We start from the raw sequence: 144,179 nt of genomic DNA, 5'->3' as shown, positions 1-144,179 counted from the left end.
TAGCTAAGAAGTTTCAATTACTTGAAAAGTGGGTGGGATAAGGGTTGGAATGGATTAGGAAGAGCTTGAGGTGCTAAGATCAGCTGAAAAGGAAAGGTGAGATCCTGCAAGCTTGGCTAGTAGACCCAGAAGTCCCATGGATTGAGCCCTCTGCCACTGGGAGAACTTCCCTGAGAGATAGCCAGGCTTTGGCTCACATGACACTGTTTGGCAGATCAATCAACATTTATTTATTAAAGTTTACAATGCACAGCAGCTAGGCACTGTGGATCCCAATCAAATGGGAGATGGTCTTCATCTTCAAGGGATTTACATTGTATCAGGGGACCATACAAGGTGATCTGGAGGAGGGGGATCAATAAAGACTTAATCTAGAAGGTGCCACTTGAGCAAAGTCTAAAACAAAGCTAGAGATGAGGGAAGGAAGGGGATCCAGGCCTGAGCAGTCAAATACAAAGATTAGTACACAGGAAATGGAATGTCATCCATACCTGAGAAACAGTAAAAGCCCAGAGCACACAGGAAGGGGAATAACATACCCAAGTTCAGGGATGAGATATGAGACTCACTTATCAAAAATAAAAAGCTTATCCATACTAAGGTTGACCAGATGTGAAGATGATATGGGCAGTTCATATTTAGAACAGATTCTCGGGGTGGCTAGGTGGTGCAGTGGATAGAGCACCAGCCCTGGAGTCAGGAGTACTTGGGTTCAAATCCGGTCTTAGACACTTAATAAGTACCTAGCTGTGTGGCCTTGGGCAAGCCACTTAACCCCATTTGCCTTACAAAAACCTAAAAAAAAAAAACCAGATTCTCACATCTCCTTTTCCCTTACCATCTGGGAATTTTATTTATCTTTTGAAATTGCTAACATTTATCACAATACTTGTATTTATTTTTGTGGGGTTAAATGACTTGCCCAAGATCACATAGCTAGTGTGAATATCAAGTGTCTGAGGTCACATTTGAATTCAGGTCCTCCTGACTACGAGGCTGGTGCTCTATCCACTGCGCCACCTAGCTGCCCCCTCACTTAATTCTGGTTGACTGATTAACTGTTGTGGAACTAGTCCCAGATCACATTAAGAAAGAGAACTCAGAAGATGCAACCAGCTTCTTATGTGTAGTTTTTGACTTGGCAGACAAGTCTAATTCATGGAAATGGAAAACTAAGAACCAACTCTCTCTCTCTCTCTCTCTCTCTCTCTCTCTCTCTCTCTCTCACTTTATTTTTTCTTCCAATTACATGCAAAGGGAATCTTCAGCATTCATCCATTTGTAAATTTATGAGTTCCACATTTTTCTACTGCTCTCCCTTCCCTCCCCGTGGCAGCAAAAAATCTGGTAAAAATTGTACATGTACAATTGGGTTTAACATATTTATTAGTCATGTTGTGAAAGAAGAACTAGAACTAAGGGGGGAAAAACATGAGGAAAAAAAGAAAAGAAATTATAAAAAATGAACATGCATTGCTTTGAATTCAGATTCCATAGATTTGATTTTTTAAAATTTAAGGCAATTAAATTTAATTTATTGGGCAATTTAATTGACCAAGGTCATACAGCTAGATAATTATTAAATGTCTTAGGCCACATTTGAACTCAGGTGCTTCTGACTCCAGGGCTAGTACTCTAACCACTGTGTCACCTAGCTGCCCCAGACTCCATAGATTTTTGTTTTTCTGGATGTGGATAACACAGAACAGGCCTCTCAGAATTATCTTTGATCACCGAACTGCTGAGAGGAACTGTGTCCATCACAGTTGCTCTATCTCACGATGTTGCTGTTAGCGTGTACAATGTTCTGGTTCTGCTCACTTCACTCAGCATCAATTCCTGCAAGTCTTTCCCCATGATCTCTTGATGAGTAGTTTTATCTCATGGGGCAGTCTGTCATTAGCAATTTTATAAGTATTTAAGTATAACATTTCAGTTCTGCACTTCACATAATGAGGGCTAGCACATAATAGATGTTTAATAACTGCTTGTTGAATGACTAGCTGAATATTAGAAACATAGGCAGATTAAAGAGGAAAAAGTCTTTCTCACCCCAACTAATTGGTCAAAGGGAGACCCAGCCCACCACTTGAGGCTTCTTTGATTATCTGTGAATCTTGGAGAGGGTAAAAAGGGTCATATGAACCTATTTCATTTTGATTGGTACTGCTGATACTGACTCATCAGTCCACATGCTTGGAGAATAATAGGGCAGCAGGGTTGGACAGAAGGAAGGAAGGAAGATCTAAGTCACCCAGGAGAGCAATAAGCTGTGTGAATAATGACTTTCTAAAATAATAACTATAAAGATTGCAAACATTCTACATGCATTTTCTCATTGAACCTTACAACAACCTAGAGATAGATGCTACAGAAATCCATTTTAAAGATGACACTGTCACAGAGCAAATGTGCTGAAGGTGTGGTTCAGTTGAAGGTCTTTCTGATGTCAAGTTTAGTATTCTATCCACTAGTCCATGTTGCCTTTCTAATGTTACTGGGAGCTATGTGTCAGGAAATGACAATGGATCTGTGGCAATTAAGCATCATAACAACTCAATTGAGGCACTAATTTTGAGACATCTTATCCTGTACTTGACTAATTATATTATGGTTTGGGTTTTCTCTCCGAGGAATGAAGGATGGTGAATGAGTCCATATAACCTGAATTACCAGCCAATTAATTTTTATTCTATTAACCATCCACTATGTGATAGGCATTGTGCTAGAAATTTTGCATACAGTATCATAAAATACCTTAAATTTTGATTTTTTAATTGGATTAGTCCTAGAGTTGCTAATGGCCTTTGAAGCACCAGAATCTCTTTGACACCTGAGTCTCAGGACAAACTCAATCAACAAGCATTTTCATATAAAAAAATAAACTACTTGTTTGGGCATGTCTACTTTAGTGTTATACCATCAGATTCACAATATGATTTAAAAACCCTGGACAACTCCACACATCTTCTATGTTGATGACATTCTAAACTGGGGCCATAGCAGACAAATGGATAAGTTGATAACATCCTGACTCATTCTAGAATAAAGTTGGATAAGAATAAGAACCAATAGAGTCTAGATTCTATCTCCTTTTTTAAGAGACGTAACATTTGGAGAGAATTGTATAAAATTCATTACCCTTATGTTTTTTAGTCAAAGCATTATAATTCTAGCTATGTGACCTTGGGCAAGTCACGTAACCCCACTGCCTTACCAAAAAAAAAAAAGCATTATAATCACTGTTGGGGTATATTACTTCAATCTGAAGACTTAAGATTTCTTCTATTGCTAAGCTACCCATCTGGATCTGAGTGAGGAGAAATACTGTTTTTCAATGAATAGAAAAGATAACAGAGTGGATAGTGTTGGGTCTGAAGTCAGGAAGACCTGAATTAAAATCTGGCCTTAGACATTGTAGCTATGTAAACCTGGGAATGCTTCTGTTTTCTCATCTGTAAAATAGGGACAATAGTACCTACCTCATAAGGTTGTTGGAAGGATTAAATGAGATAATAACTGTGAAGAGCTATTTTGGAAGGTCAAGTTGCCTAGAGTAAGTGAAGGTATTCAATACTGGCTTTAGTCAAGGAGAGATTGCCAGTCATTATATCACCTGTTGAAGTCCATTTCTGACATCTGGCTCCAGATTGCTTTTAGAGACCAAAAGGAGATATTTCTGATCTTCATAGTCAGCAAAACTTAGCACAGAAATTTGACATAATCATTATATTTGAGATCTACCAACCTGTAATATAAAGATGACTACAAGAATTTAAAAACATTCAAAATCAATCATTGGTTATAAAAACACTGTTGACCATTAGCTGATTCATGAGAAGGTAACTCCAACTCCAGAATAAAACCAATAGATTGTAGTGCATTCACATAATGATATACTGGCCAAGTACAATACATAGCTAAGTGACTCAGTTCACAATTACTAAATCTCTGTTATATAGTCAGCAAGAAAATGGGGCATCCCAAAGAGAAGAAGTTTCTGCCATCATATGATTGCTAACATATAGCTATAAAAAGGACCTTTTATTGTATCCAGGAGTAAAACCATACTGAACAGCAAGATTCTTAATCTATTTTCTGATTGACCTTAGACTGCACAGTTGAAGGGTTAAAAGTGGTAGTTAAGCCTCTTAGGAAAGATACAAAGAAGAGACTGCATATATATATATATATATACACACATATATACCTTCATATATATGTATATATATCTAAGTATATACATATAAATGCATATATATTTAATGTATGTCTGATGGCATAGACTGAGCCAATTGTACTTTATAAAGATATTTTAGAAACTAGTGATATTAAACAGTGGAAATCCTTTCTGATGGGGAGCTGATTCAGGTCATTCAGGAGTCATATGTACCTAACACTCTATTTATTTAAAAATTGTTTATTGATAAATTTTGCTTTGACATGTCATACAAACCCCTAATATGTTCCCCATTAATTTTTTGTGCAATACTCAAAAATAATCCAGTAAAGCAAACACAAAAAATAATTGAACAAGCAACCTTTGACTTCAATACTTTTCTGTTTGTTAAAAAGAAAGAGTAGTTAAAAATTTTATAAGTTACTCCTTGAGGGAAGATAGGCACACTAGTGTATTGTTAGTTGTTTTAATACAACCATTTTAGAAAACAATTGGGAATTATCTAAATAAAATGACTAAAGTATTCATGAGCAAGTCCATCAAGGTTGAGCATCACCTCCATGTTTTCATGTTTTTTTGGATGTACCAATCAGTTTTGCTGATTCTTCTTTTTCTTACTTTTTTCCCCCTTCTTTAAAACATATTCTTTGTTATCTGGGATGACTCTTGGGGAGTGGGGAGGAGATAGGCAATGTAATAAAAGATAATATGCTTTAAAATAAACTATTTAAAAATATATCAGTGCCAATGTTGTCTAATTTTGGGGGGGTTTGCTGGTATTTAACACTTTTTATTTACATTGTTATAACCACATATACTGTCCTTTTAGTTCTTCAAAAGTTATTCTTTATATATTTAAATGGTCCTACAATTTAAACAAGTTTTCAAGAGAAATTTCAACCTATAAATCTCTACCCTGCACTGGCCCTGATTCATTTCAGTTCCCTGGTAGTTTTGATTTTATTTAGAACAAAATGAGACATTTAGTAGGTCATTCAACAGTTAAAAGATTTCCGTAGCCATAGCAAGACATAAATATTTAAGAAGGATAGCACTGAAGATATCTGGAGTTGATTCAGGTGAGTTGAAGGCCCCTTGCCCAAGGTTCCCATTGTGATTACCAGGCAAGTATCAAGGAACTCTGTGATCGTTTTGTTCTCAGTCAATCTTGAAGTGATGTCAACAGCCTGGCCCTTTAGTCCTCTGAGTCAACCAAGTCTTGAAGTTGGTCTAGATACCTTTTAATAATAAAAAAAAGCACCCTAATTTTATGAGAGAAAATAGGATAATTGTTTCTATCACATTCCACCTCTAGGGGGTAATATCATCCAGTTCAGTTGGTCAAACTCAAATGGAAACATGACCATTAAACTATACATAAAGATCCTGTAGGCAGCATATTGACTTAGGAAAACACAATAATGTCCATGTTGTATTAAATTTTTATTGTTCAATATTTTTCAATTACATTTTTGATATGGTTCAGGCTGCATTTACAGTTCACATGTTGCATGTTTGACACCTCTATTTCAAGTACTTTAAAGTCATTATTATTGTTATTATTAATTAGACTTTGGAACTTTCTCAGTAATCTTATTCAAAGGTATCCAAGAAACTCAATACAGCATTAAAGGAGGAAGAAAAAACTGAAACAAAGCAAAAAAACCCCAAAACCCCCAAATAAAAAAAAACAAACAAATCATCAACCTGAAAGTGACTGTATTTTTTAAAAGTCTTATTGATTTGACATTGCAAACATTTATGTATTACTTCTACTCTTTGAGAAATTTCTTATCACAAAATTAATTAAATCTAACAATGCATTTACCTCATTTGAAAGTATACATAATATTGGGGCAGGTAGGTGGTGCAGTGGACAGAGCACTGGCCCTGGAGTTAGGAGGACCTGATTTCAAATTCAGTCTCAGATGATTAATAATTACCTAGCTATGTGACCTTGTGCAAGTCACTTAACCCCATTGCTTTTAAAAAACCCACCAAAATATAGACAATATTCAACATATCTGCAGCACCTCCCCATCTCAATATAATTTAAAAAAATAATAATTAACAGAAGTTTGTTTTTTCTCCCTCTACCCCTACCTAGGAAAGTTAGGTGGTACAATTGATAGAGTACTAGACACTAGCTGTGTGACAAGTCACTTAACTCTATGAAGAAGGAAATAGCATACTCCTCCAATATCTTTGTCAAGAAAATCTGATATGGGATCATGAAGAACCAGAAACAGTTGAAACAACTGAAAGAAAAAGGCACCCCAGTCTGATTGAAGATAAATAAAACGAAAAACAGATTCTTTTTAACAAATATTTAGAGAGAACAAAACAAATCTCCCTCATTAGCTCTATTCAAAACTATGTGTCTCTTATATCGCTAAATTCACCATCTCTTGTTGTAAGGGCTATACTATATTTCATTATCATTCTCTGAAATCATGAACCTTTGTACTCATCAGTGTCTTTCAAGATTGTTTTCAATAGTTTATCTTTCAATATTGTTTCAAATAACTTTCAACATCATTTATCTTTACAGTGTTGTCATTGTAAATGTTTTTATCTGGTTCTGCTCATTTCATTCTTGATTAGTTTATATGTTTCTTCAAAATTGTTCAATTTTATAAATAGAAATATAAATCTGTTTCTGCTCACTTCACTCTGTAACAGTTCCTATAAGTTTTTATTTTTATATTTGAAAACATCTATTTCCTTATTTCTTACAAAACAATAGAATCCATCATATTTGTGGACTGTAGATTATTCAGTTTTCTCCAAGAAATGGGCAGGCCTTTAATTTCCAGACTTGGTTTTTTAGTTTGTTTTGCTTTCCACAAAAATTGCTGCTATAAATATTTTTGTAAAATCCACACTTTTCCTTCTTTCTTTTTTTCTTTTATGAGTATAGGCCTAGCAGTAGTATAACTGTGCAAAAGGAATGTTCTTTTTAGTAACTTGCTTTTCTATAATGGTTATACTTATTTACTGGTCCAATATATGCATCACTTTACCCATTTTCTCACAACCCCTCCAAATGTTTGTTTTCCATTTTTGATATCTTTGCCACTCTTATAGATAGGAGGTGGATTCTCAGAACTGCTTTAATTTGATTTTCTCTAATAATGACTTGGAGCAATTTATCATAGGGTTTAGACAGCCTGGATTTTTTAATGTTATCTCTAAATTCTTAGGTCATTATCAATTGAGGGAATAGTTCTTACAAATAAATTTGAAGGGGTGGCTAGGTGGCACAATGGATAGAGCACCAGCCCTGGAGTCAGGAGTACCTGAGTTCAAATCCAGCCTCAGAAAATTAATAATTACCTAGCTTTGTGACCTTGGGCAAGCCATTTAACCCCATTTGCCTTGCAAAAACCTAAAAACAAACAAATAAATAAATAAATTTGAAGCAATTCTTTATCTTGGAAATAAGTAAGGCCTTTATCAGAGAAACTTGCTGCAAAGATTTTCCTCCCAGTTAATTGTTTCCATTTTAATCTTGACTTTATTGAATTTGGGCAAAAACTTTTAATTTTATGTGTTCAAAATTATCCATTTGATCTTCTGTGATCCTCTCTATCCTTTGTTTTGTCATGACCCTTTTGTCCTTTCCACAAATATGATAGGTAATTTTTCTCATGTTTCTCTAATTTGCTTATGATGTGACCTTTATATCTAGTTTGTGTATCAATATGAAGTTCATTTTTGTATAAGGTGTGAAATTTTGCTCTAAATCTAATGTCTTCAATTCTTTTGTCCTATTTTCCCAGCAGTTTTTTCCAAATAGTGACAAATAATAGTTAGAGTCTTTAATCAATCTCCCTAATTTTTTAAGCATTTCTAATTTTTTGTTATTATTGTGAATTGATTATTTGTAGTTTAATCTGAGATCTGAGATTTGGCTATGCTAGATTCCCTTCCTACCCACCCCCTTCTTTTTACTATTTCTCCTGAAATTCTTAATCTTTTTGTCTACATATGAATTTCAGTTTTATTTTTCTAGTTCTGCAATGTAATCTCTAGGTAGTTTGATTGGTATGGTATTGAATAAAGAAATTGGTTAATATTACAATTTTAAAACTGATTCTTTTTTGCTTAATCAATTAATATTTTTCCAGTTATTCATGGCTATTTTTGTAAACAGTGGTTCATAATTATATTATATAGTTCTCATATGTTTCATGGTAGGTAGATTTCCAAATATTTTATACATTTTGTAGTTCTTTTATTTTTAAAATTGTAACAAATTTATTCTTTTTTTATAGCTAAAAAAAAATATATGGGGCAGCTAGGTGGTGCAGTGGATAGAGCATCAGCCCTGGAGTCAGGAGGATCTGAGTTCAAATGTGACCTCAGATACTTAATAATTACTTAGCTGTGTGACCTTGGGCAAGTCACTTAACCCCATTGCCTTGCAAAAACTATAAATAAAAAGATATATGTTATGAATTCTCAATTCCCCCCCTCCTCTGCATTGAGAAGGTAAACAATATGATATTAATTATGCATATGAAATCATGCAAAACATGTTTCTATATTATCCTTTTTGCAAGAAAAATAAAATGAAAAATTATACTTCTATTTGTACTCAAGAATTCATTAGTTTTCTTTGTGGAGATAGATAGTATTTTTTTTATCATGAGTTCTTCAGTTTTGTCTTCATTATATCGATCAGAGCTGCTAAGTTTTTCAGTATATTATTGTTATAATATTGCTGTTACTATTTACAGTGTTCTCCAGGTTCTGCTCTCTTCACTTTACATAATTTTGTGTTAGTCTTCCCAGCTTTTTCTAAAATCATCCTATTCATCATTACATATTTCATCATAATCATACATCACAACTTGTTCAGCCATTCCTACATTTTATAGCTATTTTAAATGGTATTACTCTATCTCTTCTTGCTGGATTTTATTGGTGTATAATGATAACTTACCTAGGTTGAAGTATGGTGGTGTAATAAGTGTAATCTCTGTTCTAAAGTTCATTGGTAGAAGACTTTTTATTGGTAAATATGAAAGCCTTGTCCTACCTGAGTAGTGGGGCAGAGTTGGCAAGAGGTCTCTCCTTTGATGTCTGGCCAAGTTTCAAGTTTTCTTTGAGCATTGAGTCAGCTTCCACTTCAAGAGAAAAGATGGAAGACCAATTCCACTTCAGTTTGCTGAAGGGAAAGATTCTTGGAAGACGTGAGAAGACCTAGCAGTGTCTATCATATCCCTATTTTCAGATTGCTACACTAGAAACTTTGTGGAATTTTCCTTTGGATGATTGATTGATCTTGATTGCGTTGAGTTGTTTTGCTCCAAGTGGGAGAGTTCCTTCACTCTGTGTTGTCTGGTATATATATATATATTTCCTATCTATACCTTTTCTGATTTCTGTTTTGCTATGTTTTTTCCCTATTTGTTATGTGTTTTCTCACTTTAGTTATTATTTTCTTTTTTTATGATCATCCCATAATTGGTCATTTTTGAAACTGTATACTACTAAAAGAACCAATGATGGGTCACATTCAGGTTTTATACTAGCCAGTGTTAAGGAAAAATTCAGACCCAGGTCATACCACTACTTACAAAGGAAAGCAAGCATGAGAAAATAAATGGCTTAGTTCAAACCTGTACTTGATAAAAGCAAATCACAGCTTATTTCCTGCATAAAATGAACCAGTAGAAACATTTTGGAACAAGAGAGAAATGTGCTATTTTTTTTTTTGATAGTTTCACTGATGCTTACGTATTTTGACCACTAGAGGAGGCTGAATGCTTTTTATTGAAAAAAAAAAACCCAAACAGCTTATTTTGCCTTATCTTAGAAGAAAGAGTACAAAAGATAATAAGAATAAAATGTAAAATGGAGATGTGCAAGCTTAAAAGAGCAAATCATTAAGCATGTTTGATAGAAATTGTTATTTTTTTCTATCAAGTTAATGTTCATCTTTGGATAAAGAATGATTCTTGTATCTAGTGATTGCTGTATACAATTAAGAAATAATGCTCTGAACAAACATCAAAGCTTTTTTTAGTTTTAATATTATATATTTATTTCATAGTATTAGTAATAATTTTATATGTTTTACTTAATATTATATATTATGGTTTAATTTCCCAGAAAATTAGCAAACCATATATCAGAACTCTCAGAATATTATTTTTAGTGAGATTTCCATTCCCATCTTTTCACATAAAAGGACATTTTTTGTAAGTTTACATAAATACATTTATATGTATCTAGCTGTATTGAATAGTTACATATGCAAATACATACAGTACTCTAATGGTTCTGTAATTTCACTGATGTAAGTATTCCTTCCAAGGCCACAGATTGCAATTCATATATTCCTGCTCATCCTGGAGTCAGGAGTACCTGGGTTCAAATCCGGTCTCACACACTTAATAATTACTTAGCTGTGTGGCCTTGGGCAAGCCACTTAATCCCGTTTGCCTTGCAAAAACCTAAAAAAAAAATTTTAATTTAATGTTTTGAGTTCCAGTTTCTATTTCTTCCCTCCTTCCTCCTCTCCCCGCTCCTTGAGACAATAAGCAATCAGTTATAGGTATACATGTGCAATTATGTAAAACATTTCTATATTGTATAAGAAGACTCGAATAAAAGAAAAAAAGAGTGAAAAATAGTATCTATCAGTTCTTTCTCTGGTGGCAGATAGTAAGCTTCGTCATAGATCCTTTGGGATTGTCTTGGATCATTGCATTGCTGAGAATAGCTAAGTCATTCATGGTTCTTGATTGAATAATATTGTTGTTACTATATAGAATGATCCAGTTCTCTTCACTTCACTATGTATCAGTACATGAAAATTTGTCCAGATTTTTCTGAAACCATCCTGCTTGTTATTTCTGTAGCACAATAATATTACATTACAATCATATACCATAGTTTGTTTAGTCAATCCCCAATTGATGACCATCCTGTTGATTTCTAATTCTTAGCCAGCACAAGAGTTGCTGTAAATATTCTTGTATAAATAAATCCTTTCTCCCCTTTTTGGTATGTCTTTGGGAGATAGACCTAGAAGTCATATTGCTGATTAAAAGGTATGCTGTGGGAATAGTTCCAAATTGCTCTCCACAATGGTTGGATCAGTTCACAACTCCACCAATAGTGCATTAGTGTTCTGGTTTTCCCATATCCACTCCAAAATCCAAGTTTCCCTTTTTATCGTATTTGCCTCTCTGATAGGTGAGAAACTTCAGAGTTGTTTTAATGAACATTTCTCTGATCAATAGTGTTTTAGAATATTTTTTCATATTGCTAAAGATACTTTTGATTTCTTTGTCTGAGAACTGCCTGTTAATATCCTTTGACCATTTTATCAATTGGGGAGTGACTTGTATTTTTTTATAAATTTGGTTCAATTCTCTATGTAGTTGGGAAATTATGCCTTCATTAGAGTTATTTGTTTGCAAAAATTTTCCTCTCAGTTTTCTGTTTTCCTTTTCCTTTTGGTTGCTTTGATTTTGTTTGTACACATACTTTTAAATTTAACATAATAAAAATTATCTGTTTTACATTTTCTAATTCTCTTTATACCTTCTTTGGTCTTAGATTCTTCCCTTATTGATAAATCTGAAAAATTGATAAATCTGTGCTCTCTCTTTTTTTTGGTTTATTTTATATTATTACAATAATCTTGTTGTGAGAGTAAACATAAACCTCCCTCCCCCCCCCCCAAAAGATGAGAAACCTTAAGAATAGCAAGAGAGAAAAAAAATAAATACTTCAGTTTGTTCAGATTCCAATAGCTCTGTCTCTGGGATGAGTAGCTTTCTTTATCATGATCCACCAGAGAAGTTGCTTCAATATTTTTCTCACAGTTGCCATCACTAGCTATATTTCCCTCCAGTCTATTCCTTTCCACTCTCATTTATGCTATTCTCTCTCTCCTTTCATCTTGTCCCTGTTCAAAAGTATGTTGTATCCGAGTACCCTCTCTCACAATCTTCCCTATCTTCTATCACCTACTCCTCCCTTCTCTCCCCCGTTTCTCCTTATCCCATCCCTTTCTTCTCATTTTTCCTCTAGGGTAAGATAGATTTCTATACTCTATTAAGTGTGTTTCCTCCCTGAGCCATTTCTGGTGAGAATGAAGGCTCACTCATTCCCCCTCACCTTCCCCTGTTTCACTCCATTGTAAAAGTTTTTCCTTGACTCTTATGTGAAATATCTTACTTAGCTTCTTCTTCCTCTCCTTTCTCTTCCTCCCAGTACTTCCCTTTATCACCCATTGACTCCATCTTTTTACTATATTATACCATTATATTCCACTCCTTCCTATGCCTTGTCTGTATATGCTCTTTCTAACTACTCTGATAAATGAGAACATTTATGTGAGTTATCAGAATCTTCTTCCCATGCAGAAATCCAAACAGTTCAACGTCATTAAGTTCCTCATAGTTAGTCCTTCTCATCCACCCCCACCCTATGTTTCGCCAGAGTCCTGTACTTGGAGATCAAACTTTCTGTTCAGCTCTGGTTGTTTCAGTAGGAAAGTTTGGAAGTCCCCTGTTTCATGGAAAGTCCATCTCTTCCCCTGAAAGAGGATGTTCAGTTTTGCTAGGTAGTTGATACTCAGTTGTAAACCAAGATCTTTTCCTTCTGGAACATCATATTCTAAGCCCTATGAGCCCTTAATGTAGATGCTGCCAGTTCCTTAATCCTGACTATAGAGTCAGGGTAGTTGAACTGTTTGTTTCTGGCAGCTTTTAGTATTTTTTTTTTTTAGGTTTTTTCAAGGCAATGGGGTTAAGTGGCTTGCCCAAGGCCACACAGATAGGTAATTATTAATTGTCTGAGGCCAGATTTGAACTCAGGTAACTCCTGACTCCAGGGCCAGTGCTCTATCCACTGTGCCACCTAGCCACCCCTGCTTTCAGTATTTTTTTCTTTGACTTGAGAGCTTTGGAATTTGGCTATAATATTCCTAGAAGTTTTTCTTTTGGAATCTCTTTCAGGAGGTGATCAGTGAATTCCCTCAATTTCTAGTTTACCCTCTGCTTCTAGGATCTCAGGGCAATTTTGCCATATTATTTCTTTTCTTTTTTTTTACATAATAAGAAAATTTTTTTAAATTAAATTAAAGGTACATAGAAAGTCTTTGGTCTTTGTTCAAATTCCACAATTTTTTTTCTCAGGATACAGATGGCATTCTCCATCACAGATATCCCAAAATTGTGCCTGATTATTGCCCTGTTGGTATGAGCAAGTCCATTAAAGTTGATCATCACTCCCATGTTGTTATTAGGGCATACAATGTTCTTCTGGTTCTTCTCAACTCACTGAGCATCAGTTCATGAAAATCCTTCCACACTTCCCTGAATTACCACCCCTCCCGGTTTCTAATAGAACAATAGTGTTCCATCACATACATATACCACAGTTTATTAACCATTCTCCAATTGATGGGCATTCCCTCAGTTTCCATTTCTTGGCCATCACAAAGAGCTGCTATGAACATTTTTGTACAGGTGAGGTTTTCAAATGACTATGGATTTGCTTTGATTTTCTCATCTGTAAATTGCCTTTTCATATCCTTTGACCATTTGTCAATTGGGGAATGGATTGTCTTTATTTTTTTTTAATTTGACTTAGTTCTCTGTATATTTTAGAGATGAGTCCTTTGTCAGAAACACTACTTGTAAAAATTGTTTCCCAATTTACTACATTTCTTTTGATCTTGGTTACAGTGGTTTTGTCTGTGTAAAAGCTTTTTATTTTAATGTAATCAAAATTATCTAGTTTGTTTTTAATGATGTTCTCTGTTTCTTCCTTGGTCATAAATTGCTTCACTTTCCATAGATCTGACAGGTAAACTATTCCTTGATCTTCTAGTTTGCTTATAATATTGTTTTTTATGTCTAGATCCTGTATCCATTTTGATCTTATCTTGGTACAGGGTGTGAGGTATTGATCTAATCTAAGTTTCTTCCATCCTAACTTCCAATTTTCCCAGCAGTTTTTATCAGAGAGAGAGTTTTTATCCTAATAGCCAGACTCTTAGGGTTTATTAAACAGCAGATTACTATAATCATTTCCTGCTATTGCACCTAGTCTATTCCACTCATCCACCACTTTATTTCTTAGCTAATACCAGATAGTTTTGATGACTGATGCTTTATAATTTTAGATCTGGTAGGGCTAAGCCAACTTCTTTTGTACTTTTTAAATTAAACCTCTGGAGATTCTTCACTTCTTATTTCTCCATATGAATTTATTTACAATTTTTTCTAACTCATTAAAGTAATTTTTTGGAATTTTGATTGATAGGGCACTAAACAGGGAGTTTAATTTTGGTAGAATTGTCATTTTTATTATATTAGCTTGGCATATCCATGAGCAGTTGATATTTGCCCAGTTATTTAAGTCTGGTTTTATTTGAGAAGTGTTTTGTAACTGTTTTCAAAAAGTTTCTGAGTCTGCCTTGGCAGGTAGATTCCCAGGTATTTTATATTGACTGAAGTTACTTTGAATGGGATTTGTCTTTCTGGCTCTTTCTGCTGCATCTTGCTAGTCATATATAGAAATGTTGAGGATTTATGAGAGTTTATTTTGTATCCTGTGACTTTGCTAAAGTTGCTAATTATTTCTGGTAGTTTTTTAAATGATTTTTTGGGATTCTCTAGGTATACCATCATATCATCTGAAAAGAGTGAGAGTTTTGTCTCTCTTCCTTCCCTCTTCTAATTCCTTCAATTTCTTTTTCTTATCTTATTGTGGAAGCTAACATTTCTAACACAATATTGAATAGCAGTGGTGATAGTGAGCATCCTTGTTTCACTTCTGATCTTATTGGGAATGCCTCTAGCCTATACCCATTGCATATAAGGTTTGTTGACTGTTTATTATTTTAAGGAACAATCCATTTGTTCCTACTCGCTCTAGTTTTTTTTTTTAGTAGGAATGGGTTCTATATTTTGTCAAAAGCTTTTTTCAGCATCTATTGATCTAATCATATGATTTCTGATATAAAATCATAATTATATCAGTTTTCCTAATATTGAACCAACCCTGCATTCCTGCAATAAATCCTACTTGGTCATAGTGTATCATCCTAGTGATAACTTGTTGTAATCATTTTGCTAAGATTTTATTTAAGTTTTTTTTGCATTTATATTCATTAGGGAGTAAGGTCTATAATTTTCTTTCTCTGTTTTAACTTTTCCTGGTTTAGGTATCAGCACCACATTGGTGTTATAGAAAAGAGTTAGGCAGAGTTCCATCTTCACCTATTTTTCCAAATAGTTTATACAGAATTGGAACCAGTTGTTCTTAAATGTTTGATAGAATTCACTTGTGAATCCATCTGGGCCTGGAGATTTTTTCTTAGGGAATTCAATAATGGTTTGTTAAATTTCTTTTTTCTGAGATAGGGTTTTTTAGGTATTTAATTTCCTCTTCATTTAACCTGGGCAATTTATATTTTTGTAAATATTCGTCCATTTCATTTAGATTATTGAACTTATTGGCATAGAGTTGGGCAAAATAATTCTGAATTTTTACTTTAATTTCCTCCTTTTTGGTGGTGAGTTCATCTTTTTCATTTGATACTAGCAATTTTGTTTTCTTCTTTTGTTAATCAAATTGACCAGAGGTTTATCAATTTTATTGATTTTTTCCATAAAATCAGCTCTTGGCTTTATTTATTAGTTCAATAGTTTTCTTACTTTCAATTTTATTAATTTCTCATTTAATTTTTAGAATTTCTAATTTGGTATTTATAACTGGGGGTTTTTAATTTGTTCTTTCTCCAATTTTTTAAATTGCATATTTAGTTCATTGATTTCCTCTTTCTCTAATTTATTCATATAAGCATTTAAAGATGTAATATAGCCCCTGATAGCCACCTTGGTCTATATCCCATAGGTTTTGGTATGTTGTTTCATTATTGTCATTATCTAGGATAAAATAATTAATCCTTTCTATAATTTGTTGTTTGATCCACTCATTCTTTAAAATGAGGTTATTCAGTTTCCAGTTAGTTTTGGGTCTATATCTCCCTGGCCCAATATTGCATATGATTTTTATTGCATTATGATCTGAGAAAGATGCATTCACTATTTCTACCTTTCTGCAATTGATTATTAGGTTTTTATGTCTTAGTATGTGGTCAATTTTTGTGTAAGTGCCATGTACTGCAGGAAAAAAAAGTATATTCCTTTCTATCCCCATTCACTTTTTCCCATACATCTATCATGTCTATGTTTTCTAACAATCTATTTACCTCCTTAACTTCCTTCTGGTTTATCTAAATCTGAGATAGGGAGGTTGAGGTCTCCCACTAGTAGAGTTTTACTGTCTATGTCTTCCTGTAGCTCCTTCAACTTCTCCTCTAAGAATTTGGCTGCTATATCATTGGGTGCATACATTTTTAGTAATGAAATTACTTTAATGTCTATGGTACCTTTTAGGGAGAATGTAGTTTCCTTCCTTATCTCTCTTAATAATATCTATTTTTTCAGCTGCTTTGTCTGAGATAAGGATTGCTACCCTTGCTTTTTTCACTTCAGTTGAAGCAAAATATATTTTGCTCTAACCTTTTACCTTTACTCTATATGTATCTCTCTGCTTCAGATGAATTTCTTGTAAGCAGCATATTGTAGGATTCTGGTTTCTAATCCATTCTGCTATTTGCTTATGTTTTAAGGGAGAGTTCATCCCATTCACAATCAAAGTTATAATTACTAACTCTTTATTTCCTTCCATGTTATCTTCCCTGTTTGCATTTCCCCCTTTTTTCCTTTTATCCATATTCCCCAGTGTTTTGTTTCTGAATACCACCACCTTCAGTGTGTTTGCCCTCCTGTATCCAACCCCCTCCCCCCCTTTCCTTTTACCCCTTCTTTTTTCCCTTCCTCTGTTGATTCCCCCTTCCCCCTCCCCTTTTCCCCTTTTAACACTTTAAAGGTAAAATAAGTTTCTTAAGTTAACTGAGGATGTGTACGGTGACTTTAAGCCAATCTGATGAGAGTAAGATTCGGGGGGTTCTCACCTGCTCCCTTCTTCCCCTCTATTGCAAGAAGTCTTTTGCACCTCTTAATGTAATAAGATTTACCCCATTCAGTCCCCTCCATCCTCCCATTTCTTTACTGTCTTCCTTTTTTCAAGGAGGTATCATTTTTAAATCATTCTATCTGAGTTATAGAAAGGTCATGAGTGTCCATCACTTCTGGCTGTTCTCTCTACTAGAATTACAATTACTGAGAGTTATTACAGTTTTTCTACCAGTTTCATCTTATTGGATAATAATTTCTCAAAAAAGTCATGTGTATCAATGCCTAATTAAATTCTCTCTAATAGAGTTACAATTCCCAAGAGTTATTAAAGTCTTTCTTTCAGGTAGGGATATTGCCAGTTTCATCTTATTTGATAACAGTTTTTTCCCTTTCCCCCTCCCTTTTTAAAAATTTTTTTACCTTTTCATGTGTCTCTTGAGTTCCCTATATAAACTCCAAATTTTCTATTTAGTTCTGGTCAGGAAAAGTTGGAAGTCTCCTATTTCATTAAAAGTCCATCTTTTTACCTCAAAAAGAAGGCTCAGTTTTGCCAGATATTAGATTCTTAACTGCATTCCAAGCTCCCTTGCTTTTCAGAATATTGCATTCCAGGCCCTTTGATCCCTTAAAGTTGATGCTGCCAGGTCCTGTGTAATACTTACTGTGGCTCCTTGGTATCTAAATTGCTTCTTCCTTGTTGCTTGCAGGATTTTCTCTTTTACTTGATGGTTATGGAATCTGGCTCAATATTACTTGGTGTTTTCATTTCGTGATCCCTTTTGGGAGGGGTTTGATGTATTTTTTTTTAGATTTTTCAAGGCAGTGGGGTTAAATGGCTTGCCCAAGGCCACATGGCTAGGTAATTATTAAGTGTCTGAGGTCAGATTTGAACCCAGGTACTCCTGACTCCAAGGCCGGTGCTCTATCCACTGCACCACCTAGCCTCCCCAATGTATTTTTTTTCAATAATTATTTTGCCCTCTGTTTCCATGATATCAGGGCAGTTTTCCATCACTAAATCCTACAATATTAAGTCCAGGCTTTTTTTTCCCCTCTTCAATGTTTTCAGGAAGACCAATAATTTTTAGGTTATCTTTTCCTCAATCTTTTCTACAGGTTAGTAGTTTTGTTGATGAGGTATTTAATGTTTTCTTATATTTTTGCAATTTTTGGTTTTTTTTTTAACCAATTATTTTTTTAAAGATGGGGTTAAGTGGCTCGCCCAAGGCTACAAAGCTAGGTAATTATTAAGCATCTTAGGCTGGATTTGAACACAGGTACTCCTGACTACAAGGATGGTGTTCTATCCACTGAGCCACCTAGCCTCCCCTGTTTAACCAATTCTTGTTGTCTCATGAAGTCATTGGTTTCCATGGAATCTTTTTTTTTTAGGGAAGAATTTTCTTCATTTGCCTTTTACAACATTTTTTCCAATTGATCAATTCTATTTTGTAAGTTTTCCCTTTGTTCATTTGAGTTTTTGAGAGAATTATTTTCTTTTTTTGCATTTGTCCAATTGTATTTTCCAAGTATTTCTTGTTGCAAGGTATTAATCTTCTTTTGGGTTTCTTTTCCCAAATTTTCCAATTGATTTTTAAACTCCTTCCTGATTTCTTCAAGGAAATCTTTCTATGCTGGAGACCAAATCATATTCTCCTTTGGGGTTCTATATATCTCTGAATTAGGGTCTTTTCCTTCTAGGAATTTTTCTATAGTCCCCCCTTTTCGCTGGCCTTTCTTCATTTTCCTAAGATCTTGGGTTGGGGGGGGACTGGTTCACAGAGGTTTGGTATTGAGATCCCTAGAGGCTTTACTCACTGAGTGTAATATCTCCATCTGGCCAGTAGGGCGTGCTGGAGGCTTTTCTCAATGAGTGGTTAGTAGGGGGTGTTGGAGGCTTTTCTCACTGGATGTAATAGTTCCTTCCAGTTAGTAGGGGGGTGATATTGGCTAGAACCTACTCTCCAGCCCTTCCTGTAAGTCCTAGACTGTCAGTCCCATGGCCACGCCTCCACTCTCTGGTTGTTTCTTAGATAGGCCAATAATTTTTAAATTATTTCTTCTGGATCTGTTTTTGAGGTCAGTTGTTTTTCCAATGAGTTATTTCACATTTTCTTCTAATTTTTTGCTTTTTTGGAAGACTTTTATTTCTTCCTGAGTTCTCGCAGTCATCAGCTTCCTTTAGTTACATTCTGCATTTGAAGGAGTTATTTTCTTCAGAGAGCTTTTTTATCTCCTTTTCCAACTGGCCAATTCTGCTTTTTAAGGCATTCTTCTCATTTGCCTTCTGTATTGCTTTTCCCATTAGGCCTAAACTGGTTTTTAACATATTATTTTCTTCAGCATTTTTTTTTTTTGTATTTCTTTCATCAGTTTGCTGATTTGGTTTTCATGATTTATCTGCATTGCTCTCATTTTTCCTCCCAATTTTTCCTCCACCTCCCTTAATTGCTTTCCAAAGTCTTTTTTTTTAGGTTTTTGCAAGGCAAATGGGGTTAAGTGGCTTGCCCAAGGCCACACAGCTAGGTACTTATTAAGTGTCTGAGACTGGATTTGAACCCAGGTACTCCTGACTCCGGCACTGGTGCTTTATCCACTACACCACCTAGCCGCCCCTCAAAGTCTTTTTTGAGCTCATCCATAGACTGAGCCCATTTTCTATTTCTTTTGGATGTTTTAGGTACAGGAACTTCTGAATCTTCCATGGGACCAAAGTAATTTTCTATGGTCAGATTCTTCTTTTTCTTTTGTTTGCTTATTTCTTCAGCCTTTGACTAATTTACTGCACTTCCAAGGCTTTGGGAGAAGGGGGGGTTTGGGACAACCCACAGGGACCTTAATTCCTCCAAGATCTAATTAGAGGCTCTGATTGCCCTGGTGCCTGTGCTCTGGTATGTGGATGATCATAGGCCTTCCACTCTGCCTTGAAGCTGTGAGGTCCCTGTTTGGCTATGGCGATGTGAGAACCCAGACTATAACCTGGATCTGAGTGTGGGCAAAGTGCTAAGACCTGACCCTGGGAGCAGAGGGATCTCTTCGGTCTCCCCTGACTCCCTTACCATTTGTGGGATGCACTCTCGAAGTGTTGGGTGACTCTGCCCATTCCCCTTGCGGGTTCTCACCACAGGGCTGCTCTGAGGCCAGCATTTGCTCCGCACTCACTCTGGTGAGGCAGAGTTCTCTCACCACCCCTTCAAGCCGTTCCCAGTGAACCCTGGGCCAAGAGGTTTAGAACCCCCCCTACCCCGCCAAGGACCCAAGTGCCCCCAGGGATCTAGGCACTCAGCCTGGCTGTGCTGTGGCTTCTGCTTTGCTCACAGTGGCTTTTTCCAACCCCCAGTCCTGGTGAAACAGCCCTTTCCTGGAGAACTCTTGAACTGGGAAATTGTATCACTCAGTCTTTCTGTGGTTTCTGCCCCCCTCTAAATTTTGGCTAGAGTCATAATTTGACAGTTTTTGGAGTTTTTTTGTGGAATGAGTTTCCAGGAATTCCTGCCTTCTCGCCACCATCTTGGCTCTGCCCCTTCATGCTCTCTTAATTTGTTTATGGTATTATCCTTTTTATGTGTAAATCATGTAACTAGCTTAACTTTATCTTGTAATATGGTGTGAGGTATTAGTCTATACCTAGTTTCTGCCATGCTATTTTCCAGTTTTCCCAGCAGTTTTTGTCAAATAAGTTTTTGTTCCAAAAGTTTAGATCTTAGGGTTTAATATATATTAGATTATCATAATAGATTATACCTAATCTATTTCACTGATCCATTACTCTCTAGTACCAGATGGTTTTGATAATTACCACTTTATTATACAGTTTGAGATCTAGGACAGCCAGACCATCTTTTTTCACAGAATTTTTCATTGATTCCTGGGTAACCTTGATTTTTATTCTTTCAGACAAATTTTGTTATATTTTTCTAACTCTAGAAAATAATTTTTTAATTGTTTGGGATGGGGCAGAGCCAAGATGGTGGTGTGAAGGCAGCATTTCCCGGGAACTCCTTCCCCAGGGAACTCTGAAAGCCATCAAATTATGACTCTAGCCAAAATTTAGAGAGGCAGAACCCAAAGAAAGACTGAGTGATACATTTCCAAGATAACTTAGAAATTCCATGGGAAAGATGTCTTTCACCAGGACCGAGAGCCGGAAAAAGCCCCAGTTGAAATGTGGCCCAGGAACAACTTGAAGGGGCAGGGAGAGAGACTTCAGCTAGACCAGAATGAGTGTGGAGTGAAGAGCACTGGCTGCAGAACCTGCAGTGATAATTGGGAGAAACCAGCCTGCACCTCCAGAGCACAGCCCACAGACAGTAAGGGGTCTAGGGGAGAAGGCATAAATATATCTGCTCTCCCTGGGGGCAAGACTCTGCTATTTGCTCACACAGATACAGGTTGCAATTTGGGTTTCCATACTAAGATAGCCCAACAGGGCTCTTCCTTACAGCTCCAGGGCAGAGGGTAGTGCTGTGGTCATCTACATATCAAAGCACAGGCAAGAGAGCATAAGACCTTGGAGGAATAAAGGTCCCAGTGAGGTGTCCCCCCAAAAAAATTCCCCAAAGTGTTGGAAGTGCTGTAAATTAGTTTTGGGCAGAGGAAATGAGTAAACAACAGAAAAATAAGAACCCAACCATAGAGAATTACTTTAGTCCCATGGAAGATCAAAACACATACTCATATGATGACAAAAATCAAAGCTTCCATATCCAAAACCTCCAAGAGAAATAGAAAATGGGCTCAGACTATGGATGAGCTCAAAAAAAGACTTTGAAAAGTAATTAAGGGAGATGAAGGAAAATTGGGAGGAGAAATGAGAGTGATGCAGAAAAATCATGAAAACCAAATCAACAGCTTGGTGAAAAATACAAAAAATACTGAAGAAAATAATGTTAAAAACCAGTTTAGATCAAATGGAAAAAGCAAAAGAGAAGGCAAATGAGGAGAAGAATGCCTTAAAAATCAGAATTGGCCAGCTGATAAAAGATAAAAAAGCTCTCTGAAGAAAATAATTCCTTCAAATGCAGAATGGAAGTAAAGGAAACTGATGACTTCGTAAGGTATCAATAAGATGGGGCGGCTAGTTGGTGCAGTAGATAGAGCACCAGCCCTGGAGTCAGGAATACCTGAGTTCAAATCTGGCCTCAGATACTTAATAGTTACCTAGCTCTGTGGCCTTGGGCTAGCCACTTTAACCCCATTTGCCTTGTAAAAACCTAAAAAAATCAGGAAGAAATAAAACTCTTCAAAAAAAAACTAAAAAATTAGAAGAAAATGTGAAATATCTCATTGGAAAAACAACTGGCCTCAAAAACAGATCCAGAAGAAATAATTTTAAAATTATTGGACTACCTGAAAGTCACAATCAGAAGAGCCTAGACTTCATTTTCCAAGAAATAATACAGCAAAATTGTCTTGAGATCCTAGAAGCAGAGGGTAAAATAGAAATTGAGGGAATTCACCGGTCACCTCCTGAAAGAGATCCCCCCCAAAAAAACTTCCTGGAATATTATAGCCAAATTCTAAAACTCCCAAATCAAAGAGAAAATTCTAAAAGCTGCCAGAAACAAAAAATTCAATTACTAAGGCTCCATAGTCAGGATTACACAGGATCTGGCAGCATCTACATTAAGGGCTCATAGGGATTGGAATATGATATTCCAGAAGGCAAAAGATCTTGGTTTACAACTAAGAATCAACTACCCAGCAAAACTAAACATCCTCTTTCAGGGGAAAAGATGGACTTTTAATGAAACAGGGGACTTTCAAACTTTCATATTGAGATGACCAGAGCTGAACAGAAAGTTTGATCTCCAAGTACAGGACTCTGATGAACCATAGAGGGACTAACTATGAGGAACTTGATGATGTTGAACTGTTTGGATTCCTTCACAGGAAGAAGATATTGATAATTCATATGAACTTTCTCATTTATAAGAGCTGTTAGAAGGAGCATTATATAGACATGACATAGGAAGGAGTGGAATATAATGATATAATATAGTAAAAAGATGGAGTCAATGGGTGATAAAGGAATACTGGGAGGGAGGCAAAGGAGATGAGGACAAAGCTAAGAAATTTCACATAAGAGTCAAGAAAAACTTTTTCAATGGAGTGGAATGGGGAAAGAAAGGGGGAATGAGTGAGTCTTCATTCTCATCAGAAATGGCTCAGAGAAGAAATAACATACACACTTAATAGGGTATAGAAATCTATCTTAGCCTAGAAAAAAATGAGAAGAAAGGGATGTGATAAGGGGGAATGGCGGGGAGAGAATGAGGGAAAAGGAGAAGAGAGGGAAGATTATGGGAGAGGCTAATCAGATACAACACACTTTTGGACAGGGCCAGAATGAAAGGATAGAGAGAATAGAATAAATGAGAGTGGGGAGGAATAGAGTGGAGGGAAATACAGCTAGTAATAGCAACTGTGGGAAAAATATTGAAGCAACTTCTCTGATGGACTTATGATAAAGAAAGCAACTCACCCCAGAGATAGTTATTGGAATCTGAACACACAATGAAGTACATTTTTTTCTCTCTCACTAAATCATGAACAAGAAAAAATAGTTTGATTGGTATGGCAATAAATAGATTTATGTAGAATTGTTATTTTTATTACACTGACTCAGTCTACCCATGAGCAATTAATATTTTTTCTAATTTTTCAGATTTGACTTTGTTTTGTGGAAAGTATTTACAGTTGTATTCATATAGTTCCTGGGTTTATCGTGGCAGGTAGACTCCCAAGTATTTTATATTGTCTACTGTTTTTTGTTGTTTTTTTTTTGTTGTTTTTTCAAGGCAGTGGGGTTAAGTGGCTTGGCCAAGGTCATACAGCTAGGTAATTATTAAGTGTCTGAGGCTGGATTTGAACTCAGGTACTCCAGACTCCAGGGCTGGTGCTCTATCCACTGCGCTATCTAGCCACCTCCTACTGTTTTTTTTAAATGAAATTTCTTTTTTACTCTCTTGCTACAGGACTTTGTTGATAATATAGAAAAATGCTGATGATTTATGTGGGTTTATTTTGTATTATTAAACTTTACTAAAGTGTTAATAATGTCAAGTAGGTTTTTTAGGATTTTCTAAGAATAACCAAGAGCCATGAATGTTAATTTTGTTTGCTCATTGCCTTTTCTATAAGCTTTAATTTCTTTTTCTTTAATTTTTTAAGTACAATATTAAATAATAGAGTTCATAATAGGCATCCTTGCTTCACCCTTCATTGTATAGGGGAGGTTATCCCCATTACAGATAATGCTTGCTGATGATTTTAGATAAATATTGCTTATCATTTTAAGGATGCTTCATTTATTCCTATGATTTCTATGTAGTGTTTTTACTGAGAGTGGGTGGGAGCTGTATTTTTCTCAAAGACTTTTTCTGCATCTATTGAGATAATGATATGATTTCTATTGGTGTTGTTATTGATATGATCAATTTTGCTAATAGTTTTCCTAATATTGAACAAGCCTTGTACTCCTGGTATAAATCCTACCTAGCCACTGTGTATGATCCTTGTGATATATTGCTATAATCTCTTTGCTGCTATTTTATTTAAAATTTTTGCATAAACATTCCTTAAAGAAGTTGGTCTATAATTTTCTTTCTTTGTGTTGTAAGAGGAATTTGGTAGGACTCCTTCTTCACTTACTTTTCCAAATAGTTTATATAAAATTTGGATTAATTTTTTTTAAATGTTTGGTAGAATTTTCCAGTGAATCCATCTGGTCCTGGGAATTTTTTCTTAGGACTTTCACTGATGGCTTATTCAATTTCTTTTTCTAAGATTGCATTATTTAAGTATTTCGTTTCTGCTCTGTCAATCTAGGTAATTTATATTTTTTGTAGATATGCATCCATTTAATTTAGATTGTCAAACTTATTGGTATAAAATTGGACAAAATAGCTGATAACAACTATCTAAATTTCCTCTTCATGGGTACTGAATCCACCCTTTCATTTTTTTCATACTAGTAATTTGGTTTTCATACTAGTAATTTGGTTTTCTTTCTTTTTTTTCAAATCAAATTAAGTAATGGTTTATTTTTATTGATTTTCTCTCCATTAATTTTATTAATTCAAAGGCTTTCTTATTTTCAATTTTGTTAATCTTCCCCTTTTGATTTTCAGGATTTTCAACTTGTTGTTTAATTGGAGATTTTAAACTTGATCTTTATCTAAACTTCTTTTAGTTGCATGCCTACCCAGTTCAATGATTTGCTTTTTCTTCTATTTTATTGATCTAAGCAATTAAAGATATAAAATTTCCCCTAAGTCCTACTTTGGGTGCATCTCATAAATTTTGGTGTATTTTCTCATTGTCATGTTATTTAATGAAATTATTGATAATTTCTATGATTTGTCCTTTGACCCACTTGTTTTTTAGGATTTTTAAATTTTGAATAATTTAGATCTCTCTTACCCTGTCCAATATTGAATATAATTTTTATTGTGTTGTGATCTGAAAAGGATGTTTACTACTTCTGCTTTTCAGCTTTTGGTTGTGAGTATTTATGACCTAATGCATAGTCAGTTTTTTCATAGATGCTATATACTACTGAGAAAAAAAAAGGTATAGTCCCATTCAGTTTTCTCCAGGGATTTATTATAACTCACTTCCCCAGAATTTTATTCATCTCCTTAAAACTTCTTTATCTTTTGGTTAAATTCATCTAGTTCCGAGAGGAGAAAGTTGAGGTTTCCCACAATATAGTTTTATTATCTATTTCCTCCTGTAAATTATTCAACTTCTTCATAAATTTGGATGCTATACAATGTGGTGTAAAGATGTTTAGCATTGATAGGACTTCATCGACTATGATACCCTCCAGCAAACTATAATTTCCTTTTGTATCTCTTTTAATTAGATCTATTTTTGTGTTTGCTTTGCCTGAGATTATGATTGCTACCTTGCTTTCTTTGTTTCAACTGATGCATAATCGATTCTGCTCAAGACCATTACTTTTACCCTGTGCCTATCTCTGCTTCAAATGTGTTTCTTGTAAATAGCATATTGTAGGATTCCGGTTTTTGTTCCATTTTTCTATCAACTTCTGTTTTACATGTGATTTCATCCCATTCACATTTATAGTTATAATATCTGTGTAATTCCCTTCATGTTTTTTTGCTAGTTTATCCCTTCCTCTTATAACACTCTCTTAACAAGTTTACTTCTGATTACTACCTTCCCCAATAAACCCTCCCTTTTATCAATCTCCCCTGCCCCTACCTTATAGGATAAGATGAATTTCTATATCTGAATTAATTCCATTTGAGTGAATGTTTATGAAAGATCTAATCTTTGCCCCTCCCCCATTATAATAGTTCTTTTGTGTCTCTTTTATATGGAATAATTTACCCCATTTACTCTCCCTCTCCTTCTTCCAGTGCAATTTTTCTCTTCCCTTTGTTTCTTTGGATATCATCCCATCATAGTCACACCTTCTGTCTACAAAGACTCCTAATTGCTCTAATGGTAATAAAGTTATTAAGAGTTACACATATTATCTTGCCATATAGAAATATAAACAGTTCAACCTTATTGAATTTCTTGTTTTCCCTTGTTTTTTTACTTTTATGTTTCCCTTGAATTTTGTATTTGGAGGTCAAATTTTGTCTTCAAATCTGGTCTTTTAATTAGAAATGCTTGAAAGTCCTCTTCTATTTCATCAGATATAAGTTATTTCCCCTGAAAGATTATATTCAATTTTGCTGGATCAGTGGTTTTTAATCTTAATTTTTTTGCCTTCTAGTATATTGTTTTGCAAAATTTTTGGTTCTTTAATTGGAAGCCTCCAAATGCAAGATATTTCAATTGACCTTTTTGGTTTCTTGAAGTACTTTTTCCTTGATCTGGAATTTGACTATGATGTTCCTGGAAGTTTTCATTTTGGGATCTCTTTCAGGTAGTGATTGGTGAATTCTTTTGATTTCTATTTTGCCCTCTAGTTCTAATATATCAAGAAAGTTTTCTTTGATAATTTCTTGAAAGATGTTGAATAGGTCTTTTTCTTTAAATCATTGCTTTCAGATAGTATAATAATTCTTATATTATCTCTTCCAGTTATTTTTCCATTGAGAAATTTCACATTTTCTTCCTTTTTTTTTTACTTTTCAATTTTGTTTTGTCATATCTTGATATCTCACAGAGTTATTTTCCACTTGTTTAGATCTAATTTTTAAGGTATTATTTCTTCAGTGAACTTTTGTACTTTTTTCCATTTGGACAGTTCTGTTCTTCATTCATTCATTCATTCATTCATTTATGGCAATGGGGTTAAATGACTTGCCCAAGGTCATACCAATTCTGTTTTTAGTGAGTGATTTTCTTTGGCAAATTATTGTATATCTTTTCCCATGCTACTGACTCTTTTTCCATGATTTTTTTTTGCATTACTCTCATTTCTTTCCTCAATTTTTCTTCTACTTCTCTAATTTGCTTTTAAAAATCCTTTGTAAGCTCTTCTAGGAATTTGTTTTTTGGGCCAAAAACCAAATTACATTTTTTGTTGAGGCTTCCCGTATAGTCATTTTAACACCATTGTCCCCTGCTAAGTTTATGCCTTGATCTTCTCTATCACCATAGTAATTTTCTATAAGCTTTTTTTTTTTTTTTGCTCATTTTTCTACTTTTTTTTGGGGGGGTAATTTGGTGTTTTTATGTGAGAGTTGTGCTCTGATTTTGCAATGTCCCAGGCTTTTTCTTCTAGGACTCTGTCTTATTCCTGGTTTTCTTTCTTTTTTTTTTGCAAGGCAAATGGGGTTAAGTGGCTTGCCCAAGGCCACACAGCTAGGTAATTATTAAGTGTCTGAGGCTGGATTTGAACTCAGGTACTCCTGACTCCAAAGCTGGTGCTCTATCCACTGCACCACCTAGCTGCCCCCTTATTCAATGCTTTCACTGGGCTTTAATGCTCAGCTGCTTGCTTTTTTTGGGAGGGTAGGCTTCCTTTTTTACTTCTGATGAGGAATGGAGATTTTCCCATTGGCCTCCCTGGTTTTGGGGTTTAGCTGCTGACTTGCTCCACAGGTGAGTCCTTGCTATGGAAACAGAGTCTTTCTGATGACTGGCCCTGAAAGAGGATTCTTGTTGCCAGGCTACTTCAGGGGTGGGGCCTTACTGGTAGGTTGCTATAGAAACAGGGCCTCTCTGCTGGTAGGCCTCAGGGTAGGGTCCAGCTGTTGGCTAACCATGGGGCTAACCATGGCTAACCCTGGTCAGCACTAGGGTCAAGGCCAAGCTTATGCTGGGGCAGGGGGATCAGACCTTGCTGTGTAGCACAGACTGCTCAATTGTCTGGGGGAGTTGCTGGTTTGCAGTAGGGTAGGACCTTGCTGGTGGATTGCCTCAAGTCTTGGAGCCTTTGAGCCTAGCTGCTCCTGCTATTACACCTCCCTGCTCCCCATGAGAAGGATCTTACTGGCCATACTGGTAAGCTGCTTCCCTGCTCCTAGATCAAATCTGAAGCCACTTGCTTGGAGTGGAATTTGGGAGGGCTTCAGAGGGTTCCTCCTTACTCCACCATCATGGCACCAGAAGTTCAGACTGCCAGGTGAATATCTACTTAGAATGTGTATACCTTTGGACCTAAAATATTCATTCAAGCTAGGTCCTTTTAATTAATAGTGGCACCACACTCACATGCCAACAGCCAAGGAGGATGGTAAGATTGGTCCAGTCCACATGCAATTCCTTTCAAATAAGGGAAGATACGATTTAGAGTTGGGATAAGTCATCTAGTCCAACTTCATTTTATAGATAATAAAACTCAGCTGCATAGATCACATGCAAGAAGAAAGAAACAGATGAAATTCAAACCCAGGTTTTCTGATGTCAAATGAACTAATGACGATGATAATGATTTTATTTACATAATGTTTACATAATAAGGCATAATAATTTATATAGGGCATCCAGGTAGCAGAGTGTATAGACTGCTGGACCTGAAGTCTAGAAGACTCATTTTCCTGAGTTCAAATCTAGCCTCAGACGCTTACTAGTTGGGTGATCACTTAACCCTGTTTGCCTCAGTTTCCTCATCTGTAAAATAAACTGAAGAAGGAAATAAACCACTCCAGTGTCTTTGCCAAGAAAACCCCCCAAATGGAGTCACAGTCAGACATGATTAGAAACAAGTCCAAGCAACCATCACAACCACAACATTTATATAGCACTTACTACTCTGTACCAACTGCTGTGCTAAGTGCTTTACAAATATTATTTCATTTGATCCTCACAACTACCCTAGGAAGGTTCTTTCCCCTTCATTCTCACTGCTTTCCTTTGCATAATTATAATACTTGAAGCACTTAATTGCATGCTCTCTTTCAGCTGTGTCATCTCAACTAATCACATATTATTGAGTCCTTGCTCTGTACAGGCATGAAGTACAGTATGCTTCAGAAATCAAAGAAGGCTAAAATGATTCCCTGCCATCCAGGAGTCTCAAAGGCCACTGAAAAGCAAAGTGGGTTCCTGTCTTACCTGCTGGCACAACCCATTCCTCTTCAGCATACTGATTCAGCATCATGGATAACTAAAACTGCAGATTCCATTAAACAACTGGGTTGTTTGAGAGAAAGGACAGTCCAATGGAGAGGAAGGGTGAATAACCAGTTGGCTTGTCGGATGGTTCTGTTGTGCCAGGAGGGGATGATGTGTCCAGAGGGTGGAAGTTGCTCTTATACCTCTAGAGAAGGAGTTCTTTACCTGGAATCTGTGAACTGGTTTTTATAAATATTTTTGTGATTGTATTTCAATAGAAGTGATTTCCATTGTAAATCTTTATATTATACATTAAAAAATAATATTTTTGGGGCAGCTAGGCAGTGCAGTGGATAGAGCACTGGCCCTGGAGTCAGAAAGACCTGAGTTCTAATCTGAAATCTGACATTCAATAATTGCCTAGCTGTATGATCTTGGGCAAGTCACTCTTAACCCCATTGCCTTAAATAAATAAGATTTTTAAAAATATTATCTGGAAAAGAGGTCTATAGGCTTAACCAGATTGCCAAAGGAATACATGGCATACAAAAGCCCCTGATCTAGAGGACTTCAAGGGAAAGAGCTGGCAGTCACCGTGAGGAAGAAACGTGAGATTGTGCTGACCTGGAAAGGAAAGCAATGGTTGTCTCCAAGTCAGTACCTTTAGGCAAAGATCCCTTTGTCTTGTGTAAGTTCTGTCTCTTGTAATTTCTTTTTTTCTGCTCTCTGTAACCCTAAAAACACATATGTTTTCAGTTGTGTTTGGTCCTTTATGATACTATTTAGGATTTTCTTGGCAATGATACTGGAGTGGTTTGCCATTTCTATTTCCAGCTCATTTTACAGATGAGGAAACTGAGGCAAATATGATTAAGTGACTGGCTCAGGGCTACACAGCTTGCAACTGTCCTCCTGACTCTAAGACTGGCACCTTTATCCACTGTACCACCTAATTGCCTACCCAAATTCTTAGTCCTATTCCTGAAGTTTTTCCCTAAATATTTTCTCAGATTTCAAAATAATTCTTCCATCTCTTTTTAAATAAACCTTGAAATATGGTGCAGGGGAGATAGCTGACTGTAGAATCAGTGGACTTGGGTTCAAAACCCATCTTCAGTGGATAACTATTTATGTGACCAAGGTTATCTATCACTCAACCTTCTTAAGTCTCATTTTCCTCCATCTAATTTATAAAATGAGGAAGTTGGATCAAACAGCTTATGAGTTCCCTTCTAACTCCAGCTTTATGATGCTATGAACCTCTTGAGTTCCCTTTTGCCTTAACCAGCCCTCCCTGGGGGCCCTTGATCCAGTCAATCACCCTCTTACTTTCATCTTTAGTCTTTTCCTTCTTTGTTGGTTCTTTCCATTCTGCCTCTGAAATGTGCTCAGGTTGCTACAAATGCCTTCCTTCCCTGCTAACCCTTTAAGTTATCACCCCATCTTTCTCCTCTATATACAAACTTCTAATTCTATTCTAATAATCGATGCTATCATCATCATCCACTCACTCCCCAAACCCTACTATCAGTGGCTTTGAACCTCTGTTAAAACTGTTTTCTTCAAGAGACCATCTCCCTTGACCTTTCTGTAGTTCTCTACCAACCAGACCTTTCTGAAACACTCTCCTCCCCTGGCTTCCATGGCCGTGCTCTCCTATGTTCCTCCTCCCAATCTGAGTACTCCTTTACTGGCTTCATTAACTTCTTCCAGTATCCTAAGTATGTGTCCCACAGGGTTTTGTTTTTGACCCTTTTCTCTATTTTCAATTTCCTGGTGGTATAATTCTGTATCTCTGCTTCCATGACTTCAGTGCTTCTATGAAGTTAAATCCTAAATCTCCCAGGATTACAATTCATATTATGAACTCTTTATTTTACCATTAATTTTTAATATAATGAATAAACTCTTATTCTCATTAGTACATTGATTTCCCAGAATAAGACTGCATTTCTCTCTTAGGGTTCTGACTACCTTGAGTAGTTGGGGATTGTTTCAGCCCTCTATTCTGGTGTGTTCTCCCCAATAGTAATCACCATTTATCTCTTCAATATCATTTAATTGGTGCCCATTGATATTTCTTCAATATCATCAATAATATTGATTAGTTCTCACATTTAGCCAAGTGACACTGATTAGTTTTTATGAAGAGATATTTACTGTGAATACAAGAACATGAATATAGACATGTTACCCTGAACTCAGAGGACACATTGTCTCTATCACCTCAGCTTCTGGGAACAATAAGTTTAAGCTTAAAGTGGTTACCACAAAACATTCATTCCACCAAATTTATTTCTGAATGCTGCATAACTGATGGGCAAATCACTCCCTTGCTTGAAGAAACCAGCATTCCACATCCAATTCTTTGCTGGACTTAGAACCACTGATTATTTTTCCCTGGGCATAGCTGTTAGCAAACTCTATTATGATTTCAATCTTTAAGCCTCATGAAACTGATTGCTGGCCAATCTAGTCTGGACTTTACTTTTTTAAAAACCCACCAAAAACAAATAAAAGTTCACAAGATTTTGGCAGTCACCAATATTCTTTCACCTCAGAACAAAAAGAATAGATACACCAGAGAATGAAGCAGTGGTTTTTCAAGTGTTATCTGGAGCTAAGATGGGCTGAAAAAAGGTGCCCCTCTCTCTATCCAGATAAACATACCTTCCTTCAATCATCACTAAGAAAAAAATTCAAATTCCTTTCTCTACTCCCCCATCCCCTAGAAGAGTCTTTTGTATTTATGCTCAATTCTAATAAAATAACCAATTGAGGTATTTTCTCCTCAAGCAATAAACATGCAGGGAACAGTCATAGAATACCTGCACATGCTATGAAGCAGACTGCCTATTCCCTTCATTCTATATTGATATGCAGTTTCCAAAACAGGCACACCAAACTCCTATGTACATGTTTCTACTTTTATAGGCCAGTCCTCCCTCCATAACATCAAAGTAAAATAAATAACTCAGAAAAGATAATATCCTACTTCCTAGGTGAAGGAAGGGGGGACAGAGAACCGTACTCTACACCCTTAAGGGCAAGATACTAGACAGTGACAAAAGGATTTAGATCAGGAATATGCACTATTGCTGCTATGAGAGACAATACAAGGAGAGGGCTGTTAGGTTAAGATTGGAGGGTTATGCTGGGAGGCCTAATCCTTCTCTATGCTGGATGCAGCCTCATCTCCTTTTTGGGGAAATCTAATCAGGAACTGGCTGCTCAGTTGTCACCTTATTCTTCTAGAAGTATTTGCAAACATGCTTTGGGTGGGTCTAGAGATTCACAAGGGACAAACTAGAGGACACAGGAGGCTGCCTCAGAGAGCAGCAACATCAAATCATCAAGAGTCTTGTCATTCCTGATATCACCAGCCTTTTAAAAGACTCTTCAAAGGGATGGTCAGGATTGATCTCCAGGTGCTTCTTAGTCAACATGTAACAAATTAGAGAGCTGTCCCTTGATGGCTGTATCTTCCTAATATATAATGTCATATTAGCCACAGGGGAAGTGACTAGCTGGTTGGATGCTGTCATTTTCTCTATATTTTTAATCAAAACTGGATTACTGGATTATCTTTATTAGTTGTACAGGAATTAACATTTTACCTTACTCTCTTCATCTTCTAGAATTATGGTCCCTTTGCTGACAGAGACGAAGTCTAATCATCCAGTTCTGTGAGATGCTACACAGTGTCCTCTTCATTTAGCCATTTTTATAGATGAGGAAACTGGGGCACAGAAAGGGAAAAAATTTTATAGGAAATAGTGGCAATAAGGAATTTGAATCTAGGTCCTGTGATTCTAAATCTTTGGCCTTCGAATCTGTACCATGTTGAATCAAGAGAGTTGATCCTAGTGAGTAGATCTTAGGTGGTACCTAGAGTTCTTCTCTGAGCTGGTTGGAGACAAAGAGCACTACTAAAGTGCTATATGTCCTGTTCAAAAAATCCTCAATTGGTGGTGCCTGTCTGATGTATGTTATTACGCATCATGAGATGACTCCTAGTCATAAGCTATGTCCCAAATGAAGGACGTCCAGAACATTTACTGTATGAAGGGGTTGGATTAGAGAGCCTCAATGTTCACTGCCACTTATAAATAGATGTACCTTTGGTTAAAGTAAAGCTTCAGTCCGTCATATCACAGATAAATTTGAGGTGTTCAGAAAGAAGCTCAATGCAATAGCCCACAATAGGCATACAGACAGCTTGAGTTTTTTCTCATTTTGAAAGTTAGCAAATCATAATCAGCAAGAATTATTGAATTCTCATTGTGGACCAGGAATTGCCTGTATCAAGGGATACAGATGGAAAAAAAATAAAAGTAGTCTCTGCCATCAAGCTGTTCATATTCTAATGGGAGGGACACCATATGAAAAAATTGTGCATCCAAGATACAATGTAAATGGGAAGAATCTCAGAGAGAAGGCAGTGACAGTGGTGGTGAGAGTTGGGAGGGTTACAGTGGGAGAAGCCTCCTGTATTTCTCCAACAAGTGGGATTTGGGCTTCTAGAGGTAGAGAAATTTCACTAAGAGATGAGCAGCAGGGGGCAGTTAGGTGGAGCAGTGGATAGAGCACCGACCCTGCTGTCAGGAGGACCTGAGTTCAAATTCGGCCTCAGACACTTAATTATTACCTAGCTGTGTGGCCTTGGGCAAGCCACTTAACCCCATTTGCCTTGAAAAAACCTAAAAAATAAAATAAAAGAGATGAGCAGCAGTCTTGGACCCCAACCAGCCCCTTCAGTACTTTGCCACTAAAGTGGTCTTCCCAATCATTGGTGAAGCTCTTATTTAACTCACTTCCTGCCTGATGCTATCATGGTCACAGTTTTAGATAGGTTTGATCCTATACAGTTTTTCCAGATGGATGGATTTAACTTGAACTTCTAGGTATTCTTCTATTCATTGCTTTCACTTTCTTCAACTTAGTGGACATCTTCTTTAACTGGTTGGTTCTTCTCCACTACTCATCATCTTTTGTTCTTTCTCCAGTTAGATCAGGGGTGGGGAACCTTTTTTTCTTGTTGAGGGCCATTTGGATATTTATAACATCATTCATGGGTTGGTTTAAACATTTAATTAAATCACTCCTTAACCCTTAGATTTATTGAATTTTGAATCCCATCTACAGTTGCCTTGAAAACACCAAACCAATATAGTCCTCAGGAGGTTTCCCTGCCCTTGAGTTAGAGTGTGAGGGGACAGCTGATAAGCTGAGTGCTTCTTCACAGCTTCTTTGGTACAACTCTTGATCTTCTTTTAGGTACTAACCACCTTGACTCATGGGCTCACCAGGTCCAGCATAAACTATGAAGGACTCACCTGCAGTGAACTCTTGGATAGATTGCTCATCATCATTATTGTCCTCAAACTATATACAGAATAAATAGGAAATAATTGAAAGAGAAGGGACTAATATCAACAGGGATTTTGAAAGGCTTTCTGCAGAAGATAGCATTTTAGCTGGGACTTAAAGGAAATGAAGGAAGCCGTAAGTGAAGATAAAGAGGGAGAACATTCCAGGCATGAGGGAAAAACCACAGAAAATGCCTAAAGCCTTGACATGGAGTATCTTGCTTGTGGAATTGTAAGGAGGTCACTATCACTGGATCAAAGAGTATATGGTAGGGAATAGTAAGGAATAAGAAGACTGGAAAAGTAAGACTAGGTTATGAAGGACTAAGTTATGAAGGGCTTTGAATTCCAAACAGAAGATTTTGTATTTGATCTTGGAGGCAATATGAAGTCACTGGAATTTAGGAGTGACAAGATCAGATCTATGTTTTAGGAAAATCATTTTTGGGGCTGAATGGATGACAGATTGGAGTGTGTGTGTGTGTGTGTGTGTGTGTGGGGACCTTGAGGCAGGCAAATCCATCAACAAGCTATTGCATAGTATGGGTGAAAGGCAATGTGAACCTATATACCTAGCTGTAGCAGTATCAAAGGAGAAAAGGGGGCCTATTTGACAGAAATTGCAGAGGTGAAATCCACAAGTCCTGACAATGGGAATTTTGGGAGTTGGAGAATGAGAGATTGAAGAGGCAAGGATGACGCCCAGGTTGTGAGCCTGAATAACTGGGAAGATGGTATTACCCTCTAAAGTGATAGGGAAGTTAGGAGATGAGAATGGATCAGAGGAAAAGAGTTTTGGATATGTTCAGTTTAAAAAGCTATTGAACATCCAATTTGAGATTGGAGGTTAGCAGAGACTGAGGCAGGAAAGACAGATTGAGAATCATCAATATATTATTGTAGTGTGTCCTTCAAGGCTGTTGGCATAAATTGTTTTCATTTGTCCACTGGGAGAAGTCTTCACATGCTTGGGGTAGATATCCCCTTAACTCAATGATGGATATTGCCAAGACAGTTTACCAGGATGCAATCATTGTACATGCCGTAACTTCTTGGATTGATAGGTGAGAGTCGATTGCCAATCAAACACTGAAGTTGGATAAGCAACTTTCACACGAGAAGTAATAGTCCTCTTTGAATACCCCATACACTCTAAGCATGGAAATAGGGATTAAATCCATGGGAGATGATGATCTTATAAAGGATGATAGCAAAGTTGCAAGGATCTAGTTTTTTGGAAGGTTTTTTGAAGATGGGAATAATGGGATATTTGCTGCTATATCTTCATCAAGTGAAGTAATAGATAGGGTGAAGAGAAGACGACCCAGAACAGAACTCAGAGGGACACCTTTGGTTAGATGGTATGATTTGGAAGAGGATCCAGCAATAGAGACAGAGAAGGAGCCATCAACTAGGAAAGAGATAAATCAGGAGAGAATGGTATACTGAAAACCTAGAGCGAAGAAAGGAAGAATATCAAGGAAGAGAGAATTGGAGAAAATGACACCAGTGACAAAGGCCAATGAGGAGAGGTCAGTTTTGATGGAATGATAAATTGGGAAGCTGGATTGTAATGTATTAAGAAAAACAAGAGGAAAAGAAGTAAGGATACCCATTGTATATTGTCTTTTCAAGGACTTTATTTACAAAAGGCAAAAGAGAAAGGTTGATAGCAAGGTTGGAAGGATCAAGTGAGAGTTTTTTGAAGATGAGGGAGTCATGGTATCTTTGCAGGCAGAGGGAAAGGAGCCAGTAGACAGGGAGAGTTTGAATAGAAGAGCTAGATTGAGGATAGTAGGAGTGGGGGCAATCTGTTAGAGGAGACAGGGCTGAATGGGATCATTTGATCAGGTGGAGGTGTTAGCTTTGGTAAGAACTAAGTTTCATCCTATGTGAAAGAAGTGATGGAGGAGACAGTGGCAGAAGGCATGTGAGTAACATGAAGAAGAAGGGAAGAAATCTGTGTGAATGGTTGCAACTTTTTCTGTAAAATATTAGGCAAGGATCTCTGCTAAGACAGGGAAATAGGGAGCTATGGTAGCTTTCAGAAGGGATTGAAAAGTTTGGAAGAGCCACTGTGGAGAGTGGGATAATAGGTTGATGAGGGAGATGTAGAAGGAAAAGAGCTTAGGTAAGGCTTAACATTAATTTGTAGTGGACCCAGTCGGACCCAGTCGCATGATTTTCTCCATCATTGTTCAGCAATACATGTATAAAGCAAAGGAGGCAGATTGTAGGAATGATCCCTTGGCAGGGAGCAATTACTGACATGATAAGGGGACTAGAAACTCAAGAGAAGAGGGACAGCAGAGTTGAATTGGTTCACCAAGGATCCAAATGGGGAAAAATGCATTCTTCCCTTACATGATCATGATTGCATTATGGTTTCAGTTTTGCTTTTTTGGAGTTGCCACCTTTATTAATTTTCTTTTTTTTAAGCTTTTGCAAGGCAAAGGGGGTTAAGTGGCTTGCCCAAGGCCACACAGCTAGGTAATTAAGTGTCTGAGACCGGATTTGAACCCAGGTACTCCTGACTCTAAGGCCAGTGCTTTATCCATTACGCCACCCCTTTATTAATTTTCTAGGCAGTGATTATCTCACTCATGGAAATAAACTGCAGGAAGAACTCAGAAGACTGTAATGAGTGGGAAGAAAAAAAATAGCAGGCAAAATCTCCCTCATCATCTGATTAAACCACTCTTTACAACACTTCCAAACCTTTTCATCCTTTCTCAAAACTACCATGGCTTTCCCTTTCCCCACCCTCTCATTGCTGGATATTTTACAGGAAAAACTAAGGCCATATAAGTTTTTCAAAATATCCTACATCTTTTTTTCATTCTCACAACAATCTATGAGGATATTTTATATTTTACAGATGAACAAACTGAGGTACCTAGAGATTTAAGTGACTTAACTCAGAATAACATAATTGGAATATATCTGAGGTAGAATTCTAACCACTGAGTCACCTAGCCGCTAAAGACTATTGTGGTGTGGGCTGGTTTTTACAGATACATTATATAAGAGCAGAATGCATTATTATCATTGTAATTTGATTTATACCTTTGCCTGTATGGATACCACTTCCTGAACATAGCTACAACTCCTCCACACTCTGACAAATGAATGAACTTCTGTGGGTAAAAGCACTGATCACTCAATGACTTTTATAAATTTACTATTTTGTCTGTCTAAATCTCATTTTCACAATTAACTAAGCTTTTGAAGGCAAGGACCAAATCACATTTTTGTATTCTTCATAAGTTCATAACATAGTGTTTTTTATATATAATAGGTACCCACTAAATAAATATGTTGAATGAATAATGCTGCACTAGAGTTATCATTTGTTTACATGATGAGAGTGGAGTAGAGATAGAGCAAATCTAGGAAAGATAGAATTAACCATCCATTTTAGATGGATTTAATGGATTGCTATAACCTCTTTATTCTAATGCCATACTTTCCTGGACTGAGACATTTTTTGTTTATGCTTTTTACTTATTTATTCATTCATTCTAGTACTCATTTGTATTTTAATTAAGCACCTATTTGTAAGCATCTACTGTGACTGGCTTTGAAGAATCCTAATACCTGGCATTTTCTTAATTAAATAAAAAATGCTTAGTGCTTCATTGACAACAGTGGTCCCTGCTCCAAGGAGTTTTCTGTCTGTCAATAGTTTCCTCAATTCTCTGTGTGGTGCTCATATTCTAATTGATTCCAAGATCTTCAAATGGATAGTCCTAGAATGGGATGGTCTTTTAGCCATTGTCCTTTATCTTTTTGTAGGTTTCCAGCTCAGCATTTGGGAAGCTCTGAAGACTATGAGAGAGATTATTATACTATCAAACTAAAAGTCTATAGGGTGTTAAGCTGACTTCATTGTATGCCTGTGAAACCTGAAGTCTACCAGCTGCCTGAAAATGAAACCACTTCCATTTGAATTATCTTAGGAAGATTCTGAAGATTCCTTGGCAAGATAGGATACAGGACAGAGATATCTTCTCCTGAGCTGAACTGAACTCGAGCATTCAAATACTACAGTACTAGGTGTAACTCCAGTGGGCTGAACGTGTAATCCAAATGCCAAACACATTTGCCCAAAAGACTACTTTAGAGAACATTTGCACATGATAGGTGTTCACACAGAGGCAGAGGCAGAAGTCGAATTCTCAAGGTTTCTCTTAAGAACACCAGTATTGATTGTGCACAGTATTGCTCAGTATGGCGACCATCAAAGAAGGCTCTGTGCTCCATGAGTAAAGTAGAATTGCCGTAGAACTAAGGCAAGGTGAGATGTGCATACTGGGATTATGTTTTGTGTAGAACCTTCTAGAAGGTCAAAGGCAAGGTCTATCACTAAGATGACTGTATTTTTGGTCTGTTCTACCTGTATTCCATCAAGTACTATAACACCTTCCCCCCTTCCCAGTTTTTTTTGTTCCTCTTCCATTCCTTGTCATCTCTGTTGCCCAAAATGGAAAGATTACCACAAGCACTTAAACCATCTTTGGCCTACCTTTCTGCCAGTCCATCAGCCCATATGGATAATTTAACATTTGTTTATCAGCTCAGACCATGACTTGAATAGGACCTCTGGAAAGGTCAAGAAAGATTTGTTAAGCCAATTTTATCAACCATTGGGATTATGTATTTTGTGTAGAACCTCCTATAAGGTCAAGGTGATTATATTTTTTGGACTGTCCTACCTGTACTGTATCAAGCACGATAAAACTAAGATGCTGGAGGAAGTGGGAATCAGGAGATTCATTAGAGGGGGCCAAGAACCTTATTAAAAGTGCCATTGGCTCAGACCTCTGCCTCAGTGGTTCTTCCTTCAACTGGACAATTCTGAAACCCCCTAGAGTGCCCTTTATTCTGCTCCTCTGCTGCAATTGAGATTTTGGAAAATGACATGCTTCAAGCAATTTCATATGACTCTGCCCAGTTGGGTCTGGCTCCTTTCCTACACTCAAAAGCAGGAGTCTCAGGAGAGTGTGTCTTTCACCATTTTTCCCCTTAAATCAAGGGAGGCAACCCTAATTTTTGCCATGTATATGCTAACAGTGACTTCCCTAAATCTTTGCCAATGGTTTTAGTCTCAAGATATTTTGTTTTTTAAAATGCATGTTCCTTGCCTGATCTCCTTCTATGTACAAATTAATTTAGATGGATTCTTCAACTGGGAAGCATGGGAATAGGGCACATCATTATTATTCCAATACCTAAATTGAATTCAGGAATTTATGTGAATCAGAATGGAGTTATAGACAGCTAGAAAGGGCACTTAGGCAGTAGGAATTAAAGTACCAAAGGAGACAGGAAGGCACAAAGTGTGTTTAGAGAATGGATGGCAAAGTCCTTAAATGTCTTTTAAAAGAATTTATTTAAGGGAATGGAGTTAAAAGTGACCTATCCAAAGTCGCACAGCTAGGTAATTATTAAATGTCCAAGACCGGATGTGAACTCGGGTCCTCCTGACTCTAGGGCCAGTGCTCTATCCATTGTACCACCTAGCTGCTCCTAGATTGAGCATTTTCTACTTCTCTCCCAGGTTGCAGGACAATACTCCAGCTGTCTCCTGGAATATATCTTCTATGTATCTTCACTGGCACTTACCATGCTCCAAACTAAACTCATTTTCCCCATAAAACTTGTTTCTTTCTGATTTTTTTTTTGTCAATGGCAACATTAATCTCCATTTTTTTTGAAACTTCAGTTCTTTGATTTTCCATCAATCTCTTCCTTTCCAGTCACTAAATTCTGTTCTTTCAACCTCCACACTCACTCACTTTTCCTTCTCACCTTTCCAAGTGCTATCACTTGCAATGCTGCAATGGTTCAAGCTTCTCTATGTCTTTAATTCATTTTATGCAAAAACACCTGATTTATTGTCCTAAAATAGTTACCTCATTTTCTTGCTAAAATTCTTTTTAAAAGATTTACCACTACTTCCTCAGCACAGTTCACTCTTTGACCAGCATTCCAACTCCTCCATGACTTGGCCTTGATTCATCTTCCCATCATCGATCCTTTGCTAAGCAGTCAATACTCCTTGCTATTCCTTGTACTGTATCTGCTTTGGAATCTCCCATCTTCATGGTTCTCAGTCATTTTTTTTGCTTCCCTGAACAACTTTTCCTGTTTAATCCCTACTTCATAAAACCATACCTGCCTCTCCCAGCAAGAAATGATCCCTCCTGCCTTTTGAATGAATGGAATATTTCGAACCTTTCTTTGCATCTCCATGCATGGCCTATTATAGCTTGTGTGTGCATTCTTTCCCATCACTCTCAGCAACTAGAGGGCAGGTTTCATTTCTTATTCTTTTATTCTCTAGAGCAGTGCTAATATTTTTAGTGCAATGATCTATCAAGATCTTTGTAGCTTTGACTTTAAGCACTTTGTGGCATGAATAATGCATCATGTGTGCTGCTCTCCCATGTTATTTATCCCTAGTTTGTAGTTATTTCAGATCAAGTCTTCCAAAGGGGTGTATTCTCTCACCACTATCCCCTTTCCAGTGATAAGCTCCCCTCTATGGCCCTATCTTTGCCTATTAGAATGTATTCAGAATGTATCTTATTATTGCAGTTTTTTTTTTTTTTGCTTAGCACAATGCCTAACATTAGATAACTGCCCATTTATTCATTTATCTAATTATCATCTCTGGTAAGTTATAGGCAGGGCAGAAAAAAGCCAGAAAAAAAAACTTAAGTTCATATGGACCCAAGAACTCTTCCATCTCCTCCTTGTGTCCTTAACAGGTTGTGAAGACTATACAATATGCAGTTTTTTTTTTGCCCCATTGATACTTTGTTTTGATCTTTCCTGTCACCAGAATATTTCTATTTCACATTCTATTTGTTGTTGGTGTTACTCATTTTTACACCCTATTTCTTGACTTCTGCTTATCTGGGGTGTCAAGTTCAGGCCTTTTCATGGGGCTGCTTTCAACTAGCTCTGCGGGTCCACAAGTTTTCAGTGCTTCTAAGGTGGTATGTTGAGAGAGCATTGTAGCATCTGTTCTCTGGACCTGTACTGTAAACGCAAGTACTGCTTTTTGTCCTGAAACTGTGACTGAGTTTCTGCTCCCCTTTAGCCAAGATCTTGAGTGTATTAGTGTTCCTCCTCATCCAAGACTGTGACCTAGATCCAAATAAGGGCAGTGCAACAGAGCCCTGCACCCCCCAGTTACCAGCAAAGGCACTTTATTCTCCTATCAGTTGTCTGACCTCCATACTGCGGTGAGCTGAAAGCTCTAGAAGTAGCTGCTATAGATTCAGTTGACCCTAAGGCTAGTTGCTGGTTTGCATTGGCATGATGGGCCTCATTGCTGGCTTGCTGAGAATTGTTTGGAGGTAATATTTTAAAATTGCTTGGAGGGGAATCTGGGAGAGGTTAGGTGAGTCCTGCCTTTACTTTGCCTCCTCTTAATATATATTGTCTTTGTTGCAGCATTAACAAATTCATGGTCATTTCCTACACCTGAGCTATATTCTTCCAGGGAACAGAGAAGAGATTAAACACACTGGAGAAAAAGGTGTTCAGACATAAGAGAGGAATACAGGCAGATGAGAATTCTTGGAAAGAAAACTGCATAATCAATTATGGTATACGAATGCTATGTATTTCTATAAGAAAACATAAATGGTCAGACTCTAGAGAAGCATGGAATGAATTACAGGATCTGATGTTTAACAAAGGGAGCAGAACCAAGAGAACAATGAACACATTAAAAACATTATGAGATGATTAACTTTGATGGATTCACCTCCTCTCATTAGTTCAGACAGTTAAGACAACCAGCCATGGACAATGCTAACCCCCATCCAGAGGAAGAAAAACCAAAACCAAAACCAAAAAATTCTTCAGGATCTGATGAACATTACATTCATTTTTAAAAAAATTTCTTATGTATTTTTCTCTTAATTCTAATTCTTCATATAAAAATGACTAATCTGTAAAATATTTCACACAATATTTACAATATTCATCTGATTTTCCTCCGCTGAGGGGAGTGGGAAGGGAGGGTGGAAGGAATTTATGTAACTTAAAAACATACATATTTATATTGAAAAACTTTCATATGTATTTGGAAAAATAAAATAGCAATTAAAAAGAAAAAACTGCACAATCATATTGCAGTTTCACTCCTCTCTACAATATGGAACTTTTTAGTCCCAAGGATGCAATGGGACAGAGATGAAGGCAGTGATGAGCTCCTGGATCAAGTTGGGCACTACTTATGAGCTACCAGAGCTGGAGTTCTTGTACCAGTCTAATACTATAAGCAATTATTAGATACTTAGAAGATACAAGACACTGTTTGTTGGTGACATACAAAAAAAAAAAAACAAACCAAAAACAGAAAACAATTCATGAACCTGGTTCAAACTAGGGAACTGCAGGAGATGGATAAGATCTGTGAGGTAGTCACCAGAAGGAGCAAAGACCCCACCCTTCACTAGTATTGTCAGTGAAGCAAACTTGGATACAGGGAGGAGGGTGGGGAAATACTCATCCTTTGCTTTTTCCAAGTGAGAGGCTGCTCCAACCAAGGGTAGGGCCATGACTCTATGGATTGTTAAGGAAGGTTGAGTTCCATATTTCTCTCATTTTTCTGGGTTTCTTTTTTTTTTTTTTCCAAGGCAAATGGGGTTAAGTGGCTTGCCCAAGGCCACACAGCTAGGTAATTATTAAGTGTCTGAGACTGGATTTGAACCCAGGTACTCCTGACTCCAGGGCTGGTGCTTTATCCACTACACCACCTAGCGGCCCTTTTCTGGGTTTCTTTACTGTGTTTTAACATGATTTTTCTTCTGTTGTCCATAACTACAAGGTTGTGGTCAATGATCATGGTGTTCTGTTTTCATTCACCTTGCCCTCTACTCAACCTTTTGCACACCTATTATTCTACAGAAATAGTTCCCTCCCAGATCCCTGTGGACTCTTTCTCCTTGTAGCTTCTGATACTCCCTTCTTAAAACTTTCCAACTCTTATGACAGTGTACAATCCTGGTTATCCTTCTACATCTTTGAAAAGTTCTTCCTTCTTTATTGTATACCTAAATGTATGTTAATGTTCCCTAAGGCTCTCTCTTCTCTCTCTCTCTGGCCTCATCCATTTCTATGTGGTTATTACCTTTCATTTACATTGTGTATGACTTTTATACATTTTTTTTGCATGTCACTGCTCCCATTGAAACATGACCTTGTTTGCACCCCCAACACTTAGAACAATGTCTAGCACAAAATAAAACTTAATACTTAATATTGCTTGACTGAATCTTTATCTTCAGGCCTGACCTTTCTTCAATATTCCAACTCATATTTCCAGCTGCCTGTTAGACAGTGGCACTTCAAGGTCATTAGGTAACAGTGCTAATAAAGTGTTTTCTTTTTTTTAAACAAAGGAGCAATGAGGTCAGGTTGGTGCATTAAAATTATTTAGGCAGTTGTGTGACAGATGGATTAGAGACACATGAGACTGGAGACAAGAACAATTGGTGGGTCTATTACAATGATTGATGTAAAAGGTGGTGAAGTTCTGGCTGACCTGGGTTGGTGGCAGTATGAGAGAGAATGATGGCAGACATGCTGTGGAGATAAAATAGAAGTGACGTGGCAATTTATTGCCTTCACCTCCACCTATTCAATTTCTAGTAATACTTAAGAGCTGAGTTCAAATATCACTTTTCCTCAGTTAGGAAATACACATTTATTAAGTGCCAACAATGAACTAGGCACTGTGCTAAGCAGTAGGGGGGAGATACAGACAAAGCTTTCAAAAAACTGAAGAGTCCAAAGGGAAGACAATGTGGGCAATTTTGTGCAGATAAGATACATGCAGTTAGATAAACTAGAGATAACCATTGACTGATTAAAAAATTGTTACTAAAAAAAGGACATTAACACTATGTGTGCTACTTAGTCTTTTTGCATAAGGAAGAGATTGATCAAATGATATTTGCCTGGGAATTGAGGAAAGTGATTAGCTTTAATGTGGTAAGTAGATCTGGAAGACAGTGCTTGTGGGGAAAAAAAATTGCTTTTAGTTTGTGAGAAAGAACTAGTCAGTAGAGTCACATCTTTCAGAACCATTTGGCCCCTTGAATAATTGCTCCATGTACGTTTCCTAAAGCGAGGAGATAGTGGGAAAAGAAATGCATCTGAAATTGGGTTTGCTACTTACCTCTTAGGTGACCATGGGTAAGGCCCTTCCTTTCTCTGGGCCTCAGGGTGCTTTTCTGTAAAATGAAAGGTTATACCAGATGACCCTCAAAGTCTCTCCTAGCTCTGAATCTAAGATTTGAGGATAAGTGTTTGAAAAATTGCTGATTTATATAATCCTAAAACTTTCTAGAAGGACTGTCTCTGGTAAAGAGGTATTAAAAGAAAATATTCAGAGAAAAATGCTGAAATGCAACATATAATCATGTTTCCTTATATATTTCATATGCTGGTTCAAGTTCACAGAGGAACTCAGCCTGTTTTGCTGACCTTACAATTATAGTTCTTGCTGTCTTCTAGATTCCCTGCCTCTTATCTTTGCAACTGAAAGGTTGAGGTGGGGGCTTAAATGATTTTAGGAATACAGGTTAGAATTGAATAAAAGTGTTCCAGCAAATAGAAGACTAGTAGATGATTACCATGGTTTTTACTCCAAATCCTTCCCCTTGGGGTGACTGGCTCCTTTGGATCTGGAAAATTTCAAATTTCCACATGATTGTATATTTTCTAAAGATCTTACTTTCTAGATGCTGGGAAATCAATATTCATTATCAGTCTAGATTCAAAGGATCCCTGGGATCAAGGAAGATGGTTTCTAAGCTTCCTTTCATTTAGGTGTGCTTCTGCTCAGACTTGAGGAGTCAATTTGATTGAGCCATCTCAGGCCTGCTATAGATGAATCTGATATTCTAAACTAGAGAGGAATATATAACTTCACAATCTGAACCTCTCTAAATGGGTTGGAATCAAACTAGTCTCCAGGGAAGTTAGGGTGAGCAATACTTGATGTTCTGTCTTGTGATATCTGAACTGCTGGAAGAACAAGTTGTGAAAAGGCATGTATCAGCATGGAAGAAGCAAACAATTTACAAATGAAATGATTAGCCCCAAAAAAGATTGTGTGTACAACACTAAAATCTAAAACCAAACCAAACCATGAGGTTTTTTCTTTGGTCTGCACACCAGTTTAACATCTTTTTATCATTGTTCTTTTACTGGGTTGCTAGAGTGCATCTGAAGGATTACAAGTTGCAGGTCAGGTAGATGGCATGAGCAAGATACATGTTGGGAATAAAATAAGCTGAGAGAGAGAGAGAGAGAGAGAGAGAGTGTGTGTGTGTGTGTGTGTGTGTGTATTTATTAGCAAAGGATTACACAACAGAAATGGCATTAAAGATATTTTATGACTTAAAAAAAGAAATGAGGTGGTTTTGTAGTGACTATGAGAGAAAATGAATGGATAGTTTCTATCCCCTATTGGTTCCTGTGGAAGATAAAGGGGAGGACATGAAGAAGAGTCTACTGGATGCAAATGGCTTGGCTGGACTGCAACTTGCACCTCACGGAGGGAGTTTTTATCAGTCACAGAACTATAGGAGTGCTGAGAAAGCCCAGTAATATTCCACTTTTGATCTAGAATTAATTTACTGGGGGGGGGGGGAAGAGGGAAATCAAGTTATTTGAACCATATTGCAGGAATTTGACACTGAAAGATAAGAAAAATATGATTTTTGAGGTAGTTTCCAAAATGCATGGCCTATGTTTTATAAAAATGGCTATCCTCATTAAAATGCACAGTACTTTTATATTTGTAAACATTTATTCTTCTGAACTGAAAAAGGCTTGCATCAGCACACATTGTACAGCCTTGCAAATTACACAGAAATTGAAAAAAAGGTTTCTCGTTCTGCAGTGCAATGAATCTTTGATGTCCAGTGATCCGCTGCAAACAATGAAAACAAATTTAAACCATTTAGGAATTTTCTAGCACTTGACAAATGCATTTCCTTTCGGTGACCAGAGATAAGATCCATATGGAGGGGAAGGTAAATAAGTAGCACAGTTATCTGGGGGACATATGTTTAAGGTTCATCATTTTTTACCCTTTTGACTTAAAAAAAATAGAAATGTCTTTAGTTTACTTTCTTCCTATTTAAGAAGGATTCCTATTCCCCCTTAGAGAACCTCTCTGCTAAATGGTTTGATTAAATTGAGTTAAGAACATAATTTATTTACAATTAACATTCACATTGCCTGAATATATTGAATAAGGAAGGGACTCTGTGAACAAATTCTATCATTACTGACAAATATGTGGTGGAAATTCAGAGGAACAGGGATCTTCTGGTTAAGGATTTTTGTCTTTCACCTACCAAGGAAAAGAGAATGAATAGTTTTGGCTCAGATAGTCTACCTCTTGCATCCTTCCCACATCCAAGATGGATCACAGTGTCCTAGCTACAAAAAGGACAGGAAATACAGCTTCCAATACGGCTATTTGTTGTGAAGCAAAAATTGCTGTACAATAGAGCTTTGGATCTGATACAAGAATTCAGAAATATAAAACAAAACAACTATAAAAGTTAGCGGCATTTTAACAGCATCTCTCAGAGAAAGCTGCTACTCTGTATCAGGTTGGTATGAATTCTGGTCATCTGGGGTCAACTGTGTATCTCTCTTTTTGTCCCCTTTACTGGATCACTGGCCTTTCTTCAAATGCTATCAAGCCATGATCAATTGTCCCAGGAGTCTCTATAATATTAATAGAAGCTCCAAACATCAAGCTAATCAAGGATGGCAGAAGACAGAGGTGTCATAAAGGCTGATAGTTCAGTAGTGGATCTGCTACTGAGAACTAGCCCTTTCTAGGATATGAAAGTCATAGTGCTTCTTGCTTGTCCTCAGCTTAAACTTGTTAACTGAGTTAATCTGTTTCTTCAATGCATTTTGGGCAGCTGAAATGGAGGGGAATGTTGCTAGAACTGTGTATGTGGAGGCCAAGTCACTAGGCTTAGATTGTTCTGTCTTCACTGCACCATCCCCACTGCCACAGTAAAGAGAATGGTGGCGCAGTGGTGTCTGAGACTGGGGATCCCGGAGCCAGCGGATCTTGGCACCAATTTTAAAGAGTTCTCCAAAAAGCTTCTCAGCTTCTATGCGGGTTATCCCGTCAGGTAGTTCTGTAATTTCTAAGACCTTTCCAACAGCTGCAATGAGAAAATTAAATAATTGAAGTATTTTTGTTACCAAATACCAAATAGGTCATCAAATATAGAATACACAGATTCTGATCAAACGGTCTGATTGTCTAGATTAATCACATTTATACATACATACAAACAAAATGCTAAATCATCCAATGAAAAAGCCATCATTTTATATCAATCCTGTTCAATGCTTTCTTATGTCCTGCTAAGGATACTGAATCAGCTGCAAGTGTCATTTCTATTACAGACAATGCTATAGAACAAGGAATTTTTCACCTTTTTGGGTTATGAATCCCCTTGTCAATATGGTGAAACCTGGGAGTACCTCAGAAGATTTACAGAAAGCAAGCCAATTATGTTAGGCAAGTTATTAAAATATTAAAAAATAAAAAAAGACAAAGTTCCTGAATCTCAGGTTATAAACTAAAGGCTAAAGTAGGAGAATAAGAAAAAAAAATGGAATTGAGTCAGGAAATGTAGTTTTTTCCGTTCACTATATTAAATAATATAGGATTGTGACTCTGGTTAAGTCATTTATCCTTTCTATGTTTTCTCATCTGTAATACCCTTATATCATATTGGTTTAAATATAGTCCATTCCCAAACAAAATCCATAGGTATAAAATGAAATTTCTTTGCAAGGATGAATGTAGACAAATGCTGAAAAATAACACCAATGTTAGATTCTATTTGGGTTTTTATAAGTCAGATTTTGGGAAAAGAATTGCCTATTTTTACACTAATTTGGTGATACCTGTTCTAATTACCCAGCAAAGTTATTATGGGACAGTCTATTTTAATGACTGCTTCACTAGTCAGCCAATAGTAGAATTAGGTCCAATTGTCCAAAAATGATCTACCTGCTTCTCCTGCGCCAAGGTCAGTGGAAGCAGCCTTTTTAGCTTGTTTCCTTCCTCGGTTTCCATGCCTGCTTCCAGGCTGACACTGAAGAGTCAAAAATAGATCATTACAAATAACACCAATTTTTCAGTAAAAGTATATGTTCTTAATATTTAAAAATAATACAAACATCTAGATCCAAATGCAATTTGGTCTGTAAATCATTTGGGAAAATAAGAAACAGCACTTATGTTCCTTTCAGTCAAATCTAGGTTGTTCTTCCCAACTTTTGTCTTTATGGAAGGGCAACTTCTTTCTCTCCCTATTATTGGCATCCCCTATGATATTTTTCATAGATCAGTTGCTTTGCTTCCTACCACATGGTAAGCCTTTAAAGCTATTACCTAGAAGCAGTGTTTGCACTTGAGCTGTCTTCCCCCCTACCCTGACCTCCCAGCTACTCTCTGTGACTAATGATAACACTAATGAGCCAGCTGGCTAGAGTACAAAGCTGAGTTCACAGTCATAAATCCCAAACTTTAATCAATGGAGCAATCTGGGCCAAACAACTGTTTTCCCCACCTGTTGGCTTGTAATGTGTCCATGCAGAATAGGAGGGTTATATTGCAGTGGTTGACCCAGTAATGGATATCTGGGATCACCTGGAAAGCAATAACAATATTTTTCTGTTTAAAATTTTAATATCATTTAACAGCTTTCTAACTAGAACAAGAAAAAAATGTATAATGTATATATTTTTTGGTTTTTGCTAGGCAGTAGGGTCAAGTGACTTGCTCAAGATCACACAGCTAGGGAATTAAGTGTTTGAGGCTGGATTTGACCTTAGGTCCTCTTGACTCCAGGGCTGGTGCTCTATCCACTTCACTACTTAGTTGCCCCAGGAAAAATATTTTAATTGAAAAAGAATCATAATATTGGAGGAAGAAATAAATTAGTCTAAATAAAGAGGGGAAAAAATTACCAGAAAAAGCATGGTATAAATTCTTCCCTGTGTCAGGTGCCTGTTCCCCCCCTTGCTATTACAGAAAGAGCAGCTATGTAGTTCATTGAGAACACTCAATAGTTATGATCCATAAGCCACTAACTGTACATTTATGGTTAAAAGACACAGGTAAGCTTAGGTTGGAGGGTCATAGTTGCTGGTCAGGTTAACACCTTTGGGACAGGAATAGTGTGGTCTGTAGTTCTTGTACACATTGAAGATACTTAAAATTAGAAAAGATTTATTATCTAAAGGCCAAAATTCTGTGTGAATTCCCTTCCTCTCAAACAATGAATATGGTTTAAGGAAGAAATAGGCAAAACTTCAGGAAAATTTACAAAACTATTGGACAAAGTATCTGAAGGTGAATTCTTTTTTGGAATTAACCTGTGTGCTTTCTACCCATGCAGGAGGGCATCTGCTCTGCATCCCTTAAGAGAGTGCATGGTAATAATGAAAAGTTGGTCAATAAATATTAAGCTCTGACCATGTGCCAGGCACTGTGCCAAGCATTGGCGATATAAAAAAGGCAAAAGACAGTCCCTGCACTTGAGGAGTTCACAGGCTAATAGGGAAGCCCACTCGCAAATGATGACGAACAAGAAGATGCTGTTACGGGGCTGCTAGGTCTCGGTCGGTCTCTCTCTCTCTCTCTCTCTCTCTCTCTCTCTCTCTCTCTCTGTTCTGTGTGTGAGTTGCTTATCAAAGACCTTCTACACTTGGGGTCTGTCCTAATTAAGAGCCCCTAAATCTGCCTCTTTACACGCCTTCTACCTGTTGCTCCTGAATCTGTCATATTGGGGACAAAAAACCAAAACAAAACATAATTCCTCTGCTTTGTGATGGTACTTTTAATACTTGTCTAGTCTCAGACATTTAAATACTTACTTAGCAAAAAACCCAAAGAAAAATTAACCCTCCCCCAAAAAGATTATTATCATGTTTCTGATATTAGGCTCCCTTCCCCCCTTCCTTTTTTTTAGGTCAAACATTTCCAGCTCCATCATTTACTTAGATAACATAGACTCTAACACAGACTCAATCACTCTCTGTCCTTCTCTCGATACTCTAGCTTATTAACAGCATTCCTAAATATGACGCCCAGAACTCCAAGATATGGTCTGATGAGGATACAGTAATAGAGGAATTCTTGCCCCTTATTTTTATGTTAGTCCCTTCACGTATCTTTGCCCATTAAAGTAGGTTAAGGGACTAGACCAGGGTTGCTGTTATCCTGGAAAATGAGACCCTGATGAAACAGAAGCAGAAATGAAATAAACCACAAATTATTTGGTTATGATAAACTTTTAAGTTATCCAAGACAGTACTCCCTGTTCATGCTCAATGACTTACCTTGCCCAGGGACAAAAGGTCTAGAAAACTGGGGTACGATGGAAAGAGGTGTTAATGTGGGACAGATATTTTTCATATTGGAGAGCTGAGCTGGTGCTGGTGATTGGGCTGGTGAGGTTACCGGGCTACTAAGTTGAGGGCTGTGCTGTAACTAAAATGTGATGAAAAAAGACATGCAAAGATCTGAAGTTTATGTAGTGAAAGAGTATCTAAAATATGAGAAAAATTGTCTATAGATAATTAATTTTAGAAATATTTCATTTTACAATTTAATTTAGAAATTGGTACAGCCAATGAAATGATCAAGAATGCTTTGAAGTAGGCTGTGATTACTACTATTATTGTGCAATAAACATTTTATTTACGAGTAAGCATCATAAGGAACAATGAAGAGTAAACTTACCTGGACAACATTTTCTAAATTACTAAATTCTACTGACTTCTGTCCTCTTTGATGATCACAGTAGTATTTGTTTTGTTTCCACTGAGGGGGAGAATGGGCCCGAGGTTGAGAACTGTTTGGTAGATTTAACTGCATCATGACTACTCCTCCACCAGGTGGTGGTACAGCTACAAAGCAGAAGAATAACTCTTAGTGTAATGTTAATTTTTATGTTTTGCTTACTTTAAAAAAACTGGGACTAATATAAAAATTTAAATTTCAGAATGAAGTATATCGTGCCATTTCATTAGATGAGAATTATGAATAATGTCTTCATTAAGAAAAATTAAAATTGATCAAGCAGATAAAAATGTTTATCTTAAAAAATAGAATATTTATGTTAAGTAAGGAAACATTAAAGCACGACCCATTATTTTACTATAATACTTAACAGGGCAATATTGAAAAAAAATTATTCAATTCAGTTGAACAAATGCCATGTTTTGTCCAAGTACTGCCTTAGGTGCTGTGGATACAAATGCAAAAAATGAAACTTACTTTACTCTAAATTAAACAAATGTTTATTCATTCACTTAACACTTATTTACTAAAAGTCAGGCAGGCACTGGGCTAGATACTGAAGACAGGAAGCCAAACAAAAGGAAACAGTTCCTGCTCTCAAGGAAATTACATTCGTCTGGGGGAAAACAACTGGACAAAAGATAAATTCACATAAAAAAGTAATAACTTTTTTGGGGGAGAGGATCTGAGAGAATTAACATCAGTGGAAAGGGGAGGTCAGACAGACCTCCTGAAGGAAAGGACATCTGAACTCTGCTTTCAAGGAAGCTGGAAATATGGGAATTGAAGTGGAAGAAAGGTAGTATTTCAGGCATGGTTAGAATGATGGTATCCTTGACAGAAAAAGAAAGCTAAGAGAAGGTTATCTATAAGGGTAAGATAATGAAGTGGGTTTAGGGTTCTGGACACATTTGGCTTAAACTACTTTTGGGACATATAGGTGGGAGTGTTCAGCAGGGAATGGGTGATCTGGAAAGTTAACTAATCTTTTTGGGTCATGTTTTCCTCACCTGTAAATTGAGGGGACTCAACTAGAGCTTGAAAGTCCCTTTCAGCTATAAATCTATGCTCCTGGGATCCTCTGAGGGATGAGTATTCCGTGCTTGTCTTGCTGCTGACATTTAATAAATTTGTTCAGTCATTTATCCTAAAAGTCTATTTTTCATCTCCCCATGATGTAAGCATCACCTTATATTTATAAATTGCTTTACAATTTACAAAATACTGAAAACCATTTCCATCTCAATATCTCCCCTCTATTTCTGATAACAGTACTGGTCTCCTCTGACAGAAACTTCAGAACCCTTCTTTCTTGTTCCCTGCATGGAAACAATGGCTGAAGCCAGGCTTTTCTCCCACTCCCACGTCTCCTGAATCTTGCTCTGTTTTCCTAATACACTACCACTAGCTGAGGGAAGCCCTACACTACCATGGTCATTTCTGAACTAGTTTCTCCAGATTAAGTTCTCTTCTTTAATCTACCCTGCAGCCAGAGTAATATACTTAAGGTATAACTTTGATCACAGCATTCCCTTGGTTCAAACATCTTCACTAACTTTCTATTGCCTTCACACATAGAAAATCCTCAGTCTGGCAATCAAAGCCCCAGATTACCCCAGGACAATGTCACATTATTCTTTTTCATGTGCTCTACCCTCTACCCTACTAGTTTGTCCTTGGTCCCTGAGCTTCTCCCCCATTTTCTGTGATTTTGCTATGCTGCCTTTTGGAATTTCCTTTCCTACCATTATACCTACTGAAATCTTATTCAGTCTTTAAGGCCCAGTTTAAATTCATTTTATTACACGAATCTCTCTTTTATTCCTGAAGTACAATATTATTCCATATGACATAATAGTAATATCAGATTTCCTAAAAAACCATTAAAATATAGACATATAGAAAAAACCAAATATTACATATGGTATAAAAATATTTATTGTGAAAATTAAATTTTTTTAAAAATTCAAATAATCATTTTATTCATTTTTAATATCACTTTCTTGCTTGGCTTTATTAAAAGACACTTATATAGGCTGCATTCCTACTTTACATGACAGAATATTAAAAATTAAAAATATCAATAGAACAGTATCTGGATCTTTTACAGGATTTTGTATCTCAAATGTATGTAAATACTCTCTCTTAACCTCCCCCCTCAAAAAAAACAAAGAACACAAATCCTACAAATATTCTAATGGTCCCCCCCCTTTCAGGCTTAATTTTCTCATCATTATGGATAAATATATGTATCTATATATGTAGAGGAAGAGGTGAGAGAGGTTTATGCCTTCATTTCTGGTCTAAATTCTTCTTCCAAGTACTCATCTTTCTAAGTTATAGAAGCAACATTAGCAAATGGTGCCCTTGGAGAAGTGCTATCTTAAGTGACTATTTTCAAGATTAAGTTTATCAAAATAGATTTTAGATAAATGTTTATGTCAGTTATCAGATATTCTGTATAAGGAATTTAGAATGGGTATAGTGACAGGCACATTATTTGAACAAATATGGCATGTAACAAAATACAGGAGTTGATTTAAGTTGCTAAGATTTATTTAGATAGTATCACTAATTGTTTAAATTTAAACAATTTTCATTATATATTCAAATTAATTCAAGCAATATTTGTTAAACACTCTATCTAAAGTACTAAGCTAGGTGGTAGGGTTAGAAAGATGAAAATTAGTCACTGTTATCAAGAAGATCACATATCCTGGAATTTGGAGATATAAATATAGTACAAAGTAACATATGGTAACAGTAAAGGAGAGATGCAAAGTACTGAAGGAAAATTTGAAGAGAGGGAAATTTCATGGAGATGGTGATAGTATTCAAGGTGACTTTTAGAGGAAGAGAAAGATTTTGGCAGATGGAGATTAAAATGTTTCAGTCCCTCAAGACAGATCTAAGCATGAACAACGGGTTTTCTAGAATTTTAATACATTCCATTTAGTTTTTCTTTTTTTCAAATGGGAATAAATCCCTAATTGTAATTATTCAGTTATCTTTTCATACCTGCACACTGGTGGCTTTGAATTTGTTGGGAATTGCATGGTGAAGAGGTCTGAGGAAACTGTATCTGATCTGATCCTAAAGGCTGCAAATAACCTACAGATGAGCTAGAAAAAAAGACAAAAGTACAGATGTGGGTGCTTTTACAAACAAGTAAAGATGTTTTAGCTTAAAGTAGAAAATCAGATAAAGACTTCTTGAAAATTAGTTGCCTATAAATGACAAAAATAAACAAATTTGCTATTCCCCCTCAAACTACAAAGATAAAATACTATAAAGCATGGTGTAAATTTAAGTTATTGTTTCAATAATTCTTTCAAAAAGCAAAATAATTATAAAAACTAAATAATAAAAAGCACAGAATATTTCTCCCTTAAACTAAGACTATCCTATGGTATATGAAAAAAATTACTTTAACAAAATGATGAGTTAATAGAGTTTGAAAGAGTTTCTTAAGAATGTAAGGTGCCCAGGAATAAAAATGACAAATGTATTTCTCAACAAATGGTATGGATTATCACTGATATTACTTAATATTGCTTTAAAAAATTCTATAACAAAAATTTGATTTTCATCAATTAACACTGAATTAGTGAGTTTTTAACTAAATTTGGCCAGTTGCAATCTACTCCAATTCAACAGAAAAATCCCAAGGGAACAGTAAAAGTATAAGTAAAAAGTCAAGCAGATAATTGATTCTATGAGCAAGGGTTCATCTTGACAGAGGACCAAAATATTACCTAATTTGTTATCAACTAAGACCTTCAGCAGATTTAGAAAAGGTTAGATAAAAAGGAAAGCAAAGCAATCAAACTTTAAATGACATTCTTGGTGTAAAGTTTTAAGTATTTTGATTATATAAAATAGAAAAAGTGGACATTACTGCATGAAGGTATGATATCTAACTTTTTTCTCTTGAAGATGGGAGACAGCGAATAGAAAGGGAGAATTTTTAAAATAAAAAGGTCCAGGTCTATCAGGACTTCATATTAAATAAAAAATTAATTCAGCCTTTATGGTTTTATAAAGGTGTTAATCTCCTTTGAACCCTGCCAAATTCATTTGAGGTGAATACCACAAAAACCACATGAGTGGTTATCAATTTGAATATTTCCTCCCAAGACACAACTCATTCATGTCTGATTACTCTGTATAGCTCCTGTCCAAATTCTCCATAAATTAGCCACAGGATAAATTTCATAAAAATTTTGTACGATGCTTTCTTTTGACATCTGGAGAATACCAATGAAGCTCTCAAGCTGTCTAACATCTCCTGCCACATGACCCTGACTATATCCTGGTAAAAATGTTCCTATGAAATTTTATTCTTATCTTCTTTGAAAAATTTTTTTATTATAGAGTATGATTGTGATTTTGTGATTTTTAAGCTTTAAAAGCTTATAGACATAAGCTTCTAGCATATGCTTGCTTCTCTATAGCCTTCTTGTAATATTCATTTTCAGTTATCCAGAAACTGTTCATGTCTTGCTGCTAAAAATCACCAGAATAATGGTATTATAAAAGTGGATATTCGTTTCTAGGAAAAGTCTGGGTTCGTTAAAGGAAATATGCAATTTCCTGAAAGCTAGACTCTAGCTTGTTCTGCTCCTCCTCCTCCTCCTTAAATCTGGAACCAGATCACAATCTGCCTTCTGAGAACCATCTGTAGCCTCAAGGCTACAGAGGGATAAAAGAACCTTTTCAAAAATCAAAGTCTGATCATAAATTTCATCCCACCAAGTGTTGGTGATATTTAGTGAAGTCAGTATTTTCTGTGACTTTGGGGGATGCCAAAAAAAAAAGTCAAGAATTGTCAGAGATTAGATAAATAAAGCTTTTATACAATGGTATTAAGATGGATATCAAAGGAAAACTTTATATTATAATTTGGTGCTTTCTAAGATATGGTGATGAATTTCTGACATAAAAGAGCAATTCCTAGGTGGTATGGAAGGGGATGGGGAAGGGATGCATAAACAGTACAGGAGAGCTAGTAAGGAGAAAAATGTCATTAATTTCCATAAATCCACTAAAGATAAAATTGATAACTGCTGAAAAATTTGACAAGATGCCTAGCAGAAGTGGCAGGAAGAGTCAGTAGGGTTTTACAATTCTTCAGTTAACTTTTCAGAAGAGGTAATAGATTCTATTCACTTATGGTTTTTAAAAACATTTAACTATTTACTCTATTTTTATAGTATCTAATGGGAAGATTAGTTGATGAGATTCTCCAGAAGCCCCTGTTTGCAGAGATATTGTGCTGACTGCATCAAACTCCAGAATTACTAAATTGCTTAATCAGTCACCTGAGCTCAGCCTAATTATCCACAAGGGCAAAACCAAGAGGGATTGTCTTGAAAAGCAACTGGCCTATCAATACATATATCCTTAATAGCCACTGTATATGGACAATGAATTGTGTCCAGAAAAGCTTAGACAATTTGTGGAACTATGCAGTACTTTTATAATGATATTCTTCACAAACCCCAAATTTTAAAACAATTTCTCTTCATGGTGATACACAAATTTTTTTATGGTAATGCTCTATTGCTTTGAAATATTGAATACCATAATCTTCAAATAATCAAAACTACAGATAATACAAAGGACAGTGAAAAGATGCATTGTGATCATGAGAAATGGCAGGTTTATTACTAACAAGGAAGATAGACAAAGCACAAAAAAATGATGGAGACTAAGATTGAAAGGAGGTAGCTGACTATGTTATTGGTGGTGGTGTTTGCTGTTTGTTCTTGGTTCTCAGAGAAGACCAATAACATCATGAGGTCAATGTCTTGACTTACAAGTGAACTGAATTTAAATAAGGCAGAGACATCAGGTCATTCTCTCCTCGGGAGTCATTAGGAACCCAGTGGTAAGATCCAAGTCAAGACTTACAATGGTTGGTCAGCCATGCATAGAGTGAGGGATGACAAATGGAAAGCCTATAATGATGGAACTGCTACCCATATAAAACTAAGACTGCAGTGTAGGCCTCTAGTACTTTGGTGGGGACCTTTCTGGAGTTTTTTGGAAGGGAATGGACAAGAAGTACACAGGGTTAGAAAGAAGTACTCATAACAATGTGGCTAGAAAAAGTATAGAGAAATATTATTATATTATATTATTATATTTATAAGTAAATATAGAGAAGCATAATGTAAGTAAAGTTCAGGTTCATTCTTCTCTATACTATTAACAATTTTTCACCTTAATATTTATTAAATGAACCCTCCTCATTTTCTCACTGTTACTATTGCCTGTGTCTAGGTCTTGTCACTATTCCCTTGAACTATTGTAATAGTTCTTAAGTTATCTTCCTGCTTCCAGCATCTGTCCAATCCAATCTATCTTAAGGCCTAGGTTTGACCAATGTAATGTCTGTAAAATAAATATCAGAAGCTTCCAATTAGCTCTAGGATCAAATTAAGTATCCTTTACAGCAGGGGCAGGGAATGTCCAAACCATAAAATCATTTGGTCTGGGGCTAATAAGTCAATCGCAGGTGGGACTCAATAAATCTAGAAACCTTTTAGGGGTGAATAAATGTTTAACCAAATATAGCAGATTAATTTTAAGTTTTGGCCCTTGGCAGAAAAAAGGAACCCTATCCCTGCTTTATAGCATGACTTGGGTATTACCTCCTATTTGCTCTTGTTCTCAACTTTTTGTTTTAGCTGTAGATATACTTTAATGTCCCTCAGTAAAACAGAAATTCCTTAAAGGAGCCTATTTTTGTCTTTGCACCTCCAGTGTCCAGCACAATATGCCTTAGACTTGCTAGATGCTTAACAAATGCTTTTGGACTGTCACCATATTTCCTTGGTGTGTGTTATTTCTAATTTATCAAATAGTAAATAACTGCTGGATTCTGTTTCTATTTAGGGAAATCTATTTTATTGATTTCTGGTTTTAATATTAATCAGTTTTGGCAACTGTCCCTTTATAATATTTTTGAAATCTGGTAAAACTTAACCCAAATACTCTGTGGTGCATCTGTACCATGATGTCCAGATAATCTCATAAGAATATACTGCCCTTATAAATGGTGCTACTTTCCAACTCCCCACAGCCTTTTACTTTCCTCTTTCTTTTAAATAAGGAATACTCATCCAAAGTTAAGAGTGTGGTCATTCACTAAACCCCATTGCCTTAAATAAATAAAATTAAAAAAAAAAGTGTGGTCACAAGTTTTAGTCCACTGTCAGTGATTCTTAATTTACCCCTTAGGATTTATACATTTTCTTGTTATCTAAACTTTGGGTATTTTTAAATAAATACTTAAAGACTTGAGCTTCTATTTAGCTCTTTCCTTGGTTTTTATATCCTATGATTTTGTGAATATCTGAGCTGTTATTTTTCTTCCTTTTTATGGCTACTTTCTATAGTTTCTAATTTTTTTGGGGGGGATATCAAAAGCAGTATTTTTCCACTCTCTCCCCCACCATTGTTTTAATTTAAAATCCCTTTAAGCATTTGATAGTCCCTCTGTACTCTGCCTTGATCAGATGCCACTTGGAGTCCTAGATTCAGTGTCCAAAGGAGAGTAAATGGGATGGTGAAGGGCCTATGTCAATGTCAAATGATTATCAGCTGCAAGAGTTAGGCATGGTAAACTTGGGACAAGTATGTGAAACATTGACATGGGTAAGAGGGATTGAACTTGCTCTGTTTAACCTCAGAGTACAGAATCAGAAGAAATGGAAAGTTGTAAAGGAACAAATGTAGAACTATTGTTGGGAAAATTATCCCAATAATGAAGAGCTATATAAAGGTAGAATGGTCTTTCTGAGAGGTGGTCCCTTCCTTGAACATCTTCAAGCAGAGTCTGGATGAACATCGGTCAGGTATTTGTTATAGTGTGATTTTCTTTTGGGATGGGATTGACTGGACAGTCATTTATGTTCTTTCTAACTCTCAAATCCTGTGATTTTGGGTTGCAATCTACAAAGCTCTAATTGTAGAGCACTAGAGAATATCAGTAAGCTACTTTATAATAATCTCAATTTTCTGTATAGTAAGGGAAGATGATGTTGATATCTTACAGGCAAATTTTATACATTAGGTCAACCCAGAACGGTTCTGAATGTCATGATGACTCAAATAAAGTATAATTCTCATGAACTCTGGTAGTTGACAATATCTAGAGTCTACTCTATGGTAGCTTAAAATTATACTGTATTTTAAAGTCAGAATAATACCCAATATCTCTGGGCATGCATAAAATTCAGTAAATATTTCTTCTTATTGATCTTATTTATTCTTTCACTTATCTAGTCCCAGACAGCACAAAAATTAGAACCTATTAGAAATAATTCAAGACTATAAATTAAATGCATGATGATAGAGCTTGAGAAAAAATATTAAAATTTACCTCATAGATTGTTTTGAATTGTTCCTTTTAATGATGTAAAAAGTTTCTAGAAAGAAAAAGGGGGGGTGGCTAGGTGGTACAGTGGATAGAGCACTGGCCCTGGAGTCAGGAGTACCTGAGTTTAAATCTGGCCTCAGACACTTAATAATTATCGGCTGTGTGGCCTTGGGCAAACCACTTAACCCCACTGCCTTGCAAAAAAACCCCCCAAAACCAAACAAAAAAACTTAGAAAGAAAAAAGGATAAAATTGAGTAGTAAAAGCAGAAAACCAGTTATAAATAATTTACACTTAATTATCTCCCCTAGATGAAGCTATTACACAATAATATTTCATTTGATAATAGGCTTAACAAATTTCATGTTGTACTTGAGACCAATCAGGCAAAATATATTAACATCAACATGTTTTCCTTAGACACAGGAATTATTTACAAAACGATCAATATATTAGCTGCCCACAGGAAATGACGAATCCTGTGAATGTTCAAATTCTTTGCAGGGCCATCTTCATTAAATTTTTTCCCCTTGCTAAATCTAGGATAGCCAATCTCAGGGGGTGGACTTCCTAATTGTCCAGGTTATTTATGACTTGAAGAAATCATTAAAAGAAGGGGAGGGGGAAGTTGCTACAAAGCATATTTCCTTGCTCTGGTGAAGCATAAATTTTATTTTAAACCAATACTAACACAATAGCTTGAGATTTTAGAAGAGGAAAAAAAATCATCTTTACACTTAATTTGAAATCATTTTCAAAGAATAAGGTCTTTAAGGGAAAAGATAGAAATAGGAGCAAATAAGAAAGGCATTTTAAGTAGGGGTAACAACACATGAGAGCAAACAGGCTGAACTACATATAATAATATGCACAACTATGCAACAGACCTATTTGATAGAGCAAACTACTCATGAGCTAGTAGTGGGGTGCAGATATTTAAGTGGAACTGATTAGGGCAGACTGATCAAGTTGAGCAGATTCTCTAATCAATTTGATAAAGTTGTCCTGACAATAACTGCAAGCTCAATTCCTCTCTGGGGAGTGCAAATGGGTTGAATAGTTTACATTTTTGTTTTTCATGAATTTCTGTGAGTACTTAGCAACCTAGGTATATTCTATGGTGTGAAATGAAAGTTGTCTTCTATGAAATAATCATTTATGTAGCATATGAGAATGCTGTCAAATATTTGTTAACCCTTAGACATAACTGTATACCAGTTTGTTTTTTTTTAGTCTTTCTTAGATAAATAAAGGTTGGGGCAATGAATCAAAGGATCAATTTGTCCCTGAGAAATTAAGCCCTCAGGATAGGACTTGGTTCCTGTGAACCCAGAGTATCTGGCTACAGGTTCAGATGATCAAATTCCTCAAAAAAAATGTTTATTGCAACTTTAATGGAGATTGTGTGTGTGAAGAGACTAACATAAAAATAAGGGGAAACAATTCCTGTTACTCTAACCTAGCCAGAGAAGGGCTGTGAGAATGACTGAGTCTATGTTATCTCAGTAAATGTTGATGGAGCTGGAAATGTTTGGTTTAAAAAAAAAAAAGGAAGTTGCCCCAGGGGTGAGGAAGGGATGGGAGTGTGGAGGGAAACTGGTATCGGCAACAATGGAAATAAAACTGACATATCACATAAAAAGGATTCAACTCAGTTTGCTTTATCATTATTTCAAAGGGTAAATTAGAAAAGACAAAAGCAAGAACAAGAGGAGAAATAACAAATATCTAAGAGAAAAGTTTAAATAAATGGGGATACAAAATAATCAGAACATCAGGTTAAGAAAGAAGCAAAGAAACTAAAAACTTTGGTTTAATTTTTTTTAATAATGTCTTCTAAGTATTTTATAAAGCTTCTTCTGTCTTTAAAAATAAATGGTTACATTCTAAAAGTACTCTACTATTTACTTTGGACATATCTGTATCAAATGTACCACGTTATTCTTTGTACTTAAAAAGAAACTAAGAAAAATCATGGACCACAATATATAAATAATTAGATACTCTGAAAGCTCAAAAGTGCATGGAGTGATACAGGGTTCTCAATATCTATGCCAGTAGCTCTGATCGCTACTTTTATTTGTTGTCTGAGGACCAAGTAAGGCAGGTTTCTTCTCCTTTTTCTTTATCATCTCCATTGATCACATGTATATATTTTCTGCTATGTTCAGACACAGTATTTACATTTTACAACCTTGGGATATAAATGATATTATTATATCCAACTTACTGATGAGGAATATGAGACAACAAAGATTAACTTGCCCAAGTACATACAGCTACAAAGTATCTGAGGCTGGATTTGAATGAAGGTTTTCTTGATTCCAAGCCCTACACTCTATCTAGTTGGCTAGGGGAGAAGTGAGAGGGATTCACAGCAACCCATGAAATAGATTAAAAATAAAAAGTGGCTCTTAACTATTATCTATGAGGCCTCTTACTAGCATAATTCAATCCAATTCAACACACATATACATATATGCCTCCAGTTTGTGCATTGCATCATGTTTGGGATTGGGATTACTGTGACAAAAATTAAACAATTCTTGCTCTTCAGAAACTTAGATTATATTGAGAGCACATAGTAAAAAATACTAAGAATTTATTCTTATAGCTATGAATATTAATTTTTTATAATTTACTTTGTGGTTTTTAAGCAAAGACTAATTAGAGGTGACACATTATTAACTCCTTTGTCATTGTTGAATGGCTCAATGCCAGAAACAGATGCAGTATCATTAATCAAAAGGATACTTTAGATGGGTGTGTATGCCATTTATACTAGAACAGCCTTGATTACCTGTTAGTCAGCAGACCATCTATCTGCCTGGCCATCAGACCAAAGGGCTATCAAAGCAGAGCTTTCCTGGCTGCTGAAGTACACATATGATTTCTCCTTAGTGTGAGCTCCTTTAGAGCAGGGACTTAGTCCTTGAAAAGCATGTATTTATTAATGTAAGATATATTATGACACATATATATACATAACACAACTATGTCATTTGCAAGACATTAAAACATTGCAATTGTTCAGTTATTTCAGTGAGGTCTTTCTGACTCCAAGTCCCAGCACTCTATCCACTGAGCCAGCCAGCTACCTAAATTTGTAAAGTACTTAGCACATAATAGATGCTCACACAATTGTGTGTGTCTCTCTCTCATTCCTTTTTCCCTCCTCCTCTCTGGCACTGGGTGAATCAAGTATGACAGTCCTATTCTACTGCTTTAATTCATTGTTGTTCAGCCATTTCAGTTGTGATTTGAAGTTTTCTTGGCAAAGAAAATGGAGTGGTTTGCTATTTCCTTCTCTAGCCCATTTTTACAAATAGTGAACTGAGGCTAACAGTTTAAGTGATGTGCCCAGGGTCCCACAGCTAGGACGAGGTCAGTTCTGAACTCAGAAAGAGATGTCTTCTTGACTCTAGGCCAGACACTCTATCCACTGTGTAATAACACCATACAAAACTGAAATAGTGTCCTTGAGATTAAGGGAAGAAATGATCAAGGTCACAGTAAGAATCAGCTCAAGTCTAAAGAGACAAAGTCTCAGAGAAGGGTTAGTAGTAAGGAGAGCAATGTTTTTCATTAACTCCCTAATTTAACACTGACAGAGAATATGGAAACATTCTAAGGCTCACAACTGTTAAGTGGAAGCTAATAGACATCACAACATTCCCCTTCCTCTGTTGCTAAGGTCTATCGATTCTATCATCCCTACGTCTCTCTCCTCTCTCCTTACAGTCATCAATCTGAGGTAGGCCCTAATCCCCTCATGTTTGGACTATTGCAGTAGCCTTCTGGCTGATATGCTAGTCTCCATCCTCTAACCACTGTAGTCCATTCTCTGTTTAGATGCCACCTTTGAAACCATGGTCTTTCCTTAGTGGAAGCCCATTATTATACTTAATGACTCCTCATTATATGTAGGTCCAATAGAAAACTCTCCAATTAGCTTTTGCAGCCCTTCAACAATTTGAAACTTACTGTCTTTCCAGACTTCTTATACTTGATTACCCTCCTGGTTTCAGACTTTTATAAACATCATGCTGTTCTGACATTTGCATTTTTGGAATCTGCCCCTTTTCACTGTCTTCCATGTTTCCACTATATCCCTGCCTGTCCTGTTTCCTTCAAGTGTCTGTTCAGATCCTACTTTCTTCAACAAGATTTTTCTAGCTCCCCCCTACCTTTCCTCCCTAAGAATGTAAGCATCTGGAGGGCAGGCATAGCTTCTGCCTCTGTCTCCTTAGCACATTGCCTTGAACATAAATATTTAAATGCTTGTTTACTGAATCTGATGTGCTGATCATGTCTGACTAGAAGAAAGAGGAGGATAAGATAATAGTGTGTAATTATCTCTAATTACCACTTAGTGATAAATGGGAGTTAATCAAAATGGTGGTGGAAATATAGACTGCATAAGCGGTCTGTGTGACCCCTGGGAGCTGTATTAGGATTTGGGAACCAAAGGATTCTTCATACCTATAATTAAACTGAGTTGTATTATACAATTAAATTTCTTGGATATATTTTTCAAAGTCTTCAATAAATCAGTAAGTAATAGAAACAAATCCAAAGAACAAAAAGTCCTATTTGTAAGCAGCCTACATTCCAGAGGGGAAACAACCATGATATGTGTGTGTGTGTGTGTACACGTGCTGAATAAATGGAAAATAAATATAAAGTGAGTTTAGTACAAGGTTGATGAGAAGAAGGGTACTACCAGTTGCGGCAGTCAGGAAGGTTTCATGTAGAAAATGGTGGTGGAGTTGCATCTTGAAAAAAGAAAGGCTAGATAGGAAATGGAAACCTAGATCTGTATATTATGCTGGATCCAATCTTTCTTGCTGCTGGAGGGGAAGGATGGAAACCAAATCAAGAGCAAGGGTTTAAGGAATAACCAAAATACTGAAAAAATTCCAGAGGAGAAAATGAGCCTGTTGACATGAGAACCTTCTCTGAGGAACTTGCAGATGAAACTGCAAGAAGACAAGAAACAGATGAAAAAGGGAAAAAAAAGACAATTGTTGATGTTTTTTGTAGTAATCTATTGCCATTACAATCCATGGTGGAAGCATGTTACTGGATGCTATCACATAAGAATGCAAGATACTTTGTGATTAAGTGGAAGTAACACTTAAGAAGAAGCAAAGAAAAGCTGCCCTCCCAAATACACAAAAAAGAAATCTCTGCTGGAATTCACAGTTTTAAGGACACTAAGATATTGGAGATGGTAGACTAAAAAAAACACAGAAGCAGTGACTGGGAAGTAGTTACAGAATTGTGGCACACGAATGTAACAGAGTATTCCTGTGTGATAAGAAGTTATGAAAATAAATATTTCAGAGAGACATGAGAAGAAATAATATTTGCAATAGCTACAATAACATGAATGGAAAGAACTCAAACTAAACATTTCATAACTATAATGGCCAAAACTGTCACTGAAGAAGTTGAGAAAATGCATTTCCTTTTCACTTTAGGTGTGAAAAATGCTCAAAACTATTTGGTAGCTATATTTGTAAGTTTTGGCTAAATTAATTAATTTTTTTCCTCTCTCCCATAATATTTGCCTTTTAAAAGTTAGGTAGCTCAATGAATAGATTGTTGTGCCTGGGGTCAGGAAGACCTAATTTAAAATTCAGCATTGAACATATATTAGCTATGTGACCCTGTGTATGTCACTTAATCTCTGCCTTAATTTCCTCAATAATAAAATGGGCATAATAATAATAACAGCACCTACCTTCTATATTAATTGTAAGAAGCAAATGAGTTAATATTTATAAAACATGTAGCAGAGTTCTTGGCTCTTAATAAATGCTCTTCTATTTAAAAAAATTATTCTCGGTTGTAAGGAATGACTCTTGTGCTATGGATGAAATTGGAAATAAGGCGATACAAAAGCAAAAGAGATCTAAAAATTCTTTTAAATGAAAGATGAATATAGGAATTTAAAATTGGATTTACTACTATATTTTCTTTGGACAATAGAGCTTGAAAATTTAGGCTTTGCCATAGCAAAAAGTTCAAAAATTATTATAGTTAGAACTAGAACCTATCTTTAATTTTAGTCTGGTCTTCTGTATTGATGTGCCAAACTTGAGTCGGCTATAAAACTAGAAATAAACATTAAAAGTATCACTAGGGAGTTCTGACAACAGTTGAAATGATGTCGAAACAACAATTTCTAACACAGACTGTAAATGGAGTAGGTAAGTCCATCCTGGTTCTACCACCACACTGAAGACAAATGAGCCATTTGTAATCATTATGACTTGACACTAACTCTTATCACCTTATCACTATCTTAATTCCCCCCTCTGTAAAAGAAATGAACAAAATGTCAGCTGCTTCTCTGGTAAACTCATAGGAAATGTCATGGATATAAATGAAACAACATGTAATGTGCTTTCAATTCCTTGGAAGAACAGTTCCTGATTTAATGCATAATTAGTATTTTAATGTACCGGCTTGTCAAAAAAAACTTCCACTTTTTCTATAAAACAAAAGTTGATAAGGTACTAGAAAACTCCTTTCAGAGCAATTTTGGGCATATATTGTTTTTCTAATTCTCTGGAAAAAGAATGAGTAAAAGGGAGAAAGTATGCTAATAGTAAACTGACCTTGAAATTAGCAGACATTGATAAGATGAGAGATCCTAGCTGATACAGATAAGGTAATGAAGTGGAAGCTAAAAGAACTTAGTTCAGTTATTCACCTTAAATTGTTTTGTTGACCAGATGGGATGACACTATAGTAAACTGGCATTCCTGTGGTGGGTATAGGTCCTTGATTAGATTGATTAGGCATTATAACAGGCTGCTGATAAGTCTGCTGAGGCATTCCTTGGGAACCTTGAGGCAGTGAAACCTAAAGTTGGTGGGGAAAAAGAAGAAGTCCTTACTTTAGAGAAAAATAAATAAAGAAAACAATTTCTCTTATAAACCCTACTCTGCTACTTCTGTTTCCAAATATTTGTGAAGATATGCAGTAGGTCTATGGGTCACCCACATTCTTTTGTTATACCACTAACAAGGAATTTATCTTTCAACTCATTTGGTTCTTCTTTCCCTTAAAAATTTAAATTACAGTAATAAAAAGACTCATCTAAGCTCCTTATTCATCTAACCAAACACAAAATCTCATAAAAATACTCAAGAACAACATAAACATACAAGTTAACATGGCACAATCTGGTGAGGATGACAATGAAGGCACCATACCTTTTGTTTTCTCATTATTAATTCAAGTTAAGCATTAAGAAAATCTTTAAAAAACTTTGAATGCAACAAATTCCTTACTAATAGGATTCAAGCTATACTTACCTTCCAATAATAAATAAATTCATAGAGGCAAGTTTAGACATCAGGACAATACATAGTTTTCCACACACACACACACACACACACACACACACACACACACACACACAAACATCAAGTAAAATTTCATTATTCTTTTTTACGAACTTGTCCATTTTCTTGACTGGTACGTTAAAATGTACACCTCTTAAAAAATTATACATACAACTTAAGCTTTTAAATTCCTAAAGTGGAAATTGTGTTTTACTTTTCTTTGAGTTCCTTGTGGTGCTAAGTACAGTGACTAGCATGTAGTAATTATTCAAAAAGGATTTACTAAGTAGACCAAGGTGGATTCGGTAATATGCAATAAAAGAGTTTTATTCTTAGTTATTTTGCAGTCAGAAACTGGTGTTATTAAGATCTACCTAAGCTTTATCCTATGCTAAAAGTCTAAGTTTAATAATACAAACTTGTCATCTAGTATTTTTTCATTTGACAAATTTCTGAAATAGAATTAATCCTTCCCAATTGCAATGGAATTTCTTAATTACCTCACAACTAGATAAATTATCCAAAACAAAACTATTGGGCTGATTTTCTACTCTATATAATGTAACATAATCTAATCTTTCAAGTATGAAAGTAATTTAATATATTTAGGTGGCACTTTTGATTGCTTCAGATTTAATGTTTAGCAAAGATGATCTAAGCAAAATAAAAGACAGTTAAATGATTCACAATATTAGAATAAAATTGGAGCTTAAAGCAAAGGAAAAATAAACTACTAAGAAAGGCATTTCACTGTGCTTGAGAATGGAATATAGTCTATTGAGGAAGGCAATTAAAAAAAATAACTTCTCAGCTCAGAGTTCTCTTTTCTAAATTTGATGTCAAATTTAGTAGCCAAAAGTGTAAAGTGGCAAAGTTGAATGGTATATGTGAGGTATCGTTTGATCATCTAAAGTCCTGTCCCTCCCATTAAGTAGTAAGTCAAGGAGACTGAGGAGCACTATGAAGAAAGCTAGAAGTAGGACAAAGGGAAAAGGCACTCACTAGCTAAAACCTAGACTGGAACATAATTTCTGTAGAGCAATGGGGATTGCAATTTTGTGAGGTAAAAGAAGAAAGAAAAAATGGAAGGAAGGAAAGAAAAAAGTCAGAAAGGAGAAAGGATGGGAAGGAAAAAGGAGAGAGATACTTGGTTTTTACACCTCAAAGTTACCTTTGTTGGCTCTGTTCCTTCAAGTTTCAATGCCTAATGAAGACCATTGATCTCATTTGTTTTTAATTCTTTTATTTCAATTTTTCAATGTTCCTGTGATTATACAGTATATATTTTTTATAAATGAAAAAAATATGTTGCAATATTTAAGAAGTTCCTGGATCACATGAGACAAAACTTCCCCCCTGTACATTGCTCATTATCGTAACTGCTTATACCATTATTTTGGGGTTTTTTTTTTCTCAAAAAAGGTGGGAAGGAGAAAAAATGAATTTATGACAATTGAATAAATTATTTGCTTATACCATTATTTTTGGCTGGGAATGCTCTTCCACATTCATTCTTCAGAACCAAATCCATCATTTCCTTTTTTTTTTTAGGTAATTATTAAGTGTCTGAGGCCGGATTTGAACTCAGGTACTCCTGACTCCAGGGCCGGTGCTCTATCCACTGTGCCACCTAGCTGCCCCATCATTTCCTTTAAGACAGTTAAGAATTACAATTTCTTAAAAGACTTCTTTGTTCAATATCTAGCTTTTTATATTATTTTTATAATTATAATAGATATAATAGATAAAATTTAAAATATTTATCATCTCAGACAAATTCCTTTACATTCATATACTGTGGCTTGTTCAAGACATTTCCCAATCCATCTAGTTCCTAGTTACTATGAAAACTATCAGTAAAGACATTTTGGAATATAATTTGCCTTTTCAAAAAAAATTACTGTTGCTTTGGGGCAAATGCCTAGCAGTAAGAAGCTCTAGGTTGAAGAGTCTGAACCTTCCCTTTCTTGGGATAATTTTAAACTCTTTCCTAAAATGACTGTATACAGTTCAACCAACAGTCAATTAGTACATTTGTCTTTCCACAAATCTTCCAAAACAAATTAATCCCATAACTTCATATTCCAATTTGCTTAGAAAGAGGTGACACTTCATGAGTTGTCTTGACTTCTATTTCTCTTCTAATTAGTGGCTTGGTTCATTCTTTTATAGCCATTAATAACCTGCAGTTCCTTTTTTTGAGAACTGTTTATTCATATCTTTTGACTGGAGAATAGCTCTCAAAGTGTCATATGCTTCTGACAGTTGTATATATATATACACACATATTTTTATATGTATACACACACACACACACATTGGATATCAGAACCTTATCAGAGATATTATACATAATTGATTTATTTGCTTTATAAGCTTCCCTTTTTATATTCAAAGAACTGATTTTAATTATGCACAAAATTTTCGATTACATATAATCAAATTGTCTAGGGAATCTAATATAAATTGTTTTTTTATCTCTTACTCAGTTAAGAATTCATCCTAAAATTGCAACTGTGAAAGTTACCTGAACTGGTTCTAATTTTTTAATGACATTTAATATTTTTAAAAATTAATTTATTCAATTGTCATAAATTCATTTTTTCTCCTTCCCACCTTTTTTGAGAAAAAACCCCAAAACATTATCACATATTCAAGTAAAACCAAATAGTATTTATAAATAGACTAGCATAATTTGTGAAGTCAAAGCTAAGAATCAGTCTTTTTAAAGTACTAATGAAAATAGTTTACTGTAACCATCATTTATTTCACTGTCCTTCCATTTCTATTATTAAAATTGCGAAAATACTATCATAAGACTTTCGGAGTTATAATCAAATAAAACAAATTCTTACATGTCCAAATCCCCAAAATATGTCTTATTCTGAACCCTGACTTTTTCACCTCTCTGTCAGAAAATAAATAACAAGCTTCTCAGGTCAAATTCATTTTGATTTTATTGTCATGTATAAAATAAAATGTGGGTCTAAATCCAATTTCTGTCAGATTTCTTTTTAGCTATCCTAATAATTATTATCAAATAGAAAGTTCTTTCTAGGTAACATTTTTGTGCTTATTATATCCTGGGTTTTAAAATTCTATTACTTTTGACGTTTCCTTATCAAGTCTGTTCAGCTGCCTACTTAACTATTTTTTAAAACTAGTATCAAATAGATTGAAGTGCTAGCTCTCCTTTATTCTTATTTTTTCCATTATTTTCATTGTGTTCCTCCAAGTGAATTTTATTATTCCAATCCCAATAATTTATAGATGAGAAAACTGAGACCCAGAGAGGTTCAGTAACTTTCTTGAGGTAACATAGTTAATATGAAAAGCTAGGGGGTGGCTAGGTGGTGTAGTTGATAGAGCACCAGAGTTATTAGTACTTGAGTTCAAATCTGGCCTCAGACACTTTATAATAAATAAAAAAGATGAAAAGCTAGGAACTGAATCCAGACTTTTCGACATGTGATTCAGAAGTACCATACTGTAATGATACTTTTTATTGTTTTTGACTTTTTAAATTTTTCCTCCAATTTCGCTCCCCTCCCCTTACAGAAGACAGTCTAATAGTCTTTACATTGTTTCCATGCTATACATTAATCAAAATTGAATGTATCAGGGGTGGCTAGGTGGCATAGTAGTTAAAGCACTGGCCCTGTAGTCAGGAGTACCTGGGTTCAAATCCGGTCTCAGACAATTAATAATTACCTAGTTGTGTGGCCTTGGGCAAGCCACTTAACCCCGTTTGCCTTGCAAAAACCTAAAAAAAAACCTGAATGTATCAAAACTGAGAGAAATCATATCATTAAAGAAAAAATAAACCGTAAGAGATAGCAAATAATAAGATACCTTTTTTTTGTAAAAAAAAAAAAGAATAAAATCTTTAATTAAAAAAAAATTGAGGTCTTTGATTTAGATTCCACAATTCTTTCTTTGGATAAGATGGTATTCTCTATCAAAGGTATCCTAAAATTGTTCCTGATTGTTGCACTGAGGGAATGAGCAAGTCCATCAAGGTTGATCATCACCCTCATGTTGCTGTTAGGGTGTACAATGGGTATACAAAGGATCTCACTCAGCATCAGTTCATGCAAATCCTGAATTCCCATCCCTCCTGGTTTCTAATAGTGTTCCATAACATACATATATCACAATGTGTTAAGTAATTCCCCAATTGATGGACATTCACTCAATTTCCAATTCTTTGCCACCACAAACAGGGCTGCTATGAATATTTTTGCACAAGTGATGTTTTTATATGGTGATACTTTTGCTAAAACAAATAAACAAAAAAACCCCAAATAACTTCAAGACTACTATAAAACATTGAGGAGTGGTCAGATACTTCATCTGAAAAGCAGCTAAGATTTTTAGTGGATTATAAGATCAATATAAATCCACAAAAAACCTAAATGTGAAGTCAGGTTATGTTTAGAGATGCACAGGCTAGGTATGTACACACACACATATGCATACATACATACATATATATATATATATATATACTCTAGAAATAAAGCATATCTATATCTATAAGGCATATAGATCTTGTGTGACCTATATATATTAAATTACTAGTATATCATATATCAGTGAAGAGTCTTGTATACCCTGCTTGATTTGACCACAAATGGAACACTAAATTTAATTCTGAATGACACTGTTAAGTTGAAGATTGTCTAGAAAAGAGCCTTGAGAACATATCATACGAATATCATTTGGTGGAAGTTGAAGGCAACTTGGAGGAGGAGGTAAATGTAGGGGAGACATAATTTCTGTCTTCCAGAATCTATCATGTGTGGTCAGAAGAATTAGAAGAATTACTTATGCCAAGTATAGTCATAAAAGCAAGAGGCTCTTAAAAAAAATTCTTAGATGTGGAGCTACCCACAATTGGAATAGGTTGTCATAGCCCATAACAAAGTTATGCTTGGTGCTTACTTTTTTTTTAGGTTTTTTTTTTTTTGCAAGGCAAACAGGGTTAGGCTTGCCCAAGGCCACACAGCTAGGTAATTATTAAGTGTCTGAGACCAGATTTGAACCCAGGTACTCCTGACTCTAGGGCTGGTGCTTTATCCACTACGCCACCTAGCCGCCCCGGTGCTTACTTTTTAAGTGGGCTGAAGAGTAAATCTTTGTTTAGGTGCAGCTTGTCTTTTGCTTTTGGGCTCCCCTTACATGATTAAATTCTAGTACTCTTTGGTCCTGTCATTTCTAAATCCTACTTGCCTTTCCCTTTCAGACATGTAGAGAACTTTGATAAAAGTTTGAAAAGAATATGATGTCTGCTTGTACATGTAATACACTAAATTGATCAAATGAAAGAGAAAAAAAACCTGCCAATAGAAGTATGATGGTACTGTTTTTAAAATTTTAATAAGAGAAATGGAAGGACATAGTGAAATGAAGGCTAAAATAGATTATTTTTAGTAGCTCTTATTAAAAAAAAGACCAAAAGATTCCTACAGCTAAGAAAACTTTTTGCTTTGTCCAAAGATGACTCTCAGCTTTGACTTTACAAGTGTTACAACTGTATTTTTAAATATAATTTGGTATTATTGTTGTATTTAAAATCATTGCTCATAACAAAATAAAAGCATAAATTTAACACAGGTAACATACCTGATAAGATGGCACTGAAGGGTAGGGGACAATCACACCTTGAATTTGATTTCCAATATTGTTTTGTTGGCCACTGACTAGATTTTGATTTTGGGATGGTTGAATGGCAACTATCCCTTGGTAGTTTTGCTGTTGCTGGCTGGGCATAACCTGGTAACCTGAAACGATATAAGGGATTAAATACTGCTTTAAATTTTAAAATAATTTTGCAAAAGATTACATATCTGCGTCAAATGTTTTTGTCATAAAATAATAGCATTAATTAAGAATTCATTAGATGGTGGCTGTTTCTTAAACTCTTCTAAATGCCAGTAATTAAAAAAAATATGTAATTCAGTATCTTTTAAAAAGTTAAATGTTTTATGTAAAATTCTTTGTAATGTTCACCACCATAAGTTACTGACTAAATCTATATATATTACCCTCAAAAATTAGGTTCAGTTCAGTTTTACAAGGAAAAACAACTTAGATTTCACACAAGATCATTGGTACAAGCTATGGACTGTCTAATGATATTTAGTGCAAATCTTTGATTAAAGGTTAGCTTAAGTAGCACAGAAAAGAAACATTCTTGATTGTGGAAGGGTTCTTTCTGGAAGGAAAGGTTGAACCAAGTTTTGAGAAGATGCAAACATTCTGAAACAGTAGAATAGAAAGTAAATAAAAGTCCTGTTTTTACCTAAGTTGTCCATTGCCACACTTTTTCTCATTTATCAGAAACAAAGAGAAACATTTGCATTTTATCAATGCTATTTTTTTCAGGGCATTTTCTCCACTGTTACTGTGAAATATAAGGCTAAAATATAAATCCTAGTTGAGAATGGTAAAAATAAAGGTGGCAGAGAGACATTAGGTAAATTGTCCCAAATTAAAAAGAAAGCACACATTTGAAATCTTCTGTATAGATAAATTCACAATAGTAGTACCTAAAATGGCTAAACTATAAAGGAAAAACAAAAATCCTTTATCATTGCCTTATCAAGTACCCATTTACCTATAATGGTAATCCAAGTGTTCCTGCCTTGCTACTAGCCCACAAGGGAAGAGGAGTCATAAAGATTCTGTATCTCAGATGTTGGTACTTAGAGATAACAGCCATTCAATTATATTGCTCAATAATTAATTAATTAAATCTAGCACTCATCTACTCTGTAGCTATTGGAGTGGGGAAGAGGGTAGGGAGAAGCAATCCTAGGAGCCAAAAGTTAGAAAAAGATAAGCCAAAATACACTGAATTGAGTTGTAACAAGATTCTAGAGAATGAAGTTATTTTCACAACTGACTTTTGTTGAAATAATTTCTGTAATGAATAATCTATAAAGAATAAATTGCCTTTTTTGTCCTTTTGTATATCAATCTATGTGAAGAGCTAAATTCTATGATCCTATTAAACTGGTTATATTGTCCAGTGAATGTTCTTCCAGTTCTGCATTCACTGTACAAAATAAAACCTGGAGGCAAGGAAAAGGGAAAGGAAGGTTTCCTTAATTTTTTTGGTTCCACAATTATCTTTCAAACTCCCTTCTTACTACTTTATACCACAAAAGTACACATCAACACACTGTCAACACAAAGATCTGGGAGAACAAAGAAAAAAATGGTGATGAAAAGGGATGGACATAAAGGTGTGTAAGACATTTCCTCATTTCCTTTAATCTTTTTTTTAAAGGTTTTTGCAAGGCAAATGGGGTTAAGTGGCTTGCCCAAGGTCACACAGCTAGATAATTATTAAGTGTCTGAGCCTGGATTTGAACCCAGGTACTCCTGACTCCAGGGCTGGTGCTTTATCCACTGTGCCACCTAGCAGCCCCTCCTTTAATCTTTTTCTAGACTTTTTCTCTACCAACCTTAGAGAAAGAAAGCTTTCTGAGGATCAATAATATTATTTCAAAGAAATGCACACATCACAGTCACATTTCATCAAAATAAAAATGAAACAATTAAACACCAGGATGCCCTGTGGAATTCCCTGTAAAAAATTTCTTCTATAACAAATTTAAATCACTACTTTCCCCCCTCAGTTGTTTAAAAATAGATTATTTTTGCCAAGTACTTTATTTACAGTTGTATTCGAGATTTAAGGTTAGTTCAAATAATAATTTGCAACCATAAAAACTATCTTAAATTCTCCTCTTCTATTATTGTTTTGATTTTTGAAGGCAGTGGGGGTTAAGTGACTTCTCCAAGGTCATACTGCTAAGTATTAGGTATCTGAGTTCACATTAATGTTTTTTTAACAGTTATTAATTCCTGTTTTTATTTAACCTTTCACATTTTTATTTTTAATTTCAAAAATTAGGTCAAAACTTCCCAAGGGCAGAAATGATATTATCTTTGTATCCTTCGTGGCAATTCATATTTATTGCTTTGCACATTTTATACACATCTAAGTACAGTGCTATATATAGAATTATCTGACAATATCATGAAGGAAAACAGCCAATGTAATCATGGCATTTCATAGCCTAAGTTAAACTACCTTAAACTACCTGAAAGTAATAAGCTTTTGTTATTAAACTGCATTATCTAAGAATACAAAAAATATATTGAAATTATATTTGAAAAAAATTTGAGTTTTTCAAGACTTTGGTCTGTTAAGGCTGTGTTATTTCCCTCAGGTCCTAAACTCCTGTTTTCATTTGTATCTCCAATGGTCAATACAGTTGACCTGGTACATGGAATGCATGCTGAATGATTTGATAAATGATAAAAGATTGTAGAAGGAACTGTATATCAAGTATAAAGGTCTCAAGTGTTAAAAAATGGTTTTAAGTATTCATATTATTCAGTGTAAAAGGACAGTTGTTGGCCTGGTAATGTAGCAAATTTATGAGACAGACAACTCAAGACCTGTTAATGATGCCCATGACATGTTTATATCATGTCCTATAGGAGAAAGGCTTCCAGCTCACTGGTTTGATTTTTTTTTTATGGCAGAATACATGAAAGATAAAACATCAGATTGAAATGTGAGAATAAGTCTACTCCATGAAAGCAGTGATTTTTAATTTTTTATGTATCCTGAACTCCTCTAAATTCCGGTAAAGCCCCTGAAGACTAGTTCATTGCCTAAATTCCTAACTGAAGGGCATGTGAGCTGTTTTCTAGTCTAAGTTCACAGTAAACCTGAAATCAGTGCATGAATCCAGATCCTTCAATAAAAATCCTTGTATTAGAGGGAGTAGTCAATTTGAAGAAATCACTGACCAACCAAAGATATGAATACAATTTAGTAGAGACCTTTATAATTTTAAACAGAAAATGACCAAAGTGAGCACTCTAGTAAAACTGAGAAAGCATGAGCAAATGAATAGAAAATTTTGGAATAATGGAAACGTAGCTACTTGTGACGATGTCACTGGGGGTACTTCAATCATTAAATATTTACTAGGCCCCTTCTCTGTTCTTAGTACTTATTATGCTATTATGGGGAGGATGGGGGCAGAAGATATCTAAATACCCAATAAATGTACTTCCAGAGACTAAAATGTAAAATAATGGTCAAGCATTCATGAAGTTAAAAAAATGTTTTTTGATATTACTCAATATTGATTAGGGAGGACTTGCTGGAGGAGCTAGTATATGAGGTGGTCTTTAAAGGATGGACAAGAGGATAAGACTAAGCAGCAAATACTTTCTTTAAGAAGCTTTCCTCAAGTAACCCGTTACAATGCATAGTACTTTTGTGGGAAGTTATCCCTTAACCCTCCCTTAGTCATTATTGTGCTTAGTCCTCAGTAATGTATGTACTTGTCTATTACATTTATCTCTCTCATGTAGGGTCAAAACCCGAGGACCAAAACTGTTCATTCTTTTGCCTTTTTATCCCCAATGCCACTGCTCACTAGTACAATCTCTTGGATATGGAAGGTACTTACTAAATGTTTGTAGGATTGGAATGGATGGACCTTACAAATCCTCTTAGGCCTTAGTTCATGCTACAGCATATACTTCTTTCTTTTACTTTAAATATTTTGTTTCATGTATGCTTCATAAAGAGAAGAAATTTAAAAAAAAATCCTCTCATATTGGGGAAGCTAGGTGGCACATAGATAAATCACCAGCCCAAGAGTCAGGAGGACCTGAGTTCAAATCCGACCTCAGACACTTAATACTTAACTTAGCTGTGACCTTTGGCAAGTCACTTAACACTTTATTGCTTTGCAAGAACAAAACCAACAAAAAATATCTTCCATATTGACTGATGTAAATGATTCCTTCATACTATTTATTTTTTGGGATCAGACCTGTGATTTCTTTGTAGCTCTGTAGATTGTTCACATCAAAGGGGTACTGTTCTTATCCTACAACCATCCCAAAGAACATCTGATTAGGCTGTGTTATTTCCCCCAGGTCCTAAACTCTTGTTTTGGTTTACTAAAATGGCTAACACATTGACATGGCAATCTATAAAATATAATTTATAGCTCTGAAGGACTATCCTTGTGCATCAAGGGTGTATTGCTACTCTTGATAGTGACACGTGATCAGTCTACATGCAGGTATCATATTTTCTTTTTAAAATAGCTATTATGATTAAATTACACTTCTCATGGTTGACCCCATTTCACAACAGAAATTTATTTCACATAATTCTGTAATTGCTTCTATGTGCTGGGTCCATTTGAGGGGTAGAGAGTAGTGCTACCCCCTGAATTTTGAGCTAAAGTAATATGATAAAATATGGCATTTATAGGCACTTCACAATTTAGAAACTACTTTCTTCCAACAACCCAGGCAGAGAACTATGAGAGAAAGTGATGATCAGAAAGATTAAGTGACTTGCTTAATGTCACATGACAGGTACATGAGGAAGTTCTTATAACTGGTGGAGATTAGTGTTAGACCCTGAGATAGAAGGAATCATCCATGTTACCTGTCTAATGATTCTACAAAGTAAAGGTTATTTGCTGTGAAAATTACAGTTTCCAGAAATGATAAAAACTTGATTTAGTAAGGTTTTTCCCCATATAGATATTGCTAAGTGAAATATTAAATTTGCACTGTGAATCACTGAGATAAAAGCAATTTTTCAGGGTACAAAGTAAAACACTATGTGTTACACAGTGGTACCTATTAGAATTCTCAGATAACTGTCTAATCACTCTAATACATAAGTTCACAATGTAGGTATTTTTCCATTGACATAGATTGCAACTCATCCATGTCTCCTTTTATTTTACAATTCACTAGTTCACCACAAGAATCCAGCCAATGTGCTGAGTGTGAATACTTTTATCAATAGCACATGAGTCAACCATGGGTTCTTCCTCCCTTTTCCTATGAGAAAGGACCACATTCTTCTTGTACTAGTCTTTATATCACATCTCTGTAATTTTTTTCTTTCCAATGCTGCAGTCTGCTCAAATAGTTTGGTTCTCTCAGTTGCTCTTTGTTTGGATGATCCTCAACTTTAGTTCTTCTGAGAATGGAGTACTCCAAGATGTGTAGCTATCCTTGTCACTGGAAGAATACTAGCATTTTAAAGACAGGTGTTTGTTTTAGGGAGGTTGGCATCCTTAAAATAATTGTGCAGTTTCCCAGAACGATTAGTGTCTAATTGCAGTGCATGTCCAAGAGACATACACTTGTAGGTGACTTCTGGCATGCAGATTCTCCTTTCATATGTATTGTATTCCTCATTAGAGTGTGTGCTCCTTGACAACAGAGACTATCTTTTTTTTCTATTTGTATCTCCAGGGCTTACTTGGCACAGTGTGTGGTATATAATAAGCACTGAATAAACATTTTCTTGTTTGTTAATTCATTTACCTGTATACACCAAAATTTGGACAACAGATGCTATTCACCTACTCTTTTTTGGGGGGGGGTTGGAGATGGGGAAGTCAGACTCTTCCAAAAGATTTCTGATCTCTGAAAATTATGGGGTTTAAAGCTAATACCACTCAACCAACAGAAATTTGTGGAAAGTCTTGTTACCTCTGAGGAATTCTTCACCTTGCATCTGTGTTGGACCTACTCCACAACATGGACAAACATCTTTGGGAGGTCTACATTTCCATGTTTTATGTTTGTTTGATGCCAATAATCAAAGAGTAAAATGAAGTTATTGCTGTTCTATAATATTCAAGATAGAACAGATTATAACATATATATATGTGCATATATATGTATATATACATATACATACATATACATATACATTATATATATGTTTTACACCAAATCAAATTTTACTTATATGGGTAAACAGACATATAAGTGAGATGTTACTGATATCCCCTCTAGGTCAGTTTTTATGGGGTAATAACCAAGTTTAAGACTTACTGACACTCCCTTTCCTCCCCCCCCCCACTTTGGTATCTTTCCTTTGTATACTCTGAGAACTGGTTTCTTTCTTTCTTTCTTTCTTTCTTTCTTTCTTTCTTTCTTCCTTTCTTTCTTTCTTTCTTTCTTCCTTTCTTTCTTTCTTTTTTGGCAAGGCAATGGGGCTAAGTGACTTTCCCAAGGTTGCACAGCTAGGTAATTATTAAGTGTCTGAGGCCAGATTTGAATGCAGGTCCTCCTGACTCCAGGGCAGGTGCTCTATCCACTGTACCACCAAGCTGCCCCTGAGAACTGGTGTTTCAATTTCAGTGTGCACTTCGTCTAATGCAGTTGTTTTATGCATCTATTTTCTTTAGTATCTGAAGAAAACTTTCTTCAGGAGCAGCATATAAGAAAATGTCTGTTATGAATTCAAATATGGCAGTTCCACTATCCTTGAGGGGGGAAAAGAGTATGCTATAAAAATCTTTATAGATCTTTTCAATTCTTTTTGATCTCATGGGAGACTATTTTTATCTCCTGCTTATGAGAGGATTCTGTTTGGGTTAGTCAGGTCAAACTGAGCATACACAGGTTAAAATGAGTATCAGATAACATCAGAAAAAATTTACTTGATACTATCTTAACACAGAGAAAAAACTAATGAAGTGAGAACCATTTCTGTGATCACCTATCTATTGAGTAATGACTTGAAAGAGAAACACTCAAAGAAAGGAAAAGAGATATTCATTTAAAACAACTATGTTTTGGTCAGTTTACATAAGACGATGCTGAAAAATGGAAATGAACAAGGAGAGGGATTCTGGTTGTCAAAATTTCACAGAAATGTGTGAACCAAATACTCCCATGAGGAGAAAAGGAAAACTGCTTCCTCAGTTATCAAACAATTGATCCCCTTTTTTATAAAATGTGATCAAGATTGCTTGTTATATACTAGAAGGAGGTCAAAGGCAGAAAGGTTTCAGATGCTATGATATATTTAGAAAAGTACTTTTTTTTTAAGGTTTTTGCAAGGCAATGGGGTTAAGTGACTTGCCCAAGGCCACACAGCTGGCTAATAAAGTTTCTGAGGCTGGATTTTAACTCGGGTACTCCTGACTCCTGGGCCGGTGCTCTATCTACTGCGCCACCTAGCCACCCCAGAAAAGTACTTTTTAAAGGAAAGTATTAAAAACAAAATAGATGCCGAACCACTGGGTAAGAAATCTTGGTACATGAATGCAACAGAATATTTTAACATTTTTAGCTATGATTAATGGAAATAATTCAAAGATGCATGAGAAGACTAACATTAACCAACACAGTGTGAAATAAGCAGAAATAGGAAAACAACAAAAATGACAATATAAATGAAAATAAAGAAAAAACTGAATTCTAGGTAATTATAATTACCAAGTTTGCCATGGAAAAGAGGTAAGAAATTGAGCCTCTCTTCTTTCTTTGCAGAGATGGGGAACTCTGGTGGTGGTACATTTCATAAACCATGAATTCTTAACTTGGGGTCCATGAACATTTTAGCAAATACTTTGATAAATGTATTTCACTGTAATTGATTTCCTTTGTAATTCTGCATCAAAAAATGTTCTTCTGAGAAGGGGTCCATAGGCTTCAGTAGACTGCCAAAGGGATCCATGAAAAAACTTTTAAGGAGCCTTTGGTATATACTGTCAAACTTGGTTGGCTGTGTAGCATTTTTGCTGAATTGATCCACCCCCCCCCCCACAACCTCCAACACCCCTTTTGGTTTGTTACAAGGGAGAGCTTCCTGGGTAGGTGAATAGAGAGAGGCATCTATCTAAAAATGAAGATGATATAAAAAGAAAATATATAATAAAAATTATTTTTAATTGTGGAGGGTGGGAGAAAATTAATGTTACCTCAAAAAAAGGCAATAAAAAAAACAAAGCAAAAAAGGCTTGTCAGAGAACCAATTAAGCAAAACCAGCTAACTATCCAAATCAAAGGGAAAAGGAGAGTAAAGTCCATGTAGCTGCAAAAGTACAGAGAGAAAGAAGATCCACTGTCAGGGGAGAAATTCTCAAGGTCCTAGAAAGAGTGAAAAGGATAAGAAATAAGAATCATGGCACAACATTCCAGAGAAGGAAATGTATTTCAAGGTTTAAAAGTCTATGAAAACATTACACAAGTCTAGTCATCCTAATTTTTACTCAAATATTTTCAAGTCAATATTTGGAGCTGTTTTTTAAGTATGTTATACTCAGATTACAGCATTCCTTTGTAGAAATCAGCTTACAGTCATTATTGCTTGAAAGAATTTATTCAGGAGAGTAAGGAGAGGGTAGTCTACTTAAGACAGAGCAAAAACACACAGGCTTTCTGTGAGATGTCATCAATATTGATATTATTTAACTCATTTTCCTTTGTTAAAAGAGTACATTGTTGAAATATTATCCTATTTCTCCTGGTACTTTACAGACAAAGCACAATCAATTCTGCAAAGCTGAGAAAACTGGGACAATAGGAATTGATGGCAGAGCTGCTTCCCTGGAGGGCTCCAAAGAATATTCTATTTTTAGCTCTATTTCACCTCAACAGATTAGACAGAGAGTAATGCAGTATTCAGCAGAAATGGTTGAACTGGTTTTTATTTTAGAGACTTAATTTGAAATAACTTCCAATATAGGGGAACACATACTTAATAATCTTTCATAGTAAATAATCTTAAAAACACACATACACATAAAAATTTAAAAAAGAATATTTAGCCAAGAAGACCCTAAATATGAAATTATAGATTCACTAGTTGGTGTTTTAAATATTTTTTAGAAGAATTCCAATTTACCTGTGCAAAAACAATAAGGAACTATCTAGAGAATTGTAAATTAGTATTGCTGAGCTTATACATACCTTTCATGGGTCCATGATTTAGAGAGTTTATTTCTAATATTTTTTCAGATTTAAAATTTCCCTAATTACTATAAAAAACTTAGACAAACCTAATATGAAATCACTGGGGATAGATTTAAAGGCCAAAATGCCCAGTCATAAATTCTATTACTTTTCTCTCATTCCTCCCTGATCAAAATGTCAAAGTAGAGGTTACCCCAGAAGCTATCAGGAAAATGTCAGACTACTTCACAGGATAGTTCAGGATAGTTTGGAAATTACCAGATGCTTTTGCTCTAGATTTCAGGTTAAAAGACTTAACAGAAGAAAGAAAAGGGACAAAAGTTCAGATCTGTGCTAACTACAAAATAGGTATACACTGGATGCTTATTCAATAATCCAGGAATGAAAAACAGGCAGTAACCACCCTGGGCATACAATGCCCAACAAAACAAAAGAAACAAACCCCCCCAAATTTGGGTCAATTCCTCTTTGAAAACTCTAGTCTCCTCTAGTTTCCAGATTAACATTTTATACAAAAGCCTCAATATGAAATAGCTTCTATTAGAACAAAGATTTCAACCATTAATAGCAAGTTATTAAAAAAAGACACTTCATGGTTAAAACCAGAAACTCTTTTCAGTGTCTTATGGGGGGAGGGTAGGACTATCTCTTGTAGCAGTGTTGAAACAACTCTGCATGTCTTGAAGGAACCAAGTCAAAATAACATATTTAAGTGTGCCAGGCTGATCTGGTGTGCTACATTGCGGAACAATTTGCCTGAATAGAGTTCTAGAAATAGAATAGAAGGGAGAAAGTTCATATTCCCTAACGAGGCTGACACAAGTAAGACATAAACCATATTAGGTCATCTTCAAAATGAATCAGTCTTGAATTACCTTCTAAACCTGCCTTGGAAAAGAAATCAAAGCAACAGCTTTCAGGGATTTTAAAAAGCAAAATTAAATCAGTGATAATTAAAATTCAGACAGTTGTTTTTGGACTATGTTGAGTTTGACTAAAAGACATTTACATGTTAGGAAAATAGCAGAACATGTTAATATTTTAATACAGCATTTAAAAAGCAGTGAAACCTGAATAAAAAGAAGCCAGGAAGCAGCTGAAAAAGAGACCGGTTCACTGTGAGAAATGTAAACCTCTCAGACAGTGCTACGGCCCCGAATCCAACAGCTCACAAATAAGGCCAATTATTCCATAATATTAAACAAACATGGTTAAATGACAAATTCTTAAAAAATAAAAAGGGTAAATCCAGCTATTTAAAAAACACTCATGGGATTACATATCTAAGTACTGATACTATAATTATTTCATGGGAAGAGTTCTTTTTATTATTTACATAACTATATTCTGTATATCAAATTGTAGCTAACTTCATTATTACAAGGGGAAAGATATTATACCTTATGAGACTTAATGGAAATAGCCATATGTAGAACTATGCTTATTACAATGATATGTTGATTTGTACTTTGATTTAGGACCAAATATTTTACAACTCATCTGCTGAATCAGGAAACAGAGACATTATTCTGAGAGTCTTAGGAAAACACAAAACCTTTGGTGTCTATTTTCAGATCTAAATTTCCTTTGAGTGGTCTTTCTGTGAAATCTTATAATAGAAAAAAAGAATTGCACATTCATTCCCAATATTAAGCTGATGTTAATCATTTTTCTATTTTCACATTAGCCTTGGATGTCCACTCTCACTGAAATAAATATTTATGCCCTTAGATGAAAAGCATGGTAGGACTAATCTTTTACATACTGAGGGGACTCTTGTATTTCAGAGGTGAGGAACACCAAAAACGGAAAATGTGTATAAAAGAAGTGATCATATCCAAAATGATTTATAGGGATTTAATTTTTAGACCTAAAATTCTTGATCATATGTTTAAAAATATCCTTTATAACAACTCTAATTGGGTAAACAAAACAAATTCCCTGTTACTGTTCTCAATACATTGCCTAAGACTTAAGCCACTTTGAACCTTTTGTATGTAAGCAAATTCCCTCAGAGTAACTTGCTTGTCTCCTAGAGGTGGAAACAGGCTGTTACTTGTCATTATATAGACTGATAACTAGGTGACTAACAATGGGGGAAAAAAAGAGGCAGGGATGAATGTACCAAGCTACTTACCATCTTAATCAGACTGTGATGGTGCAGTGTTGAAAAAATTATGTTTTAATAAGTTAAAAATAAACATGAAATAGCAATTTTACATGTGAAACAGAAATTAGAAAAATATTACTATAAAATTTGCAACAGAAAACTTCTTGCTCCTTCTACAGAATACTGACTTTTCTAAAAAGCCTTATTATTAGAATTGGCGCATGCACACATACAAACACACCCACACCACTCTCACCCACATACAAAGACCCACCCACCTACCCTCTCTCTCCTTCAAATTTATTTGAAAAATGACCACTGACTAATCATATCAAGTTGAATTCTTCATATCATATAGAAGGATAAAGAATTAATACTGTTTGAAGGGAAACTACCAGTTATAGAAGTATACTTTGTACCATCTTTTTAAAAGATATTTTGTAGAGGTTGTTTGTCCTTATCCAAAATGCATGATAATTTCATCTCCAAAGAAAGTACCTCTTCTTTAAAATAAAGGCTGAACTCTATGTAAATTCCTTTCATATATATATATATATATATATATATATATATATATATATATATATATATATGTATATATACATATACACACACACACACACACACAAATTAAGGTAATTGTCCATGATTATGTAGTTAAATAGGTGTTAAACAGGATTTACACTTAGGTTTTCTTGATTTCAAGGTTGGCTATTCATCTACTATAGAGAGAAGAGTACTTTTGTCTGGCTATTATAGTTATTTCTTGGGTTTAAAAAAAATTAAAAACTACCACTACATCTATATAGATAATTAGGTACTACCTCTCTTTGCACCCTTGGATAAAATTTCTACAGTAATACAAAAACATCAGAGGAAGAGTTATATAAGGCTAGGGGTGAGCAATACTGATCAATAAGAAATTATCAGAGAGTTCCATTTCTCCAAGCAGCATCATGTAGAGGTCCTTTAAAGAACAGTTTGTTGTTCTGTGTATGGGCTACAGAAACTTTGCAAAGTACCACATAAAACTCAAGAGAAGTCAGCCCAACCCTTGCTTTATATTTGATTGGGCTGAACCACCACAAAGTTAAGTTCACCTCCCTCAAGTCCCACAGGAATTAAATATGCTAATGTCTTCACTTTTCTTCAGGCAAATGGCAGTAGGATATTACGACAGTCCTTTAAGAAAGTGACTGAAATTTCCAATTTAAACACTAAAAGAAGAGCTCCTGTGAGAAGTCATTGCTACACAACTTACTGAAAGGGAAACAAGTTGGACTGGATTAAACGTAAAACTTTATAATTTTTCATCTGTAAGTACAATTGCCTTATCTGCTGCTTGATGAAAAGGTAAAGAAAATGTTAAATAGTTTCAATTTATGGTTTGTATATTTCATAGCAAACTGTACATTGTTTTCATTTAATATTTTATTTTTTCCAATTTAAAAACAAATATTTATATATTTTTAAATTTTAAGTTCTCCATCTGCCTCCCCCCATCCTCCCAGAAGGCAAGCAATTTGAGATTGCACATTGTTTAAAATAATGTTCTATGAAAATGTTACTAAGCTAAAACATAAAACTCCAAAAAGGTACCATTGAAGATATGTACAAAAAAGGTAGCCCCTCTGAGGGGGCTGTGGCAAAGACAGACCTTGTAAAATGACATGTCACTGTTTCCATCTCAATTGTTATGCAGTGGATACTAGGCCATGCTGCTGCCTATATTAATATCCTGTTCCTGGAACTCTTTACATCACCCTTTGAGGCTCTGGATGACATCTGAATCAAACAGCCCCCATTGCTTTGTTGGGAGCATAATGCATTCTTCCCAAAAGTCAACTGGACTAGTTTAAACTATATTCTGCTTCTGAATTACTTTATGTACTAAGTTGTTTTTTTTTTGGTTTTGTTTTGGTGGCTGAAATGGAAAAAAAAAAGATGAGAAAAGCAGTAATCCACATGGCTGAGATTCATGAAATAAATGTCACTAACCTGTCTGCTGTGCAGGCTGTGGCAGTGCCTGGTTTGGCTGTGTGTTATAATGGACGGAAGCAACTGGGCGATACTGATGTTGACTGGAGGGATACTGCCCGGGAGCACAGTAACATGCTGGCATCTAAATAAGAAAAATTTAGAAAAGTCACATTTGTGTATCAATATCATAATCCTTTGTTATTGAGTATCTGAAAGCTAAAAGTATGAAGAAAAATAATTCTATTTGAATTAATTCTAGAGAAACAATTTCTCTTTTTTTTGAAATTTTGTTTATTTAAGGCAATGGGGTTAAGTGACCAGCCCAAGGTCACGCTGTTGGGCAATTATTAAGTGTCTGAGGCCAGATTTGAACTCAGGTCCTCCTGACTCCAGGGCCAGTGCACTATTCCACTGGGCCACCTAGCTGCCCCAGAGAAACAAAACTCAAAATGTTCTTTTCTTTCTTCCTTCCTCCCATCTTTGGACTTTTTTTTTTTTGCAAGGTAAATGGGGTTAAGTGGCTTGCTCAAGGCCACACACAGCTAGTTAATTATTAAGTGTCTGAGACCAGATTTGAACCCAGGTACTCCTGACTCCAAGGCTTTATCCACTACGCCACCTAGCCATCCCTCTATATTTGGACTTTCTGATGCATAACTAAAAGCCAAAACAATAGGTTGTGATTTTATCTCTTTGAGAACAATTTAAACAAACTCTAGATTACTTTTGAGCTAATCTGACCTAACTTCCCAGGATATTCTTTTTTTTTTTAAAAGGTTTTTGCAAGGCAAATGGGGTTAAGTGGCTTGTCCAAGGCCACACAGCTAGGTAATTATTAAGTGTCTGAGCCTGGATTTGAACCTAGGTACTCCTGACTCCAGGACCAGTGCTTTATCCACTGCACCACCTAGCCACCCCTCTAGGATATTCTTTTAAGGTAAGAAACAATGAAAAATTCCTGGGAATTCTTGATTAGTGTGTCAGAGAGACCTAGCTGAAATGGCCCTTGGTCAAGGAATGGTTTCATGGGATGACTAAATTCACTTCTTGGGGGTCTAATTTTATGATTATGACTGACAATGAATAAGTATTTGTTAAATGCTCTGACATAACAAGCATTTTACCAAATATTGAGGATATAAACAGAAAAATAGTATTGGCTCTCACTGAGGAAGGCAGCACATAAAAGAGAATGCATCTGTAGGGTAGACAGGAAGATATGGAAGGCACAAAGATTCAATGGTAAGCCCCAGGGGTTATGACTGAATGTCAAAAAAAGGGCAATATTTAAATTCTCCCTGATAGTGATTCTATTTGTGAAATAAACAAAGAAGAAAAAAACCCAAGTAACAGATCTTTTCTCCTCCATATCAATTTTTGAGGTTAAATAAGTTAAAATTTATTTTAATAGTCTGTCAGAAATTTAATCACACATCTCTTTTTTTAGACATAGATATATACATGTGATCATGAATCTATGATCACATGGAATCATGGAATTCCACAACATGGAATCTATTATTACTTCTTACTAGAATAAATCAATCTATCTATCTATCTATCTATCTATCTATCTATCTATCTATCTATCTATCTAAAATGTATATAATGACAAAGAGATTGATATGTTTCATAATACATAGATAATGATTAAAGAAGAGATTGATTCATGGATGTTTCATTATAGCCATATCAAAACAAGAGGTTGATATATAATTGAACAAATTAGCTGATTAATATGGAGGGATTCTTAACCTTTTTTTGTGTGTGTCAAAGAATTCTTTGGCACTCTGAAGGAGTTCATGGATCCCTTCTCAGAATACCGTTTATAAATGCATAAAACATAACACATAAGACTACATAGGAAACCAATTCTATGGAAATGTTACCAATATATTTTTTAGAAAGCAATAAGACCCTTATGTTAAGATCCCCTTAAAAAAAGAGGAATAGTACCATGCTTACTCCAAAAACGTTGTCTTTCTCTCATTTCAGTCACATTTTTTTCACTTTCCTATCAAGTAACAATTGAATTAATGTAACTCCATTTGTCTCTATATCACCTAAAACATATTTGGCTAGATTTTAGCAAACTATTATTTAGTTTTTGCATGATAATTGGTTAGAGGGAAAATAAACCTGTACCTGAGGCGTGGGTTGCTGCATGTATCCCTGTTGTTGAAGCATCTGTTGTTGGTTTACAGGATGGCCAGAAGCAGAAAAGCCAGTAGTAGGGATAGGTTGGCCTGGTGGGAGGGGTGGTGCTGGAGGAGGAGCTGGTGCCATAATATATCCAGACTGCTGTGATGGTTGAAGGACAACAGTAGATTGGAACATAGTGGCATGAGGGTCAGGAGCATCAGCAGATGGCTGGCGAACAAGACTCATATGGCTAAACTGGGATCCAAGGTTGTCCTGCTATGGGGGAAGAGATCAGGATACATTAAAATAATCACACACATAGTGATGATATTAAGAAATTCTAAATTTTTTTTTAACGATTTGGATTATTATATGATGATTTTGTAACAAATAAATCATGTTCCTATCCAGTGATTAGGTACAAGTGTAACACTGGAAAAATGAAAGGAAAAGGCAAAGTCTACGACAGAATTAAAAGAACATAGTAGTTATGCTTATTTTTAAAAAACATTGAGAATAAAATGGAAATTTAAAGTCTTTAATTTGAACTTAAAGAAAACTTTTTCAAATGTGGAGCTAAATGAAGCCCTAACAGTAAAAATAAATGATTATGAAACTTGATTTACAATTTAAATTATACTGACTTCAAAAGCCAGGGGAGGGCATGTATATATCACTCGACTAGGCAGGAAGTATTTTTAAACTTAAAATCCACATACATAATTGCTTCTTTACCACCTTGTTGCATGCCAAATGAAAATAAAGTCTGATGAAGTTTTAGCTATCATTTTCTTAAAATATTTGTAAGGTTCCTTCTGAAGTTCAGTAATTTCTAACACCACGGTATTGATTTATAACACCATAGTGAAGTTAAGCTTTGGACAAAATCTCACCATTAATAACTTTCAAGATAAACGGCAAACTTTACTATTTCTGGTTTTTGTAGCATTATAGAACACCATGGTGCACGTCACCTAGCTAATATTTTACTGAATGACTGATCTAAACATTAGAACACAGTCAAACTAGTTGGCTTGGAAAACAGAAGTGAAATACATAAATGGGGGTCCATCCTGCCAAGGCAGATTATGGCAGGAAGTATGTTTCCATTACTGAAGACAACTTTAAAAATAAGTTGACATTAAAAAGTTGATTTAAAAACCATTAAATCTGATGAGGAAATACTCAAATGATAAAAATCATAAATTATATTTGGGATGAATGGAGGGACAGGCACAGAAAATTCTATATCTAACAACTGATTAAGTTTGATTGCAAGAAATAAGTTATACCAGTGCATTGTTGGTGGAGCTGTGAATTGGTCCAGACTTTGGAAAGCAATTTGTAATTATATTAATGTCATTGCTTAAAACATTTTTGGAATGCTTACTATGATTGTTACCAACCTTCAGAGGTTTTAGCATACTCTTTGTAAAAGTCTCAATGATTTTAGTAAATGATCACTTGAGTAGATCAGATTAAAAATGACTTTTTTATGTTGCTTACAAATTTTAACTCTAAATAGTTTTATATCAGGAGTCCTAAAAATATTTTGAATAATGATAGCATTTCACAGAATATTTAGATATGTTCCTAAGGTGCCTTCGAGGATCAAAAGTTACGTGGAAGGATAGGTTCAGATAAAAAAAAATTGTCTCTAACATTATCATTCATATCTTGCATACCTAGAAGGACCACTATCTAAGGCTTAACTTGGGCTGATGCTTCTCAGAATAGTGTCCTCCAAAACACGAGCTCTAGTGATCCTCAATATTTGCTATCAGCAATACAAAAGAGAGCACTGGAGATATCAAAGTCCAAAACTAGATGAAATCCACAATTTTAATTGCAATATAATATTGTTACTGCCATGATAGGGTACAAAATTAAGCAAAATCTAATATCTGAGAGGAAATAATTTGAAAAATATTAATTTATGAGAAGGATGGGAAAAACTAGAACAAAAATAATCAGTGACAGTGACTAATATTATATTTTAAATATTTAAATTTTAGTTGGTGAAGGATATGGGTACTTCCTAAAGTTCACATACGAATCCCTTAATCTAAAAAGTATGGCATCTTTCTTTTATGCTAATAACACAGAAAAAACACACTGGCGTTCATCACACATTCACCCACAAAAAGAATGCAGGAGGTGAGTAGAAAATATAATACCACAGTATATTGCTGGGTAGGTGAGACTGGCAGGAGCGGGGATGGGTAAGGGACTGTAGAGTACTGAACAGGCTGTGAAGAAGACTGCAGAGGCCGAGTAGGCTGAAGAAGTAATAGGTTTACAAAAAGTGTTAATGTCAGAGGAAAATAAATGCATAAAATGGAAAGTTACAATCTTTTACAATAATTTAAAATAATTACAATTTTTCAAATCACTACTGACATATTAGAGAAGGCAAAATAAAATAAGTAAAGATATATTACCCAGGAGAAATATCAGGGCACAATATACAACTTTCCCAATTTTTTCATGCTTATTAAAGAAGTAAAATATCTTTTAATAAAAGTATTTCTTAGACTCAGTTCATTTTATTCAATAAACAAAGGTTTTATTGAAATAGGTAATTTATTTAGTAAATTTAATTTCTATAAATATCATTTCTGGTTTCAGACATTAAGAAAAAATTATTTATTCTTAATCCGTGCTCTGAGGAAGGGGGCTTCTAATCAAGCTTAATCAGAGTATTAATTAAAATTCATCCTAAATTGATTAATTAAAAAAAGCTTTATCTCCTACTCTTAACACAAAATTGGTGAGCACTATTTAACAGCATGGGAAAAAACACCTGGGAAGGCAAGACTCTACATTCTAAGTCAGAGCTGTCCAACCTTATTTTAAAATTATTTTTATTGAAATGACAATATATTTTTATTTATTATTTTAGTGTGAGCTCTGAGGTAGATTGGCTTCGTTTAATAAAGCATTATAAAATTACCCTTTGGGTCACATGCAACCCCACCACTGCATTTTGGACAGTCCTATTCTAAGTAGTAATGATTTTAAGTGTTAGCTACTTTCATATAACAAAGTTAGTATGACAAGCATTAGGAAAAAGACAAACTACATAAATTTTGGTTAAAAAAAACCCTTACCATTTTCAAAGTATATGGAGCATCTTCAAATAATATTAGATTGTATTTTGCCCACCTTATATTTAACCAATTAACTATCAAAAACTTGAAAGTATGTACTACATTACCAATTGTTCTAACTATATTTTACAGATAAAAAAATTAGACAAAGGCAAGCTAAGCTAAGGTTAAATTAAACTTAAGGCTAATTCCAAGGAGCCTTATATCCAGTTTAGTACTCTTTCCACAAGAATACTACAGTTAAAAAACCCTTTTTTAATTGAAAAGTGTGTACATGGAATTTCTCTCCTCTAGAGGATACAACTTCAAAGATAGTGCTTAAGTGAAATTGACAATGAACAAGTTTAAGAAAAATGGTTGAGAAAATCATCTCATAAAAGGAAAAGTTACTTCAGGATGAGCATAAGAATAAAACAAAAAAAAATGCATGAAATGTGTATTTTTACCACAAACGTAATACACTAGAATATGTAAATGAAAATAAACACAACCTCTTCCCACCACTCCAAATCCAACCAGCTTGAGTAGATTCTCATAATTAGGTTTCGACTAAATGAACTTAAGTCTAACTATGAAGCTACAGCCAAAATATGAACAATTTGCTGAAGTCTCTGGAGAACGGTTCTTGGCCATCCTACAAATTTCTGAGATGGGGGCATTAAAAAAATAAAGAGATGTTGTTAACACAAAAGTGTGTGAATTATTTTCAAATAATAATGAGAAAAACATTGGCTGAATGTGACTGATTGATGAAAGAAAAATTCTGACATTACGTATAAGTAAAAATACTGTATCCTATTCCAACTGACTTTACACCTTAAAATTGGTCTCCTTAACTTGAGCAATTTTTTTTGAAACAAATGTTACAGTGTGGCTCATCTAAAGCCTTTAGAATTTGTAGAAGTGCTAGATACCAGCAATCTCAGGGATGAATCATATTACAGTGTACAACTTAATATTTGTATGAGTAAAGAGCAAATAATATCATTGGTGCAAGTGAACACTGAGAAACTGGAAAACTTCAATATAATCCCAATACTGGACAATGAGATGAGTACCTGTGGTTACAGAATTACAGATATTAAGGAAAAGATTCAAGGGCTTCCATACTCAATGCATCAATGTCTGTTTAACTAAATTCATATATTGTTTTTTAAATTAATTTTTAAAAGTCTTATTTACTTAAGGCAATGAGATTAAGTAACTTGCCCAAGGTCACATAGCTAGGCAATTGTTAAGTCTCTGAGGTCACACTGGAACTCAGGTCCTCCTAACTCCAGGGCTGGTGCTCTATTCACTGTGCTACTGCCAAAATTCATACATTGTTAAAACACTTGATGTCACGCCAGGAAAACTTGTCTCAGTTTTTATGGCACACCACATACACACCACTTTATGGTTCTTTAAGATATCTATTCTCTGCCTGAATTACTTAACTTGATGTATAGAATTATATCTGAAATCTATGACAATGACTATGATTTAGAAACAAAGATTAAACATGAACAATAAACCAAACTACAGTTTTCTTAAAGTTTCTTGCTGACTTTTACCTCTTTGTCATATGCTGAGAAATGCATAAATCCAAAAAAAGTAAAAACTGATTCCTTAAATCTGCAACATGAAGCTAAAGTTGTTTCAACAGCACGCTAAATCACTGAAAATATTGTTTAAAATATATATTTTTAAAATTTAGAATAATCTAAAATTAGCATTCATTTGGCCAGGCACACTAAAAAAAAAGTACTTCATGATATCCAAGTCACAAGTAAACTTCTTTGATACAAAGAGGCCTTAAAGTAACCGGGATGATCTAGTACATAACATTTTAGGAAATATTATTTAATAATTATATAATCAACAAAGTATAGTCTCATGAAAATGTATAAATGGCGGAACAGCTGAAATAATTAGATATTTAGCACTATCAGTCTGTGTTAATAGTAGAAAAGTTTTGTGCCTTTGCAATATTTAACCTAACTTTCAAATTACTGATTTAAGTTTCTCTACTTATTGTGATTTAAATATAGAGCCTAAAAATTTATTTATAGCATAAAATTGAAAACAATTGATTTAAAATGCAATTAGTTCTTTCCCAAAAGGATGTAAAATTTTACAGAGAGAAGAAGAAGAAGAAGGAGGAGGAGGAGGAGGAGGAGGAGGAGGAGGAGGAGGAGAAGAAGATCAGGATTAGTTAATTCAGATCTAAACTAGAATATATAATAGATATGGCAGAAAATTTGGCACAATTCTACCAAACTCTGACAAAAGATATATGATATTTTAATGAAAGAACAAAAGAATTGTAAATTTACTGCTGTAAGCCTAATTCTACAAAGCATTTTTACGAAATAAATAATGAAATAATAAATAATATAAATGAATAAAATTTTCATTTTTATTCTATTAGCTTTGAAAGGTCTGGACTTGGCAAATTAGCAAGAGAGCCTTTGGGAATTAAAAAATTAACAAAATTTCTGGCAAATGGGTAATTTGGTAGGGAAAAAGGATGACTTTTCATGGGGAAATGGCAACTCAATTCAGTTTCTAATTGTTTCATATATTATAGTAGCAAACTGTTTGCTTGTGCTTTCAATCAACTATGTCTTTGTTATCCTTTTCTGGCCCTGTGAAACAGAGGTTAAATTAGTTGTTGGGGAGATTGATGAAAAAAAAAAGGCATTATTTTACTAATTCACAAGTATTTAAGTTGAGGAACCCTAAAAGTTTTGGTTCCCTGACAGTAATGGAACATTGCTTACAAGTAATTCTGTGGTGTGCATATCTTCTATGAAGATATAATAGTTGAGCAGTTAATGCTGGGTAGAATATCTTTGCAATATATCAAATATTAAAATGGAAATATGGGGGTCTTCCAGATAAAAAACCAAGAGTTATGGTTCTAAGAAACTCTCATTTTTACCAGCTCTCAAAATTAATGAATCTTTCCCAAACTAAAAGAAGGAAGGTAAATATGACATCATATAATCTAAGATATGTGCACCTGTGACATAATGTGATTGGCTGCTTGTTGTTGAGATGGTTGGGGAGGAGGTTGCTGTGGAGGTCCAGGCACTTGAGTTCTAACAGGTTGTTGAGTCATGGGAGGGTTATATACAACTGGACTGCCATCAGGATTTATAAAGGGTTGACCTAAAAGAGGGAGAGAAAAATATCTTATAATAAAAATAGAAGAAAAAAAAGGTATACCAAAATTATTTTCTACCAACATACTGCCATATTAGGAAAAAAAATCATTTCAAAAGAGAAATGCTATACTTAGAGGAATATTAGTATATTTATAATCCACTCAGCATTTATAAAATCACATATTGCATTTAAATTAAGCTTAATTTTATTTATGCCTATTAAAAACTTTAAATAATATCTGAAAATGATTTTAAATAATTTAAAAGAGATTATAAAAAGTTATTTTTAAAATTAACTAAAATATCATACAAACCAACCCCCAAACCTCCTTTCTACCTTGCCTTTCCAATCTAGAATTTAAACCTTTAACTGGGGTGTTAAGTTATTCAGTATTTAAGAATGGCACTCACAAGACAATTATACAAAACAAAATGCTACATAGTATGTATACCAAAAACATTAAAATCACAACTATTTTGATTTTTTTAAAATAAACAATGTGAATGTTTTTGGCAATGACCATAAATGTAATTAAAATGTGTGCCAATTGAAAGATACAGTGCTAATATGACAAAAGAGAAACTGTCAAGAAGTATACATTCTAAGAATAATCACCATCTCTCTTAAAGAGAAACACTCTTAAAGTGCTTTTAGGTTAAACTCTTGTGAACTTTCATTGGTCCTGGATACAGCTGGAGAGGTTTCACCTTTGGTTCTGTTCTGCTACTACATTTATTGCTGATGAAAAAAGGCATAGTTTAAACATCCTGCATTAGTCAAAGCAAATATAGGGAAGAAATCCAATGTTCAGTTCAAAGTTTGGCATCTACTGCAGTAGCTCCTTTGGAAAGGGCTACTGAGCCTCCTTACTGAATGTATCCACCAATTAGATTAGGAAAAATAGAGAACATAGATAATTATGATAAAGTAACTTAGTCATTTCAGTCAAGGTGTTGCTCTTTATTTTGCGGTAGATTTTTTCCCCCTTATTGCTGTTGAATTTAAGATTAAGGTTCCAGTAAAGTAACAGATGCCATTTGTAAGGGGAAAAAAATAGTCCATAAGAAAATAATTCCTTTTGGATCTTGAGCCTTAAAACTGATCTGCTGAATTTGATTTAGTTTCCAGATTCTCTAGAAGTTCTCTAGTATAGTTTCAGATATAACCTGTGTGGATGATGTAAGCTATTTTCATAGCATAGGAGAGTCAGCTTCAGAGAAGGGTATGTTTTAACTGGGGATAACAACCTGTTTTTAATTGATCTCTTACATTCACCTAGCAAGATACTTGAACATAATTGCCTAAAAGGAGAAAAAATTGTAGGTAGAATGAAGACAATTGAAATATACTTATTTATAATGATTTATAATTTTTAGTTAGCCAGTTTATTGGTAGTTTATTTTTTCTTGTTTATTAAATGCGGTCTTCTACTGTACTTCATTCTCCTTCCAAAAGTGTATAGTTTAGGGGCAGCTAGGTGGAGCAGTGGATGGAGCACCGGTCCTAGAGTCAGAAGTACCTGAGTTCAAATCCGGCCTCAGACACTTAATAATTAGCTAGCTGTGTGGCCTTGGACAAGCCACTTAACCCCATTGTCTTGCAAAAAAAAAAAAAACAACTAAAAAAAAAAAGAGTGTATAGTTTGCACAATATTTTAAAATAAACCCAAATATTAATCACATAGAGGCATAAAGTTCTGAGATGAAGATTAATGAATTATATATAGGGCTTGGCAAAACCCCTTAATTTTGCCACATTCTTGGAAAGTAGCCTATGTGCCAATAAAATATATCTATAAGAGAATAACATCATTACCACTTAGAGGACTTCAAATCTAAGAAGAATGGCATTAGTTATGCATACTTTTGTATGTACTTTGAGTTGCACTAAATTTTGTCTGGGGGGGAGTTAGGTATTTTGGAAACAAACTAAATTTAGTCAGATTTAATCTAAGATACCTTGTTATTCCTAGGGTACAACCAACTCCTCTTACTCTGATCTAAACTGTCATTCAGACTAGAATAAGGAGATACCATGAAATTCACATTGGGGAAAAAATTGCATTTAAACTTTTTACTTTAATTATTATCAAGGTCTTAAGAGAAAATAATTAATAAAAAATGTAAAGAAGTTAAAGACAAAGAGAAAAAAAACCTTTAATTTATAACTCCTGAGTTTTTGACTAAAACATACATCCATATCTGGATACCAACCTGTTTGTGGGTTGATCAGAATACTGCCAGGTGGTATGCCTGCTGCTTCCAAGGGAAGCAAAAAGAAGCTAGTGCTAGGAGATGCAACTTGCCCACTTAGGCCACCATCAAAGGAAAGAGAATTACTAGTGCTGACAGTTGGATAGACGACAGGGGGGCCATGAGAAGGTTGGCTGAGAGCTGTAACTGGAAGAGACTGCTGGATGTGAGAAAGAGAGCCCGTGGATGACCCTACACTATTAGAAGATTCAGAACCTAGGAAAGGAGTAATGAGAAATTGATTTTTTATTTAAACATAAAAATATCAGTCATTTAAAAATGCAGACTTAAAAAAATCTATCAAATACAGTACAACATGCAGTTACCAAATAAAAATACAGCTTTTTCTGGATCATCTGATAAATTACACTTTTTCCTTGAGTAAGTTTATTACAGTAAGCAGCCTATAGAAGATGCTCACAATAATAAACTTACACATCCAAATCTGGTAAAAAATCTTCTAAAAAAAAAAAAAAAACCAGACACCAAGCAACCCAAAAGCACATCAGCATATTTCCAAAACATTAATTGACACTAGTTAGCTTCTTGACAAAAGCTAAAAGAATGGATAGGTTATAATTTGTTTGTAAGAAGTAACATATTCAAGGGCATATGAACTAGTATATGGAATTGCTTTCTGGAATCCAGAACAAAGAACAAAATTGGTGAAACTAATAAGCTTGGGGAAAACACCTGGAAAGGCATGACTCTAAATTCTGAAGTCATAATGACTTTAAATGTTAGTTTCTTTTGTATAACAAAGGTAGTGCGACATATGCATTAGGGAAAAAACTTGGAAATTATGGTTAAAAAAATTCTCACCATTTCCAAAATATTTGGAGCATCTTCAAAGAATATTATACTTTGCCCATTTTATATTTAACTAATTAGCTCTTAAAAATGTGAAAGTATGCCCATATCACCAATCATCCTAACTACATTTTAAAGATCAAAAAATTAGATTAAGGTAAACTAAACTAAGTAGTCTCATTTCTAGTTTAGTACTCTTTCCACAAGAATACCACAGTTAACGAAGTTAAATGATCTTACATATCTCTCTGCAAATAATTGCAATGAGTTGCATTTGGAATTCACATAATTCTCCACTAGATAAAGACAACTTTCCAATTTTCTGTGAAAGCCATGGATAACTTTTCCATATTGAAGTTTTAAGTAAACTGCTAAACTAATTGAACTGAATTTCAACAATTTTTTTTTTGTCTACCATCTGGGTAAAAATAATAAACAGAGTAGCTAAATGATAGGCAATTGGATGGGAAAATTGGAATGGCTATGGCTGATCAGTCTCTAAAATGTGAAGAGTTGACAGTACATGGAAAATTAGTATTTTTCTGGACAGTGGATTATAAATAAAATTCTGAAGGATAGGAACATTGTTTAGAATTAGAAGAACCTCAAAAATTAAGTGCAACTTTATATTCTATAAGAAAATTGAGGTCTAAAATTACAGTGGAAAGAAGCAGAGGCAGAATTTGATTTCAAATGTCAGCTCCCAAATCTAATGCGTTCTTAGACTTCATTCTAAATTCTCACAGGTACACCATTTAAGTAACTGTAACCCTTTAAGCTATTACATCCCCAAGCAATATTTACTAACAGTGGTCACAATCCTATTAAAAAATAATTACTTTAATGAATGAAAAAAATAAACATTTCTTCTGAAATCAAAAATTAGATCTACAAAACACAGTTTTTTCAAGATTCATTTACAAGTGATTTAATTATTTTATATGCAAGTTCAAATTGTGATGGATATTTTTGGCTAATATGTATTTATTGTATTAAAAGAAACCTAATACACAGAACCCCTACAAATCAAATAGTATTTTTTCATGTACTCTACCATTAATGCATTTTATCTGTTTTTTGAAAGGACTGAGTATTGTTCACAAAAATGAGCAACGTATAGTATTGTCAATCAAATTCTAGAAAAATTTTGTCATCTTCAAATATACAGGACCACCTTACACATTCATCTTCAAGACCACACGGCTAGACTAAACTGAATATTTGTACAACAAAAAATGACAGTACTTATTTTTAGAGAAATCATATAATGTCTCTAAAAATTAGTAGAACTATATTAGTAACACACACACACACACACACACACACACACACACACACACACACACTAAAGACAGGTAAAGGACTTAACCAAGTTAGCAGACAAAAAAATAAAGAGGGAAAATAGTTATGGGCTGATATATGGTTAAAAAAAACCCCAAAAAACAAAGGGAAAAATATTTTTTAGAATGCTTTGGTCATTTAGAATCTCACAATTTCTCATCTGGTTTTAAATTCATATAATAAAAATAATAATAATAAGATAAAAATCCAAGATAATCTTCAGGGTTTACTGGAGAACAGAAAAAAAAATACAACTAGTTTGTTGTTCAGTTGATTCAAGTCATATTTGACACTTGGTAACCCCATTTGGGGTTTTCTTGCAAAGATACTGGTTTGCCATTTCCTTCATCAGTTCATTTTACAGGTGAAGAAACTGAGGCAAACAATGCTAAGTCAAATAGTAAGTGTCTGAGGCTGGATCTGAATTTTGGTGTTCCTTATTTCAGCCTCACACTCTTATCAAATGTGCCACTGCATTACCCACTAACAATATGATTATTACCTTACTCTAGCTGAATGACTTGACTGTAGTCAGACAAGGGGGATAATTTTTTTTTCAAAAAATAAATCTAACTTTATCTCATTCCTTAAAATTAGAGCAATGCTTTTTATTTTGAAAAAAATGTTTTAAAATCTATCTATGGAAAGAATTCATTGCTTTTGGAGATGATTATATGCTACAACTATGCATAAAAAGTTAAGACATTAAATTACCAAGAAAGTTAGTATTCTGCTCCCTAATGCTTTAGAGGCATTTGTACCTGTTTTGGAAAGCCTGCCTATGCTTTTGCTGCTTCCAGAGCTATCCCCTCTTGTCAGAACTGAAATGCCACTGAAGCTGCTGGCTTTGGTTACAGCTGGCTTCAAATTGCGGAGGGAGCTATCAGAGTCTGTGCTGCTCCAGGGACGGGGCTCAGAGCACCTTAGCTCATTCTCAGTGCTGCTCTGATGACTGGTGGCTGATCTTCCAGATGCTTCTTTATTGACTCTGGAATTTAGAAAATGAACTTTGAAAACAGAGATGGTTTTTAAAAATGTAGGAAAAGGATGGGAAAACATGCACAGGGGGTTTTAAATAGTATTGAAAACAAGTTGAATACCTAAATATTTGACGTCTTTGCTGTGTACTATTTGCTTCCTCTTCTTGGATTCTGTTGGAATTTTAAGAAGACATTAATTGATTACTGTCAGTAGAATTCAAAAAAGATAAAAGTGAATGCAAAAATTGACTTACCTTTTGTCAGTAAGATAGCTCTCTGGGGAACACAGGGACTAGAAAGAAAGGATAAACATAAAATGCTGAATTATGGCCAACTACGTATTGTATCTATAAAGAGGAGAAAAACCTTACAGATAATAAAGAAACAACCAATTTCTGAAGCTTTTGTCAACTTAGTGGTGAGGATATAAAAGGTTCTACAAATAAAAAATCAGCACAAGTTTCAATATTTTGAATTAATCAGTTTATGTTTAGTTTACATACATCTTGGGCAAATATTCGATCTCTAGCTCTCTGATATTCTTCTTCTCGCTCTTCTATAGATTTGCTTCTTCTGTCATCTTTTAATCGTATTCTCATCTAAATGAAAATAACAGTTTCAATATTTACACTGTGATAATGAATGAATGCCATAGTCAGAAAAACGTTCTAATTACAGTTACCTGATTATCATCTTTGTCTAAACTAGAGTTATCTCTTTTAAGGATATAACGTTTTTGAAAGTCTTCACTTTTATCATCCTTGATATGATCGTTAAATTTCTGATCTGGTCTAAAAAAGAAAAGAACAAAAAAATGATAATGTAGGTTAGCACCTAACTAAAAACAACTTACAAGGAATTGCTATGTATAAGCTATATTTCTACAATTTGTCCTCTATGAGATTTTGGGTAATAGTAGAAAATTGCTGTTCTAAAGGTTAAGATTGTGAACAATTGTAATGGTTTGACAGAGAGGGTGTATGTGCCATGGAGGACCCATAGAGATTAAATGATCTATCTTTATGAATATACTTTATTTTACCAGAGATAATCTTTTTCTACTCACCCCCATCAGAGGTGTAAAGAAAGTTCTTATTAAACTCGAAAACATGATATAAGCATGAAAATTATTATCACAATGCAAAAGCAATATTGACATTGCTCCTTATAAAACAGACTAAATAACTTGAAAAAACTTGTTAAACAGGTGAATGAAAATTTTTAAGACTTAGCTGGACAACTGGAATAAGGAATAGATCTTAATATAAACATGTCCAGAGATGCAGAAAAAAAGAAGTTAAAAAATGTTTCCTTAAGTCAATGGAGACAAATCATAAATAGATTATCTTTAAAACATCAACTTTTTTGTAGCTATAACAATAACACCACTTTGCTATCTTTAGAAATGTGATTCTTCAATAAACACCCAGAGATAGGCTTATAGCTGTATAAAGTCTGAGTTTTTCTCTTTCCTCATGATTCAGGGATTTTATGTTTTAGCAAATATGCCCTAAAGGAAATAAAGTTGAACCATGTGCCTCGCAACTTCTCTAAGAGCAGCTGGATTTCCACCCCAAGTAGCATTAGCAGGCATTTCAGCTAACCTTATGACTGTCTTACCTCTTTCTTTTACAGGTGCCTGAATTTACTGCCCTGCAATCGCCAACTTCCCGCTCTACTGAGACACCCCAGTGTGCACTGGGTTGTTGACTTCCATAACACCACAGGTTCAACGCTGGAGCGGGGAATCTGCCTATGAGGAAAAGGCAAGTTTGTTTTTATTCATTGGAGTAGATCTCTAAGGTTTTCTGTTTGAAACCTCCTTTATATCCCAGAAGATATAAAATAAGAATACAGTGTAACTTCAATGATCTGAAATTTCAGTTATCCACAATTATGTCAATGCTGCGTACTATTTGAAATGCATTTTATAAAATTTCAAATTAGTTAATTTTTTTGGTCTCAAATTAAAAAAATCCTAAAACTTTCTAACATTACTTATGATAATCAAATGACTGAGGTTACACTGTATTGAAAACCTTAGAGAATCATTAGTCTAAAGGTTAGTCAAAATGCCTGCTAATGAAGATGTGTTTGGGCATCCAGCAACTTTTAGTAAAGTTGGAAGGTATTTGGTTAAAATAATTGTGGTTCACCTTTAGTGTGACTGCTCTTCAAGCTTATTCCCCCTAACTCCAGTAATATTTTTTCTGGATTTAGACATGATTATAGTTCCTAATTGACTGAGATACAAAAAAGTAGTTGGGGAATAGGCAGGAAAAGCAATATCTTTAAACAAAGCTAAAATACTCAGGCTCTAAAGTAAAAAGGAACACCTTTCAAAGCCATCCACACTTTGTCAGTTTAGACCTAATTGGGTCAAGATTATGAAAAATAATGGATGATGGTTTTTGTTAAATTCAATCCAAGCTTATCATAAATGAAGAATTTATTATAAAGTAAAAAGTGAAATTTCAAAACTCCACTTTAGTACCTGGCAAATAGACTAAGTGAGCTATCATCAAATGGCATACAAATAAATATAACCATGGGCCATGAGATAAAGAAGGATCCAAGGATGTCAGTGAAATAATTTAGAAAAAAGTAAATTGGTGTTTTTAATATTTCTTCACATCTATAGATGCTTACTACTATAAAATGGATGACTGCAAGCTAGACAGGTTGGTAGGATACTGCTAAGGACTCAATTTTGTTGAGTCAATCAAAAAAAATGTCTTCTGGGTCAGTCAGACCTAGAAGAGTAACTCTTTGTTTAAAATATCAAGACTCCTTGGCTGACATTCTACCATTATCACTCTTCTGGGAATTCAAGGCTTTTTTCCTTATTCTTAAAATGCAAATGTCAGTTGGAAAAAAAAAAATCTAATTTATAATCAAACTACTAAGTAATATCTTAGAAAGGATGAAAAATAAAATTGGGACTATGGGATAAAGACTTGAGCTAGTGCTGGAGGTGAGAGGTATCAGGGAAGCAGTAGGAAGGGCAAGAATAAAGGAGTAGGATATGAAAAACAGATTTTTGTCCATTTGATACATTTGCCTAAGTATATCTGTCTTGCATATGGTGATGTATCTCAATACTGCTTTGATTCTGGATACCAGGAGTATGAAAAATGACTCATCCTGGACAGTCTTTGTGCATTTTTGATTTACATACCACATCTACAAAGCAACTTCAAAAATATTAATTCATGTTATAAAATTTTCATTCTAAGCTTGGTTTGGAACAATCTGTACTGGTAAAGTGATTTTTTTTTGTTTTACTATAAAAGGTCATTTAAAGGTTAAATTAATGATTAATTAACTGATAAAAATCAGTTAAATTTAAACTGATAAAGTCCTAAGGAGAGGCTTAATAGAAAGGTGCTACAGGAAGAAAGAATTAATCCAGCAAAATGCATGAAGATATTTGTCCAAAGATACACACAAATAGACATGGAGAATACTCTCTTAGCACTTACATTCTTGTATTGCTAGTTTTGTTCACTATGACAGACTTTCCACTCTGATCAACATTGTGGTCTAATCCAAAGTAAGCAGCTACTCTATGTAATAGCATCCTATGGTAAGATGTCATTGGGGGGAATTTTTTTCTTGGGGATCTAAAAACAACAACAAAAAAGCAAATTTAGTAAAACAATAAAAATTTTTTTGGCAACTTGATTTCGTTTAAAATTTCAGAACTTACTCATTATTACCAATGAAATCTAAAATTTCCTGTTCTAATTTCAGCAGCATCATTCTGTCCCTGAAAAACAAAATGTTATAATTTTCATATGAAATCCTAAATTTTAGTAATCATAAATGTTACTGAATTTAAATGATACATGATTAACATATTTTCTTCTAAGAAATTAGAAGATTATGATCATCATAAGATTTCACAGCACTGGCTAGTTTTTCTAAAACTATCATCTTTTAAAGAATGAAAACCTTAAGTTTTATTAATTTATTAGATAGCCTTGTGCCTCAGGAAGATTACAGTAAGAGGATATAAAATTTTCTCTTGCTTTTATAGTTAGGTAAAGGAAGATAGTAAAAATAAAAATTCTTGATGATGTTTAGAATGTCATCACTATGTAGTAACCCATGGAAGCAAGGAAACAGACTATGGAATGCCAAGAACAGGAACATACCTAAGGGAATCAAGTAATAAGGGAATTTAGAATCACAGAGCAATGGCATCAAAAATATTTACTGCTTTAGAGGGAAAGTAGACTTTGGCCTTATTTTTTATGAAATCTAGGTTTTTAACAAAATATTTTAGGTACTTTTTCTTTTTAAAAACAAAACAAACAAAACAGAAAATGCAGTGAGAACTATCCTCTTCAAGTATGTAAAATAAATGAGAACCCTTGGGATCTGGCATAAACTCTTTCAGACTACTAGGAAATCAGGTTTGTACTGAGACTGAACTTACTAAATGATACCCTAGTGATATTAAAAAAACAGTTATGTTTTCCCAAAGACTTCACTTTATGTATTGGGAATATGGCACTAGAGTAATCTTTTTTTGTAGTAATTAGAAATTTCATTTATTAAGACAAATACTTAATAAGGGTAACCTTAAAATTGAATTTTCCTTAAAAACATTGTAACTCTGTGTGTATGTGTGTGTCTGTGTGCATGCGCACATATATATGGTGTTTAAAATAGCAAACATGCAGAAATTTGCTAGATCAAGACTCTTTTTTGCCTTTTTAGATTATCAAAGCCAAGATGAATGATTATCAAAAACTTACTAAATAGAATTTAATAGAATGTGTTCACTGTTGTATTGATTCTTTTAATAACTCAGAAGTGATGGCACACTTGTAATAGAATATTCATGAAATTTCTTGGGGATAAATAGCTCTAAATATTTCTCTGAGTTGAGACAGAATTAATTTTCTTTGTGTGTGCGTGTGTGTGTGTGTGTGTTTTTGCAAGGCAATGGTGTTAAGTGACTTGCCCAAGGTCACACAACTAGGTATTAAGTGCCTGAGGCCAGATTTGAACTCAGGTCCTCCTGACTCCAAAGCCAATGATCTATCTACTGTGTCATCTAGATGCCCTGACTGGATTAATTTTCAAATAGGAAATGTTTCCAAATATAAATCACAGTAAGTCACTGATCTAAATCAGGAAAACAGCACACATTTATTTCCATATGGAAAAAGGTGTTATGTTAATCTATTATCATTTTAGAGTGAGAAATGAACTTATATCTTACTTAAAAGTTAAGAAATGTGCTACCATTAGGGTTTATTTTTTTCTCCTCCCCCCCATGCTATTAACCAAGTGGGAAAGAAAATCTTTGTTCAAGATGATTGCTGCGAAAATCAAGTGAAGTCATGAAATATTTATTAAGAACCTAATATGTACCAAGCCTTGTGCTAGTGCTAAGTCAAATCACTTGTGATGCAAAATATGACTTATAATTTTCTCCATCCCAAAACACATTTGGGGTTAAGATTCCTCTTGTTGGAAAATGAAGTATGACTACCTTGTGGTTTCAATCCCAAGGAAGGTTATTTAGCACTTCTATCTACTTCTATGATATAGAAGGTTACTTTATTTTCTCTCTCTTTTTAAAAGCAGTATTAGAATTCTGCTTCAAAATGTTGTCACAAATAATGAAGACATTTTCATAACTATAAAAATCACTATGTTTTCTCAGGCTTTTCCAATTTTCCAATGGTATATTTAAAAGTTTTCTGTATTTGCATCTCAAATGTAGGATAGACTAAATATTCCTTCTGGACTAAAATCTGGAAGAAATTTTATTTTCTTATAAGTATGAAAATGAAATCTACAAGTCCTGACAAGTACTAACTCAGGTTCAGGTATGTTACTAGATTAATCAGGGTCTGGTTCATAATTCCATTACTACTCCAATCATGTTTTATTCTTCCAATTTCTATATGTATTCTTAAGTTTTATAATGTTCATTTTTAAATTTTATAATGTTCATTTCATTGTGCTCAGTATTTTTCAATATGCTAACACCTGTGATCAAAGCGCAGTGTCTTAACTACTTCAAAATATATACTTTAAAAAATTAAGTTATTCAAAGTAAAACATTTAAGTTAGTCATCTAGAGCTATATTACTTGCTTATAAAGACAGACTAAAATGATGGATCAGATCTGATTATAAAGTAAAGTCATACCTGGGAGTAAATTATTCATTATCAAAGTTATATCAAATATTTGGCTACTAAGATTCAAATCACTATGCCAGAATGAATAAAAAATATACATTTATATGCACACATATATGTACATATGCATGTATATACACACACAATGAATTATTGATTAGGTGCATGAAGTATGTGTGTGTTGTGTGTGTGTGTGTGTGTGTGTATGTATATCTATTTTCTTAGTGCCCATATAGAAAGACCTTTAGTCATTTCTCCTCAATAATAAAAAATATAATACAATATTAACATATTATCCTAAACCAGCTATAATTAGGACAGTTTTGTTGCTGAAAGAAGAAACTACATTTCACAAAACTTTCTAATAGCCAAACACTAATGGAATTACTGAATATCTGTAATTAGGTCATCCCATGCTGTTCTTCTGTTATGCAGTAATAAAGCTGAAATCAAGGGTAGTGAATAAAACAAAGTATTTATAAAATTAAGGTATTTAATTTTGGGTATAGTTTGCTAAGTGGAAGCAAAAAAAATTGTTGTTTTTCTATACTTCTAGGGTAGATGTTTTTGGATGTACACAGACAACAATTTTTGGAAATGTACTTTTTTTTTTGTTAGCATATGTAATTCCTAGTAAAGTTACTGGGAATCTTTGAGTCTTAGGAATTAATCAGTTGCTATTGCAACAGGATCTAGGAAAAAAATTGTTGGTTGCTTAAAAAATATGCTTCAGATAACTTTCAATTTATATCATAATCACTGGATTAGATTCACTCACTAACTGGTCTATGGATAAAAAAATTAGATTTGATCATCTAAAGTGGCAAATAGCAAAATCTTTTTTGATAATGTTTTAATATTAAAAGAAAGTCTATGCTTTCTATATTTATATCATAAATGTTTGAAGGATAGAAATAAATTTTAAATGCCATAAAAGTTATAAACCTACCCAATATTTCACACTGTGGTTATTGTTAATTATTTTTAAAAAATCAGCAGAAGCTGATAGCACATCCTTAAATAAGAACCAGGAAAAATACTATTCATGGTTCAGTGAATGACTGTTTATAAAGTCAGTAAATAAATAAATAACCCTTCTGTTTACCCCCATAAGTGTTAATAATTAGCCATAATTTCTTGTCTGATGTTGATATTGACCATATTTTTTACTAGCAGTGAAATCAAATCCTTAAGCTAATCAATCAACAAGCATTCAATTAATATTATGAACCAGACAATTAAAAAATCTGTGTTAATGGAGAAAAGCAGAGATGTGGATAAATCAAAATGAACTGCTATCTGTCTTTGAAATATTTTATGCTTACATTACATTTGGGTGGGGTCTGATTTTTCTAGGCATTTTGGCCTTTGGCTCAATTCTTCCTTTTTTGTCCATGTTATAAGTGAATATCACCCCTTAGATAGATGCAAAACATCAAGTTATATAGAAGTGTCTAATATCTTGCTCTACAAATTTGCCATTTTTCTAACTCATACCTTCCATGGGCTGGCAAAAAATTATTTGAAAGGTATTCCCTATTAGGCTTTGGGCTAGACATTCAAGTAAAAATAAATATTAACATATATATATATAAATAAAAGAAGTATAAATTAATGTAGAAGATAAATATGAATGAGAACTTCAAAGGAAGATTACTCAAAAGTTAAATCTCAAGGAAGATAAGAGATTAAGGATATACTGTTCTGGATGTCAAAATACAACTTGAATATATTCTGAACATCTAGGATTTTAAACACCATATAACCAACAATGGCAGAAATAATTCCAATTTGATGAAAACACATTTAAATAGCTCTTACAAAAACAACTTCAGAAAGAAAAAATAATAAAGTACTAATTTTAAAATATAAAAGCCAATTTTAGGAAATATTTTACATTTTATAACATCATATTTTATGTAGCACAGTATATAATGGTCAAGCAAAATTGTGCCTATCATAATTAATCAAATCTAACTTAAGCAACTGAAGAGAGGGTGGTAAGTATCAGGGTGAAAAATATTATCAAAATACATCTACATAAAACACATACTGAATATCATCTAAGTTATAGGAAACACTATATTTAGCCTTATTGAAATATCTCTATCTACACTTATAACACTCTCAGTAGTCAAGATAGAAAAAGCAAGATTATGGTAAACTGGAAGTGATTTAATTTAAACCTTTTTATTTATTTTTACCTGGGATTGTTTTTTAATGTATTTACTAAAAATTCATGTAGATCTATGCCAGTTGAATCTGTGTATTCTTGACTGGAATCTAAAAAACAACAACACAAAAACCCAGTATAAAGTTGCTTGAATTATCTTTTTGTCCTTATATACATGATGTTCATCTTAATTTTACTGGATAAAAAAGATGTTCCTCAAATAGAAAAACTGATAAACTAGGAAAGGGGAATACTAAACTAATTTGGACCAACACAATTCTTGTACTTCCATATAATTTCTGCCAATATCAATTTATAGTTATGTAATCTAATCTAATAAATAACAATTTAACAAATTTTCTGTTTGTGAAAAATCCTAATATGTACTTACCACTCTCCTCATGTTCAACATGTCTTCCTTAAAAGAAAAATTCCAAATAATTTAGACTTAAATATTTCCATAAAAGATAACGCTCAGTTTTATTGGTGTTACTATAGGCATATAATTTTGGTGTAATGAAAGAACAAGAATTTTAATTGTGGGAAGAGAAAAGTATTTTGTATACTATATATACCATATAGTTATAGGATATATACTATAACTCACTGGTCAAACTGTATTAAAAGTATTTGTATTTATTTGTTCCTTTTCAACATGCTTAACCTTCCAAATGCTGACTGGGATTACAAAAACTGATTATTCAACTAACAGTAACAATGTATATATTTTAAAAAGTCAAATGTATGGCACATACAAACCCAAACCTCTAAAACTTAATCTTGAGCCACAACCAGTAGAAAACTCTCAGGGCTTTATTGCAACTGAACAGAGATTAGCATACTATGAGGGTTCCAAAATAGTAAAGGGCGAGAATGATAGTTAAAAGATAGTTGTACAATTCTTACAAGTGACAAAGTAAAAAAAAAAATGTAAAAAACAAAGATAAAACAACAGAAAATTTAAAAGTAATTAATCCTAAATGGTTCTACAGAACTGAAGTAGACAAAACTTCTTAAAAAGTCATCAAAGATAAAGATAATTATTTTTGTATAAAAGACACCTTTTTGGTTGTACAAAAATGCACCTAATTTGGTTACTTTATGTTCCTTTTACACTAATATCTTTCAGGATTCTCTTAAAAATGATTTTTTAACAAATTACCATTTGATTCTTTCTAAGCATTAAGTAATTTTATATAAGAGCATAATTTTTAGAATCGTAAGTCCTAGAAAATTCTAATCAATTTATAAAAAGGTATCTTCATCTTTATCAAGTAAAATGTAATCTTGGAAATTTCATTTTATACTTTTAGGGGATCATATCTCTACAATATTGCTACTATTAAAAGACTTATTTGCAAGTATTTTATAAACTGGCGTGTGAATTTATCTTTGTGGATTATCATTTTCTTTATATAATGTTTTCTTTATGGTCAATAAAAGACTTAGTCCCAAATTTTTCAGCGAAGTGTTAAAATCTACTTCAGATTATTTTTGTAAGATATATGAAACATTCATTGAGAAATTTAATATTTTCAGGTATATTTTTCAGATGGGAAAAATTTACTTATTTAACTGGGTGCTCCTTACAACCTCTTATGCATTTTTTCTCTTGAACTTGTGCTTTTGATATCAAGACTTGTGTAGTAAGATTCTGAGGAAGAATGTACAAAGTATTATGATGACTTAAGTATTTCAATATGAAGACAGCAAAGGTCAGAAAACACAACCCACTACCAATATCACATTGGCTGTGGCTCTTATTGTTATAATTGTCTTCTTTGTAAAATGTTTTGCTAGATTTGAGGAGATAAATTATCTATGATAATGGATTTTACTACTTACATAACTCATACAGGCTTTGACTTGGCATAAATAAATGCAACTTAGAAACAAAAGAACTAAATTGCAAACCTCTTGATAACATTTTTCTGGGCAACTTATCGCCTTTTTCTTTTTCTGCTTCATCTTTGGAGGGTTTCTCATCTTTTTCAAATGATTGTGTTAACTGGATCTGGATTTTCTCCTGATGAAAGATGAGATGTTATTTGTTAAAAATTAAGATTAGCCACTATATAATTTTTATTTTAATTTTTAAGTAATGTAAAATATTCTAGATTTTAAAAAAACATTCTTTTTCTGAGGATACAAACTCAAAAAATGAAAATATAAACACATTAGTAAATATATACAAGTATATATACAAAATATCAAAGATACTGTAAAATATTTTATTTTGTATAGTATTTTAAAACTTTGGTTTATGACAAATTGCATACCATATTTTTGCTAAATTAATGACATCATTTTAAACACACAGAATATGTAAACAAAAAACTTAAATTCTCTTCAGTGTAATAGGGCAGGTACACAATGATAATTAAAAAAAATACCACTGATAACAGGAGTACATGTCATAGCAAATACCATACAGTAAGTACCACCTCTGGGATATACTGAAGTCTGATCAGGAACAAGTCACTTAATCTCTTGGGGCCTGGGCCCCAGGTCATGTGCTTACTCTAAGTTACAGAACAGTTGCCAAGCTAATATCTGTAAAATAAATTTCCTCATTAGGAATTTTCTTCACCAATAAAATGAGAATTCTGGATTTTAAAATATAATAAAAACTATTGTCATATTAATAGTCAAAAATATCCAAATATTCAATGTCTGTGCTATCAACAGCTGTCTTTTTACTGTCCACTTTTTGCTTTCATGATGAGAACAGACAAAATCTCATCCAAAGCCAAATATAAATGATGACTATTGCTATAAGGAATTTCCATATCACTTCTTTCAATTTGCACAGAGAAGAGATATGACTAATTTGGAAAGGCTCCCACAATATTTTTTTTCCCTTGTTCATCCCTCTTGGTTTGTGATTGATTTAAAATTTCTGCCTAATCAATTAACAAGCATTTTTTGAATGCCTACTAAACTTTAAGCTCTGGATTAAGTACAGGAAACACAGTGCCAATAAAAGAAACGACTGCTCCAATGGAGCTTACATTCTATAAGGGGTATATGTCTGTGTGTGATTACTATGTAAACATAGACACATACAATTATGTTCAAATGAAATAAGACTAAATAAAAGATAATTTTGGTAGTGGAGATACTAGCTGCATGGAGGGGAAGAGATTAAGAAAGATGGCAGAGCCATCTAAGCTGAGCTTTGAATCAACTAAGGGTTCTAAGAAGCCAAGGAGAATAGATTTCTTGCCAGGTATGGACTCTTACAAGATGGCATGGGCCTGACTTATGTGGGGTGGTCCTGACAGTGGAAAAGGACATTTTTTGAGAAATTAGTCAAGCTTAATATATTAAAATTTACTTATCTGTTATCACTGAAGGCACTATCTTCTAGTCACTGAAGCTTACAACCTTGTGTTTTTTTTTAAAGGTTTTTGCAAGGCAAATGGGGTTAAGTGGCTTGCCCAAGGCCACACAGCTGGGTCATTATCAAGTGTCTGAGGCTGGATTTGAACTCAGGTAGTCCTGACTCCAGGGCCAGTGCTCTGTCCACTGAGCCACCTAGCCACCCCCACCTTGTGTTATTCTTAATCTCTCTTACTCTCAGACTGTATGTCCTACCTGTTGTCTAGTTATAATGTTTCTAATCTCATAATATCTGTCAAACATTTCTCCTTCTTACATAGTAAATAGCTTGGTACAGACACTTATCATTTCATGTCTGGACTCCTACTGCAGCTTCCTCTAGTCTCTCTTCACTCTGATCTATTTTTCATTCTGCTGATAAAATGATCTTCCAGAATGAAGTGCAAGTCTGACTTTGTCACATTCCCTTGATAATAAAGTCCAGCAACGTCCTACTACCTGGAATTATCCAACACAAAATTCTATGTCTTTTAAACCTCTTCACAATATTGTCCATTTCTCTCTGTAGTCACACACTTTCCTCCATATAATATATATATTAAGGAACAACACTTTCAATTTTTTTTCAAAAAAGGACACTAGATTTCTTGACTCTGTCAATGACTATCCCCTAAGCCGGGGTTGCTCTCTCTCCTTATGTCTGCATACGGCTGTTGGTTTCCTTCAAAACAAAATCTAAATCTACTCTGCAAGAAAACTCCTTCCCACCTCTCCAACATCTGATCCTTCCTTCCCACTCCACTCTGGCTCACAAAAGCCTTCCCTTCTATTTATTTTTCCTTACATATCTTGCATATAACACAGATATTTGCATAATGTTTATTTTGTTTTTCATTAGGATGTGGGCTCTTTGAAGGGAGGAACCATGCTTTTTTATACTTACTTTGTATTTCCAGCAATAGTTAAGTGCTTGGCACGCACAGAAATGCTTGACAAATGTTTGTTGATTTACTAATGCTACATAATCAAGCAGTAAAGTACATTTTTGATATTACTTTTAAACTGTTTTAAAAGCAATTTTACTATATATGTCGAACTACAGAAATTGGAAGAAGTAGCTTGTCACCAGGTACTCCCTATACTAATGAAATCATAAGTCTAGTGTCTATCCCTAGTGAGTTAAAAAAATTATTCAAAATTAATTTATATATCATTGGCATTTGGATTCTTGGGACAAGGGTTTGAAAACATCACTTTTCTTTTTGCTAAGTGGACAAGTCATTTAACTTATTTGGATAACAGTCTCCAAATCTGGAAAGGAGAGCTTATTTCCAGATGATATCCGAAGATTTTTCTTTCACTAAATTGTATGTCCCTACATTCTGGAAAGTTGAAGAGGAAATGGCTTCATATAGCAAGGAAAAATGTTGAGGGGAAAGGAAATAATTATTTAGATTACCATTCCTGAAGAAAAGGTTGAATTCTCTTTCATATGAATTAACTTTAGTTGTTTACATTGATCAAATTTCCAGAAAATGTCCCTAACCTGTTTTGTTTTGTTTTTTTGCTCTAAAGATCAAATACTCAAGAGGAAATAGGATTTAGTGCTCTCAACTCATAATAAGTAAGACACATTAAAAGTTTTAAAATTCCACTTCAAAATTAATATTCATATTGGATGTTCATATCAAAAATTTTCTAGACTATTCAAGCTACTTTAAAATGATTTAACCACTTGATACTTTCCTCTTACTCATTTTTTTGAAGAATATTACACAATTAAGTATAGGGTTGATTTTTATAAGATAGTCATCTTCTTAAAGAAAGTAAAATTTTTGTGACTATCTACCTGCTATTCACCACTAAGCCCACATAATTATACTAAATCTTGCAAAAAAAAAGCTTTTTTCTCATGTGTAACAAACTATAAATCACTCATATGCATTTGAACTTTTCAGAGCTTTAGATATGCAACCTTAAAAAAAGAAATCTGTTTTCTAAGACAAGTAAGTTAGCAGGAAAATGTTTAGAATCTTATCTATCACAGATCATGACAAAAGGATTAGTTAATTTTTTTTAACATGCCACCAACAAGTTCACTTACTGTTTTCTGAATAAGAATAAGATTAGGGCACAGAGGGAAAGCAGGTTATCACTAAGAACAAAGGACTTTCAGCACTATTAAAAGTAGTTGTGTACCTCTGGAGGAAGTCTGAAGTAACCACTGTTTTCAGAATTCATTCAGCCTCATTTATTACAATTGTTTCTAGTTTGATGTAACATTAAGAAAAATGTCACTTTTAAACACTAATAAATGTGTTACAAGCACTCAAAAACACAAGAGATATTTTAAAATCTAAATATGTTTAAAACAGATTGTGCCTACTATTTTCATTTACTGAAAATCTTGGTAAAAGGCTTTGAATATAGTAAAATATTGCTCAAGAGGCCTCCAGATATATCTACTTTACTAGTTCTAGTTAACTAGAATTTTTCTTTCTTGGGCAAAACTCAGACTAGACAATTTTCCTTATATTTTTTCACTGCTTTCTGTACTGGGGATACAACAACAACAACAAAAATGAAACAAAAAAAGGAAAAAGGGAAGAAGTAAAACACCAAGAAGAGAAAATGTGTTTCTAGTTCAAGGGGCTTATGTTCTATAAGGAGATAACACATATATAAGTAACAAGAGTTTGATACAATTTGTTCATGGGGGGGGAGAAAGGGTGTTAGAAAAATGTGGAACTTGCATATGGATGAATGCTGAAAAATATCCTTGCATGTAATTTGAAATACAAAATGAAATTTTAACATGCATGCATGCATGCATGCATATATGTATGTAAAATTTAGTGAGAGAGAACTAACAATCTGGCTTCATATAGGAGGTGTATAGGAGGTGAGTTTTGAAAAAAAAAGAGTATAAACAACTGAAGAATGTGGAGAATATTAATATACAACAGGAGTAGGGAAGCTCAATTTGAGGCAACAGTTTGGTGGGTATATTGGATGTGCAATGGGTTGAGGCATAATATAAGACATGTCTAGAAAGGTAGACTGGATTCAAATAGAATCAATAAGCTATCATTTCTTAGAATCAATTGCTAGAATCAATAAGCAGTCATTAAAAATTTTTGAGTGGAGGACAGACCTGTGACAAAGGAAGATTACTTCCATAGCTGTTTGGAAGATGTGCTAGAGAACTAAGAGATTGGTAGTCATGAGACCAGTTTGGAAGCTGTTATTGTAGCTCATAAAGGAGGGCCTGAAGGAAATAAAAAGTTGCTTGGGTGAAGAAGTGTGGACCTAGAACTGATGAGACAGCACAACATAAATGGTTATAAGATACTGAATTTTCAACCCTATATACATTTCATCCCTATATAGATACATTGCTTATTCTCACTGCCAAGAAAAAGTTTTACTTTCTTTTACTATTCACTACAATAAGCTAGCAATTGCCTTTAATCATAATTTTATACCACAAAACCAAGCAACATTAGATAATAATGATTTCTTGGGCTGCTAGGTAATGCTCACCTAGTATTGACTTGAGTATGACCAAATAATACTCCTTTTCAAGTAATTTCAACTTTTAAAATACTGGTAAAAAAATACTTCAGATAAACGTACCAAAGGAATCTAATATAAACCCATTAACTCTAGTAAACAATACCAAATTTTATTCTGAAAAAATATAAATATACTTTGCCTGAAAGTTCTCATTTTATTATAATAGTAATGCTTCAAAGATGGTACCTCTAAGATACTGACAAGAGTGGATGGTTAACTTAATAATGATGATGATGAAAAAAACAATAACTGCTAGTATTTATATAGACCTTTAAGGTTTGCAAAGAAGTGTCATAAAAATATGATCTTATTGATCTTTGTAAGAACTCTGGGTATCATTATTATTATCATCCCCATTTGATAGATGAGACAACTGAAGTAGATAGAGGTTAAGTGACTCGCACAGGGTCATAAAACTAATAATAAATAGATGAGGCTGGATTGAACTAAGGTCTTTCTAATTCTAGGACCAATGTTCTATCCTCTTAGTTGTTTGTCTCACAGTAGTGATAGACTGTAATGTGCCTTTTTGATCAATTACATACATCTGCAGGATAAATAGCTAATTATAGGGGGATATGGAATTATGGCATTTGTTATTGGTTTTATCTGCCTCATTGTTTAACCAAGTATGATAACCAGTTAAAGAAAAACCTATGCTTCATCTAATTGTTTAATTGTAGGGAATAGAGTTAGATTATAAAGCTGAAGTAATTAATGAAAATAAAAAAGTAGAATCCTTAAAAAAAAATCCTTTCAAATTCTGTAGCTCATGTTCCATATAAGAAGCTTTCCACTAGATTTAAGAGTCAGCTTGGCAAAGAAGCCTGAGAGCCTGCCTGATAGGAAGATAGTTCTACTAATACATACTAGGTGTACCATAAGACACAAACTTAGTACTCTAGGTCAGTGGTATTACATTTTTGAGTGGAGGAATGAGTATTAAAATCAAACAGACAAAAGGATCACAAATCTGTATATATAGGAATCCCTACAAGTGCATACTGATTTAGAAAAACTACTTATTAACTTTCTGTATTTTTAAAATTTTTGCTAAATATTTTCTGTAGGTCACATGTTTGGGACTTTACCTTGATGCAACATTTTATGATCATAAATTGCAGATCTCCATTGATAGAGGAAGATTTCTTACTGGGAGCTTTTTATATTACTATAGCAATGAAACCAAAGACCAAAAAGGCAAAGGGCTCCCTTAGAAACAGTTTTAAAAATAGTTTAAAGGGTAACAAACATAGCACAGGCAAAGAATACAAATATCTTTTCCCCCTCCATTCAATGTTCTTTTCTTCCTGCCCTTTATGAAAGTTTGCCTATATATTCCTGCCACTCATTAAAAGAACATTTCAAATGTTGATTTACTGTACATATACTGAGCCCTATAATTTTTCACCTGTTTTTATGATTACAATATTTGTGTTTATAACTATTTACTTCTTGTTCATTCTCTCTAAAATCACTAGATGTTAAAGCTTGTTGGGGCATGAACTATATTTTTAGTCCCTTGGACAACAGGTATCTAACTTGAGTGAGACATCAATAGATTGTGATTCATTTAACATAAGCAATATCTGGAAAACCTTTATCACTGAATAATAGCCAGATACAAAATTAATGCCAGGATAGAATACAGTCTAAAAATAATTAATAGTTTTTCAAGATAATCCTCAACTCTCAGGGGTATTATAAAGGACAATCAAAATTAAGAGAAAGTTCCCAAACTTCAATTTAATCCTGAATCCTTGCCTGAACCTTTTAAAAAAAATTAGATCAACTAGTAAATAGAATAAAAGTAATTTATTTAGTGGGCTGAGCTACCTGCCTCCAAGCCTCCTTAAAAACTTGCTCACTCAGTTGAATTTCTTGATTTCCTTTGGAAGATCAGCCTGCTCTAAGGGAGCATAATTCCCCAAATAACCTCTCACTCCTCTATACACTTCTTTACTAGTAGCTTTACTAGTAGCTACCTGCTACTTTCCTTTGGAGGTCAACCTGCTCTTGGGGAGCATCATCCCCAAACTGAACCACAATCTTCATCATGCAGCTGGATCCATGTTAATCTATATCATTGTCTCTTTCCCTTCCCCCCTTTTCTTAATTGTGCTGTTCTCCCCAGACCAATGTTCTTCTGTGCTTAAATTTATTGTCTTAAGAACTCTTTACCTTGCTAAAGAACCTAACTAATGAGCTTTTTGTAACTTGTGAACTTTTGAAACAACTCATTAATTAAAATCTATGCCTTTTCTTACCAAAAAATAAAAAATTATTTAGTGGGAGGTTATCAACAAAGTAATGAAAATGAAATTATGAGCAAAAGGAGAAAAAAAGTCTCAGGTAATTCTCAGAATCTATTCTCATGGGAGGCCATGAGGTAAAGAATTCAAACTTATCTGTAAACTTCAGGAAAACGTTTATTCTGGAATCATGATCAATATCTATGTGGTAGGTTGGCCTACTTTAGATACCTAAATTGTTTTTAGGTTATTCAGCATTATACCTAAGCAACTCTTACTTTAAAGAAGGCATAGAATTCTGAATGGCTTAAAATGTAAAGCTATATTATGAGACTTATGCACTTTATAATTCAATTAAGGAAACAACTGGTTTAAAAGGTTTAGAAAAAGAAATAGGTTTAGAAAAAGAAATTCCATGTTTCATTCAAGAATTTTCATTGATAAAATGACAATTTGATTTCAGATGAAATAATTTTTCCCTTTACTTTTAAAATTGTACATAATTACAATTGGTTCAACATTTCCAAATTACATTTTAATGCGGTTTGGGCAGCAGGGGGTGTGAAGTAGCTACATGCAGCTCCAAGTTTGACACCTTTAAGCTATAGAACTTCCAATTTTATAGTTGCGCTTTTAATTTCATTTGGAAAAGAAAGAATTAAATTACTATTCAAGATAGCTAAGGAAAGTTGTCAGGAATTTTAGTTCAAATCACCAACATAACTAATTTAACCTCAGACCAAAAACCAAGTAGTTTCTTTTTCACAAATAGATGGATATGTGATTTACTGAAAAAGAGAAATAAATCAACATACTTTCATGAAGAAATCAAAGTCATTTGAAATTGACTGTGGAACTATTAGGAGATTTGGGTGTTTTGGACCTTGGAAATTAGAATAAAATACTTAAAGGATGGATTGCTTAAATTTCATGAATTCTGCAATTTAATTTACAGGCAGAAAAAAGAAGAGAAAATTCAAATAGCACAATTGGAAAAAATTAACAAAAAAACAAGCCCACACTTATAAAAAAAAGTCATTTGTCCTCTTTTGGAGGTCGGGGAAGAAGTTTTGGTGATGGTTAATAATGATTTATGGTAGAAAAACAGCAAAGGAATCTGCGTTCTTTCGATAAGTCTTCATATACTTTTTGGAAAAGTATAGTTGCTCTTTTAAAATAAAAGAAAGGAAAGGAAAGTTTTGGTGCTCAGAGATATTAAATATTATTTTAAAGACAAAGCCAAAAATGATAAAAAATAAGAACAATTCATAATTGAAGCTATCTATTGAAATTTTCACTTAATGATTTAAAGTACTTTCATAGCAATTTACGACATTTAAAATCACGATTATATCTTACATGAGTTAACTAATTTTTCCTGAAATACTCTGAGCTTTAAGTGAGATGACAGATTTTTTTCCTTCAAATTTTTACTAGCATTCCATGGTAACTATCAATTTGATCTATCTGTTAAAAACCAAACCAAACAAAACACTGACTTAGCTTTTTAAAAAAAACTTTCTCCAAGGAATAAATGATTTCTACTATGTCTTCAAATTATATTAATTTTACCTGGTTATCATCCTGTGATATCTCCGCTGTGGGAGGTGGTGGAGATTCTTCACACACTGCAAGGCTCCGAACTAGCTTTAACTTTGAACTTGACTAAAGAGAAGTATTTATAATTAACACTACATTTCACAAAACTAGGGCAATACTAAAACCCCCAAAGAGGGCTTTTTGTATTTCTTTATAAATAGTTTCTGCCAAATATAAAAGAAGATGAAATGTACACAAAGTTAAATGTATCATTAAGCACCACTAATCCCTTTGTTAAAAGGGAAAACAAGCAGCTGAAGCTTTGAAAATCACATAGCAGCAGCAACGGGTATAATTCCAATTTTTAAAAAAAGCTAACAAAACCCAAAGAATGGTAGGGAAGCTACTTTCTCTTGCTATGGATAAAAAGCCATCAAATGTATAAAAGCAAATGCATAAAAGCAGACAACTAGGCAAGACAAAAAGCCCAAATAAAACAAAATAAGCTTTCTGCCAAAAATAAAATATGGCAAAACTAAGTTTAATGTAGTTATTTTATGAAAACAAGAATTCATCAAGCATGAAGGAAGGCCCTTGACATGCCAGCACACCCATGTATTTACTATACCTTTGACCTTTTTCCTGTCTGTCCAAACGACTGCACTGGCCGCTGAATATTGGGTATAAGAGAGGTTTGTATTAAATTTTACAGTGAAATAGGAGGAAGTTATTAAGTATTCAAGCTACTACAGAAGAACTAACTATATAAAAAATAGGAAAGGAAAAACCTAAAACTGTCAGTCCAAGGATGTTGATTTCTCAAATCAGGAGTATATTTTTGCAAAAGTTTATATTTTCATCTAAAATGGTCTTATAAAGTTGACACTTTCTGTGTCAGAAAATGGTCAGAGATCAAAAAGCTTCAGAAATATGTAGTTTAACTCAATAATAACAATTTTAGATCGTACAATAAAAAATTTTGTATTTTTCATCCTATAATAAATTCATTAAATTCTGTTAAAAAACCAATTAAGGAATCGTTAATAACAATGTTGACCCAAGTTGGAACAAAAATGGAAAGTAAGGGTTGGGCATTTTCCAGACACCAACCTATGTAAGGAAAGATAAATTTCTACAGAGTCCAGAGAAGTTGCCCTAATATATTACTAATTCTGGGGGAACTGGTTGTCATGGAAACAGGGCTCTCTTTACGCAGCCCCCCCCCCCATCCCTTGGCTGGGCAGTGTTAAGGGTGGCAAGATGGCCACTGTCCCCACTTTCCTATGATTCCCATGCGGCTGTCTTTCACAGGTCCCCACTCCCCCAGGGGGAGGGGGAGGGAACCCTTTCTCTGCGATGAGTTTTTTTTAAGAAGAAAAAAAAGAAAAATAATAAACTTAGTTTCCATATGAAAAAAAATATCACTAATTCACCAGTGGTTAACATTTTCCCCCCCACAAGACAGAGATTTTAAACTGAGGTGGTAAAGAGTATAGGATGTTCATCCTTCCTTTTGCACGACCAACTGCCAAGTGACTTGAATCACATAATTAGAAACTACAATGAAAGAGTTTCTGAAGTAATTTGCATCTGGATTGAAAATAACTGCTGGGACTTGTAAATACTGGAGTTCAGCATAAAGAGCCGGAGGTGGGGGAGGGATTTAAGAATTTGGCAAACTTCTGAGCAAATTAGAAAAAAAATTACAATAATTATTTCACACATATGTATCATTTCATATTTAAATGTTAAAGAGAAAAGTTACTAGTGTCATTATAAGGCAGTTTCTAATCTCAAATGAAACAGTGCTATGTTTAAGGAATAGTTCTATGACTAAAATAAGTTTGTTTGGAAAACTAGCTGTGGGTTCAGCTAATGGTTTAGAGTGAAAAAAATGAAACAAAATAAAAACCACACAGAATTCAATTTCAAACTCTTTCAGGTGAGATAGAAAGGGAGTTTATTCTGAAATCAAGACCCCCAAACTTGAAAAATCCAGAAACACATTATGGTTCAGAGGCACACAAGCACCAAGATAAAAGCAATCAAGTATGAATTAATGTAGTGTCCATCCTCAAGAATAGGTGAGGTAGTAGATGTTATATATAAATTAAACTAGTTATGGAATTATAAGACAATTTAAATCTGAGTGACTGGTCAAGATTAAGTAGCCTACTTTGAGTCTTGGTTTCATCATGTATAGCATGGTATAATAAAATTTGCATTATCATTATTTACCTCATAAAACTTGCATTACCACTATCTAACTCACCAGGTCATTGTGAGGAAAGTTATTCGCAAATCTTAATGTATCATGACATGATTAAGATAATGCTTTTCACTACTGCACTCTAAAACACAAATAACAATAAACCTCCTTTTGTCAAAATAGTTACTTCATTAAATTCATTGTTCAATTAGGAGTTGAAATTTATTCTTTAATGATGCTCTTCATTCAGGGAAAACAAGTTATATAAAAAATCCTAAATCATCATTGAACTATTCCAATTTACTTTAGAATAATTGGCTTTCAAGTTGTTCCACTGAAATCAAAGGTAGATTATTTAAGAAATAAATTATATTAAGACACACACACACACACACACACACACACACACACACACACACACAAACAGCATGTGCTTAGCAACGGTGCCAAGAACCTGCTTCTACATCAGTTACATTTGGTGACTTCACCCACTCTTCTTACCCTCCCTTTTAATTTGTACAAAGAAGATTATTAATTGTTTGGAAGTACCACTTGTATCTAATATTAGAAGAAAATGGAGGCAGAAATTTGATATCTCAGGGTCAGGGTTTAAAAGAATAACATTTTTTTAAAATGATATATTGTTGCTAGGAAAAGACACATTATGATTAATGTGTTTATTTAAGCCCCAAGGGAATAAAAGGTCAAGAAAATAGATTGGTCTGTACTCTTATTTAACACAGAAAATTGGTTAACTTATTATTTTTACTCTTTTTACACAGATATAAAGGAGATACCTGGTATGGAAATCATAAACTTAGAGTTGCGCATCCACAAAAATTAGTGCATATCCATTTGCTGAAACACTTGTGTGAACACAAGAAAATAAGCAACAAAATGAACTGTACCAAGATATAGAAATCATATAAACTACCTTGCCTCAGTTTAGATAAAAAAGCTTTTGTTTTGTCCTCTTCTTGGTTATGGATTTATAAGTCAGGCTAGTGCTAAAAATAAGAACATCCTACTTTTCACATCACACACTGTACAGCAAAATTTTAATGACCACTTTAATCTTAATTATTAATTTCAACATTTTAGAGTTCAGCAATTTTTCTAAAAAGTATAGTATGAGGGCAGAAAGTAAATGACACAAATGTACAAAATATCCTTTATTAAACTTTAATTTGAGAATGATGCCACAAATTATTGTTATTGGTTACAGAAGAGAAAAATGTCAGCAAGTGTCCATAAGGAATAGATGAAATACAATTAGTCTAGCTAGCATTTATTAAGCAATGACTATAGGTAAGGCACTGTAGTAATTGCAGGGAGTCTGGGAAAAGTATGTGAAAACACAATGTATAGAAAACAAAGAAAATAACACTATACTACAAAAGAAGGGCAAAGATAAAAAAAATTGTATATAAAAAATAAATATTATGCTTTAATAGAAATCTTGTACTTTTTGTTTTCTCCATGATAATGTGCCTTAGGGATATGATCCTTGGTATGCTATTTATGATGTGGATGAAATCATAGATGGCATACTTATAAAAATTTGTAGATGACCCAAGGCTAGGACGAATGATTAACATGAAAGATGAAACAATTAGAACATAAAAAAAACACTTTAGGCTAGAATAATGGACTGACAGTAAAAAAAAGTTAAATGTAATAGACAAGATCAAAGTTCTATACTTCATTACTTGGTTAAAAAAAATCAAAACAAAATCTTGCAAGATGGGTAAGATAGACAAGGGTTCTAAGTTTTAATTCTTTGTTTCATAATGATCATCAGGCCTGCTTTTGCAGAGTCATTCACAGATCTGCCCATCTCCAGTGCCAGGCAGAAACTGAATGTGCATACATTTGTGGATTGTGAGAACAGACTGTAAATGTTGGTGAAAATGAAAACTGAAGGACATCTTTTATTTGGAAGTATAAAATTAAAGACTGGCAAGACTTTCAGTAAAACAAAGTCATCCCAAGGAAGAAATTTTTTTTTTTAAAATGGAAAAGATATCAAACACAGCGGAATCACTCCTGAACTTCCTTACAGAGGAGACAGAAATAACACTAAGGAGAATAAAGATGAAAAGAAACAGTTGGTTTAGACTTTAGACTGAAGGCAAGTATTCTATGTGAGAGGTGACACAATGGAAGATCTTGATGGCCTTGGCCTTGTATTGGGAAAAAATAAAAGCCCATGGGGGGAAAAAACAACCTGGAACCTCATTAATATTGAAAAAAGGGGAGAGGGAAGCAAGATTGGGGGAAAATTGTAAAATTCAAAATAAATAAAATCTTTAATTAAAAAAAAAAGAGAAAAGGAGACTGAGAGAATATTGATTAACTACTGAGGTCATCTAAAAAATTATTATCAAAGTACAAACATGCTTTCAATAAATGATATTTAATGATGCATCACATTTCACAAACGAGTTACCATTTTACAGATGACAGAAGAATGTAGAGAACAGAATATCCTTCCAACTATATTACCTGTTGACTATAAAAAAAGGATCTGATTTGGCAGAGCAATGAGCTAGCTTAGAAGCTTTTTTCAGTAGTACCATGAAAAAAATGTTCTAAACCATGAGAAATGTAAAGTTAAAACAACTCTGAGGTACCACATCACACCCAGCAGATTAAGGTGACAGAAAAGGGAAATGACAAAATGTTGGATAGGATATGGAAAAATAGGTACAATTAATGTATTGCTGGTAGAGTTGTGAAATAATCTAACTTTTTTTGGAGAACAATTTGCAACTATGCCCAAAAGGCATGTCCTCTGACACAGAAACCATCTTTATATATGTACAACAAATAGATCAAAGGAAAAGAACTCATGTCAAAAATATTTATAGTAGCTTTTTTGGTAATGAGGAAGAATTGAAAATTGAAGGGATGCTATCAATTAGGGAATGGCTGAATAAGTTTTGGCATATGATTGAAATGGAATACTGTTGTACTGTAAGAAATGATAATGGAAATGGTTTCATAAAAACCCTGAAAGAATTATATAAACTGATAACAAAGTGAAGTGAGTCAAACCAGGGGAACAATTTATATACTAACAGTAATATTGTTATTGATAATCAACTGTGAAAGGTTTAGCAAATATGATCAATACTAAAATCCAGGAAAATACGAAAGGACTAAAGATGAAACATTATCCATCACCAATTAGAGAAATGATGTATCTAAAGTACAGATTAAAGCAATTCATTCCCCTCCCCTCCCTATTATTTTTACTTCCTCTTGGAAATATGTTTTACAAGACTTTTCCACTGATACTTGATATCTCTTGCCTTCTCAATGGGTGAGGGAAGTGATAAAAAAGGGGGGAAAATTTTGGAAATAAAAATAAAAAAATAAATTTAAATGTCTTTCCTATCCATATCAAAATCATTCACAATTCTATAGTAGATCAGAAATAATATTACTCAGTCATAAATATCAGATAATACATAAAACATAGAGATGGATAAGGTTTTGTCACTGTGAAGCTTCAAAATGGAGTTTAAACTGAAGAGAAATTATCTGTGGCTATTCAACTCTTCAGCTATTTCTCTTTGAAGATGATTATGTACTAATTACTTCAAGCCTCAGAACACTGTTAAACAACTTATAGTCTGTTAATCAGTATATGTAGGAAAAACAAGATAGAGGACAAGTTGGTCCCAGAAAAGGCCACTTTAAATGCAAAGGTTATGAACAGTATTGTACAGAAATGCATAATCAACTGTGATGTTGAGTTGGATATAAATGTATATAGAAAATGGGAATGAAGGAAGAAAACATTACAGACTTAAAAAATAACCATTAAAAAAAAGGGCCATTTTTGAGACCCATTATGATTGAACCTCAGACTTAGGATGGGGACAGATAACAAAGTCTAGACCTTGTGCTGTCCTAGGCAATATCTGCAAAGAGTTCATGAACATCAGAACTAGCATAGGCTCTCTGTAAATCCCCCTGAATTTTGTAATCATGCCAGAGAAAGTGCTGGGTGACAAAATGAGAGCTCTTCCACATTTTTTGGTGTCCTGTGACTGATCTGTAAAAGAAGTTCAGAATTCTGGTTTGTGCGTCCCCTGGAGACTTATAATGATGGCAACAGAAATAGTAGTGTAATAAATGAAAGAAGGAAAGGGCTACTTTTGATAAAAACACACACCTCCCCCCTCTAACCCCCCTCTCCTTCCTTTTGCAAAAGTGAGAGATCATTAGAGTATGGAATTGATGTTGCATATATTGATTTGGTTAACGGGTTGGTTAGTTTTGCACCCTCTATTTTTTACTACAATTTTTTTTTTTTTACTACAATTGCTGGCTTTCAGGAGAGAAGAACATAGATTAAAAATAAGGATAAGAAGATAACATTTCTAAAGAAAAAAATTTAAGTTGAATAAAAGAGGGAAGAGTAAACAAGGAAAAGCATTCAGCAAACATAAGCTATAGTCTTTTATTATGTGTCAACTCTCTAATATAACATCTTTATTAAGTCTTCTAAAAATACATCAGTATTATTACCAAGATTCCATAAATAGTGGACAATATTTTAGAACTGATTGAAGTGGAACAAATTTCAAATCCTGTCTCAGACATATTTAACAATTCTATAACTACAGGCAAGTCATTTAACCCCTCTCAGTCTTAGTTTACTTGAACAGGTACAATAATAGCACCTATTCCATAGAGTTATTGTGAGGATGAAATGAGATAACAGGTGCAAACCTCAAGGTGCTATATAAATGATGGCTATTACAATGACTTATTTTACAATTAATAAAATATAATCACAATCATTCTATTATTAGAGTCAGTAACAGGTTAAGAAAAGAATAAACTGACAATTACTAACAATATATTCAGAAAAATCAACCTTTTATTTTGATAGAAACATGAAATTTAGTAGAGCTTACATAACTGTAGTAGAGCTTAGTAATAGAAAATAGGCCATATACAGTTGGCCTTTTCAAGTTTGCTTTACATATATAGAACTGAGAAAAAGAATAAGATATGAATGAGATAATACTTCTATCAACAGGATACTACTTCTATCAATGGGAGTCCTGGAAATATCTTAGTCCTACTTGTCTACCTTTAAAGCTACTTCAAAATAAAAAAAAATTATTAAAAGAGTTCAGAGTCTAAATAAGCCTTCTCATTATAATGATATCCTATCTATCCCACTATTTTCATTCATGGAAACTATACCACTTTTATACAATTTTCAAGTCCTTTATCTGTCCCACTTTCTCTCACTGATTACCTGGCCTCACTTGTTTCTCCTAATTAGCCTGGACCCAGGTAAACTATTTTAATTATGTTCTAATTTGAAAGAAATTCATGACTTCATCTTTGGGTTATATTCCTTTCAATGAGGTAGCTTTCAATGCTTCCACAAGGTGTTATCCTATGTGACTCTTGTCCATATATTTTTTTAAACAAGGCAGTGGGGTTAAGTGACTTGCCCAAGGTCACACAACTAGGTAACTGTTAAGTGTCTGAGGCCACATTTGAACTCAGGTCCTCCTGACTCCAGGGCCAGTGCTCTATCCATTGTGCCACCTAGCTGACCCTTTGTCCATATTCTTTTGGTAAATTTCAGATGGTTTATTAAACATAAGGGAACTTTTTTTCTTTTCTTCTTTTTGTATACTGAAAATTATTTCCTTTATTCTTCTTTAGTGAGTAGCCTACTTCATTTCTAGGCAGCCAAATTCTTGGTAATGTCTTTTTATCTCACATGTAAATCACTGTTGGCAATATGCAGATCATGGTGTTCTAGGATTCTGAGTCACCTCTGAGAAAATGGCTTTTAAAGAGATGAGCTATTGTAGGGGTGGGCAATTTGAGATCTTAGGAAAAAACTATACAATTTCCCATGTGCAGCCCAACTTACATTCTTCTTCTTGCTCAATTCTATTCCCACTCAAAGATATTCAGTGTTTCTGAGCAGTGGAATTTATGGGACATCCATATATCTATATCTATATCTATAAGCATGCTGGCAAGCTTAGTATGGAATGGCATTTAGCAAAGATTAAGAAAGTTACTGGCAGTAACAACAATTTGTTTGGAAGCTGTTATAATAGTCTGGGTAAAACAGAAGGAGCAGAGGGAGACTTCCATGAGAACTCTGGATCTGGAATCATGGGATCACAAATCCAAAAATGGAAGGGACCTTAGATTCCATCTAATCCAATTCTTTCATTTTATAAAGAAACTGAAAATCATAAAACTTAAATCACCTGATCAAGGTCACACAGAGGGTCATAATTATCAGAGGTGAGATCTGATGTCAGATCTTCTGATCCTAAAGTCAATGTGCTCTTCTAACTAAAATCCGGGAGTTTAAACTGATTTACCTCTCTGCCACATCTAACCTTCTAAGTCTGAATTAAAAATTTCTAAACTAAATGAGGAAATTAATGTCTTTAAATTTATGCTCACCCAGTATGTGATTTATCTAAATGTCTATTTTTAGAGAAATAAGCCCAGCTCTTAAGAAATAAAAAAACACCCACCTTTGCTAATTTGGCATTTTCTTATAAACAATGCTGTCAACTGGGGCCAACTGATCTTTTAGTTTATTAAGTGCTCTGCAAAGCTTAAAGAGCTATAAAAAAAACTACTACTACCATCATTATCAATTATTTTCATCTGAATTACTTTTGATAGAAATTTTTAAAAATGTATTGATCTTTTATTTTCATGTCATCATTATTTCCAAAAATGCTCTTTTCTATTTCTTTTAATAACAAAGAAAAAAAAGATAAAAAGCAGGTTAGTGAAATCAATATATTAATCAAGTCTGACAAGATAAGCCATATTGTTCATAGTTCTACTTCTGCTAAACAGAAGGTGAGTTTTTCTCAATCTTTCTTAAAGACTATGCTTGATCATTTAATTTATTTTATTTGTTCTTTCCATTTAGTTTCCAATTTACATTGCTTATTTTTTAATTAAATTTTATTTATTTAAGGCAATAGGGGTAAAATGACTTGCCCAAGGTCACAGCTAGGCAATTATTATGTGTCTGAGGCTGGATTTGAACTCAGCTCCTCCTGACTCCAGGGCTGGTGCTCTATACACTGTGCCACTTAGCTGCCCCCTACACTGCTTATTTCATGATAAATAAGTTCATTTAAATCTTCCTGTACTGCTATATACATGCAAGGGTAGCAACATGTAATTTAGCTATTCCCCAATTCAAAGGAATATATATCATATTTCCAAATCTCTTTTACCAAAAAAGGAAAAAAAAATCCAAAGCACTGCCATAAATATTCTGGCTTACATGGAATCATGCATTAAAAAAAAACAAAACAACTGAACTCTATTGGGTAGCAGTCTAGCAATATGATCTCTTGTTCCTTCTACTTTCAAAATATCCAATTTTAATTGTTTAATGGTAATTCTTTTTCATTGTTGTTGCAATCATTGATATATACTGTCTTCCTGGTTCTGCTAGGTAAATTTCTATTAACCAGAATATTTAATTATCCATATTCCTCACATTCCCTAATCATGTTGAATAAGAGAATGTGCTTTATATGATTTTAAGTTACTCAAGCAATCTAAAAGGATTAGCCTTATTAGGTAATCAAAACCACTAATTTTTTGAGCTCAAATTTTGCTTCATCTACTACAGTTTTTATCAGGGTAAAATAAAAACAAAATACATACATACATATACATATATATATATATATGAAAAAATTTAAGTGAAGGATAAATGTGCCACAAACTTGCAGGATAAGATTTGTGTTCTATGATCTTCAGCATAGATCAAATTATGTTTCACATAATCTCAATTAAAAATTTTAAATTCTTTTATTTTTTCTCTTGCAAAGAAAATGAAAGTTTCATGTTTGACTTAGATTTCTTTGATTTGGGTGGCTAGGTGGCGCAGTGAATAGAGCACCAGCCTTGGAGTCAGGAGTACCTGGGTTCAAATCTGACCTCAGACACTTAATAATTACCTAGCCATGTGGCCTTGGGCAAGCCACTCAAGCCCATTGCTTTGAAAAAAAGAAATCTAAAAAAAAAGATTTCTTTGATTTGAGTCCATCAAATATAAACCTGAGTCCCTGTCATTAATGATGCAAATAAGTTGTAATGTTCATTGTGTTGCTGTAGACAATTTGTCTAATAAATAGGGATTAGCAAAGTGAAAACAACTTTTTCCCCCACTCTATTTCAAAAGTATTCTGATTTTGAACACAGAAATTACAAAAGAAATAGGATCTGCTCTGGGACAGAAAAGTCTCTACAATCTAAAAAAAATCTCTTAAGTTCTTAGAAAACTCTTAATTGAATATAATTTAATACTTAGGTGTATAAATGCCATGACTTTTGTTGCAAATTAAAACTTTAAAAAAATACCTGAAACTACAAATCTAGTATGCTGTCATCCAATGGAGGTTATAAGTTTGCCATAGCCATTATGTTCAGACTGAAAGCATATTCTTATATTTCTTAGTATACTTCTTTGCTCAAATGGCTAAACTTAAATAAATAGTATTTTTAAAGTAATGTTTTAGAGAAACTTAAAAACCCAAACTACCCAAGAAACAATTTAGTACTGCTTTTCATCTATCTTATTGAATCTCTTATCTACACTTCAAATCAGAAATTCATTCTGCCTGCTTGTTTTCAACCTCAAGGCAAGTTCAGGGTGCAAAAAATGCCTGACTAGCTAATTTATTTTTCAATAGCAGTTATGACATTTCTTTTTTAACTTGAGGTTATTTAATTCAGCATAGGACAGTCCAATTAAGTAAAAAGGTGGCTTGAGGTGCCTTTTCAACCTTTCTATTCTCAAAGAACTCAGGTTAAATAAAAGCTAAACATTCAGAAACCAGATACTTCAGAGACTGATAAGAAACTGAAATTCTATTTTTTAAGATGACCAATAATTTTAAATATAAATAATACTATTGGAACAAAGAACTAGCATCCTCACACCACATTGGCTAGCAAGGGAGAAACAAACACTGAAGGAAAGCAACAGCATTTTAAATGATGAATATATTTCATATTAAAAGAAACAAAATTATTCACTATCCTTCTTACCTGTAAATCAATTTTGCTGTCAATACAACATTCATTCTTTTCTGCTGAAATCTTGTCATAGTTTTCTGATTTGATAAGATTTTCGACTCTGGTTGTATCTTTCATTTCTGCCTCCAAACCCTTCATTGTATCAGTTCCATCTTTTATAGTAACAGTATCAGACATCCTCATTAGAAAAGGTTATTTTAGAATCCTACAGGAAACTTGAAGCCTTTGAAGGAGGAAGGAATAAACATTTTTTTTTTCAAATTTTTTAAGGTGGAAACAATTCTCTAATTTAAAACCTATCAGAATAGCAAATATACTATAAACTAGAAAATGTCTCTAAAAAGATATTAGAATAATTTGTGCCTGGAATAAATATTTTTTTCCTATTCTAAGTTACATGGAGACTTTTATGACTCGGAATTTCCTTCATTATTTTTAATTTCCCTTTTAGCACTTTTACCTGAGGGAAAAACAATTGAAAGACATTAAGAAAACAAAAATAAAAACAAAGCCACAACTCTAATAAATTTGGGAAAACGTCTGTAGTTAGGGAAACAAATTCAAAAAAATTTGGGTGTCAAGAAGCAGATTTCACTGAAGAATCTATGTCATGGAAATCACATGATATTAAGAGTACCAAAACAGTAGCACACCTCTACTCTTCCTTCCCTACGATTCTGAAGATTCTGGAGTAACTATTAAATGGTGTTTTTAAAAAATCATTGATAATATAATAGCTTGCCATTTTCTTCTCCAGATCATTTTACAGATGAGGAAACTGAAGCAAACAGGATTAAGTGACAAATAGTAAAGTAAGTGTCTGAGGCTAGATTTGAACCCAGGAAAATGAATCTTCCCAACCTGATACTCTTATCCATTGCACCACACAGCTGTCCCTAGCAAATGGTATTTTAATTTAATTCAATAAATCCTTAAAATAGCATCTATTAAGCACTTAAGATGTACCAGTCTGTGCTATGTTCTGGGGACAAAAGGTTTCTGCTTTAAAGGAGTTCACATTTGAATTGAGAAGAAAACAGGTTATTATACTAGCCATCAGTTATAACATGTAAATAAAAGTAGGTTTGCAAAGTACTTTAGAATTGTGACCTCATTTTATCCTCATTAGACCCTGGAAGACATATGTGTGTGTGCAAGATGTAAACTGTGTAAATGGAAGATTAGCTTAAAAGAAAGCAGTATGGGGTACCAAGGACATGGATACAGTGAAGATTAAGAAAGACCTCTTGGAAAAAGTGGGGTTTGAGCTGAGTTTTAAAGAACACAGGGGAAGAGAGTGCATTTCAGGCACATGAGATAGCTGATAAAAAAGTACAGAAGTCAGAAGAGGCTGGGTCACATCTGAGGAAAAGCAAGAAGGCTAATGGTGTTAGACTGGAGAGGACACATAAGGGAGAGAGTAAAGGGTAAGAAGACTGGAAGGTGAGGATGGGGATCATGTTGTGTAAAGTTTTAAATACCAGAGGATTTTTGGTATTTGATATTGGAGATATTGGGAGCCACACAATGTTACCAAATAGAGGGGAGACTTGTGTTTTTGTAACTGAGCAATGAATAGATCAGAATGGAGAAAGACTTAAGATAGCAAAGGAAGCCCAAAAGGCTAGCATGAGAGAATGAGAGAGAAGTCAGGTGAGTTCAAAATGTCTATTGGGCATGCAGTTTGAGATAGTTAAAAACGCAGGTGGAGATGTGAGATTGCAGGTCAGGAGAGAAACGGGCTAGATAATAGAATTACATAGGGATAAGTGAATTCATGGGAACTGAGGAAATCACCAAGTAAAATCAAAGAAAAGGAGATGAGAAGGGTCAGGAAAGAGTCTTCACAGACTAGTATGTATGTATGAAGTTCTGGACAATGATCCAGCAAAAGATACTAAGAAGGAATGGAGTAAGTATGGAAAAATCCAGGATAAAAGAGAAAGGAGAGTTATCAAGAGTATGATGTTAGCACCATTATCAATGGGTACAGAGTGGGTCAAAAAGGCTGAGGATTGGGAAAAACCCATTAAATTTGGTAATCAAGAGTTCAATGGATAGAAGAGTAAAGTGGGAGAGTAAGAAAATAAATTTCATTAATTAAAAAATAAAGCTGGGGCAGCTGGGTGGCAAAGTGGATAGAACACCGGCCCTGGAGTCAGGAGGACCTGAGTTCAAATGCAGCTTCAGACACTTAATAATTGCCTAGCTGTATGAACTTAGGTAAGTCACTTAAACCCACTGCCTTAAATAAATGAATTTAAAAAATAAAATAAAAGCCACATTTTAAAAAAAGAAATCACTGTTAACTTTGCAGAGAGTAATTTTAATTGAATAAGGTCAGAAACTCGACTGCAGAGGAATTAGAAAGACGGAGAGGAGAGGAAAGGGAAGTAGTACCCAGCATAGAAATCAGGTAGTAGCAATTCCCAAAGTTGAGGAAATAGCAAAAGGTCAGGAACATGACAGATTTTAGGATGTGGATGAGAATCATTAAAATGATAGGGTCTAGGATCATGGTTTGATAGGGAAGCAAATGAAGCCTTAATTTAGTGTTCAAATGTGAAAATCTTAAAAAAAAAAAAAGGAGGGCTGAATACGGTCTTCACAAAGATTTGGAAAATCGAAGATTGCTTTCTTTTAAAAAAAGAATTTGTCATATAGATGTTCATTTAAGTTAAGAAATCAAACTTTAAAACCTCAGTAGCAAATACAGAAATAAATTTTTAGGTAATCTAATTGAAAATTTATCTTCCTTAAACTAACATTTTTTCAAGTTAATTGACTTACACTTGAAAATGATTCAAGGGGCGGTTAGGTGGTGCAGTGGATAGAGCACCTACCCTGGAGTCAGGAGTACCTGAGTTCAAATCCAGCCTCAGACACTTAATAATTACCTAGCTGTGTGGCCTTGGGCAAGCCACTTAATCCCCCATTTGCCTTGCAAAAACCTAAAAAAAAAAATAAAAAAATAAGAAAAAGATTCAAAAGACAGAAGCAAACTATACTAATTATATATGAAAGAGGGAAATAAAATACTTCATTTAAAAAATTCTTATTTCCTTTTTTAATATTTAGGATTTTTAAAAAGTAGTAGATAATGTAGTACAACAATATTAGGGATTTAGGGAGGTGAGATATTATTACCTGATGTGTGCTATAGATTTGGGATTGTGGTCTTCCACAAAAATAAAAGAAAATAATCCAAGGTTCCTTTTCACAGTTGTCAGCCAGGATGTCAGTTGTATTGAACCATCTGGAATCTGGTAGGAGGAGTCCCATGTCCTTGTCAACAGTGTAGAGTCCTGGAGTGAACTGGACTTTCTTGGATCATATATATCATCACTTTTAGTGGCCTAAAATTATGTTAAAAAAATAGAAAGGCAAAAAAACAACAACAACAACACTGTAGTTAAAACTCACTACAACAGCTTTTATTTATTTATTTATCCATTCATTCATTCATTCATTCATTCATTTATTTTACAATAGCTTTTAAAGCAATGTATCTACAGCTGTGGATCTAAAATTTTCTATTATGGACCTCTTTGGCAATCTGGTGAAGCTTATGGAACCTTTTCTTGGAACAATGTTGTTAAATATCTAAATTTCATGGTACTTGGTAAATCATGAAGACATGAGTAGAATAATCATATTTTTAAATGCTTACTTGAAAGCCAGTAGCTTTAGAGTATAAAAAAAATGACACTTTAAAACTAGGTTTCAATGTTCAGACAGAATTCAATAGGCATTCACAAGCCATATAAAATATTCTTTTCCAAATACCCAAAGTTACTATATAAATCATATTTTCTAAGCAACAATGTTAACCTTATTCAAATTTAACCAATTCAATTTTAACCCTATTCAATGTAAGGAAGTGGCCTGCAAACAGGCTACCAAAAATAATTTTTATTTTGTAATGTCTGTATGTAATATTTATAGATGCATTCTTTTGAGAATTTCTGAGTGTGTGAAAACATAAAGCCCTGGTAATCAAGCTGAAAAGCTGGTAAAGCATAGCTGAAGTAACAGTAATCAAAATACAAATAAAACAAAACATGAAATAAAACAGAGAATAATTCACACATAATTTTTATTGTCTCAAAAAAATTGTGAAACAGAAAGTCCAAGGACAGAGCATATTTTAAAATCAATCTCCATTTTCTGAATTGCCAACATTGCAAAATAGGAGAGAATAAAAATAATTAGGAATTTATAGAAATAGAAAGATTATGGTTTTTGAACTGCTTCTTACTGACAAATTTAATGGCAACTTCCTTATATAAAATTTATGAGCTTTATTTTATTATATGCATACAAGAGAATTTTGTGGGATTAAAGTTGAATTAGTTGATACAAATACAGAGTTGGAGGGTTTAGACACTAGTTATTAAAACATTAGCTACTGGAGAGGCGGCCTGACATACTGGATAAAAAGCCCAGTATAGAGGCAAGAAGCTCTGGAATCAAATAACCATTCTCACATACTAGCAGTGAAACCCATGGCAATTCTTTCAGATTATAAATTAAGGTAATCTTCCCACAGATTCCCTATATGGAACAGCAAAGTCCAGTTTTAAATCTGCTGTAAAAATTACATTTTTCTTTTCTTTCTTTTTTGGGGGGTTATTTTTATGGGGCAATGGGATTAAGTGACTTGCCCAAAATCACACAGCTAGTAAGTATCTGATGCCTGAGGCCAGATTTGCATTTTTCTTTTCTAAAAAAAAATTTTATGCTGCGAAAATTGTCATGTTTTTAGCTTTCTTGTAACTTATTAATGAAGTAATATATTCATTATATTGTTATTTTTCTTAATATAAGTAAAGTTTTGATTCCTTTTTTATGATTTAAGTTGTAGGCTTTTGTTTTTTGTGTTTTTGTGATTATTAAGCACATTTATGAAAGTCCATGAATGGACCTCCAAAGTGTGGTGTAAGTTAAAGAACATTCAACAGAAATGGAAATAGGAGTTCTAGTGGTGGAATCTGCATTTGAACCTGAGGTTTTCATACTTTATTTAGTCTTTCCATCTTTTGATGTAATTGACACAGAAACCTTTATAAATGTTAAGTAATGCATATAAATAGAATAGGTACAATATGACTTACTTGATTAAGTAAGAAAAAAAGAAAACGGAGGAAAGAAAATGCCTCTGTCACCATTTCTTTGACAAGTTCAAGATAGATATATAATAGATGTACAAAGTAATCCAAAAAAAAAAATTCACTGGATATGCCTCAGTTAAGTAAAGTCCTTCACAACCAGAGACAGAATATTCAATAGTAAAGCTGGCATATACACAACTTCATTTGCAAAATACTTCAGAGCAGGCAACCTTTACAAAATATGGTAAAACAGTGCAGAAGAAAAAGTCTTGAGGGAACATGGAGTGGTGTAAGACTCAAGTAAGCCACATCATCTCAAAACTATTTATAGATGAAACTGGAAAAACAAAGATTCCTAATGAAACATATCAACTAGAATTTTTGGAGTTGTAATCTTCAATAAAGACAGTGCAACCACATTTGCACTTTCAAATTAGTTTCCCCCATCTCTTAAATGAAATTGGACTAGAAAACCTCAAAGATTCTACCTTCCAAATCTCTGATCCAAAGTAGAAATAGCATTCAAATTTAAAAGTACTTCTAAGCAATCCAATGACAATCACAATTCCAAATTATTCATAATAAAACATGTTATCTTCCTCCAGAAAGAGAAATGATGTACTAAGAGAACAGACTGAAGCACATTTTCTTATATTTTTTCTTTCCTTTTCTTCTTTTAGGGAGGAACACAGGCAATGAAGAAATTTGTTTTGCTTCTCTAAACATTATTTGTAATGAGTTTTATTATTCTTGCCTTCTCAGTGGATAAGGGAAAAAATTTAGAACTGAAAAAAAGGGAAATAGCAGTTAATACATGGAGAATCCAAACCTGAGCAAAATACAGACAGAAGAATCTGGGTTGGATAAAATATAATTTTGGACATGCTCAGGGAATGATTTTCAAGGGGAAAGGGGAAAACCTACAAAAGAATTGAAAGGTTCAAAGTTGTTATTATTAAAATAAGATAATTAAGAAGGTACATTGCCACAGGCTCACATATAATTATGAAGAGTATACTTGTGGAAAATATGAAGGAAAAATAAAATTCTAGCAAAGGCTTTTTTGTAGATTTTTGTATTCACTGGTGCATACATTAGAGAAAGAATTAAAGAGCATATAAAGTTTTTCCCTATGTTTATTGTTTGTTAATGACAACAGCATTTAGATTAATAGAACAAAATGAAAAACCCAAAACAAGTTATCTTCTCATTTTTATGACCACAAATAAATTAGTTATATGGTAAGTACTCTGATAATGTCAAATAAAGTATGAAAAAAATATACTTGCCAATACTGTTCTTATCACTGTAAAGGAAGATCAAAGAATCTCCTAGTTGGGAAACATCTTAGGCACCATCTAGTTCAACTTGTAAGACTCTAATACAAGGTCATTCAGCTGCTACTGGGGAAGGGGGACTGGCCATATTCTTTTTAAAATTTTAACCCTTTTGTAATTCCTATTTCCAAGTTACAAAATTTCCCACTCTCCCCCCCTCACTAGGGAATAGTCAGATTAGCATTTAAGCTATATATTTTGATAAACACATTTACAAATTAGTAATTTTTGGCATGAAGAATTAGGACTATGGGAAAGAGATACATAAGAGATAATTTTAATAAAGTGTTCATCAGATTTGGTAGAGGCATTTTTTTTTCCTGTGTGTTTTGTTTTATTTTGCTTCCTATAGTTAAGGACAATTACCGGTCTAATACAGTTGTCCTGGCTTGCTGGACTGCTGCGAAGGGTTGTTTCCATTATATTCATCTCACAATGTTGATGTGTAAATTGTTCTTTTGGCTCTACTCCCTTCACTCAGCATCAGATCCTGTAAGTCACTCTATGTGTCTCTAGAATCTGACCATTTGCTGTTTCTTATAGAGCAATAATATTCCATACCATAACTTGTTTAACCATTCCCCAATTGATGGGTATCCCCTCAATTTCCAATTCTTTGCCACTACAAAAAAAAATGCTATGAATATTTTGGAACATGTAGAACTTTTCCCATTTTTTTTTTTAAATTTCTTCTGGATATAACCTGAGAATTGGAATTGCTGAGTTGCTCTTTGGGCATACTTCCATATTGCTCTCCAGAAAGGTCAGATCCATTCACAACTCCACCAACAATGCATCAATGTCCCAATCCCTGCACAAGCTCTCCAACATTGATGATCTTCCCTTTTTCTTATCTGGGCTAACCTAATAGGTGTGAGATAATCAAATAGGTTGTTTTAATTTGCATTTCTCTAATCAATAGTGATTTGGAACCATCAACAAAGCATTATATACAATGGGGATAGGCTAGAGGCATTCCCAATAAGATCAGGGATGAAACAAGGATGCCTGTTATCATCACTACTATTCAATATTGTATTACAAATGTTAGCTTCCACAATAAGAGAAGAAAAAAAATTGAAGGAATTAGAATTGGTAAGGAAGAGACAAAACTCTCACTCTTTGCAGATGACATGATGGTATACCCGGAGAATCCCAAAAAAATCATCTAAAAAAATTACTAGAAATAATTAGCAACTTTAGCAAAGTCACAGGATATAAAATAAACCCTCATAAATCCTCAACATTTCTATATATGACTAGCAAGATAGAGCAGAAAGAGCTAGAAAGAGAAATCCCATTCAAAGTAACTTCAGTCAATATAAAATATCTGGGAGTCTACCTGCCAAGGCAGACTCAGAAACTTTTTGAAAACAATTACAAAACATTTCTCACACAAATAAAATCAGATTTAAATAACTGGGTAAATATCAACTGTTCATGGAAATGCCAAGCTAATATAATAAAAAAGACAATTCTACCAAAATTAAACTACTTTAGTGCCCTACAAATCAAAATTCCAAAAAATTACTTTAATGAGTTGAAAAAAATTGTAAGTAAATTCATAGACAAATAAAAAGTCAAGAATCTTCTGGGATTTGATGGAAAAAAAAGTGCAAAAGAAGGTGGTTTAGCCTTACTAGATCTAAAGTTATATTAAAAAGCATCAGTAATCAAAACTGTCTGGTATTGGCTAAGAAATAGAGTGGTGGATCAAAAGAATTAACTTGGTGCAATAGCAGGAAATGATTATAGTAATCTGCTGTTTCACAAACCCAAAGAATTCAGCTACTGGGATACAAACTCTTCGATAGATAGAAACTGTTGGGAAAATTGGAAGTTAGTATGGAAGAAACTTGGATCAGACCAACACCTCACACCCTATACCAAGATAAGATCAAGGGCGGCTAGGTGGCATAGTGGATAAAGCACCCGGCCTTGGAGTCAGGAGTACCTGGGTTCAAATCCGGTCCCAGGCACTTGATAATTACCTAGCTGGTTGGCCTTGGGCAAGCCACTTAACCCCATTTGCTTTGCAAAAACCTAAAAAAAACCCAAACAAAAAAACAATTATAAGCAAACTAGTACACATGTCAGATCTATGCAAAGGGAAGTCATTTATAACCAAGGAAGAGATAGAGAATATCATTAAAAATAAACTAGAAAATTTTGATTACATTAAATTAAAAAGCTTTTGAACAGACAAAACCACTGTAACCAAGATCAAAAGAAATGTAAATTGGGAAACAATTTTTATGACTAGTGTTTCTGACAAAGGACTCATCTCTAAAATATACAGAGAACTGAGTCAAATTTTTAAAAAGATAAGCCATTCCCCAATTGAGAAATGGTCCAAGGATATGCAAAGGCAATTTATAGATGAGGAAATCAAAGCGATCTAGTCATATGAAAAACTGCTCTAAATCACTAATTAGAGAAATGCAAATTAAAGCATCTCTGAGTTATCACCTTACAAGGACAATGATCAATGTTGTAAAGGGTGTGGGAAATCTGAGACACTAATACATTGTTGGTGGAGCTGTGAACTCATCCAACTTTTCTGGAGAGCAATTTGGAATTATGCCCAAAGGGCCATAAAAATGTGCACACCCTTTGATCCAGCAATACCACTACTGGTTCTATACCTCAAAAGATTCTAAAAAAGGGTAAAAATATCACTTGTACAAAAAATATTCATAGCAGGCTTGTTTCTGGTGGCAAAGAATTGGAAATTGGGTGAATGTCCTTCACCTGGAGAATGGCTTAACGAACTGTGGTATTTGCATGTGATGAAACACTATTGTTCTATTAGAAACTAGGAGGGATGGGAATTCAGGGAAGCCTGGAGGGATCTGATGAACTGATGCTGAGCCAGATGTACACCCTAACAGCAACATGGGGGTGATGGTCAACCTTAATGGACTTGCTCATTCCATCAGTGCAATAATTGGGCACAATTTGGGGGTATCTGTGATGAAGAATACCATCTGTGTACAAAAAAAGAATCGTGGACTTTGAACAAAGACCAAAGACTATTACCTTTAATTTAAAAAATTAATTATGTAATTCTGCTATCTCTCATACTTTGTTTCTTCCTTAAGGATATGATTTCTCTCTCATCGCATTCAACTTAGATCAATGTATACCACGGAAACAAAGAAAGCAAGATTAGGGGGAAAATTGTAAAATTCAAAATAAATAAAATCTTTCTTTAAAAAAAGAAAAAAGTGATTTGGAACATTTTTATATAGCTTTAATTTCTTCATCTGAAAACTGTTCAGACCATTTATCAATTGGGGAATGACTTTGTGAACTTACAAATTTGATGCAATTCTCTATATAAATGAGATCTGTATCAGAACTTCTGGTTGTGAAGACTGTTTCCCAGCTTTCTGCTTTTCTTCTAATTTTGGCAGTACTGACTTTATTAGTGCAAAACCGTTTAAATATAATATAGTCAAAAACATTTATATTGCAGTTTATAATGTGCTCTAATTCATGCTTGGTCATATTTATCCCTTTTTCATAGATCAGATAGATAGAATATTTTGGTCTATTAATTTATCTGTGGTATTGCTCTTTAGGTCTAAATCCTGTACGCATTTTTGACCTTATTTTGGTATAGGGTGTGAGATGTTGATCTATGCCTAGTTTTTGCTATACTATTTTCCAGTTTTGCCAACAATTTTTGTCAAACAGGCTGATGTCTTTGGGTTTGTCAAATAGTAGACTGCTGTAGTCATTTATTCTAGTTTCTTTTGAATGTATCCTAATCCACTGATCCATCACTCCATTTCTTAACCAGTAGTAGACAGTTTTGTTGACTGTTGCTTTACAGTATAGCTTTAGATCTGGTAGAGTTAGGCCACCTTCCTTTACATTTTTTTTTTCAGTAGTTCCCTTGCTATTCCTGCCCTTTTGTTGCTCCAGATGAAATTTGACTAGTTTTTCTAGCTCTGTAAAGTAGTTATTTGGTAGTCTGATTGGTGTGGCACTGAATAAGTAATTTAATTTGGATAGAATTGTCACTTTTATTAGCTCGACAATCAAGAACATTTAACATTTCCCCAATCTTTTAGATCTGACTTTATTTGGGTGAGAAGAGCTTTATAACTGTGTTCATATAGTTTCTGGGTTTGTATTGGAAGGTAGATTCTCAAGTACTTAATGTTGTCTACAGTTATTTTATTTTAGTTCTAGTTTTTGCAAGGCAATTTGGTTGAGTGGCTTTCCCAAGGCCAAACAGCTAGGTAATTGTTAAGTGTCTGAGGCTGGGTTTGAACTCAGGTACTCCTGAATCCAGGGCAGGTGCTCTATCCACTGTGACACCTAACCACCCCTGTCTACAGTTATTTTAAATAGAATTTCTCTATCTCTTATTCTTTGGCTTTATTGTACATATATAGAAATGCTGATGAATTATGTGGGTTTATTTTACTGAATTTGTTAAATTGTTTCAAGTTTATTAAATGATTTTCTCAGGGTCTCTAGGTATATCATTACAGTATCTGTAAAGAGTGAAAGTTTTGCTTCCTCAATGCCAATTCTGATTCCTTCAATTTCTTTTTCTTCTTTTATTGCTACATTTCCAATCCTACAATGAATAGTAATGGTGATAATGGGCATCCTTGTTTCACCCTTAAATTTATTGGACATACTCTGACTCTGAGTTTATTCCCATTAAATATAATATTTGTTGATGATTTTATAGAGATACTATTTATTTTTTAAGGTAAACTCCATTTTATTCCTAAACTTTCTAGTGTTTTTAAAAGGAATGGATGTTGTATTTTATGAAAGGCCTTTTCAGCATCTATTGATATAATCTATGATTTCTTTTTGTTTTAGTATTCACATATTTAATTCTGTTTAGCATTTTCCTAATGTTGAACCATCCCTGCCTGCCTAGTATAAATTCAAACTGATCATGGTGTATTATCCTGGTAATATCTTGCTGTAGTCACATTGCTAAAATTTTATTTAAGATTTTTGCATCAATATTCATTAGGGAGACTGTTCTAGGGAGACTGTGTCTGTTTTGGTTCTCCCTGGTTTAGGTATCAGCACCATGTTGTTGTCATAAAAGGAGTTTGGCAGAATTCCTTTCTCTCCTATTTTTAAAAAGTTTATGTAGAATAGGAATAAATTGTTCCTTAAATGTATGGTAGAATTCACTTGTAAATCCATCTAGACCTAGAGACTTTTTTTTAGGGAGTTTATTTATTTTTTATTGGTTTTTTAAAATTTTACAATCTGCCCCCCCATCTCACCCCCCCCCCCCCCGCGAAAGGCAATCTGATAGTCTTTTCATTGTTTCCATGCTATACACTGATCAAGATTGAATGTCTTGAGAGAGAAATCATATCCTTGAGGAAAAGATAAAATATAAGAGATAGCAAAATTACATAACTTTTTTTTAAAAAAAATTAAAGGTAACAGTCTTTGGTCTTTGTTTAAATTCCACAATTCTTTCTTTGGATACAGGTGGTATTATCCATCAGAGATACCCTAAAATTTTCCCTGATTGTTGAAAATATTCACCCTGAGCAAGTCCATTAAGGTTGATCATCATGCCCTTGTTGCTGTTAGGGTATACAATGTTCTTCTGGTTCTGCTCATCTCTCTCAGTATCAGTTTATGCAACTCCTTCCAGGTTTCTCTGAATTTTCATCCCTCATGGTTTCTCTCCAGAAAGGTTGTTTGAGTTCACAGCTCCACTAACAATGAATTAGTGCCCCAGATTTCCCACATCCCTTCCAACACTGATCACTATCCTTTCTGGTCATATTGGCCAGTCTGAGAAGTGTGAGATGGTACCTCAGGGATGCTTTAATTTACATTTCTCTAATCAGTAATGATTTAGAGCAGTTTTTCATATGACTATGTATTGCTTTGATTTCTTCATCTGAAAATTGCCTCTGTATATCCTTTGACACTTGTCAATTAAGGAATGGCTTGATTTTTTTTTCTAAATTTGACTCAATTCTCTATTTTAGAAATGAGCCTTTTGTCAGAAATACTAGTTGTAAAAACTGTTTCCCAATTTATCTTAGAGAGTTTATTGATGATTTCTTCAATTTCTTTTTCTGAAATGGAGTTAAGTAATTTATTTCCTCTTCTGTTAATATGAGCAATTTGTATTTTTGTAAATATTCAGCCATTGGATGAACTCAAGTTATCCAATTTATTGGCATAAAGTTCAGCAAAGTAGCTTTGAATTATCTCTTTATCTCTTGAATTATCTCTTTAATTTCTTCCTTATTGGTGGTTAGTTTAATCCTTTTCATTTTTGATACTAGTAATTTGGCTATTTTCTTTTTTTTAAATCAGTTTAATCAGGGGTTTGTCTATTTTATTGTTTTTTTCATAAAACCAAGTTAGTTTTATTTATGAGATCAATGGTTTTCTTGCTTTCCATTTTATTAATCTCTCCCTTGATTTTCAGAATTTCTAATTTGGTATTTAACTGGGGATGTTTAATTTGTTCTTTTCCTAGCTTTTTTTTAGTTGCATAACCAATTCATTGATCTGTTCTTTTTCTATTTTATTCATATAGGAATTTAGAGATATAAAATTTCCCCCCCCTCAAAACTGCCTTAGCTGCATCCCATAAATTTTAGCATGATGTCTCATTATTATCATTTTCTTGGATATAAGTATTGGTTATTTCTATTATTTGTTGTTTGATCCACCCATTATTTAAGATAAAGTTATTTAATTTCCAATTAGTTCTTGGTCTATCTTTCCCTGACCCTTTATTACATGTAAATTTTGTGGAATCATGGTCTGAGTTGGTCATATCTTCTAAAAAGTTTTCTCTTATCCAGGTGAAAATATATTCATTTCCTTCAATCACTATTCCAATTACCTCATTGTTCTTTACTATAATGGTTGCCCTGGTTGTAGATGTTATCTGGACTACTAAAGTTCTGTCCATAATGTGGTAACATGAACTGAACACAATACTGCAGATGTGGTTAGGTGAGGACAAACACAGTACAATGATTTCGATCTTATTCCTGAAAGCTAGGTTATTGTTAATACAATTTAAGACTGTA

The 144,179-nt window shown here is 34.2% G+C and overlaps 1 protein-coding gene and 1 long non-coding RNA gene across 10 annotated transcripts; one reads left to right on the top strand and one right to left on the bottom strand.

Moving 5' to 3' along the window:
- Positions 1-46,873: 46,873 nt before the first annotated feature.
- R3HDM1 (R3H domain containing 1) lies at positions 46,874-133,908 on the bottom strand. 9 transcript variants are annotated; one of them, XM_074215055.1, is made up of 26 exons: positions 133,821-133,908; positions 130,686-130,896; positions 120,015-120,056; positions 119,420-119,512; positions 110,592-110,703; positions 108,709-108,787; positions 104,052-104,111; positions 103,825-103,965; positions 101,025-101,133; positions 100,846-100,941; positions 100,597-100,634; positions 100,463-100,513; positions 100,124-100,350; positions 97,173-97,427; positions 94,814-94,962; positions 90,877-90,978; positions 88,703-88,975; positions 86,576-86,699; positions 73,309-73,466; positions 67,047-67,198; positions 54,958-55,061; positions 51,880-52,046; positions 51,477-51,627; positions 49,703-49,782; positions 49,141-49,225; positions 46,874-48,280 (listed from the first exon to the last, which is right to left on the bottom strand). In XM_074215055.1, exons 2-26 carry the CDS (start codon positions 130,854-130,856, stop codon positions 47,919-47,921), a joined length of 3,381 nt encoding a protein of 1,126 aa, XP_074071156.1. In that variant the 5' UTR covers positions 130,857-130,896; positions 133,821-133,908; the 3' UTR covers positions 46,874-47,918. The 9 variants fall into 9 exon arrangements, with proteins under 9 accessions (XP_074071156.1, XP_074071158.1, XP_074071157.1 ...); XM_074215057.1 differs by having other exon boundaries at positions 88,703-88,972; positions 90,880-90,978; XM_074215056.1 differs by lacking the exon at positions 133,821-133,908 and adding an exon at positions 133,464-133,572.
- Positions 63,312-102,957, top strand: LOC141507430 (uncharacterized). The gene is made up of 3 exons (XR_012474135.1): positions 63,312-64,079; positions 85,731-85,893; positions 101,978-102,957. It is a non-coding gene; the product is annotated as an uncharacterized LOC141507430 (long non-coding RNA).
- Positions 133,909-144,179: the final 10,271 nt, after the last annotated feature.

This window comes from Macrotis lagotis, chromosome 1 (assembly GCF_037893015.1).
Source record: "Macrotis lagotis isolate mMagLag1 chromosome 1, bilby.v1.9.chrom.fasta, whole genome shotgun sequence".
NCBI classification, from domain to species: Eukaryota; Metazoa; Chordata; class Mammalia; order Peramelemorphia; family Peramelidae; genus Macrotis; species Macrotis lagotis.
This window is presented reverse-complemented; position numbering and strand designations above follow the sequence as displayed.

Excerpts from the sequence above, each read along its gene's own strand:
- R3HDM1 (XM_074215055.1), bottom strand. The coding sequence starts at position 130,856 with ATGAGGATGTCTGATACTGTTACTATAAAAGATGGAACTGATACAATG. Across the intron at positions 100,351-100,462 it reads CAAAGACGTCAAATATTTAG|AGTCAATAAAGAAGCATCTG; the intron begins GTATTCAACTTG and ends TCTAAATTCCAG. Across the intron at positions 86,700-88,702 it reads TGCAGCAACCCACGCCTCAG|ATGCCAGCATGTTACTGTGC; the intron begins GTACAGGTTTAT and ends TTTCTTATTTAG.